We start from the raw sequence: 103,834 nt of genomic DNA on the forward strand, positions 1-103,834 counted from the left end.
AGCTGATGCCCAGCTAGAAGTTTCTCCGCTGATTTTACTCACAGCCTCCGTGCCAACTGCAGCGGGCCTGGCCGAGCACAGCACGCAACCCCTCATGCCACCCTCCTGCAGGCAGCTGCAGCCGTTACCACCACGGGCTTCCAGATACCAGAGCAGGGGGCAGGCAGCTCTCCTGCCGCCTCTCCCTCCCTTTCCTTGCTCATCCGTGTCTGTGCACCCACAGCATGGAAAGGCCAGCACAGCTTCCACCTTTCCTTGACCCTCTGAGCAAGGAAACCTGCCCTTTGCAACACCCACGTCTCCATCGAGCACTGACTAACAGCGGATTCCTCTCCCTATGTACATCCTGCTCCCTTCAAATCTTGCCACCTCCTACCTTAAAAGTAACAGCCAACCTCCAACAAAAATGCCATGCGAAGCCCCTGAGAAGCTGCAAACCCACTGCCTGGAACGTTACAAGCCATACCAGAAGGAAAAGGGCCAGGGCAGGCCATCCACTGCAGATCACGCTAGATCCAGTGGCCTCCCGCCGGGGTCCAACAGGTCTAGCTGCGTGCAGCGAGGGGGGCACAGCCGTGCTTCTGTCACTAGCCTGGCCACGGGGCGAGCCACCGTCGGGGCAGCCTCTGCGGTTATACCCAGGTCCCAAAACAGACTCAAGATGCAAACGCTGCACGCTCACAAGCACGCAGTGGTGTTGGGACACATCACTGTCCTGCCCCAGGGCAGTCTTTGCACCGCAGAGAAACCAGTAGTCCGAGCAGGAGCCCTGGGGCCGCTGGAGCTAGCCGGATCTCTGTGCCCACAGCAGGAAGTCGGTGGCAAGCGCAGGCACCCACAGAAAGCCCCTGCTCCCAGCAAAGCCCAGGCTGAGCCCAGCAGAAGCATCGCCCTCGCAGGGCGGGAGCGCTGGGCCCATCCACCTCGCAGCTCCGAGCTGTGTGCTGGTCCTCCTGGCCAAAAGCAGGGCCAAAGGTGCAGAGAGGAGAACCCTCTGCGAGCTCCGGGAAGGCTGCCTGGGCAGCAGCAATGCTCGCCCCCGGCACAGCGCATCAGGTAACCCATGCTGAGGCCAGGATCGGCCGGTCCCCTCTCAGGTGCCCGGAGGCAAATCTGGGCTCACAAGATCTTCATGGCCTTTTGGACTCTGGCAGTCAGGAAAGCAGTTTTCAACAGCAGGCAGCATGACCGGGGCTGCAGAAGCATTTGTAAAAACTGAGGCTACGATCGGAGGCTAATAGGCACTTGAATGAGCAAAACAATAATAAAAAACTGTTATGGAAGGAAATAGAAAAAGGTTCAATTCCCCCCTCCCCCCAAAGAGACGACCAGAAACCACCCTGGAAAGGGGGGGTGTGTTCATTTGGGTCAAAAAAGGAATCGGTGGCAAGGACCCCGGCCCCCAGCTCCTCCCGAGGAACAGCCCAGAGCAACCACGACCGAGCAGGGCGAGACTGAGGAAGCTCTCTGGAGGTGGGAAGTCCGAGTCCTGGGAGGGCCCCCGCGAGCACCGGCGGAGCACCTCACATCGGTGAAGAAGCACACTCCGGGGTCAGCTCCATGTCAAACGTCAGCGACTCTGCAGGGAGACACGGCCGGAGGTTACAGGGCCCACGCGTGGCTACGGCCAGGGCGCCCTTGGGTGCCGCGTCCCACCAGACTCACCAAACTGCCCTCCCGCATTGGCCTCTGCTCCCTCGCTGCTGTTGCCAAACTGCATGAGCGAGTCCAGGGTGCGCGGGGACATGGGCAGGTCGATGGTGTTGCTGAAGGAGGTGCTGCCCGAGGGAGGAAGGGAAAAGCACAGAAACCTCTGGGGTCAGGGCCCAGCCAGAGCTCTCAGACACCCCCTCTCCTCCCCCATGGGCCCCAGGGCACGGCACAGCTGGTCCCAAAAAGCTCTCCAGAGGAAAGGGGCCCCAGGAGGGGAAGAACAGGTCTGCGGTTAGGGCAGCCAGCTGGAGCCTGGCTCGGCCCCCACGGTCTCCCCCTGCCCAGGCTGGGAGCCTCATGGCACCCGGGCAGAGGCCAGGCAGCGGTGGGAAGGAAACCCCCGCCTCAAGCAAGGCTGAGCACACAAATGGCCCCCCCCCCCGGCACTCACAGACACCCCCCAGGAACACTCACGGGGTGACACAGATGAACTTGGTCTTCAGATACGGAGCAGCACCTGCAGAGGAGCGAGCAGCCTTGTCACCAGCCACCGGAGGAGGAACCCTGCTCTCCCCCAGCTCCGGAGCGCAGACCTGCAGGCAGCACCCGCCCTCCCAGCCCCTGCGCAGCCCTCGCTGCCCACACCCCACGGGGACCCCGCCGTTAGTCCCACGCTCTGGCTATGCCCTCCGGGGACGGGCCCAGGATCCTGGCTGGCGACAGCTCTTCCACCAGTGCTGTCCCTGGAGCCTCCCCGTGACACAGGAGCCATGCTGGAGCGCAGAAAGTCAACGACTACCTGAGTCAGTAGCTTCAGAGTGCTCCTGGCTCTCGGAGCGGCAGTACTTCCCAAACGCCTCCTCCTTGGGGATGTCCGGGTACAGGTACACCAGGGGGGACACCAGGATGTTGGTGGCATCCATGATTTTGTAGCCCATGATGATCTCCGCAAATGACATGTTGTTCAGTTGCTGCTTGGTGTAAGGCTCCACAGACTGGATCTGGGTCTTCCCTGTACAAGGAGACTTTTGACACGGGGCAAGACACCTGCATTCCTCCAGCAAAGGCAGGGCCTTCCTCAGACTCCGCAGGAGCAGCAGGGACAAGGTCGGCCTGGGGCTGTGCCCAGCCTCACAAGGCACCCAGCAAACCACGGGGCAGGACGGGAACCCGCCAGGTGGTTTCAGTGCCGCAGAAAACTGCGTGCACACAGGCGGCACATGGGCAGGGACACCCAGGAGGCAGAGACCAAAGGGCACCCGGGCTCAAAGAGTTAACCTAGGCAGAGGGCTTGTCAGGACAAGGACAAAGAACAAGTGCCTTATCACGGGGTTCCAAGCCCCCTTGGGAGCCAGGAACAATAGCCAAGCAAGGCACCGCACCCAGGGCAGCGAGGGGGAAGAGCAACGTACCGCTGATGTCCTTCTCCACCCACGTGAAGGTGATGCCGCCTTCCTTGCTGCTCTCACTGAACCGCAGCAGGAAGGTTCCCGGAGGCTTGGTGCTCAGGATGGCTCGCTCCCGCTCCTTGCTGATGAACCCCATGATGTACCTGGGCAGCAGGAAGCGAGGAGAGCAAGGGTGGGTCAGGATACCGGGGCAGCTATTCCAGGATGTGAACCCTGCCAGCTCTCTGCACAGCGTCAGGCAGCAGCAGGGCCTGGCCCAGCCACCACACAGCCACCGACATTTTAGGCATTCCCGAGTGCCAGGGGTTTTCATTCTGAACCAGCCAACAGGGCCCGGACAGAAAAAGCATCCCGGGAGAGCCCACCTGCACCTGGACAAGGCATCCCTCTCCATCAGGACAGGACTCATGGGACCCCTCCCAAGGCCCAGCTCAGCCAAGGGTCTCTGGACCGATGCTGGCCAAGGCTCACCCTTCGTTCCACAGCGCCAGGATGTACTTTTTCACCAAGTCAATGATGTTGTCCAGCCAGACCCAGAAAGAGAAGCCTTTGCCAGCCATGTTCTCCTGAGGAAGAGGGCAGAGAGGCTATGAATACGGCTTGGAGGAAGGGAACAGCCAAGGGAAGGTGCTCAGGGGAGGAGAGGGAGTTATACCTTGCAGAACTTGGCCCAGGTGATCTGACAGCCAGAGTAATTCACACCTGGCCCTGGCAGAGAAGAACAGGAGCATCAACATTTAGATTGAGCTGTTCTTCTAAAGACACCATTTCCAGGGAGCAACCTGAGGGACAGCAGGGACGGGCAGGACACCCACACCAGGTTACCTAGGAGTTTTTCTGCCAGCGTTGTCAGCTGCTCAATGCTGAGGCCGCGCTTCGTGGTGGAAGAGAATTGCCAGCTCAGCACCTCTGCCACCTGGTCCCAGGTCCCAATGGGGGGCTTGGTGAAGAAGTTCACATTCTGCACAAGGGAAAACACAGCCCTGAGCAAGACATGGGACAGAAGCAGGGCCAGGTCTTGCCCCCAGCCCTGCTGCCAGGCCACAGCTTCCCTCTCCCTGCCTGCAGTGACACTCTGGTCCCAAAGCCTGCACTGCTGCTCTGCTAGCCATCCCCTCAGCGCCAGGCCCTACCTTGGGGTTGTTGGTCAGCATGTTGTACCACAGGATGGATGCCCAGGCATTGGGCATCTGGCAGATGTTGGAGATGACCACCACAGGCAGTGAGTGGGTCTGCAAAGACAGGACATGACCACAGGCTGGGACATCTCCCAGGGCTCCTCTGCATCCAGGCCCATCTGGACCCACAGCTCACCTCCAGGTCAATCTTCAGCCCCTGGTGATACACCTCTGTCTCAAAGGTGATGAGATGCAGCTCCTCAGTGACTATCAACGAGGCCTAGGGTGGAAGAGGACATGATGAGCACCCAGGAGACACCGACCCTCGGCCTGACACACGGCCATCAGGCCCAACGCTGCTGCTCAGGTCTGGGTGGAGATGGCTGCTCTGGCAGCTGCCAACACACCAGAGGGTGCCTGCGGACACCCGCTCTCGAGGCAGGGCTCCCGTTCCCCCTCACAGCTCAGCTGCAAGACAGAGCGCGAGACAGGGAGCAGAGCCCGCAAAGGGCTCTCCTACCCAGGGCCCCCCCAGCACTTACATCACAGTTGGCTCTGCCTCCGTTACCGCACCGCTGCTCCCGCAGGGTCTGCGGAGAGAAGGAACAGGCTGAAGCAACACCGCGACAGCACACAGCCTTAACAGGAGCAGCTCAAGAGCTCATGGTACCTACCAGGTGCTTGAACTCTGCTGAGAGGCTGCCGTTGTTCGACTCCTCCATGTTCATGACCTTGGTGTTTGTCCCCAGGATGTTAAACTTCCGGGACCTCAAAAGAGGAAAGACAGAGCATGGCTGACAGGGCCCTCAGAGCGAACATGTGATAGGATGTTTGCCAGGATTAAGAGCAGAAGCAAGCAAGAAAAAAAAATATCCAAAACATCACACTTACCCCCGAAGCGCTGCAACATCCCCAGAGTCCCTAGGAAAGGGGAGAGAGACACCCAGTCACGGCTGTGGCTCCCTTCCCACCCTGATGCAGACAGACAAGCTGGTGTGTGGGGCCAGCTGCATCACAACATCGAGTCCCACAAGCCCCCCAAGCTGTCCCGCCACATGGGAATGAACCCTTGGGACCCAGTGCCACCCCGCACCTTCCCCTTCTACCAGGGGCCACACTGGCCCTCTGCGCAGGGATGGGGCCTGACCCAAAGGCAGCAGGAACAAGTCCCACTCCAGTAACCCGACCCAATGCTGCCAGGATCAGAGCACAGAACTCACTTGTCAATGCAGACTTTAATTTTCAGCTGATAGTTCAGCTCTGGAAACTTGACTAACAACCTGCAAAGAGTCAGCAGAAGCAGAATGTGACCGTGAACATCCTGCACATGCAAACAACTCCAGTTCAACACAGCATCTGGCACAGACAGCAGCTGGATGGACAGCAGAGCTGTGTGCATCCCCCAGCAGCACCACAGTTCACACCACAAAGCCCACAGGGACGCAGCATTACCCAGCTCCTCCAGCACCCCTGAGCCCGTCTGCACACAGGCCTGTGACATGTCAGCCCCACCACTGATGCTCCCCTGAGCCCCTGCAAGGAGGGCTCGTTTTGGCTGCTGACTGCCCACACCAGGCAGGCATCCACTCTGAACAAACACCCTCGGCGCTGCTCTGCGGCCAGATGCTGCCACACACCAAGGGGGCAATGGGAGCACAGCTGGGAGACAGTGAACAAGCTCCAGGCAGAGCCTGGTGTCAGAGCAGCCTCTCTCTGTGGATTACTGTGGGTTACTGCCTGTTGCTGCCACGGGCCTGGGTGCAGAGGAGCCCTGGCAGATGTCCCAGCCTGTGAGAGGCAGCTGGCCAGGGACACGCTGACTATTCCTGCCACCCGCCCCCGCAGCGGGATTTACCAGAATCCCGGCTGCCTCCAGGAACACGGCAGAGCCCCAGCCAGTAGCCGCCGTCCCTGCACTGAGTCACACAGGCGGTACTCCAGCAGGACCAGCCCACTGGGATTCATTCCCTCCCAGCACCAGGACTCCCCAGGCAAGCTGGAGGCAGGATCCACACCAGCATCTCCTTCAGAGGGAGATCCTGCCTTGCTTTCCCCCCGCACGGCTCCTTTCCCATGCCCGTAGTGCAGCGGGATCGCAGGGGCCAGTGACCCACCTGACTTTGGTGGTGAACTGCACGCCGGTTTTGATGACCAGGGGCCGGTCGGGGTGCATGGGCATGCAGGGCTGCCTCTCCACAACGAAAGCGCTGCAGGGGAAAGGCACGAGAACCACAGTCAAACTTCAGGCCTGGCCCAGCACGCTCACTGCCCACCCTTCCACCGACTGCCCGTGACCAGGGGACTGCCCACAGCTCCCTCCCAGCCCTCAGCACCTTTTCATCAAGTTCCTGAACAGCTCCACAATCCGCTCCTCCAACATGGGCCGGTGTTGGACGATCGGGTCACCCTTGTAGGACACTTTCTGCTGCAGTTCTTCCAACTTCTTGATCTGCTGCCGGGTCTGTAGCTGTGATTCGGCAAGAGAGGTTATCCTAGGGGAGCAGGAAGAACCGGTGTTAACTCTGGCTCCCGAGCCCTGCACGGTCCCAGCCCGCAGAGCCCTCCTCTTCCCTCGCTTGTGCGAGACAGGATGCTCTCCGTACCAAACCGGCAGAGAACAGAACACGTCTATGTCTTCCAGCTCAGTGCATTTTTCTGGGCCATGTGTTACAAAATAAACCTGCACGTGCCCAAGTTCTGCACGCCAGGAACAGGAACTTCTCACAGCAGCCTTAAAATCCCACGGGCCTGGGGCTAACCATTTCAGCACTAGTGCCCGCTGTCAAGGATCAGTCCAACTACTGGATTACAATTATGCTTGCAGGCATCAGAAGCCATTTTGCAAGGATGTTTCCAGAGGCAAAGAGCTCATTTCCACTGCAGGTGTTTGAATGCCACCTCTCTAGGGACTGGTGCAACCCCCAGCCAGCTCCTACCAGTTCTCAAGCCGGTCTAAGCAGATATTTGGTGGGCCACCAATGCAGGCGATCTGCTGCCGTCTCTTCCAGTCTGCCAGTTCCTCATCTGCCAGCATCTTCTGCACATACTCCATGGCTGACAGCAGTCCAGCCAGCTCACTCACAATACCCTGTCAAAGAAGAAAGCAGAACTTTCAACACCCTCTGAGATCTGCAAGTTTCACATTCACAGACAAGAAAGAAGTCGCCCAGGGCTGTGTTTCCAGCACTGCTCTCAGTTCTGGCCATGCAGGAACACCAAACTCATACCCCAGAAAAAGGGCACCACTGCACCCCAGGGAGATCTGGAGGGCCAGCTGCACAACATACCCTTCGCATTTGGTCCAGCGCCGTGAGCATTTGTTCCAGCTGCTGCATTTTCTGCCGGGTCACCGACTGATTGTTTCCGTTCAGATCCTGCATGTCTGTGCAGAGGTGAGAAACGTTCAGCCATGCACATGGACTCCTCCTACCCTCCCAAGCAGCACACAAACAAGAGGCTTCCAGTGCAAAGGAACAGGCACCCTAGAAAGCAGCAATCTCACAGAGCCTCTTGCTGGCTTTCCTGCGTTACAGCAGTGCTATCACCTCTATGTGCCATTTCTCCGCTCACAGGCAGAGCTCTGGTTCAGCTCCCCTGGAGGCAGTGTCAGCGGCAGAAACAAGAGACAAGGTTTCTCCAATTGCCATGCAAATGCCCTGAGCCAAAGCCACCCTTCTGGCTTGGAGAGGAGGCACCAGGAGGGCTGGAACGTGCCCTCCAGCAAGATTCTTTGCAGGAACACACTTTGGTTTGCCAGATGCTAATGAGCTTCCATTACCTCCTTGGCTTTTCAAAGTCTTGTAGTTAAAATCAAAGTCATCCTGGAGATTCTCCACCACTTTCATCTTCTGCTCCAGATCCTGCAAGGCAAGAGATGTGGATTTATTCAAAGCACTAAATCACTGCGGTAGGGAAAGGAGAAGGTACCTAGGCAGCACACATACCTGCACCCTCTTCCTCACATCCTGCAGATGCTGCTCCAGCATCTGCTGCTTTTCCGTCACTACAGCTGCTGTTGGATGCGTTGCCTGTCCCCCTTGCTGCAGAGGGGACAAGGAGGGCATTAGAACAGGGCCACGACCCAGGGATGCTCCCCTCCCAGCCCAAGGAGGTTTTGCAGGATGGGTCTTGACCCCCTCACTAACAAAAGCCAGTGCGGCTGGCTGCTCGCTTGCAGCATTAGCTCCAGGGCTGCACAGCAAGGCTGACGGTGCAGGGCACACCCCACGCAAGGGGCGAGAGGAGAGACAGATGCACAAAGCCACCCCAGGCAGAGAGCACCCAGGCTGCATCCTGGCGGGAAGCAGCTGCTGCCTGGAGAGCAGAAGTTATCAGCCCCTGCAGCTGGGCCATCCCTCAGCACAAAGCAGCTACTGCTACTGAAGGAAGCAAGTGGGGAGCTTCGGACTGGAGCTTCCCCACAGCACCGAGTACGGGCACAGCGCTGCAGGGCAGGCAGCAGGATGGCAGCCCCAGGACACCTGAGCCACTTACCTGGGCTGCGGTGGCAGCCGTCTGGAGGAGCCGCGACTCTTCCCACAGGCAACGAGCCACGATGCGGGCTATTTCCATCGGCTTCTCCAAGTATCTGCTCTGTAAAAGGTCCAAACCCCTAAGGTGAGCAGGCATAACGTAACTCCCAGGATCTCCACATCCTTTAGGGCTGCAGGTCATGACCTGTGCTAAGGAAGCCATTGGATTCCACAGGCTCCTCCCGCAGCCCCCCCTACCAAACCAGCGCTTCCCGCCTCACCTGCAGGAACTGCTTGATGCGCCGCAGGTTGTGCTGGTACAAGACGTTGGACTCCTGCAGGAAGCGGCTGTACTGCTGGTCGATCTCTCCTAGCAGGTTGTGGAACACCAGTGTGGCGTGTGACTCCTTGCTGGCAGCGTACGCCCTGCGCGAGGGAGGGCAGAGTCCTGGGTGCCCAGCACAGGGGAAGGGGCAAGACAGTGCTGCAGGCAGCTCTGCCCACGCTTGCCATCCCCCATGCATTTTAACACCCCAGCCGTCTTCCTAACCTGCACCAGAGCAAGGGCCAGAGCAGGCCTGACTTGCTTCACGCCAAAAAACTGAGCCCTTGGCCTGTGCCTGCAAGGACAGGGCGACAGAGAGGTTTTGGACTCAGGCTTAAAGTCTGGCCTTAAGCCAGGCAGACAGCGCACACGAGCACCTCACCAGTCCCACGTGCTCTCTGGATGGGATCCAGGAATCGGTGCTCTGTGTCAACATTGTTTACTACAGAGGCCAATGTAAGTCAGCCTTGGATGGGGACACCTCTGCCTTGGAGCTCCCCCTTCTCCTGCTCCGGGGTCTGACACCGTGCACACAGAGTCCCGTTCCCCTTCGCGCCGCACAAGCCTCAGGGAGGAGGAAAGAGCCTAGGGAAAGCGGCAGAGCTCCTCCAGACCTCCTCAGCACCCGCTGCCACCCCAGGGTGGGTGTCCCGAGCAAAGTCCCCACACCAGCGTTTCGCAAGGCCTTACCAGTCCTGGCTCTCAATCCATGGGGCCAGGAACTGCCGGAGCTCCATGGGAAAGCTGTCGCTGTAGAGCTGGTGGAGCTGCTCCAGGTACCGCGTGTCGAGCTGCTGCAGCTGGTTCCACTGCGCCATCCTGGCCAGCTCCGGAGACCTGGCGGGACAGGCACATGTGCTGCTCAGAGCTGGCACCCGGGAGGCTCCAGGCTCCCTCCTGCCAGCAGTTCGGCAGGACCCAGCCATGACCACTGCTCCCCTTTGGGGAGGGCTGATGGGCCAGAACCAGAGACAGCCGGGGCACAGCGAGCCCAGGGCACGCAGCTCCGGGAGGGCTGGCGTGGGCAAGAGGCAGGCAGTGCCCGTCCCTCCAAGGGCAGCATGGGGCCAGGGCAGCTGCTGGGTATGCAGCTCCGGGCCCATGAGCACCCCGAGGGACAAGCCCCAGCCTGGTGGAGCCAGTCACACATCCAGGAGCTGGTTCCTCTTCAGTAAAACCCACTGGAGCCAGCAGCCACGGGACCAGTTCAAGGAGTCCCGGGACCGGCACCCGTTTGTGCCTCCAGGCTGGGCAAAGCGAGAGCAGCCCCGGCTCCGGCTGGCAGGGCAGGCACCGCTGCCATCACCCACGGGCGGGCCTTGGTCAAGGGAAGGCAGAACCGCAGACCAAAGACTGCATCATTAGTGCAGGAATAATGGCACACACGCCTGGGGGAGGGCGGGGAAGGAACCAGCCCAGCTGCGAGAGGAAAAGCCCTTTTCACACCCGCCGACATCTACGCCTTAGCACTCAGCCCTGAAGCCGCCGGCAGCGCAGCCTCGCCTGCCTTGCAGGGCGAGCGGCAAAGCAGCCAGAGCACCAAGAAGCCCAGCAGCACTGCTCCATCCCGAGAGCTCAACTCAAAATCCAGCCAAAGACGAGTGCGGAAGGCGGCTTTGGCCCCAGCCCAGCCTGCCCCTGCCCTGCCCAGGCGAGCTTCCTGAGACGAGTGGCAGCAGAAAGGTTTCACTCCAGCCGTGCCAGCTGCAAAGCTGAATAAAGCCCAGATTCTGACTCATTCTCTTCGCCACATGTCATGAAATTAATCTGAAGCATCCAAGATCAGAAGAGCAGAGCTCCCGCTGGCACTGGCAGCGGGTGGCCATTTGCACCAGGTTACAGGAGCACAGCAGGCAGGCCCTGGCTGCTGAGCTGAGCCTCGTCCTCTCCCACCCCTGCAGATGATCTCGCAGCCCACAGACCCCGAGGGCTCAGGGAGGCAAAATCCCAGGCAGGTCGGGCTAGACGCAGCCGCTCTTACAAACCCAGACAGGTAGGAAGCCTCGCTTCACGCTGCTCCTCACACCGCAGGGTCAGGCCAGCATTAAAAGTTACGTTGTAGGCAGCTCCTAACACCAACAAACCCCTCAGACCCGCGCCAAGCTGCGCAGGAGCTCCCTGAGCACAGGGAACGCAGCTTTGGGCTCAGCTTCAGGACTTGAGCTTCCATCTGTCCAGCTTCAGCCTGGTGAGCACCAGGCTTCCCCGCACGAGAGCACGCTTCCCAAGTGCCTGCCTTCAGCAAAGCTTTCTCCTAGAGAAAGGCACCATGTCCCAAAGCTTTCCTACCTTCTGGCCACGGGGGGAAAGATGGGTCTTGGGCATGTAGGTCACCAGCAACAGGTACAAGGCTTTCACCTGGTGCCAATGTCTTCCAGCAGCCTCCAGCCAGAGGCTTGTATGCCTGCCTCTGCTCCAGGAGGCAGGGAAGGAGCTGCAGAGCTTACAGTAAGTGCAGAAGGCGGAGACTGCCAGGAAACAACAGAAACAAGGAAGGAGCAATTTTCGAGTTAGCAACTTGTGTATCGATAGAAATCAAACTAACACTAACGAGGGGATGGCAAGCTGCGCTCAGGAAGCAAAGGCACAGAGCTCTGCTTGACACCAGCAGAAAGTCACTTCCCTGCAGAAAGCTGTTTGCTTTTCCCAAAGGCCACTGCAGCGAGTGATGCACCAGCTGGGGTTTGGGGACAGCCGGAAAGCCGGGCGCAGGTGAAGGGACCGGCACCAGCCAGGAGTCCCAGGGCTGGCCCTGGGCTCAGATCAGGGCACCGCGCTCCATCCCGCGGCAGCGCCGGCACAGGACCCCACCGCAGCTTCTGCGGGAGCAAACCATCACAGCGGGGCAGCCCTGAGGAGCCGGCACGAAGGAAATCACAGCAACAGCGCAAGGAGGTGTGAAGGGTTAGGAACTGGCCAGCAGCAGGAGGGGTGCCAGGAGGCACAGAGCAGCACCCAGCAAGCAGAGCTTCGCTCAGTGAGGAGGCAGATGGGAGGAAGGCCATGCCACCCCTTGAGATAGGACTTATTCCCCTCCAGCAAACCAGGCTGCTCTGCCCTGGGTCTCAGGATGGGCTAGGAGCAGGAGAAGACACAGCGACCAGACCAAGGCCCACAGCAAGAGCAGCTGCTCCCCGCAGGAGCCAGGCACGCTTTCATTAGGCAGGACAGATATTTATGAAGCCTGAATGGCATGTAAGGCTTCCCTGGGCGCACAGCAGCATCAGGCAGGAGCTCTGAACCTTGCCTGGAGCACAGAGCTGGGTGCTCGTGCACATTTCCAGCTGCACAAGAGATGACCACGGGCACCCTGCCACTGCCTGCAGCTGCCCACCCACAGCTCCCGGCCAGCTCCGTGCCCCGAGTCCCCGCTCGTGCAGGAGGGGCTGCACAGCACTGAGATGGGTTTCACTAGCAGCTTCTCCAAGATGAGCTCACGTATCAGATCGCTGCCACCTGTCACTTTCAGTGTCACTGTATGTCGTGCTCTTCTGATCGTTGCTGCACGTGACACTGTCCCCATTTTTCTGGATGCTTTTTGTAAGAAGAGAGAAAGGGGGAACGTCCTGCTGTGGACTGAGACACAGGGAGAAGACAGACACCAGCACCTGACACAGAGTTAAAGAGGTTTTTAGAACTTCACAGCACTGAATAGTCCCAGAGACAGGAGCAACATCCACAGGACATTAACCTTGAACAACAACCCTCTGGTGCAATCCTCAGAGAAGACCACGTGAACCAAGTCTGTTTTCAGTGGAGCAATAAGTGAAAGGGAGGAGGAGAGAGACACTGGCCCATGCAGGAGCCTGTAAAAAACAGATGCTCCTTCAGCCTCAGAGTAAGACCTGGCTTGATGTAACAGGGCCATTGCAACCCCAGAGCTTTTGCTTTCTGCAGCTGTAGGCCAAGAAAGGCTGGGCCGTTAGCCGCAGTTCAAGGCTGCGTACTGGATTGCAAAGCCCCCATTTTGCAGCGGATTCAGCTCTTGGCTGGCCATTTGTGTGGCTGCAGCAGCACGGGGAGCGCTCCTTCCACGCAGTCAGCTGCGGTGCATTCACAGCCCTTTTAACTTGGTACCGGAGGCTGCTACTACTGCAGCGTGAACCGTGCGGTGCTTCTTCTCGGGGGGGAAAACCCCAATAAATACACGGGCCAGGCAACAGCTACAAGTCACCAGAGTCCCCTGCCTGCCAGCGAGCTCAGCCACCTCATTTCCTATTGCATCACGGTGATGGCACCCCCACGCACGGCGGGTGCTTCACCAGCCTGTCTGGAAACGGCAGCTGCTGCCCTAGCCCATCTCCTGCCAGAGCAGTGTCCCCAGCCCTGAGCTGAGGATGGGTGCTGCTGGGCCACTGCTGCAGTATCGCCATCGCACGGGAGCCGGCTTCCTGGGCAGCCCCCCACAGCGCCCGGTGCGAAGCGGCTCATGGATGGACTTCCCCCATCAGGCTGCCGCAGCTGAACCAAATGCCACCTCACCGGACCGCTGATCCAAGCGGATTTTCCACAAGAAAGCCACAACCTGGGTATTTCAGGGCAGTACTAGAGCCCCAGCCTGCAGAGCACCGAAAGGCCGAAGGCAAGGCCCTCAGGCTGCCGCGCAGCAGCGGCATTTGGACAGGAATCAGCCACTTCTCGCTGCCACAAATAGCTGCAGGACGAGCCACCGCGGCAGCCTGGGCTCCTGCTCAAGAGCGAGATCCTCCCCGCTGGAGCGCATGCTCCGCGGCCGCAGGAAGCCGGCGCCCCACCGGGGCCCCAGCGCCGCGCGCCATCATACCAATCCCTGAAAAACAGAACTAGCACGCAGCAAAACGCGAGCTGCTCTGCCTCTTCCCACCGCAGGCATCTCCTCGCAAGGCGAGCGGCTGAGGAAGCAAAGGAAGTCACTGCAGACCACACGCATGAGTACAGAAGAACCACGGCAGGCTTGCCCCACGTGGGAGCAGAGCAGCAACCTGCAGGGACGGCCGCTGCCTGCTAGCTGTGCCTGCAGCCAGCCCAGGGCAGGGCACGGTCACTGCTCGCCGTCCCCGGGGGCTCCGCTGCATCCAGTTCTGACCCCAAGGGATCTCTCAGCAGCAGCAGTAGATGATGCTGAGGTTTTACAGCCCCCAGCTCAACCGGAGCCTGACCTCGTAAACGCTCCACACGTCGCCGCAAGAGTAGGGGGCCGGGAAGAGCCTCAGGACATGCTTTGCTAGAACACGGGCTCACGCCAACAGACAGCTCTGCTGCCGTGGGTGACAGGAGGGCAGGCAGCCCCAGGGAGGGAGCCCTGTGACAGAGGCTGCCCGGCCCATCACCGAGTCAGGAGAATGCGGGAATGCAGGACCGGCTGGGAGCCCGAAGCGGTCAGGAAGCAGCCAAAAGCCTCCTCGCCCTCCTGAAGGGCTGAGAGGAGACATTGCCTCCTTTGGTGCAGGACCGAGCTCCGGCTCCTTTCAGCATCAACAGAAAGCAGCCAGGCAGCCTGAAGCACCAACCATCCCAGAGGGAAAGGGTCCCTGTGATGCTCCTTACTGTCAAAACCACCAGCATTAGGGAAGCTCTGACCTTGTCAGCCCCTAAACCCCCCGCAGGAGCCTCTCCCCAACCAGCCCTGCCGACGGGAAGCCTCCCTTGACATGGTTTAAAGATCTGAGGGTTGAACCTTTCCGATTCCGCTGGGCTTGCCCGTCTCTGCGGTTAGCCTCTCCTCCCATCTCTGGAACGGAGCCAGGGAGCAACCGATGCGGCCAGGGCCAAGCATGGCATGATGCAAGCACAGGGGTAAACACGCTGTCCAGAGCTCAGAGCAAAGCTGCTAAAAGTAGCTCGAGAGCTAAAGTTCATCTTTCTTTAGCTCCCCTGCAAGGGCAGAGCACAAGAGACAGGCCTGAGCTGTGCGGCGTCACTGGCAGCTCGGGACAGCTCTGCACACTCCAACAGCCTTATTTGAAACAGGGCTGCTGCCCTGGAAGCAATCCCGCAACCGCCTTCCATCTGCTGTCTCGTTTCTGGGACGCACCTGAGAACACCCCTCGCCTGCTCCCCCACAACAAGCAATGGCTCCCAGTGCAACGCCTACGGGGGGATCACCAGAGAAGCCCGTGAAAGGCCTGCGGCACTCCTCATCCCTGCGCTGCCACGAGCAGGATGAAGCTCAGTTACCGGTAGCATCGCATAGGTCACATTAACAGAGCTATCACCAGCGGGAGCATGACAGAGTTATGACAGAAGCCATCAACAACACTTCATGGGAGCCCCGGCTTTCCAATGAACAGCACTGCACGGCTGCACTGACACCAGGCGCCTTGCTGCCCCCGCTTCCACACAACCATCAGCAGGCTGAAGAAAAACCGTTCGTCTACGACAGAGCAACTAATTGCTCCAGGCAAACACAAGAGCAAGTTTTGAAAGAGCTATTAGGAGAACTTGGCTCCGCTCCTCTGGAGCATTTTCAAAGCCAGCCCTGGAGGGGGAAAAAACAGAGCAGTGATGCAGAGATTTGCAAAAGGAGAAGAGGGTGACAGCACAGGGCAGAGGAAGGCTCTGGGCAACCTCGCAGCCACAGCACTGAGTCCCCTGATCAACCCACACGCCACAGCTGGCTGTTCCTCATCACAGCTCAGCAGCTCTCCAGGATCCATCCCAACACGTAACTCCGGCTGCAGGAGCTGAGTAACACGGTTGCCACTCCCCCAGGGCCAAGGATGCCCAGCCGCACACCCCTCCTGTCCTCTGCCACTGCCACTCCAGCAGCTCCAACAGATCCACGGAAAACAGCAGAAGAGGCTCCACTGGGGAGCGACAGCGATCACCTTCAGGGTGGAAACGGGGCTCGACTGCCCCGACATGCACACACAGGCAGGGCCAGCACCCGGCAGACACAGAAGGGACCTTCTCGAGAGCAGAGCCTCCCCACCTGGGACACCACCCCTGCTCCCCCGGCGCTGCTGGTCCTCCAGCTGTGCCCCTCCAACAGGCACACACGGATGTGAGCACACAGCCTGCGGAACAAGTCACGCACACCGTGGGACAGCGACGCGGGCCAGCGTTGTGCCAAGCGGTGGGAAGCTCACAGGCAGAGCGCAGGCCGGCAGCAGGCAGGAGCGGTGGGCAGAGCTGTCGGCCCCCGCAGAGGGCTCAGGCAGCTTGGCCGCGCAGCTCAAATATTCACCCGAGATGCACAACCCAGCTGCTCTGCTCCGCACCCGCTCCTCGGCCACTCTGCATCGCGCCTCCTGCCTGCAAGGACAGTTATCAAACCAAAGCCTGGTCCGGGCAGAAGGTCCCAAGCAAGACATCGCCGAGCAGTTCCATTCAAGGGGCGGGTGAAGCTGCAGCCCTGAGCTCACAGCTCTCTCAGAGACATTAATCAGGTCTTGAAGCCTTGGCCTGCCCAGGTGCAGGACCCTCAGTCAGGCTTTCAGTCTTGGTTACAAGTCATTTCATCAGCATGAAAATTCCACCACTGGGACAGGCTGCATCAACATCTCGAGTTTGTGGCCCAAGGGCCATCCTACAGCTAAACCCCCCAAAGTGCACAGACCGTGCAAGAGCCCACCACCCAGCCCCAACGCAAGCAAAGCGGGCGGCACCTCCGCTAACCCTACCCTGCCGGTCTGGATGTATTTGCCTCTCCAAGAAGCCCATTTAGGGTTTGAACTTTCTGTTGGAGTTTGCGCGGCGTGAGCACGCTTCACCAACAGACCCAGCTCGGCACCGGCACTGAGGGAGCGGGGACCCTGCGTGCCAGCGCCGCGAGAGCTCGGAGTCTCACCAGCTTCTGGGAGCTGCCCCTGCCCAGCAAGGGTTTGCTCTGCGCCTGCTGGGAAGGAAAGAAATCCCGTCTGCTGCAAGGCCAGAGGGTTAGGTTAATTAGTACCTCCCTAATTACGACTCCCCTGGAACACAGGGTGCTGTCCTCACCTGCTGCTGGGCGCCCCCTCACAGCGGCACCCGCCTCGGCCCCGCCGCCGGGACAGGCCGCAGCGGAGCGAGCTGCCGCCTGCCCACAAAAGCGAAACCGCCGGCTGTCCGCGGCGCCGGCCCCGGCGGCAGGGACAGGCCCCGAACCGACGGGGGAGGCTCCCGGGAAAGACCCCCCTGCGTGCGGCTGGGGGCTGCGCCCTCCGCCCCCGCCGACACCCGGCGGGCCGGGGGCCACCACGGAGCGGCCCCCCCCGGGCGGGGGCCGAGGCCGTGCCCACCCCGCCCCCGGGCCGCTCGACCGCCCCGGCTCAGCCCCACCGATGCGGGCAGCCCCGGCCCCAGGCCAGCTCCAGGCCACCGGCACCAGCCCCGCACACCCGGGCCGCAGGACGGCGGCGGCAGGCCCCGGCACGGCCGGCCCTTGGCGGCCAGCGGCCCAACAGCCCCGACGGGACACCGGGCCCTGGCACCCCGCCCCGGGCCTGCGCAGCCGGGGCCCTGACACCCGGCTCCCCGGTGCCAACCAGCACCAACGGGCGCCCGGCGGCCCCGGCCGAGCCCCCCCCGGGGCCGGGTCCCCGGCACCGACAGCCCCGGCCCCCCCCGCGCTCACCAGCGGTCCCGGGCGGGGCGGGGCGGCGGCTCCCGGTGCCGGCGACGATCGCGTCTGGACCCTGCCCGAGTGACGAGAAACCTGCTGCCTGCCCGGCCCCGCCCCGCCCCGCCCCGCCGCCGTCACGCCGAGCGCGGCCAATAGCGACGCGGCGCTCCCGCTGCCCCGCGAGGGACGGGCCCTGACGACCAATCAGCGCGGCCGCCCCGCGCTCGTCACGGCTCGCGGCGGCGCGGGGGGGCTGCCCCGTGTCGGCTGTTCCCGGACGGCACCGCCTCCCGCCGCGCGGCGGCGCTGGGGAGGGGGCGGCCCGGCGCGGCGGGGGGGGCGGCAGCTGCCGGGAACGGCCGTGCGGGAAACCCAGCTGAGTTCCGGGCAGCGCCCTGACGTCACCGCGCGGCCGGCGGCCGCCGCCACCGCCTCTTAAAGGGGCAGCGCCTGCCTGGGCGGGCCCGGTGCTCCACGCCGGGGGCCCGGCAGCGACCCCGCGTGGGATAACGCGCCTCGGCCCCGCGCGGGGCAAGGGGGCCGGCAGCGACCCCGCGTGGGGCAACGGGCCCCGGTCCTGCGTGGGGCCCCGGCCCCGCCTGGGTGCGTCCCCCCCGACAGCGGCCACCCCACGCCCCTCGCCGGTCCCCGCGGCCCGGCCGGCGCCACGAACAGGCCGCACGCTGGTGCTTTACAAAAGAGACTTTATTGGTTGCGCTGCTCGCGGGAACGCTCGGGGGCTCGTCCGGGCTCCCGGCCCCGCGCTGGGCGGCTGCACCCAGCCGGCCCGGGGGGCTTCGTGCCCTCGGTGGCCGCTGCCCCGACCCCGCTGCTCTGTGGGACGAAACACCTACGTGAAAACCGCCCGTGGGCCCGCGAGAGGCTCGGGGGGGTGGGGGTGGAAAGGCCACCCGCGGGCTGGGGGCCCACGCTGGGCTGGGAACCGCTGACCTGCCCGACCCTGCAGGCAGGAGGCCTGGCAGGACCACAGGCAGCAGGCAGGAGGCCCGGCAGGACCCGCAGGCAGGAGGCCCGGCAGGACCACAGGGAGCAGGCAGGAGGCCTGGCAGGACCACAGGCAGCAGGCAGGAGGCCTGGCAGGACCACAGGCAGGAGGCCTGGCAGGACCCACAGGCAGGAGGCAGGAGGCCTGGCAGGACCACAGGGAGCAGGCAGGAGGCCCGGCAGGACCCGCAGGCAGGAGGCCCGGCAGGACCACAGGGAGCAGGCAGGAGGCCTGGCAGGACCACAGGCAGCAGGCAGGAGGCCTGGCAGGACCACAGGCAGGAGGCCTGGCAGGACCCACAGGCAGGAGGCAGGAGGCCTGGCAGGACCACAGGGAGCAGGCAGGAGGCCTGGCAGGACCACAGGCAGGAGGCCCGGCAGGACCCGCAGGCAGGAGGCAGGAGGCCTGGCAGGACCACAGGGAGCAGGCAGGAGGCCCGGCAGGACCCGCAGGCAGCAGGCAGGAGGCCTGGCAGGACCACAGGCAGGAGGCCCGGCAGGACCTGCAGGCAGGAGGCCTGGCAGGACCACAGGCAGCAGGCAGGACCACGGGCGGCCAAGAGCCAGCGCCCGGTGTCCCCGAGCACAGGGGCAGGGCCCCCTCCCTGCCCGACCGGGAGCCTCGGGGCCGCTGGTGTCCCCGGTGCTGGCCGCCACACGGGACTGGCACGGGCGCGCCTTCACCTTCTCCGGGGACGGCGGCTGCGGCAGCGCGGCCCTAGGGAGGCATCACCCGGGCGCCGGCGCAGGCCCCGGCAGCGCAAGTGCCGGGACAGGAGCCTGGGGCCGGGGACAGGCTGGGTGCGCTAGACAATAAGAAGGAAAATAATTCTTAGAGGAAAAGCAAGTTTATATATTCAGTTATGTTAGCAACAGCAGCCCTCCCTGCTGCCTGGGGGGAGTGGGCTGGGGAGGAAAGCGACGGCGCTCACGGGGATGGGCTGAGCTGATGGGGATGAGCACGACCAGGTCCCTCCCTTGCCTGCCCGCCGGGATCAGCCTCCCCAGGCACACCTGCGGCTCCCCGGGCGAAGCAGCCGAGGCGCGCAGCCTCCTGCCTTGCTGCCCGCTCCTGCGGGGCCAGGTCATGCTGTGGCGGTGGCTGCCTGCGTGAGAGCCGGAGCCCCAGGCTGAGCCAGGTCAGTGCTCTCAAGCTGCGGCGTGCTATCCTAGCGCTGCCTTGCTGCAGGGGACAGGGAGTGAAGCTGCAGAAAGCGGGAAACGGGGAGGAAAGCGCAGGATGTGGGCACGAGCCAGAGCTGTGCTGGGACCCCTGGAGAAAGCAGATGCTCAGAAATACTCAAGGTCTGGTGCTGGACCGGTGTCAAGGCCACTCTCTGGTAGTCAAGAGCCTCACGTGGCATCAGCGCATCCCATATCCCTGTGAAAACAAGCTGCAGCCGGTGGCGGCTGCTCCGGCACTGCCGCCCGCACGTCCCCTATCCCCGGGCAGCGAGGGCGTACCTCGCTGCCTGCTGCCGCCACCCCTGCAGGTGCGGAGGGACCAGATCCAGCACCCCACCTCCGCGGTGCTCCGTGCCCCAGCGAGGATGCGCCCACGGCCGCTGTGCCTCTGGCAGCCGGATTCGTAACCCGGGCAGGGGAGCGTGTGGCCGCGTGTGGCCCACGCTGCTCGTGCCACGGCTCCAGGGCTGTCACAGTGACGGCCCCAGCGCAGCGGGGAGGAGCAGCGGGCCCGGCATTCCCAGCTGCAGGGTGGCTTTGCGGCAAAGACATCGTAGGCACTGCCACGTAATCCAGTCCTCGGGAGGGCAGAGAGGAGCAGACCCGCCTGCCTGCTATGCGGCTGGCTCAGCTTCGCCCGTGCTCTGCCCATCAACAGGACTTGCTCAGCTCTTCCCTCCCGTGCGCCGGGTGCGTCACAGCTCCTCTGCTCCCCCGAAGGGGCGGCCAGCTTGCGTGCTGGGAGTCTTTCCGCCCGCGGGGATGGCCGCGCGGCCTGGCACAGGGAGCTGGGGTGGCGTGGGCCAGGGGGCTGCTTGGCTTTCTTGACACCAGGTCTTTGCTTATGGAGGACACTTGAGCTTTCCAGGTGTACGGCCGTTATCTTGGTTTTAGCACTCTCCAGCTGGGCAGGGTCCCCATCACTCAAAGCCCGTCTTCAGGTCCGGTGCTAGAAGGCTCTCACGCAGCCTGCGGCAGGAATGGTCTCCAAGGGTGATTTAACAGTGTAAGAAAAACAGTCCCGTGTTCCTAATATTTCTCTGTGCTAAAACTAAAATATAAAATACACCTTGTCCTAGCAGGCAGGGGATTGGCGTCGGCTCTGCAGGGTAGTAAAGATGCATTGTGTAGATTTCCCCTGGGGCACCAGGGCAGAGAGAGATCTCGAAATGTGAATGATTACATGTTCAGCCGTCGTCCACAACCCTTCCGCGCTGCAGCCTCTCCTACTCGCTGTCGCTCTTGTCCACCAGTACCGCGTCGGACTCCTCCGTGATCTCCAGCAGTGTGTGCATGTCAGGGCTCTCCCCACGCAGCAGATCCGAGTTTTCTCCCTCCTCTCCACCAACCTCCACCAGCTCCGCGGCTTTCACTTCCACCTCGCCTTCTCTTATTTTCTTGACGTGGAAAGTGAAGGGTGGCACTTTGTAGACGGCTGTCTTGGACCTGGCATAGATGGTGTGGTCGGGGGTGAAAGACTTCCTCAGCTTGTCCCGAGACGTCTTTATCTTCTCTCTCCTTTCGTTAGTCACAATCTTGGTGCCCAGTTTATTCATCCTCTTCTCCAGATTGTGGCGGGTCTTCTCCAAGTTGTGGCGGGTCTTCTCCAGGTTCTCCTTGGTCTTTAGCTTAGTCTTCTCCATCTTCTCCTTTGAGAATGCCTTCTTAAAGTCATCCACTCTTTTCATGCCGCTCCTTTTGATGCGCTCTGCCCGTGATTCTTCGATAATCTCTTCAATCTCCACCTCTTCATCCGAGGAGAGCTGGACGTGGTCCTCCTCTGCATGGTCCTCACCCACAGGCACCTCCTCGCCCTCGCCTTCCTTCTCTAGCTTTTCACCCTCCTTCAGAGACTTGCTGATGCTCAGTTTAGACGGGAGCTTCACTTCATCCTGCAAGACACAGAGCGGAGCCAGTGAGACACACACGCCCAGCCTCTACCGCCTCGGCAGCCAGCCCCACCCCGCCCGGCAGTGCCGCAGAGCAGGAGCACAGCTACGATTCATGTGATTCATGGCTAAACCAACCCAGGCGACGTCAGGCCCGGGCTCATCCTCCCTTAGCGCACCTGATAAATTACTGTAAAGAGGATCTGCTCTACCCGCAGCAGCTTAGGGCTCTGCTGTGTTTAAGCGCAGGTATACCAGCTCTGCTCACTCTGGGCTGGTTCCAAACCCCTCCGTGACTCCAGCAGTGCAGGAAGAGGCAGGCCAGCACTGAAACTGGAGACTTTTCCCTTCCTCCCGTGCCCCTGTCACAGTCGCGACCCCTCCAGTTTCATCTTCATCCCAGGACCTGGCCATCGCACGAGCCCGCTCTTGGCCCCAGAAAAGCCCCCGCCCGCACCCTGCCATGGAGGGGTGCAGGGAACCCGCTTGAGCCATGCGGTGCCCCATTGCTCCCCAGCGCCTGCCCAGAGCCCGGCCCAGCCCCTCCAGCCCACGGCGTTTCAGCTTCCTTCCCATGGGTGGGTCTTCTCTCAGTAAGACCACTGGCCACCCCCAGCTCTCCGGCTGGGCCAGGGTCGGGCCCGCGGTGGCCACGGGCACAGCGCAGCACTGGGCTGCAGATGGCAGCAGGGTCCAGAGCTGCAAGTCTGGCCACGCTGCCCTGGCCTGGCTGACCCCGGTCTGCGCTCAGACTTTCCCAAGGCCTGCAGGATCCAGATGTGGGGCTGGGACATCTCTTGGGATGCAGCAGGCTGCCCTGTTTTTCCCATTTCTCTGCTGGGGAAGAAGTTAGGGAATTTGTCTGAGCTCGTATCTGAAGATGGCAGAGGCAGCGGCCCTGACTCACACAGCTAGGTCTGCAAGGTTACGCTGTCTCTCCTCGGGACAGGGGGTGAATTCATTCAGCTTCTCCACTCTCCCGGGTCAGCCAAGTTTCTGATCCCAGTGGCAGAGGACAAGCATGTGCCCAGGAGAGGGGCACAGGTCTGGAGTGGGATTGGTTTTCATCTGAGCAGCACATAGCGTGCGTCCCTGCTGCAATGAATCACCTCTCTGTTCCCAGGACAGGCTGGAAATAGCCCATCACTGTACAAAGCGTCACAGCTGCAGGGCTGCAACCCACGGCTCAGAAATTTATTGCCCAAGTGGTTTTAATCTACGGAGCTGGACAAGAGAGGCGTGGAGCTGCCGAGACAAGCACTGTCTGAAAGGCAGCAGCAGCCGAAAGGCAGCATGTGGAACAGGCACGGAGAGTGGAGCTGCTGGGCTGAGATTTGGAGAAAAGCCTGGGCAGCAGGATGGCCGGGCGCCATTCCCAGCCCCAGGGCAGACAGGAGCCGAACAGAGCAAGGACGGGGGATCCCGGTCCAACACTGGCAGGAACAGGGCCCAGTGAAATCAAGGGGCAGACCCCAAGGTACCCCAGGCCCGAGTGCTTGAAGCGCATGGCAAACGCCGGCAGCGACTCGCCTTCTGCCGGCTCAGGGATGCTGGGAGCAGAGATGCCCCATGTCCCAGGAGGGTGAATTTGCCGTGGCATTTCCTGTGCAAGGCTGCACGCTCCGCATGTCACGTTTGCACAGCAGCAGCCACTGCACCAACGCAGCCGCAAGCTAATGAGCTACGCAGATGTCAAGAGCCAGGACACTCGTGACGGTCAAACCACCAAAACAGCTGCTGAGGCCCAGCCCCAAAGAGCTGCGCCGACTCTTCTTCTGCACAGGTTTCTCTGGCGCTGCCGTGGCAGAGATCGTCCCGATCCCTTGCGCAGCACCAGAAGGGACGGCGTGTTTGCACGCCCGCGCCCCGAGCGCTCTCCCAATGCTGCATTGACGCGCTGCTGCTCCGGCTGCCCAAGGTCACTGCCACGCTGCCGCTCCAGCCGGAGCCCCTGGACGGAGGCAGGCCAGGACGCTCCCTCTGCAGACACGGGGCTGCTCAGCTTGGCCAGCTATGCTGTCCCCAGCTCTTCCTTCCCTTATACCACTTGAGAACTGACATAAGCTTATTGAATACGTGACTCCAGCACAGCTTCACCTGGAAAAACTTTGTGAACAATGAAAAGTCAGCTCCGTGGAGTGCTGGGATTAGTGAAGGCAACACGGGCTGCAGTGTCTGCAGTCAAAATGCAGAGCCTGCCAGAGCGCGGGTTTTGTTCTGGGTTTTATTCAGAGCAGAGAGCTGTGCTGGGCAAAGCTCTTCACCCTCCGGATCACAGCTCAGGTCCCAAATATTTTCTGGAGATTAAGGTGAAGTGGCCAACATATGTTTTCTTCATTTGATTAGCCATTTCAGGAGAAAACAATACACATGCTCTCCAGAGGGTCAGGTCGGTCCAGAACAAATCCACATCACTGGGAAGGCAGGGATCCTGTTCTCCACAACAACACCTGCTGGAACAATCCCAGAGACTCCCGGGGACCCTGCCCTGCTGAGCCAAGAACATCAGGAACTCCATCCACTTCCTTCCCTCGAGTCAACACAATGAGCCAGAACAAAGGCATCCCCCTCTCGCCTGGCACGACTGTCACTGGAAACAGGCCATATCCTGCAAACTCAGATACTTATCAGCCCCTCGTTAGCTCCAGAACATGTGTGTGCAGAAAGAAACACCACCTCAAAAACTCCATGTCTGCCACATAAACAACAGCCTTTCCTCATGTTACACCAGCAAATCCACCTTCTGACTGAATTTTCTGATGTGGCTGAATGGGCTGCACCAGCAACACACCCAGCCGACCTTGGCAGCATCCCGCAACTCTTTCCTCGCAACCGCGAAGACGCGGCCAGCAGCAGCTCCTGGTACACGGGACAGCTGGAGCAACCCTGTTAGGGTGACGGTGCGGCCCTCTGTAATCCCCGCCACTTAATCCTGAGAACAGCAATTGCCCGGGTGTTTGATCCGAACTCCCACAGACTGCACTTCTGTACAGACCCACACTTCTGCTGTCCCGTGCACCGTCCCCGCAGGCAGCTGCCCTAGGCCCAGCCCAGCGGTGCTCATGGACTTGGGGCTCTGCTCACACCTCTTTCAGGAGGTACCCTCGTTGGTCACAGAGGCAAAGCGGGAACAAAGCTATTCCCATTAGTAAGGATGCCTACAGTCCCAACCTCCCCCCTTGAGACTGTTGCCTAGAGCTTTTCTCCAGATGCACTTGGGAAACTTTTGCAGTCTTCACTCGTCCCCTTTCCCGCAGGGCCAGGGTGACGGGGGTGACATGCCTGCCACCGGGCCATCAGGCCAGCCAAGGGCCCCCAGACAGTGCATTTCTCTTTCCTATGCCTGGTATAATTCCTGCATTTTTTTCCCCTGACTCTTCTTCAATCTGATTGCTTATCCGAGCCGTAGATAACCAGCTGGAGGACAGCTGGTGGATTTTCAGCACTGTGTGCCGTGGGTCACTGTCCTGATTCAAAGCCCACCTGCACCTAGAGAGCATTCCTGCTGCTTTAGCAGGCTCTGGCTTCTGCACAGGACAGCTGGTGCGAGAACAACCAACAGCTCTGGCACGTCTTAATGGGGACGAGTACGTTGCTGCTGAGCATCCCTCGCGTGTAGCTCCCCACCTGCACCCAGGCGCTGCCCAAATGCCAGCAAGGGCCTCCTCCTCCCTGCTCGAGAGGTGTTTCTCCCGTGGGGAAGGGGAGCTGCCCAGTGTGGGCAGAACGTGCCTGCGGACACAGCCGCGTCTGCCTGCGGTGGAGGACCATGGGACCTCGCTGGAACAATCAAGAACCATCCCGGGTCTATGGGTGGCTGCTACATAAATCCCTGCTCTGGGCAAGGCACCATGGTCTGTGTACTTTATTTCACTCATGACTCATCTAGATGAGCCACATTTTTAACACCAGGCATTCCAACTACTCTATTTTTACTGGGAAAACACTGACCCTTGAAGTGGGCGAGTCCAAAATCCTGGGTCTTGGCATCCCTGCCTGTTGGGGTGTTCAAACCCTGGCTCCCAGTCAGCGAACGCAAACCAGTTCTGTTCTCTAAGACAGCTTGAATCCAACTGGCACAAAGACAGCAGGTAAACAAGATTTCTCAGAAGATTTTTATACCAGCAGAAGAAAAATCTTCCTGCCCTGTGCACAAAGCACAGCTACGCCCAGCAGGACAGGCGGCATCTGCGTGCGTGCTGGGACTGAGCTCGCTGCCATCTGATGTGCTTCACAGAAAGCTTCAGCTGCGATTCAAGTTCTACTTTTACCCATTTACAGAGTGCCACCCCCTAGCCCGTTTCACAATCTGACGCGTACAGCTGTGCCGTCCCTTCGGCACAACCTCCCCGGGGAAGCGGTTTACTTCGGGAAGCTCCCTCCCGCTGGCAGAGCCGACGGGACTGGCAGCCCGATGGCCTGCAGACCTTGTGGGTGCCCGGAGGGGCCCCGGCGCCCGTACCCAGCATCGAAGGCAGCTGGCTGCCAGCTGACGGGGTGCTGGGCTGCTCTGTGTTCTTCCTGCTTCAAACAATTCACCGGGCGGACTGGCCTCTGCCTTGCTCTGCTAAGTGGGCTTTTTATCTAATGTTGTTTTCAAGCCCGAGTTCCCTTGCAGTGAGTCACCCAGGCAGCCCCGTATGGTCATGTACACACCGCCTGGTTGCTACAACACATGTAAACACTTCCCCTGTCATATAAAAGGCCAATGAGACACAAAGCTGAGCTACATTCCCAGCCTAGCAGAGCTCTTCAAGCACTGCAGAATCACCAGCAAGTCTGGGGAACATTCCCAAAATGCGAGAAGGGCTCCTGGATTGCTCTTGAAGAGGCTCTTATTGTCAGCATGTAAAAAAGAGAGTCCCAGAACTCCCAGCCATTCTGATCTCCTGTTTGAAGGTTTAATGGAGTAATTTTCACACGCTCATGCTAATCACATCTGTAATTCATTTCGTTCAGTTATTTTTACACAACTGCAACAGCACAAAAAGTTGAGTTTGGTTGACATGCAGCTGTAACATGCAGAATATGACCAGCTCACATCCCCAGGCTCTGCCATGACCAAAAAGGGCTGATCTGATCCCGGCTGCTGCTGGGTGAGCTGGAGCTTGCTGCACCTCCTGCACCGTGCTAGCCCTTCCTCTGCCCACCCAGGGCAGATCAGACAAGCTCTGGCCTGGGGGAGGCTGAGGGAGGATTAAAAGCATCTGGGCAGAAGACAGCCTTCCAGGTCAGATCGAGCCCTGCCAGAGAAGAAAAAGTTCTGCGCTCCCATTGCCACGATAACTGTTTTGCTCTGCCAGTCCTTAGAGGATGCTTTTCTGCGCTGACCTTCCATCAGTGTCACGGGAAGGAGGATTCAGTTATTCCTGAGTAACAGCAACACACCTGATAAGCACCCACAGCCTAGCAGAGCTCAGGGATGTAAAGATGCCCTGCGCAGAAAAGAGGAGGGCTGTGCTTGCTTCTCCAGTGCCTTGTTGGAACAGGCTTGTTCTGTGGAGATTATAATTGCTATCAGACTCTCTTGCTATATCACAAAAAACTGCCTTTTTTAAAAATCTTGCCACTCTCCTTGAAAAGGAGAAATTTTCCCTGGCAGCTTCCCCCAGAGACCCTGATTCCCGGGCTGAGTTCACCTTTGCCTGGCTCCCGGGGCAGTGCTGTCCATCGACGGACGTGGCCGTTCCTACCGGGCAGCACCGCATGCACCACTGGGTGACCCCCGCAAAGTCCAGACAGCTGGAGCTTAGGGTATGTTCTCCAGTAGCCACACAATAAGAGGAAGGCTAACAGGGCACTGTGCTGTTACCAGCGGCCCCTGTGGCATGAGATAAGCGTTAGACAAACAGCAGTTAAAGTCACCACCAGCTCCAGTCTGGGTGTAGGAGCCTAGCTCCTGGAGAACAGCGCCGGGGGGCTGTCGCTGAACAGAAATGGATGCTGCAGGGCCTACCTGAGACAACTGTAGTTTTACATCACACGGTTTGTGCTCTCTGCCTGTCTTTTACCTATTTAAAACAACAACTTCAAACCATTTCACAAACACTTACGAGCTAAACCTTACGAGAGGCCTGAGGAGGTAGGTATTATCAGGTCTGTATTTCAGAGGGAGAAAATGAGGCTCAGAAAACAGGTAGGATTCGCTCAGTCACAGCAGACAGCAGCAGAGCCAACTGCTCCTGGCTGCTAGCCCTTCATGCAAGCCATACAGCAATCCTCCCTCCCAGATCGCAGAGGTAGCACACAACAAGGCCTGTAACGCCTGAGAAAATACCACAGCTCCTCACCATCCATTATAACTAGGACAGCAGCATGCAGCAAGCAGCAAGCAGATTAGTCAACAGGCGGAGGCAGTTCTGCCAACTGAAAGATCAGCCTTGCAGGCCTGAAGGCTTGCAGCAGCCACAAGCAGGCGGAGAGGCAAAAGCTCTGGAATCAGCAGCTTTCAGAGTTTCAGGAGAGGTTCAAAGCAATCTTCATGGGGTACTCCTGCTGAGGCCCTAAACTGCTGCCTCTTCGCACATCTTCTGCCGATTTGGGCCATGGCACTTTCCGCGGCGTGGGCAGAGGGAACTGTTCCTGGAGACGGCTCAGAGGGCAGTCCCTGGCGAAGACTCAAAGCGCACACTCTGGATCTTCTCGGGCTAAGATGAGGAAAACTGCATTTCAATGGCCAGCGGAAAGGAAGCACAATGGAAAAACTTACCTGTCCCCGCTGGGAATCTAGATCAGGAACATCGCCAACAAAGTAATCCGGATTAGCATGAGAACAGGCAGAGAGAAAAGGCACAGGGGTATGATTTAGTAAGGGAGAAGCCAGGTAGCAAAATTTGACAGAAAAGACAGTCAGCAAAGATTTATTAGAAGGAGGAGTGTCCTTATCTAATTTATGGCAGGTCCTAGGAGATGCAGAATCCCTTCTACGATTTCAGGCACATTTATGTTGAACAGTGCCATAGGGCCAGATTCTGCTCTCTTTTCACACTGCTGTTCACAGAGTGATTTGATGTCAGCTATTCTGGAGATAGCTCCGATTTCTGTGGTGTAGCTGAAAGCAGAGTTTACTTTTATGTGTAAGATTATGAAAAGATGGTGATTTTAAAAAACTATGTTTATTAATTCAAATACACAAGCTAGAGAGATCAAAACAGCCAGGTGTCATTCCAGAACTCCATCCATTGGTTTTGTCAGCATACTGACCATACTCTGAACCAACGCTGGACAATACCCAGCAGCTTACAGATGTCTACACCCAGTGACAAAGCAAACATGCTCACCGCAAAATCAAAACCTCTCTCTTCTGCTAAACACACCCTGAGGACACGGGGTGGCTACTCAGCATCCCTAGCAGCAGCTGGCATATAAAATTAACCCCTCTATATGCAATAGGCATGGCCTCGACTCTTATGTTCCAAAGGCTGGACAGATTTTATCTCCAGTAGTGCCAAGAGGTCCATAAAAACAGGAGCCTTGACTCTGAAGAGAAGGCTACTGAACCCTGTGGTAACAAGTCACCAGAAGAATACTGCTGAGACAAAGGAAATTATGTAAAATATGAGGAAAAAAGCAAAATAGGTTGGGATTAGGTAAATGTTAAAGCGATAAACTAGTTCGTTCTCAAGTAGTAACTCCCTGACTAGCAAAAGTCCTTCTACCCTCTGTAATTTTGTGTATTGTGCAATCTTCTTGGCACATTTTTCTATCAGGCGTGTCTAGTTACTCTATGTCCTGGAAGCTATGTCCTAAAAGGCTGTATCTTCTTCATTAGCTGGTGAGAATGAGCAGCACGGTACAGGCACTGGAGCTAGTTCAAACCGATGGTGAAAGGCAAGGGAGGAATGGCGTGGGGAGACAAGGAAGCTGTGTTTGGAAAAGTGCTTTTGCCTAACAGTGAGTCAGAAGAAACACGGGGCTGTAGGAAACAGAGAGACTGCAGAGTGAAAAGGCGCTTCTTTTTTCCTCTCTGACAGCAGAAAGAAGTTTTGATCCTATTATCAGTCTGTTTGTACAACTGGCTTTACTCTCAGAACTGCTCCTCCCGGATAAACCTGTCTCAACTGATGAATAACTCCAGAGCTATTTCTGAACAGCAAATCAGTGAAGATGGAGTTTGCATTGCAGATGATTTGCAGATAGATCTGTGCCGATACTGGCATTTGCATCCTCACATAAAGCTAGAGACTAAACATCCTGAGACTTTTTATTCTAAATATTTGATTTTCCCTCACTGTCACTAAGCATCTTTGTTTCTGGTCTTTGTCTTATCTTGCAGCTGGGCAGTGGACCACAATTCTTCAGGTACTTTGTAAGTTGTAGAAGATCTTGCAGAATCTTTGCATTATCCCAAACAGGGTAACAGAGGGCTGTAGAAGATCTTGCAGAACCTTTGCGTTGTCCCAAACAGGGTACAAGAGGGCTAAGCATGTTGCCGAAAACCTCATGAGTCATTGCCACGCTTTACGTGGGTCACAGACGCATCACAGTACATCAGAGAGCAGAGACTGCATAGTTCTGTACTCATTACTTAGGGACAGCACATCACACTTCTGGGTAACGTAGCCAGAAGCAGCTTCAGCGAAGAAGCAGGAACAGCCCACAGATTCCCCAAGTCTGTGCCTAGGTCAAGCGGCGCATTCTTTGGAAGAATGGCTCCGTTGGCCTGAGCGCGGTTGCTCGCTCCTCCCGCCCGCCAGCCCGGCAGAAACTGCGTGCCTTGTCTGGAGCTGGGACGGAGGGACAACGCGCAGTGAGTCACCCGCAGCAGGCTGGGTGCCTGCCTTGTGAGCAATGCTGAAGGACGCAGAGGGACGCGTGCCAACTACAGAGCGTTCGCATTTACATACAAGCATGCGAGCAAACAAAATGGGAGAAATGGAGGTAATATGCAGGAGTACCGCTTCTCCCACGACGCTCACACCCTTCCGGCGTTCTGCAGCGCCTACAACACTAAGCAGCTTTTACCATCTACCGGTCAAATTCCCACCCAGGGAACGCTGGAGAGCAATGGGAGTGTGTCTTTCCAGAGAGGCACGGTCTGAACGCTGACTGGCTTCTTGAATTCTTCGGTTCCTAATCCCAGACCTGCAAACTGGGTTACATGTGGCCTTGGAGAGTTTTTCCCACTGTGTGTCCATGATGGGTTAATTTATGTTTGCTGAGGGCTCATATCTAGCTTACAAATGGGAAAATGAGCCACGATCTCTCTGGAAGAACACCCCAGCCACCTAGCCCAGTGAGCACAGCCGGCAAATTCGGTACTTCATTACACTCCCGTGTGCAGTGGCCCACTGGCGTCACACGGACATCATGACAAGAGGCTTAGATCCACTGCTGATAGGCACAAGAGAGGCCGGAGAGAGGAATATGTGATCAGAAGGAATACTACCTTTCGTTTTATTTTCAAGGGCCATTAATCACCCGATTTAACCCTATCCCAACTGGCTGAGCAGCCTCTGGCCCTTTGCTCTGAGACAATTTATTGCTGCACAGCTCAGTACGTAACTGTAATGCTGAAAGGATTTCAGGAAAACACAGAGTCCTGGCACTAACTGCTTATAAATAATACCTGAGCAATGAAATATTAATGCAGTTGATTCCAAGCTGCAACAGAGAAATCCATGCTCTGGAGCTGCCTTTTGGTAGAAAGACCGATAATCTGCACTAGGAAAAATCCTGGAATTGAGAGCTATTAACATCCTGAAATTTTTTAAAGGCTCAGTCTCCTCTGAATTATTATCTTGAGACTCTTATAATTCAGTAACGTGCAGAGAATATGAAGGATTCTTTGCACATCAGGGTGTTAACATGGTGCCCCTTACAATGGATGGAGAATTCAGAGCTGCAGCCTGAAGGAAACGATTCAAACGCTATTTCTCTCCTTCCCCTGGGATGGCATTTTTTCACCTCTAATTTTGCTACTTCTGTGGCCAAAAGCAGAACAGAAGGGAAGATTCAATAGCTTTGTAGGCTGAGACCCCTCCATTCCAGCAACAAAGCCAAAGCATCAGAGACAAACAATATTAACTCTTAATTAACAAGTATCAGTTGATATGATTCAGATTTTTTGTGGTTTTTTAATAAAGGCTTCATGATTAATTCTCTTTGGTATTTCTCTGAAGAACAGGATAAAATAAAGCAAAAGCAAGTCCAGCACCAGAGGAATACCCTGTCCCCATCAACCACACCAGAACTGTCACTGGAGGTGGCATTTCTTGGGATTTGGCAGGCTGCGGATGCACAAACCCACTGTGAGAAGCTCTCAGTAACTGTCTGCTGAATCTGGCTTAAGAAATGTTGTGGCTACAAAGGGAGCTGCTTTTCAGTGGATTCACAGCAAAACGAAACGAGCCTTTTAAATATTACCAGAAAATAAATACAAAACCCACTGGCTGCTGCAATGCAAATCCACTGGGAAAAACTGATGCTACATATGGTGCTGCTCCGGATCCAGAGAGGGACTCAAGTTCAAGCGCAGAGCGCTCCTAAGCACACGGAGCCAACTGCTCTTGCAGGAAAAGCATAACATGGGTGCCTAGTGCCCATGCCTATCCCCAGTACTGTAATTCAAATTAACATTTGTAGTTGGGCAAGCTCCACTGAATCCAATGCACGTAACCCACACAGGCTGTTCTTTGGGATTGCAGATCATGCTGGCTCTGATGAACCCTCTGCTGTCATTAGACTCATAAGGCTTTTGTTTCAGAATGATTAATTTGAAACAAAACCATAGCTTGGGGCAGCTGACATGCTGTTTAGGAGGTGGAGAAAGACTGCACCCAGGGGCGGTGGGTGCGGTGGCTGGTACGTGGGTTTGGACACCCTGTGCTCCCTGCCCCATGCTTCTCAAGACCCCTGAGGTCACGTTCTTTTCCACGTTCTCCTTTGAGGAGCACAGACCTAAAAATGAGGCAGTTCAGGTCTGGACTCCAAATCTGTCGCGTTAATGCGTGGGTTTGAAATTCATCCCTCCTCCCCACGATCGACAATCTTGTTGCTCTTGTCCGTATAAGGCCCACTCAAGGCAGAAAAGGCAAGCTGTGCTATTTATATTTCCTCGTCCAGCCCTACCTACCCTACACATTGTACAGCTGAGGTTCATGTTCTATCCTGCTCTCATAACTGCCTGGCCCTTCTCGGAGAAACTCCACGTCTCGCAAAGCTCTGAGAGGCCACCGGAGTCACCTGAAGAGCAGAGCCCCAGGGGAGCCCCCAAATCTGACAGTGCGGGGAGCAGCCCATCCGCACACCTTTGACAAAGGCTGCTCTCTTTCCGACAAACAACGCCGCACATCACGAGCCAGACTTGCCTTGAGCTCGGCGCCCACACGAGCCTCAAAATAAAGGACCGGCACATTTTAGCAATTCAACATTCAATACATGTGCTGCGTGCTGCAAGCATTCGGATGTCTGGCTGTAAGAAAATCAGGCCTTTGACATTTGCAAAAATAAGTTTAATTGTTGAAAAATGTTTGGAGGAGAAATGCCGTGCTTACGTAAGCGCTGACACGTGCCGTTCTTCAGATGAATGTGGCACACTGTCTGGTTGTAGAGCAGTCGCTTTTTGCATTGGGACATCCATTATTTAATCATGAACTGTAGTAACCAGCCCCAGAATCTCCTAAAACCAGGAGATTTGGGATGAAGTCACTTTAGTTTGTTTTTATTAGCAACCACTCTAACCAAATTCGTTGGTGTCCTAATTTCTCTGCAAGGCAGGAGTCCAGGACAGACGGCACAAAGGAAGCACTGAGGAGTTCTGTTCCCATGGGCTGCTAGTAAGTGCACGCAGTCATTTGACATCAGACTTTTTAGGAAGCCAGGTCCTGTTTACGGTTAAGAGTACTGAGCTTCTGTTTACACAGCAGCTTGTCAAAAGTCTGTCACCTTTGCTTTTGATAGGCTCGTTTTCAAAACAAAAAGATGTGGTAATTTGGAGGGGGGTTGTTTTTTTCCAATTTTATTCTCAAGAATCAATCTAATTCCCTACGTTAAGTTGGTACAAAAACTCTCACCTCGGTAGAAATCAGACCAGCTCCTGGCAAAATCAGGTAAAAGCGTATTTGAGAGAGTGCGCAAGTGAGAAAGTGCACACTATATATGTGACTGCGAGTAATGACCTGTAAACGTTCTGCTTAACGCTTTGCCCTTAGCCAGCCCCACTGGAAGTGTTTTTCAGTTCTGCACTTTCTCCCCCAGAGTCTGAAGCTAAGCAGGCAGATGTGCTTTAGGCTCATCTCGACAGGTCAAGCTTTCCCTGAATAAAATTTGCTTTCCTCCTAATCTAACAGCTAGCAAAATACAACTCTCGCAGGTAGTTTGACCTCTTCTCCCAAGGTGCCAAAAGGTCTTATTTGCGCTCCTGAAATAGTCCCTCCGTAACTGCTGGAGACTCAGTATTCAACACTGAGACAACAATCAAACATCTATAACCGCTAAAGAGCTGATTCATTTTTACCTCCTTTTATTTCTTCATACCACAGAATCATGCAATTTAAATCCCTATAGAGCATGACTACTGTTTTACTGAGTTATCTTGCTTGAAAATAGCCACCACTGGTTGTATGTAATATTTTATGTCTCTTAAGATGGGTTTATCTCTTGTTCTCCAAAAGAAAAGACTAATAAATCTTTGCATTTTTAGCCATAGCAAGAAAATGCAATTGCACAGGAAAGTTAATCACAGCTTCCCAAAGGCAGCTTTTTCTGAGTTAGAAAGTAGTAATAATTTACTCACCATCACAGAATTACTTACATTATCAAGAAAGTATCTAACATAAACTTTGATAGGTGGTGGGTCTTGAGAAGTGAAACACTGAATTAGAAAAGAGTTATTTTGTTGGTGGGTTTGGGTTTTTTTTGATGATAGACACAGTTAGGAAAACACAATGAATTTTCCTCATTCAAACTCCCAGGGTGGAGCCCACCATAAAGTTCTGGTTTTATAGACTCTTGATAACTTTTTTTAAATGTCATGATTATTAATACTGAAACACAGAAGAATATTAGTAAACAGGTAATCCAGCGGGAATCAACAAGGCTTCTTGCAACAAATAGCATTGTTCAAGATCAGTAAAGCAGCTGAACATCATCCTTGATTTGATAAATGCCTTTACAATGTACACACAAAAATATCACTTCTTTCTGTATAGAGTTTTATTCTTTAAATGCATTAGCTGTTTGGGATAATCCAGATGAAGTACCACTCTTGTCACCAATGTGCTTAGAATTACTGACTGTGATAAAATATTAGCATGAATAAATGAGGTCACAAAATTGTAACCTGATGTTTTTGCAAATCTGCTGTGCAATTCTCACAATCAGCCTGTGTTAGCAATTTCTGAAGAATGACATCTCCATAATTACAGTAAGACACAAACTCTAAAAATCCTGTCCCTCCCAGGAAAAAACAAAGCAGAATAAAAACCCCCAAAGCCAAAAGCAAAACTTCCGACATCCCCCAAAATGTTTAACTTCTTCAGAATAAAAGGTCTCCACAAATAAGAGAGACTCCTATATACAACAGATTATTTTTCCTTTCACCAAGCCATACAACTCAGGTTTCTGTACATTGAAAATTACATGATGACATTTTTATGGAGTGCAACCTACAGAGTAATGCAACTAGTAAGCAACCCTATTTTCTGTGTGAGAAAAAATAATTAATGTAGCTCTGAGACAGACTGTAGGTTGATATAATTTAGAAACATTCTCTGTTGATCAAAACTCTATGTTTCCATTGCATGCAGGAAAGAGCGGTTACACTATTGCAGAGGACTGGAAAAATATACTCCATTCTTCCAGGGGATTCCCTGTGGTCCATGTCCAGTAATCGAATTCTCATTGTATGGGTCTGTCTTTGCCACAGTAATGCAGCACAAGAGTACTATCAATAAAAGTATTTGTTGCTCAGGCACATTAATATTATTATTGCCTATTTCTTTCTGGTATGCAAAGATCAAAAGCCCATCATGGATTTTGTTTTTCAGTTTAAACACTAAATTAAGAGATAATCAAGAGTTTCTCCTCCAAGAGAGACCTTAATTTGCCGTAGCAGTGCCCGTCACAAGCCTGCACGCTTGCTTGCCACACCTTTGGTCTCCCCAGAACTGGATCCGTACACTTTGTGGCAAAGTCCACTCAGGCTTCCCGCAGAAGCGCGAGGATTTCCATGAGGACGCAAAAGGCTCCATTTCACATGAAGCAAACCTGGAGAATTTCTCGCTTGCGCTCTGTGGCCTCACAGTCAAATCACGCTAAATTTCATGCTGGGAAATTGTTCTGAATTACAAATCATTCTTTTTTTTTTTCCCTAGTATTTCATGATTCATAAAATCCCTGCTGTAGTCCCTTGTCAACTGATTCACTCAGGGGCTGTGCTGTCCTCATTACATCAACAAGAGTATTGCCCCTGATTTCCTTTAGAAGCAGGATTGCTTTTTCATATTCAAAGAGAAACTCTACTCAATATTCATAAGCAACAGCAAACCAAAATGAACAGCTCACAAAATGACAATCTGCCAATGTTTAGGATGCTTCCAAAGGACATAGAAGCTTGCCAACTTCCTACCTATTTCCGTAACCCACGAGGAAGGTTATGTTTAAACAGTTCCCTTCACTCTTCTCATTTTGCACCATTTGTTGCTTCTGCAGTACATTTACAGTTCTATTTTATTTTTTCATGGATAGAGCCATCTTCCCCCAAAAGCCTGATACAAAGAGCCTGTATACATATATATATATAACTGGTTAGGTTGCCTGCATGATCTGAATAGGCTCAAGTATTTCAGCCTTTCAGGCATGATAAAACTACAAATGCTTAAGCTCTGAATCAGAGAGTTACACAGGCCCCATACTTGTTAGATTCCTGAGCCTATGATGGTCAGCTCTCCCTTCAAACCCTGTAGTAAGAAGCGTTTTCCCTTTTTTCCTATTTTTCTTCTCTCTCTTCCTGTGATCACCACTAGATGCTTCTCTATTTGTCCCTGACGCTGTCTATTATTAACCCAGAGGCTTCTGACTGAATCATTAACTATTTCACTCACTTTTCTTCTGTGGCCCAGTATAAGAGTTTGCTCTGATAAGGAAGACTAACTCCAGACAGGAAAACTGACAGAAACATATTCCTCTCTTTCTTCTTGTTTAATATTAAAGGAAAAATCTAACACTTAGCACAGGGGTTGAACATCGAGCAAACCAAAGCTGTTATTGAAACCAAACAACTAGAAGATTCAAACTCACAGGTTGCATAAAAAAGAATGTGGAAATCTGTACAAGCCCAACGGCAAAGGCAGACCGAGTACTCATGAGCTCAAGGAGCTGTTCTGTATTTTCTCTAACGTCTCTATCTGTCCTAGTCAGTGAGATTAACCCCGATGCTGAGGTTACCGACTCCTGTTGTTACCAGATGCATGTCACAAATCTGAAATATTATCGCTCTCCACGTAGCAATACACATGTTGCCTCTCAGTAGAAAAGACATTGGCAGACGGATTTACAATAGCCCCTTCCAGAACCCAGTGCATTCTTGTTCTTTTTTTAGCTAAGTAGTAAAATCAGGTTATTTTGATACTTCTGGTCCATTGCAATGAGCGCTTACGGCCATTCTCACTATCTTTGTTAAAATTCCTGTGAAATGTAGCAACTGTATCAAACATTGTCTTAGAACACAAAGACAATGTTCAATCATGAATGAGAGAGCTACTTCGGACCCGCCTCAATTTGGACTGCCAGACAGTCAGGGGAGTTTGGGAGAGTAATGGACTGACCATGCAGTGTGACAGAACCCTTAGCAAAGAAAACACCCACTAACAGGACATAAAGAAGTTGTGAAATAGCTCCTTACCTGGTAGATCATGACTTTGAAGTTTCTGCGTTTCAGGAGCTCCGCTTCATTGGCCTCTAGCTTCTTTATCTGCCCAGCTTGTTTTTCCAGGTTCTGCCGAACGGTTTTCACGTTGACGCTCACCTTGCGCACTTTTTCCAGCATCTTGTTCACGGTGTTGCTGGTGGTGGTGTGTGCCTTTGTCAGCTTGGTTAATTCTCCTTGGATGCTGGTCACTGCGCTATCCATCTCTTGCTGTCTCTCCTCCAGCTGTGTTTGGGTCAGCTGGATCTGATCAACTGCTCCAATGATCTTGTCCAGAAGGGTCAGCACCATCACACCATTGATCTGGTCTGATTTGATGGGTTCTTCAGGCACTTGCTCCTCAGAGGCCTCAGAAGCAGTTGGTGGTTCGATAATTTGCAAAGTAGTATCCTCCATGATCGCTTGGGAGTCCTGGCTAGCAGAGCCCGGAGAAGCTGTCACTACAGGGAGAGAGAGGAGGGAAAACTAAACCCGAGCCTCAGCTAAACTCTGCGCTGGGAGACACGCCAGAAATGGAGAGCACAGTGTGTGGATGTCTGTGCTGAAATTCAAATGGCACAGCTCTGCAAAGCTGTCCAGTGAAACTGCCCTGCAAAATTTTCCAGACTTGCAGGTCATTGGCTGACTCCACCTCAGCTATATAAAAGGAGCCCGCTGCCAAATGCCTGATGACCCACCCTTTCTGAAATGATTAAAATAGTTGGAGGGGAGGCGATGGCTTTGCATGCAAACACAGGCACAGCTCAGCGAGGAATGCAAAGCTCTGAAACTACAGCTGCCTCTTCTTTACCATAAGTCTAAAGGCACTATAAGTAATGAGAGGAAAAAACAAAAACCTTGAGTAAACGGCTCGGGAAGCTGCTGGAAAGAAAGCAACCCCATCTGGGCACAGCTGTATACATTAAAGGAAGGCTGGTTTAAACAACTGCACACGTTAAAGTTCAGCTGGAAAATTCAGATCTTTTGCCAATAGTTAGCTTTTTTCCAGGACTACGAGAGCCTGATTTTCAATACTTTAGCAAAAGGCTACAATTTGGATTGAGTAGTTATGGCACATAACTTCTGCATCATAAAAATGCATGCTCCCATGTGTGTTGAGTGTACACAACAGGCATACACATGATATATACAGTGTGCACCACGTCTCTGCACAGATTAACACAGAAAGGAGGGGTGTAATTTACTCCTGAAGTGAAGCAGCTGGCCACTCCCACCTAAAAGCAGCTATCTCAGCTCTGCAATCCTCTATCCATCGACAAATCTAGTCACTAGACTTTTAAATGTGGGACATGCCTCAGCATATGCCATGCAAAAACGTATTGTAAGCAATGCCCAAATACATTGTGTTACATAAGGCTTTATTGGTAAAAAAAATACTAATTGTTTCAGAACTTAATAGAGTACATATTGCTTTGGAAAACATGGGGAAGAAATAATCCTTATTTTGCCAACTTTTAACCTTGGTGTTGACACAAAGCAATTCATAGAGTCTTATATAGTGTTGGCAGAAGCTTATGCCTCGTGGAGCCATCTTTGGCTTACTGCCTTAGAAGACGCTCAGGAGGTGCTACCAAAGACTGCCTATCACAACCCAGCAGGACCAAGCAGAGGAATGCGAAGAAGGAAAATTCAGATCTTGAAAGTGACCCTGAGACCCTCTTCGCTATCCCTGGTGTTGGCTCAGCCAAAGGAAATCAAGCTCCCACGGACAGAACCGCTGTGAAGCCTCTGCTGGCTTGGGCAGCACAAAGCCCTTCCAGGCTCAGCTGAAGGGCTGTGGGCAGCCTGGGAAGGCTGCAGTTTCCCTCTTGTCCTGTAGCCTTGACAACAAACAATTCATACTCCGCACATCCTGCCTCCCGCCGGGGTCAAGCCCGCCCTTGCAAATTGCCGCAGGCTGGCAAACAGAATGAATGCTCTGCAACACTTGGTTTCTCCAGGTTCACAGCCTACCTCAAGACGGTGCTGGAAGAAATGCTTAATTCCAAGCATACAAGCTGGAAAACCCACGATGCACAAACGGATGTACAGGAACATTGTTTAATGATGAATGCCCACAACAGTCAGCACTTTCCATGCCCCTGTGTTCTCTACCATGTGATAGCTTGCTTTTTACTGCTGTTGCACCCACACTGCACCATTGATCTAGATTTGGTTTCACTGTGCATCAGTAAATTGTGCTGTACGGCTTCCACAATAGGTATTATGTCATGTAATAAAAATAGGTTGCTTTTCTATACCCTGTTTTTTCCTGGAGGGACCTTTTTTCCTGAGGATTTATTTCCAGTGTTTGCTACTGATGAGTCAGTTCCATGAAAAAAATCCTCACTCCAGCCAGATAGCGTTGAAACTCTGCAGTTGTTTCTCACTGGGGATATCTGCTTCAAAGTGATTTCCAGAGATAGCTGCTGTGAAGTTTCATGTACAGGACAGGATGCAAGCAGACCACTGCTCTCTTTCCAGGGCTGCCATCTGGGTGACTTCAGTGCAATCTCTGTGCCTTTGTTTCCCCATTTGAGAATAATTAAAAAAAAAATCAGACCAAGTAGGTCACTCTAGATAGAATCAGATAAAACAAGAGAACATAAATTTATATTTGTTCTTGATACTCAGCAAAAGAGATGAAGTGCCACACTCAGTGCTTGTCGTGCACACAGCAATCACACCCCAGGCTAAAATGCGATGAGTAATTTTCTATGTTAGGACTAACTTCATTTCAGCCATTTTCTGCCGTGGAGACATACCCGGAAAAGCCAATAGGTGGCAAACTGCAGCCTTCCCTTTGGAGCCTTCACACTGGCTTGAGCACACAGGACAGCGTAAATCCATCTCAATCTCTTCTAGCGCGAACAATTTCTTGCTGCTCTCATTGTAAGGTACATATAGTTTGATCTTTGGCTCTTCCACGCTTGCACTATGCCTTAGATATTATTGATCATTCCAATATCCCAGCGATTTTATAGCACCGCTACTGAATTCTTTACATGGACATGGAAGACAGTCCAAACAAAACCTAGCATATTTCAGCTTCAAAGAAAAACTCTGTCAGAGGTATGCAGGACAACAAAGGAATACAATGTGCGGCATCTGCCTCCGCATCAGTGAGTGGAAGTTCCTGTGACTAAAGGAAACTGCTCAGCTCACTAACTTCTTAAGTGGCAAGATGCAGCTGCTTAGGGCCTGTCGGAAATAAGGAACAGCCTTGGCTTGCGGTGGACAGACTCTGTTAAATATCACCAAGTGCAGTTGACAATTTGTCCCTTCACCTGTAGCTTAAGTACAGTGGAAACAGACTGGACAGAGGAAAAGAAAAAAAATATCCTCTGTTTTCCAAAGACCCGGGGATAAGTACAGGGGGAGGAAACGTGCAGTATGTGTGCAACTTTCTGTGCTATTAGATGCACCCCACAGATGAGAATTCAGCTTTATAGGCCACTACCAGTGCAATGCATTTCGCAGGCACCAAACTCATTTCATGACAAATTAAGATACATGTTATTTAACCTTCTAACTTGCTCACTTTCTCTGAATCAATTTGAGAGATGTCAAATATTGGAATAAAAGCAAAAATTGAGAGTGTTAGCAGCCCTGCCACTGCCATTTCCACCAAGCAGCACCACTAGCCTCGTAACACAGCCTGAGTCTGCTGGCATAGGGTGTCATTCCCCGTGACTGCAGCCCACCAGTATGGTGGGCTGACGTATGACATCGTTATTTCCTTACATACCTGCAGGTGGTCTTTTGTCTCGTAGGAGCAAGGCTTGGGATTGGTTGTTCTGAGCTTGAGAAGCATCCACTCCCCATCGGTGCCCCTCTGTCAGAGTGTTACAAATAAGCACATAGTAATAACTAGGATCCTCCATTCCAAAGGAGGCAAATGCCTGCCCAAATCCTGAAAGGGCACCACGCCTCCACTTTGCTGTGCACCACGAGGGGCTTTCAAAACAAAGACAACCATGCAAAAAGGGATCTGTGGTTAAATCATATTTTTGCTATTGCAAAAGCTCCTCTTTCAATCATATCAAGACCAAGCATTTACTCAGAGATGGTCTGTAAGTAGAAGTACTTGGAAGTTTAGTGTATTTTAACTTAAATATCTGCGATTTTTGGCTCCCTTCCCATGAACCATGTTTCCTTTAACAGCCTAGTGCAGAAAACCCCTGATAGGCAGGGAGGTTTTTTGTATTTAATTGGATTTCTGTGTTACGAAGTGCTATACCCATGGGTTAGCCTTCGGGCTGCTGCAGGGAACGGCCTCTGCCAACGCGTGCTTGTACAACACTTGGATTTAACTCCATAGAGCTATTGTTTGCTCTTTCATTTCCCACAATTCTACCGACTTCAACAAGGAAACTCTCCTTCTGGGCCAGCTGGAGCGAGAAGGCGGGAGGCTGAGGCACACAAGGCCGGAGCACCCGGCCGTGCCGAGGCGCCAGGTACAGGGCTCGGCCGAGCCGCTCGGCCCAGACCCCGCGCTGCCCGAGCCAGCGGAAGGCGGCCGGCCAGGAACGGGCCAGGCAGGCGGCGCCGGGGGGAGCCCCCGCCACAGCCCCGGCCGCGCACGGCAGAGCCCGAGAGGAGCCCGGGGGCCGCCCCCTCCAGCCCCGAGGCTGGGGGAAGCCGCCCGCGCCGGCGGCCCCGGGCTCCCCAGGACCGTACCTGTGGCCGCCGCTGCTCCCCGCGGCCGCCTCACGGAGACGAGGGCCGGGCCCCGCCGGCGAGGGCAGGCCGCGCCCTCGCGCCTCGGCCACGCTGCCAGTGACGTCGCTGCCCGCGTCACGGCGTCGCCGAGGGCGTCAGGGGCGGGCGGGTGACGTCACCAGCCCCTGCGGAGGAGCGGGCCCGCCGCGGGGCCCTGCGCCAGGTGACGGGGGCGGCCCCACACCGCCCCGCCGGCGTCACTTCCGGTGCGGGCGCCGGCCGAGGCGCGCCGTCGCTAGGAGACGTGCCCGCGTCACGCCGCCCCGCGCGGGCAGTGACGTCAGGGACGGGCGCCGCTGCGGATCAGCTGGCGGCCGCTGCGGCGGGTGCGGGCTTCGCGGGGGCTGCGGCAGGTAACGAGGCGGGGCCGGGCGGGGCCGGGGCCGGGATGGGGCTCGCCGGGCCGGGATGGGGCTCGCCGGGCCGGGATGGAGCTCGCCGGGCCGGGATGGGGCTCGCCGGGATGGGGATGGGGCTCGCCGGGCCGGGATGGGGCTCGCCGGGCCGGGATGGAGCTCGCCGGGCCGGGATGGGGCTCGCCGGGCCGGGATGGGGCTCGCCGGGCCGGGATGGAGCTCGCCGGGCCGGGGATGGGGCTCGCCGGGCCGGGGATGGGGCTCGCCGGGCCGGGGATGGGGCTCGCCGGGCCGGGGATGGGGCTCGCCGGGCCCGGGATGGGGCTCGCCGGGCCCGGGATGGGGCTCGCCGGGCCGGGGATGGGGCTCGCCGGGCCGGGATGGGGCTCGCCGGGCCGGCCGCCCTCCTGCCTGGCAGCCGGGGCCGAGGCCGGGGCCGGGGCCGTGAGGGGGCGGCGGCGGGGAGGCCCCGCCGGCCCTGCCAGCCCCGCCGGCACCTGCTCCGGCCCGGTGCCGCGTCCGCCCGCGCTCCGTCCTTATGGCCTTTCTCCGCAGAGACCGCGGCGGGGCCGGCGCCGCCATGGGCGAGCTGTTCCGCAGCGAGGAGATGACCCTGGCCCAGCTCTTCCTTCAGTCCGAGGCCGCGTACTGCTGTGTCAGCGAGCTGGGCGAGCTGGGGAAGGTCCAGTTCCGCGACGTGAGTACCCCCCGGGAGCACCCCGGGGCGCCGGGAGCGCCGGCGGGTGCCGCCAGAAACGGGCGAAGTGGGGCCCGGGGCACCCGCCCCCCACTCCCGGGCTGCCCCTTGCCTTGGGCCGCGGCCGTGCCGGTGGGTGTCGCTGAGGAAAGGTCTCTCTCTCTGCAGCTGAACCCGGACGTGAACGTGTTCCAGCGTAAATTCGTTAATGAAGTCCGGAGGTGCGAAGAAATGGACCGAAAGCTAAGTACGTTTCTCTCGGGATTTTGGTACGGCTCTAACTCTGTAGCTTTTACGGAAAAAAAATCAACACAGGCTAAACCTGCAAGGCAGCGTTGGAAAACAAAGTGCTGACCGGAGAAGTGAAGGCTGCCTTTCTTCTCTGTCAGCCAGTCAGACTGCCTCCAGGGATTCACTTCCTGCTTGAAAGCTAGCTCTAACCAAATAAGAGGATTTTGGAAGAGGAGGTGAAAGCATTCACAGCTGCTAATCGGGCTAGGTGGAGGTCACGGTGACAGTTTGACATTGAAGTATCTTTTGAGTTAACATGGTGTTGTCTCTCCAGGGTTTGTTGAGAAGGAGATTAAAAAAGCAAATATTCCGATCATGGACACTGGTGAAAACCCAGAGGTGCCTTTTCCACGTGACATGATTGACTTGGAGGTAATGATGTGTGTTAAGACTCAAGTAGTATTTGACTGTAAGTGGAAACAGGGGAAACTACCTCCGTTGGTAGAGACCCGTTGAATTTAGTGGCAAAGGTGCATTGACCATAGTCCCCAGCTGTCACTTGAAATGCTAGCTCTGCTAGCTCACATCAGGTTGATTTTGATTCACAAGCATTGTCCTGCTTCTGCATTTATCCAAATGCAGTTGGAAGTGAAAGTCCTTAAAGGAAATTTCACCCATTTAAATGAGTCAAAAACTGTTGGAACTGCATGGTTTATGGTGGGTCTGTCATAAAGTTTATAAGGGTTTTAATGATTTGAAGAACCCTTTATGAATCTAGTCTATAAAAGATTGGCTGCGTATGAAAAGTTTCAAGCTGCCTGAAGGGAATGCCACAAATCTGGATCTGTGTGCCATAGCAGACTGGAGATGCATCTGTAATTCGATGCAAGTCTCATGGGAATGTAGAGCATCTTGCCTACTTTCTTGTTTTAATAGACTTAACAGCACTTATTTATGGAATTGCTTTAAGTTCTTTTTCTTTCTTCTTCTTTTCCTATCTTGCAGGCGAACTTTGAGAAAATTGAAAATGAGCTTAAAGAAATCAACACAAACCAGGAAGCTCTGAAGAGAAACTTCTTGGAACTGACAGAGTTAAAATTTATACTGCGTAAAACTCAACAATTTTTTGATGAGGTCAGAATACCGGGGGCGGGTTAACACTTGGGCAGCTGGTTCTTCTCTCACAAATTACCATTTTTATTCTCAAATATATTTTTAGTTGCTGTTTTGGACAGCAGGGTCATTTTTATGCTTTGTTTAAGAAAGCTTCTCAAATTATTTTCCATTTTTCATGCAGTACGCATAGCTACCCATGATTTACCTTTTACGATGTTGTGTTTGGGGTTTTTTTAGTTAAGCAACGGTTTGTCTAAAAATTGTGTAAAATAATTAAGGTGCTAGTAGTTTTTAAAGCAAATCAACAGACCAAAAAATTGGTGTTACAGTGAGCACTTTCTTCGGCACGTAAGAGTTTCTTTGGTACGTATGCAGATAAGCAGCCATGCCTCGCTTACACAGGGCAATTACAATCGAGCTTAATTTCTCGTCAGCCTTTGAAATGTTATATGGAGATGACTCATTAAGGTCATAATACAAAGTCTACTGAAGTAATAGAGTATTTATTTGAGCCTTTGATCAAACCCTAAAGTTTTCAGAGGCAAGTTCTTGTACAGAGCTGCTGTTTAAAATCTTCAATGTGTTGTCAAATACCAGCTAGGCCAGAAAGCAGCAACTCTTTCACTGGACCTGGGAAGAGCTTCTCTGATGTCATTCATGATACAGACATGAAGCCTGCACGGGAGAAGATATAATCTTCATTGTAAAGCTTAAGTATCTCAAAGTCTAGGGAGTTTTCTCAAAGAGCTCCTGTATGTTTTTTAGAGCAGTAAGGACATGTTTTTGCTGAGTACATGTCCTGTTTCCTCTAATCCAAGGGTTTGATCAAAGAGTTCTTAACGGATGTGGCTTCTGGCCTTTACAAAGGCTGTGATCAAGTAGAGCTGGGCTCCTGCAAACTTCAGACCTTTTATCTAACGGTTCGGTTTTTTGGCACAGGATGCCTCCTGTTCAGGCATTAAGGTTGTTCCCGTGCCAACACAAGTCTTAGTCACTGCTGACATAGATACTGCTGCTAGTGTGATCGGTTTATTGGTCATGGGGTTGGTTTCAGTACAAAAAAAAACCCTTGTCTTCGAGTGTTGAATGTTCACTTACAAGTCGCTGGGTCTCCTTGGACAAACAGCGTTAACCTGGTAATCGGTTACTTAGCTGCATTAAGGTGCCTCTGCCTGCCTGTTCTGAGTATTGAGTAAAACCAAGTACGGCTAGTGCTGTGCGCTTTTTTTATTAATTACTGTCCTCTCTGGTGAGAGCTGCCTACTGCTGTTCTTCAAGTACAGTAGGACCATACTAAATTTAAAGATCAAAATCAATTTTCTACTGAAACCATGTGCGTCAGGTCACCCACAAAAGGGAACTTGTGTCAGACTTAAATGAACTGGCCATGCAAAGTTTAGATATGTTCCTGCTCCTGTTTGGTAACTGTTTTCTGTAATAATAAACCAAAATACAACAAATAAAGCGTACTGCTATATGCAAAAGCAAACTGAACAGCTCATGTGTGAAGTTCAGTAAAGCGTAAGTGTTGAAAGTTTAAAACTGTTTCAGTGCACGCTGTAAACAGCAAACAGCTGCGCGTGAGAGATCCTTCCTAGTCCAGGACTTTTGAGCCTTGTGCAGTCTGCTTATTATCCCGAAGTAGTGAACACTTCATTTCTTCATGCTGTCATCTGCACAGCACCTTCAACACTTGAAGACTTCAATAAGTTGTAATTAAGATTGTGTTATTCATAGTAATAAGTTGCACAAGAAATGGCTTACCATCCAAAGTACTTTACATTGGGCATTTGCTCTGCTCTCTGGAGTTTGTGCACTGGGGAAGGAAGGGTGGCAAAATTTTTTCACTTGTTCTTTATATGACCGTTCTAGTCAAAGTAGCCATTTCTTGTTTCAACATACCATGTTGATGATTATGCTCCTTTTCTCAGTCTTCTTGTCTTTGCTTATGAAGAACAGTATGAGCTGGAGAGATTTCTCTGAAAGTTTTGCCTAGAGTGTGAGCGTAAAAGAAGACTGGAAAAGTAATGGTTAATGGCATGCAGTCCCCTGTCTCTCTTTCCTCTAACTCTTCTCGCCATCTGCTTTTTTTTCTGTTTGTTTTGCATCTGTCATTTCTGTCTGGGCTCTGGATTAATAACTTAGATGGTGAAATGAATCCTTTTTAGTTCTTGTGAAAATTGATTTTTGTTTTCTTTGTGAACTGGAAGGGGCTTGAATTGTATGGCATTGTGTGTAGCGATCAAGAGCCATTACGGAGCAGAACTACAATCAAGAGTAGGGAAAATTAACCTTTTTTCCTGGCCTTGAGATTCAAGGTGCTGATCTGGGTGAACAATAAGCAATTTTAAAATGTTTAATAATGAAAGATCCGCATTCTAATTACTGATGTGCAAATGCTTGGTTTTTTCCAATCCCGAACAATCTGATGTAGTAAAAAATGCTTCATAGTAACTGTCATATTTCACTGGCTGCTGGTGAAAACTCATATTCAAAGTAAATTTCCTAGAGTCTTGGGGGTTTTTTGCATTGTGGCTGGATGGCTCTTTCATTTCCATGTAGTCTCTCAATTTTTTATTTCTGTTAAATCTTATAACACTGCTTGAGTTATCCTTCCAGAACCAGCTGACGTTGCTATGCCGTTCCCTTTCTAGAAAGGGTGAGATCAAATCAAAGTAGTTGAGAGATGAGCTTAAAGAACACAGCGTTTTGTCATACAAATAATTCTTGCGTAAGAAAGTTCTTGTTTGGTAAAACTGGTCTAATGCAAATTTGTTCTAAGATGTTTTGTTTCATAATTTCAACCCCTCTAAGCAGGACTTGTCTTTGTTTTATACATTGTCCTGAATAAAGGACGCACAGCCCAAAGGGGTCAGAGGTAATATTAGACATTTATAAGAATTACTCTCTCAAGTGAGGCGGATACAAAGTTTTCACATGTGCTATCCTTCTTTTTTTATGTTTCATATGCTAAAATGTGGTGCACCTCACAAAAATGATTATAGACGCTATCTTGATTACAGACAAATACAATACAAGCCTCTTACAATTGTAACTTTATCGTATTGTTTTTCAACATCTTGAAATCTAGATATCAAATAATCACTGGTACGTTTGGTCTGTATGTTTTGTTTTGGGGTACCAAACTTTCTTATTTTGGTTGCGTTCTCTATGAAGCAAAATTGTCGTTCAGTTTTTGATGTTGCAACAAGTTGCCTTAAAGTTGAAAGGATCAGAAGTTCTTCATGTTGGCTTTCCAAGCTAAATTAAGGGCTCCCTTACTTTTGTAACATCTGTAAACTAAAGCAAGTGTGTGTACAAGCAATTGTGCTGCATTTGATGTCAGCCTTGCAAAAACTTTTCTGTATATGGTAAATACTTCTATTTGACATGCAACTAAAATGCTGCAGAGTTTTTCACTAAAATTATGACGCAACTATTGCACAAATAAAGAAACTGCGGCTGAGTCATTAAACTTGCTATATACTTTTGCAAGGCTGCGCTGTATGTGTGCATGCATTTGACGTGTTCTAGGGTCAAACTCTACCTTCAAGTGTATTTTAGCCAGTTCCGTTGATAGCTCTGTGGGGAAGACCTCCTATATACCACAGAGAGTAGAATTTGGCCCTCTGTTTGTGCTAAGGAACTGTAATTTTTGTCATTTCATTATATAAGCTGCAGAGGTAGAAATAGCTGTGGCATGGGGTTGAACGAAGTATGAAGATGGTGCACAAGAGGATGTGATTTGAGCGTCCTTTCTGACTTGAACTGCTGATACTTACAAGCTATATTCCCAAGAATTTTAGCCAGCAAATTAGTTGCAATGAAGGACAGTATAAATCCACGTCCTATTTTAATGCCTGGCTAGTCAAAAAATGAACAACATTGTCAGGCTGCCCTAAGCAATGCACCTTATGTATCTGGCAATAATAAATATAGCGAATAAGGACAAATATCTTGAATGATTAACAGATATTATCAGTAAGCATGTTTTTAAGCTGGAAGTATTGTGTGTGGAGGGAGAACTTTGTAAAGCCAGTAAAGAAAACTACCATCCAGTACTTCCAGGTTTTGTTACTGATTCTGACCCTGTATCTACGCTGATGTGGCAAGTAACATGGAATCAGTCAAACTATTGCCGCCTAATTCCAAAATGAAGGAGGTATTGCCTTTGCTTTGGAGTATGGCAGAAGGCTGACACGTATAGGATGTGCAGGTCTTGCATAACTGGTTGTAGGGTTCCAACCTTGTGAAGTTGCAATCTAACCTGTGGTCAGTTAAACTGTCTGTGGAAGACTTAACCTGAGCATTGTTCCCCTGTTGCGTAGAACAAGACTCCCAGGCTACTTTACATGCAAATACAATTTTGCAGGCACTTCTTAGAAACGCCTTTTGCATCTTTAATATGCAGAAAATGCACAAGTAGTGCAAGAGGGAATCAGCATCTACCTTCATGTTTTCCTCCATTTAAGATCTAGGGAAAGATGAGAGTAAAGTGTGTTGCTCTATTTGTGCCATTAAAAAATGGTTCTTGGGAACATCACTTGTATTTAAAACTTGGCAAATTTTTTTGAATCCTGCCTTTCTTCAGACTTCTATATCCCACAGCCCCTTTGTTCTGTTGCAGCAGTCTTCAGACCTTTCTTGTATGGAAGCTTTGCTGAGCCATTCCACTTCTCCTCTTGTTTTTCTCCTTCCTTGTGTGATTCTTTCTGTCTTCTCTATCATCTAGTTCCTCTTTCTACTGTCTTATGTTTGTCTTTTTTTTTTTTTTCTTTCTTCTTTTTTTTTTTTTCTTTTTTGTCTCCCCAAACTATCTTCTGGTTCCTCATTCCCTGCATGCCACTAACTAGTTTCATTAGATATTAATTGATTTGTGAATTCAGGCTGAATTGCATCATCAGCAGATGGCGGATCCAGACCTGTTGGAGGAATCCTCTTCACTCCTGGAACCGAGCGAGATGGGAAGAGGTGCCCCGCTACGACTTGGGTAATGGCAATTTGTGCTTTCTTTTATCTAGCTTTAGGACTGCTGACTTACGTTCAGCCTGTGGAATCAGCAGCTATTTGAGTGCAGTTGTGGAACTTCCCAGACTGGCCTGTCAAGCAGGTGAAGGCTGATCTAAAACTAGCTGTTGGTCTCTGTTGGTGGCCTATGTACATTAACTTCCCAGTTCATATTTGTGCTTTGCACATTTCTCTCTGCACAAAAGATTATACTAGTTTGTTCCTTGTAAATCTGTTCTGGTTGCTGTTTTCAGACATTCTGAGCTCTCACAGCTCTGTTGAAACTCGTAACTACTGTGGACACATAATACTCTGAAAAATCTGGATAGTTGTGTGTCCTCTTCATTAGCTGCTTCCAGGCTGTCTTTGTGTGTGTGTAATTCTTTATCTGGACGTAGGGGTTTGAACCTGTGAAGTCTGCTGAAGCACGTGCATAGAACATAGCCAGCCGTTACTGCTGTAATCCTTGCCATGTAATATACCAGGAACCTATTGAAATGAAGACTAGCAGGCATAGAAACTGTATGTCTAAATGCATTTGTTTCTCCTTTAACTGGTGATTTTTTTTTTTTTTAAATAGGTGATTTCATTCTGTTAAAAGGCGTAGCTTGTGCTATAATGTTGTTTTTGTGGTGTTTTTATCTCTGTGTATTTAGGGGACCTTCCATTTTGCTTAAAGAACTAATTTCAAATCAAGATTTTTGTAGCTTTCAATCTGATGCTAAAATCCATTTGCCATCAGTGTTTTGGGTGTCAGGCTATGTATTCTTTTAGGTGCAGAACTTACATTTATGTTGTCCCCTTTACAGGTTTGTGGCTGGTGTGATCAACCGTGAGCGAATCCCCATGTTTGAGCGCATGCTGTGGCGAGTGTGCCGAGGGAACGTGTTCCTGCGACAAGCAGAAATTGAAAACCCCCTGGAGGATCCTGTAACGGTAAAAGGAACTATTGTTTACAGTAGCAGAAGTCTCAGATGTGTAAAAGGTTTTGCTTATAGATCTAAGCCTCTATTCCTCAATGAGCTCCATGCAGGCAAACGTTTGTGTTGCATCCCTTCACAGTACCTACTTGCAGCCTCTGAGGCTTTAGTGACAAATGTTTTCTTGTTTTATTAAAATGAAAATAGCAGGATGGATGGTGTGAGTGCTGTTGAAAGGGGAAAAACAACTCAAAACTTGGACTGCAGCAGGACATAGTTGCTTCTCTGGCACAAACTACAAGTGCAGCTCCTGTGTGCAGCTCTGAATAAGTAGTAATCCTCCTTGACAGAGGCTGTTTTGGACATTAGTAGTGTAACATCTGTAGCTCATTTACTCTGAACTTGGACCTTTCATTTTTCTTAATTTACTAACCAGCAATTTAAACATCCACCTGAGAATTGTTGGCTTTATTACAAATATAAAAAGTAAATGTTGTGATTTGGCCTGGTTTTGCATTCAGTGTCCTCTTTGCTCAAATCAACGGACAATGCCCAAATTTCAGGAACTCTTGCTCTTAACCAGCAAAAAGAAAGTCTCTGTGCAGGCTGCACTGGAACAAAGATGGAACAGTTGAAGCTCAGTAACTGCCTCTGTTTCTTGTGTAAGGCTGACTTGCTGTCTTGTTCCACTGACTGCTGGTAGTTGACCTGTTGAATTATCTGTCTGCTAGGAGGGACTTTGTTCTTATTGTGCAACACTTCCTTAAACTGAGGTTACACCTAATGTAATTATTCTTGAAACATTACATTAAAATTTCCTAAGTAAGGTAGAACAATAACTTGTCAACAAATGCAGGAAAGGGGACCTGGCTACCAACATGAAACCAGCTGTACAAAGAATGTGCCGCTGGCCTCCTTGGAGAGTCAAAGGTTAAACTCTGCTTCATCTTATTTTCATTCACTGTTTAGGTTTTTGCTTGATTCTGTGAGCTGACTGCAGTAACTGCTGATAAATATTTCATTGCATCTCTGTTCTTTTGGAGATCTTCCCAGGTTTTCCTGTTCATTGTATTACATAGAATAGATAATAGATAATCTAGAACATTTTGCTTCAGTAAACACGAGTACAGTAGAGGTATTCTATACTGAGGCTAAGAAAACTGCTTTCCCTGTGACTGTTTCAGTGTTGTTAAGGTACGTTCTTGACTCACTGTGCAAACGTGAGCTCTAGATGTACAGATTCAGAGGAAGGAAAAGTCGGACTCCGTTGTAATTTGCTATAATGCTAATTTCTGTAAATAGCTGAGCTATTACAGTGCACTCTTTCTTCTGTTCTAGGGGGATTATGTGCACAAGTCTGTCTTTATCATCTTTTTCCAAGGTGACCAGCTGAAGAACAGAGTCAAGAAGATATGTGAAGGGTATGAAAGTCTTACAGCTGGGCAGCTCTCTCAAATATGTGAAGCACATTGACATGAGTTAATATCGATATTTTTCAACTCCTTATTTCACAATGACTGTAGGAGTACGTATTTTGACAGCAAATAAAAAGTATTGTAAGTAGCTGAAACATATTTTACAGTCAAACTAGCCACTCCCCAAGCCTGCAATGCTCAAAGTGGATGAATACTTTGCTAGAGAATGCCTAAAAACAAGGGAGTTCAAGTGTTGAACTCTCAGACAGACCGAGTGGGATGTCAGCGGGCGATATTCTCACAGGGGAGACCAACAGTGACTGCTTCTGGCAGCAGCTGCATTGGCATGATAGCAGCACCCTGAGCTGAGATGGCTGATCAACTTCATGATAGTGCCTTTGGGACACTGTCAGTACAGGGAACAGAGGATTTTCTCCCACTTCCATTTTCTTAAGCGTTCAGCTTCTGTTTTGGCCTAAAGCAAGCTTCTGTACCCATTTGATTTAAAGACTGAAACTCTGCTTGGCAGTCTTTGCTGATCAGAAACTTCTCCTAAAGCGCTTCTTGCTTTATTTCTGTGTTCAGCCATCTATTTCCCTGACTGGTTTATCTTCTTTCCATCTTTGTTACTAAGGTGGCTTGCATGTCTTTCAGATTCCGTGCCTCCCTCTACCCATGCCCAGAAACACCGCAGGAGCGGAAGGAAATGGCTTCTGGTGTCAATACCAGAATTGATGATCTTCAGATGGTAAAATAACTGGGGTCAATGCCCTTTTTTCTTTAATAATATAGTTGAAAACATCTTTGGATCCTATCCAAACAGGAGAGTTTATGGCCCCGTTAGATGGCTGTATTTTCAGCTCCAGGTAGCTTGAGACCAGCAGCTCAGCAGTGCAAGAAGGGTGTTCGGAGGCTGTCTGCTCAGTTGTTTTCTTTGTCAAGGTTCAGGATGGTGGGGTGGTTTGATCTTTCTGGAGGGCTAAGCAGTTAATTATATACCTGTAAGTACAGCATTGATAGAGAACTGCATGTCAGGGAGCAGAGAGGAATATGCATGTGTAAGGAGATACCATGTTTTCCAACTCTGAAAGCATGCTTCTGTAATTGCCTGCTTCATCTGCAAGAACTTTAAAAACATTTAAACTTATTTCCAAGTTGAGCTAACAATGCTAACTTTAACTTAGCTATTCTTTTTTCTGCCTATCTTCATATTTTCATGTTGTGCTGCCCTGAAGAGCTTCTGCTTTACAACTAATCTCTTGTGTAGCAGCCTGAGTGTTGGTAAAAAGTAATCAGCACACAAATCTACTGGGTGCCAGCTGTGAAATATGTGGTGCTTGCTCCAAGGAAGAAAGGCAGTATGTTATAATGCAGAAAAAAATTAAGGGATTTGAGACAAAAAATAAGAAAAGGTTCAGAAACTAGAAGGAGAAACGTTTGAATTTGGACTACGTATTTGATACAGAAACTGTCTCAAGCTGGGAGTTGTGTAGTGCAGCTGCTTAGCAATTTTAAAATAGACAAAAACTCGGAAGCAATTTAACTACTAGGATTCAAAGCTGCATGTGCCCTGTGTCCTTGCTTTCCCTTGAGTCTAAGACTTTCCAGTCTGGAAATCTGACTTGGCATGTGTTAGATATGTTCCAGTTGGAAAACACCCTCAGTAGAAAACACTTTCTCCTTTTCCCTTCAGTAAAAAAGTCTTTCGTTGTAATCTTTGTGTGTTTTCTTAAGGCAACGTACACCTCACTTGTAGAAGTCTTCTCTGCTCTTTTAACCTGGGTGGAGGAAAAAAAAGTTCTCTGTGATCTCTAAACAGTTCATTGTTTGAAATATCCACTGACCTTGGAGTTGGAGGAGGAAAGTAGTCAAAAAGTATCCCTGGAAAGAAGCCTTAAAACCTTTTAGCAGAACTAACTAATATGGAGACTAAAGCATATATTGCAGGCATGTGGCAGTCTTGTGCATGGGATGGGGGAGAGGGCTCATCCATCCATCCTCTGGTGGGTAAGGCTTGTCTTGTTGGTCAGCCCGATTTCACTGTGCACTTCTGTATGCTTTGAGTTTTGGTCAATGATTTTGCTTCATCTTTATCCTACTTCTCTATGAAAGGTGCTGAACCAAACAGAGGATCATCGCCAAAGGGTTTTGCAGGCAGCTGCTAAAAATATCCGTGTCTGGTTCATCAAAGTACGCAAGATGAAGGCCATCTACCATACCCTGAATCTGTGTAATATCGATGTGACACAGAAATGCTTGATTGCTGAAGTCTGGTGTCCTGTGGCTGACCTCGATTCTATCCAGTTTGCTCTCAGGAGAGGCACTGTGAGTAATTGCTGTACTGCTCCTGTCTGCTGCTGTTCAAGCAGACCAGCAACTGTCAGCAAACACAGCATGGCTTAATTGATTTTTCCGAACTGCGACTCTCTGAAAACCATCCCTTTGGGCTGTTTGAGTGAGTCCTCACAGAGGACAGTTTGTTTAGCATGCAGGAATCATGGCTTATAGATAAACTTTGTAACAAAATCCATTGTGTAAAGCTTTAAGTTCAGGAAAATGCTGTAATGGTAAGGCATTTTCCTGTGTTTGAGTCCTTTGGTACATTTAGTTAACCTGGCTGTGCTTTGTAGTCCTGCTGTTTGGATACATAGTGGAACTTACTGGAAGGAGCTATCCAGGACGTTAGCAAGCTCACCCTCTGCTCAGATAGAGAGATAATAGAGTCGGGTGGTGTGAAGTCCTTTCATTTGCTGTTTTAAAAAAAACAAACAAACTCTTGCATGAGTTTTCTTGTCTGTCCTAACCAGACAGTGTTCATCCTTACTACAAATGCTTCTCCTCCTGTTATACAAAGTGGAGAGCAGTGGAAACTTGGCAACCTTCCTCAGCTCAAGTATATTTCTTATCGTACAAGCACACTACAAAAATGTGAGCTTGTAGTTGTCCAAATGCTGACAAGAAAGTAGTGTTGTACTCTGTCCTCCAGTATTCTAAGGGTGGGTTTTCTAATTTTTTTTTTTTTTTTAAAACAGGAGCACAGCGGATCCACTGTCCCATCTATTTTAAACAGGATGCAAACCAATCAGACCCCACCAACATACAACAAAACTAACAAGTTTACTTCTGGCTTTCAAAACATTGTTGATGCTTACGGCATTGGAACGTATCGGGAAATAAATCCAGGTAAAGTCATACTTATAAAAGTCCAAGACAGCTATCTCAATTTTTAAGTCATGGTGTTTCTCTGTATTGTCTGTGCTGTGTGAAAATTTCTGATAGAGTACTTAACACCTTTCAGAAGCAGAGGCTTGGGAATTATATTGCTAAATTGCATACATTGTACAGTGGTAAATCTGGGCTTACTCAAATACAATGCACTAGGAGTGTCGTCTTTTCTCTTACAGCACCATATACAATCATTACCTTCCCGTTTCTGTTTGCTGTGATGTTTGGAGATTTTGGCCACGGAATCCTGATGACTCTCATTGCTGTCTGGATGGTGCTTAGGGAAAGTCGTATTCTGTCACAGAAGAGTGACAATGAGGTAAAGTGGCAGGTCATGCTGAGTTTTGCATTTAAAATAGAGTTGCAGCTTGGTTTACTCACAGCCTTCCGCCCTTGAGTTGAGAAAGCCCATTTGTCCTTACATTTGAAATTTGGGAAGCACACAGACAGAGTGAGAAGCTTATAGACCACAGACTTGAGTAGCATCATTTCATAATAGTAGTGAGTTCCTTTGGTTTTCCTTTCAGATGTTTATAGGAAATCATTCCTTTCAGTTGTTTGAAGGAAATTGTTTATTAAGTGTAGTAGATAAGCTGTTGTAAACAAATCACCCCATATGTAGTTGGATCGTAAAGGGGTTCAGTCACTGCAAAACTCCTCTGATTTCTGTCTGTGTATATCTATCTCCAAGATTCTTCCTATTTGCTGATCTAGGGGGGTTTTGCTTGCTCAGGGCTTAGGTTGACAGGAGGTGAACCAGAATTAAGATACATTGGCAGAGCATGGAGAAAGCTGAACAGGGTCTGCACTGCCTAGTTCCAAGCTAATGCTGCCAGCTGGGGGCTTGCATCAGTGTGTGCAGTGCAATTTATCCTCTTCAGCTAATCCCAGATTCTCTGTGGACAGTCACGCTGCCTGTTTATCCTCTGTATTCAGATTCTGTTCTGCAGTGCTGCTCTTGCACCCTTAATCCCTGCCATGCAGAAAGAGAGACTTTGGGCTTTTAGTCTGTCTGGCTGATATTGGTTGTTCTGCAACTGACTGATCTTACTGTTCATCTTTATGAGAGACCTTCCTTGTTCTCATGGACTTTATTTGTTCCTTTTTGGTTTGTTTTTTTATATATACTAGATGTTCAACATGGTTTTTAGTGGTCGATACATCATTCTGCTGATGGGACTGTTCTCCACTTACACAGGCCTCATCTACAACGACTGCTTCTCCAAGTCTCTTAATATGTTTGGTTCATCGTGGAGTGTCCGGCCGATGTTCTCGAAAGGCAATTGGTCGTGAGTAAATAGTTGGTAACTAAATAAAGAGTGACAGTGATAAGCAGGTGACTTATCTTTCCCCATTGTCCTCCCAACTCAGGAAAACAAAAACTTCTGAACTCAGGCTCAAGTAGAATTGGAAGCGGGGTGTGTGTGTGTGTGTGTGTGTGTGTAAATGTGATATCTGTCAAGTTTCAAACCAGGGTTTTTTTTTTTCCCCAGAAAACTGCAGTTTAGCACCTTTCTACTCATAGACATAGCAAGATTCTTGTCACCTGCATCTTTCTTCCTTGTGACACTGAGTAACAGGTCAAGAGGCAGTTTTATTATTCATTCGGAAAATCTCTAGGACCACACAGGAACCTTAAAATTCTCCCAATTTGAGATATTCCTTGCTCTCACAAAGAAGAATGTTGTTAGTTTTTACAGAACGAGGACAGTGTTGTGTGTGTTAACGTTTGTATAATCTACTTATACCCAAACAGAGATGCCTTGCTTGAGAATACTCCTCTGCTTCAGCTGAACCCTGCTATTCCAGGAGTGTTCGGTGGACCCTACCCCTTTGGAATTGACCCGGTAAGAGCGTTTCCTTCCTTTCCTGTCCTTTAAGAACATCCTCTGTGTCAACAGAAAGAAAAGTGCCTGTCCAGTTTACTGTGAAGGATTTCCACACCCCAGCCATTCCCTTAGCAAACTCTTTATCAATGTTGAAAATACCCCTGAACGATAAAATTAATTCAGTTCCTATTGAGATGCTAAATTCAGGATAGAGACTTGTTCTCAGGTCCATTAAAAGCTTCTTTCTCACCCTTTCTAACCTGCAGCATTCTAATCAAATCTGGTTAGACTTGCAAATCACTTTATGAAGTTACTTTTTTACCTTGGGGAAAGTTATTTACTTCTTTTTTCAGTCAGTCGTGGAAATGTAAGTTTCCAAGTAATCCTGTCATTTTGTATCTGCTTACATCAATAACACTGCTCCTAACAGTGCTTAGAATATTTGATACAAAACTTGCATGTGCCACATTAAAGAGGAAGTGCAGAAAATCAGAACTATGCGTAATAGTTCACTTAAATGGATAATCGTGTATTTTTTCTGTCAAGGATACAGCCCCCTTTTTCCTGCAACTTTCGCCTACCATAAAAACAAGCAAGGTTTGATGCCTGCTCTGATGGTGGGATCAGCTGCTGTAAGACAGTGCTCCTAGCAGAAAAGGTCGTCTGCTCATTTCCCCAAAAGATATCTGTGTGACAAACACATCTTTAGAAACAACCTACTCTTACAGCCTAATACTTCCTGGATGGCTAATACTATTTAGCTTAAAGTGAACATTTTAACTCTCCTCTGTTTTTCTCTTACTCAGTATTTGGCTGACTCAGTGTTGTTTTTCACAGATTTGGAATATCGCCAGCAATAAGCTGGCCTTCCTCAATTCGTTTAAGATGAAAATGTCTGTGATTCTTGGCATTATCCACATGCTCTTTGGTGTCACATTGAGTCTTCTCAACCATATGTAAGCGCTTTGCTCTGTTTTTTCTTGTGGCAGGGGGAATTTCTTTCGGTGTAATGTGTGTATTAGTTTAAGATGCAGGAGCCTATTTAACTTTTGATTGAAGGGTGCAATACAGTTGGTTTTGTATGTGTATGTAGAACTATGCATGTCAAGTAGTTACGGTGTTTAAGTCCCAGCTGTTGCTGAAATGCTGAGCCCCTGTTTGTTCCACAGATGCTCTTCAGGTTCACATTAAAAGTTACTGCCCTACATATGCCTAATGCCAACCAAATGTAATTTTAAACTCTCCTTTTTTTTCCTGTAGCTATTTTAAGAAGCCACTGAACATATACCTTGGATTTATTCCAGAAATGATTTTCATGTCGTCACTGTTTGGATACCTTGTTATTCTCATTTTCTACAAATGGACAGCCTACGATGCTCACACATCAAAGGATGCACCAAGCCTTTTAATACATTTTATCAACATGTTTCTGTTCTCCTATAGTGATACCAGTAATAAGATGCTTTATAAAGGGCAGGTGCGTGCTCTTGCCAGAATAGGATCAGAGGTGCTTCATGATATTAGAGCCTTTCATTGACCTTATAATAATTGTGAAATCAACTGTGAAACTGTTTTTCTCAGTGACAGAGGAAATGTGGCATCATTTCCAAAGCCTGACACTGTGTAATGTTGAAGAAGGAAGGAATAATCCCTATACCGGGAATTTATATCAGTCTGAACCTAAGTCAGCTGTGGCTCCAGAACATTTGGATCCAGACTAATAGCGGAAAGTGATAAGGAATATTGTCCTGCATCTGCAGTGTGGTGCCTCTAAGCTGAGCTAAGGCACTAACACCATTTCATCCTAGCACTATCAGACGTCTGCCAAACTGTCATCCCCTGCAGAATCTTTTGGATTTTTCCTTAATCTAAACCAGTATCAGCATTACATGCTGTGTACAGTCAGATGGGGCAGCTGCAAGCAGGCATTAAGTACAGCGCATCTTGCTGTTCCAGGAAGAGAGAGAGACAGGGAAGTGTCCACGTACTCTGGGAATTCAGTTGTTCAGTGTTGCATAAGACCTCTTGCTAGGTTTTGTGTATGTGTCTGAGCATGGACTGCCACTAAATCATCTGAGACTTGTTTCTTTTACAGCAAGGGCTCCAGTGTTTCCTTGTGGTCGTGGCGTTACTGTGTGTGCCGTGGATGCTGGTAGCTAAACCCCTGGTCCTTCGCCATCAGTATTTGAGGAGAAAGCACTTGGTGGGTGACTACCTCTTATATTTTCAATATGAAAACTAATTACTGTTGAAAAGCTATGTTCTCCGTCTTGATCTTGGACACGTGGGTTCACACTGCATTGTGACCTGTAAAACATTTTTGCATATTCCTAGGCATAAAGGCAGGTGGGTTTTACTGGAGACAAAGTATTGTCTGCCTGCTTCTCAGATCTGGATCCAGCATCAAATCTGCTTTTAAAAACCCTGTATATTTGGTAATAATAAAACCAATGTATCTGGCTTGGGCTTGGTCAGCTGGTTCAGGAACACTGTCTTACTCGTTGCTGGATGCACTTCTGTGCCTTCGCTAGGCTGACAACGTAAAAGCAGAGATGTAAGCTTAATTGGCTGTCAGACTTATCAGCCATTTTTGTTAAAGCAGTTTGGATGGTAAAAAATAACAATTAAAAGGAAAAGAAATAGACTTACGCAGTCATTTTATGAGAGGTTGTCTTCTGGGGTACTCTCTAGGTTCCCAACTGTACTGTAAAGTATCTTAATATAAAATGCAGGAACCTGGCACACGTGCACTGAGGATGCTTGAAAATTCTCCCTGCATGTATGGCAGACAGCTTTTAGGATGTTAAGTGAGTCAAAGATCAGTTCAGTTAAAGACACTCCCTCTCCCTTCTCTGACCATGTTTCATCCTCCCATGTCCCCTCCATTCGTCTCCCCTTCTCTTTTTGTTTTCTTCCTCCTCCCTTTCTTTTCTTCCATTCACTATCAGGAAGGGCAACCCGAGGAGGCCCAAGTCAGCACAGTCCCGAACGAGCAGGCACTAGAGGCAGCAGCGGCTGCAACAGTGAGTGGATTTAAAAATCACCTGATGGATTTAAAGATGGGAGTTGGCTTTCTATCTAATGATCAAGAGAGCATGGAATGTATCTGCATTTCATAAGGGAATGACAACTGCACCTTTAGGGTGAAAAACACTTTCTCTTGGAAAGAGCAAAGTTCAGCAAAATTGATACATTCTGGAAGAACTACCAGGCTGAAGGATAATAGTTATGTGTGCACAGAATGCAGAGACACTTCTTTGCAGAAGTGCTGCTGAAATCAAAACCTGCAGAGCAGCCCAAGAATACCTTGCTACCACATCCCCCCAGGTTAAGTTCCCCTTTTTTCCTTTTCTTGCATATTTGTTTAAGACAGATTAGGATTCTTCTCAGTGAAGCATTTCTGTTCGCATTATGTGTTCCCAAACATCATATTTATGTGATGGCCTCCCAACAACTTCATATCAGTAATTACTGGATTTTCGACACCTATGCCCTTGTAGACACTTTGACTTGAAACTATTATAAAATGGTTGTGCACAAATAAGCCTCTCAGTAGTGGTTTTTTCTACTTATTTGCGTCTAAACCTACAGACAGCCCTTTACTGCTAAAGCTTGTCTGGCAGAGTGAAGATTGCAGCAGCTCCCAGAACTTTGTCCCTTTCCCAGTACTGCATATTTCAACTTGTTTTCGGTTGTGAGTGCTGCCTAACTAGGAAGCGTAAATCTCACAAACTATGTGAAGCGCATTGCGCACTTCCACATGTCAAAGGCACTTTGAGGCACTTTTTAGCTGTTGGCCAGTGTTTCTATTGTGACATTTTAAATAGCCTCACAGAAATGTCAAAAATTAAAATGGATCTTTTGTGCATAATCCATCCAGCGTATTAAATGCATCTCAGTGCAAGGTGATGTGAGGGAAGGTCTTTGTATGAGGTGTGGTCAGAACTATAAAGTAAACGATTACAGCTTTTGGAGCCATGTTTAGATTGGCTACTTTACAGAGAACGGATGCAAGTGGAGTGCAAGGGAAAAGCTGCAAAAGTGCAAATTCACACAGGCTAGAAATACATAAATAGAATAGTGATACTAGTCATCAGGAACTTGTAATGTTTCAAAGATGCTGAAAATCGTAATAAAAGCATTGTATTGCTTTTTTTTTTTTTCATTTTATTTCTATTTTCAAAGCATAAATGCCTACCTAATTTGTTTTTAGAAACCTGACAAAATCTTTAATTCACATCTGGCATTTTGGGCAAATTTATAGTTCAGCCTAAAATAAAAGTAGGCTTCTAAGAACAAACCAGTTAAAAGAACATCGAGCAGCCATTCCGCTGGTATGCCGGAGCAATGCGCTGTGAAAGCAGACAGGTCACGGGATCTTAAGCCTCCTTGGTTTGCAGTCATCCTGAAACTTCTGAAGTCTTAACGTGTCGAGTTAGCCCATTCGCATTCCATGTCACAGATGACCCCGGTACAGTGCTAAAGCTGAATGCAGCGCTTTTCTTTCCATTTGTGGCATTTCAGTTTGCCTCTCTAGGTGGGTCAGACTCACAGGTCTTGATTTATAGTCCCTCAGATCAGTCATGAGCATTTTCTCTGCTTTCGGAGCCTCTGGAGGGAGATAGAAATCCTGCTGTACAGTGCTCAGAGCAGCTTGCTGAACAGAAATCTGAAGATAGTGATGTGCAAGTTACACCTTTATTGTCCAATATGCATTTATGATGCATAAATTGCTACTCAACCCTCAACTGGTTTAGTGGTGGACTTGGTAGCGTTAGGTTAATGGTTGGACTGGATGATCTTAAAGGTCTCTTCCAACCTAAATGATTCCATGATTCCGTAAAAGCTCTGATTGAGGGCCCTGTCAGATGATCAACAGGTTTGTGCATCCTTTCTTGGTGGTAGGACAGTATGGAGGAGGAAGCCTGCCATAAATCAGATTTTAGCTGTGCAATGATTACAGTTGTCAAGTGAGAGAAACTCCTGACTCTATCAAAAGTTTCAACTCGGTTTGTAGATTATTCTTTTCTGTTTGGAGTGCAGTGGAGTTTACGGCCAAGGGCCAGATGTTGACTGTCAGAACAAATGCCTATAAAAGGGACTGTTTGTACAACGTAGAATTTCCAAGCAAGGGAAAGTCTGATTTCCCATGTGTGGTGTTAGTACGCCTGATGCTGGCGGGGAGCAAGCGTGTGTATGTATATTTGTGTCAGTCCATTCTGCTTTGAGCTGCCACTATGTGACTTGTTTCATTTACAACAGCAGTGGTGTTTCGGTGCTTGTCCAACAGCTACTGGGCAAAACGTTGGTCTGTTGCACGTTAGTGCCAGCAAACGTCCTCTTGAGAGATGTGCCTTTTATTTTACTTAGGGTTGCAATTACTTTGTAGAAATGTATCAATTATTCATTCAGACAGACTTTTTTTTTTTCCCAGCCTTAGCAGGAATCAGCATCTTTCCCATCCAAGCTGGGAAATAGAATTGTACAGCTGGCTTAACCTGGGCCTTAATATTTTGTTTTCTTCTGTGAGCTGCTGCTGCACGTGGAGTCATAAGAAACGTATGCTCTTGCAGTAAAACACAAGCAACACTTTGCCCTTTCTTTTTCTGCACATGTTAGGGAACGCACAACTTTGGTGGGATCCGGGTGGGCAATGGACCAACTGAGGAGGATGCTGAGATCATTCAACATGACCAGCTATCTACCCATTCCGAGGAGGGGGAAGAGGTAAGCGCCTGACCATCCTTGCTCTCAGGGCAACGCACTTGGTAGCAGAACGTGCTAGCGTTTTGACTGATTTCTAAGCTGTTTAAATAGCAACGTTTTCAGTGAAGTGTTTTCATAGCAGTTGTCATGCAGGCTATCTCTTGGTCATTCCCAGGACTCCAGAAAGAGCAGTATAATTTCCATATAAAGGGAAATGAGGCTCTGTTAGTCCCCATTAAAAAGAACCATCATCTTACGGGCTACATAGTGAGAGCTGCACAGTACTCCCAGGCGGCCTACGCAGCTTACGCTCTGGCTGAAGTGCAGTGCATTTGTGCTGCCTGCTTCTCCAGTGTCAGCCAAAATCCAAGGGCTGTATTTCTGCAGCAGTGAAATCTTGCTTATATATTCATTTTGACCGTTGGGGGTAATACTAATTGCTTTGCCTTACCTCTGGTAGAGAAGAAAAAGGAGCCGATCTCACATAGTTTGGGAGTATTTTGATGCCTCTTAACAATTCTCCAGTGGTATCTTGCCCCCGTAGTGCATGTGATGTGTTACTGCTTTACTGTGTCGTGTTTAGGAGGGAATTATTGAATGTGTTCATGATTAATGTTGTGATTGAGACACCGCACTAAATGTAAACTTATGTTTTCAAGCCTACAGAGGATGAGGTGGTAAGACTACAGACAGCTTTGCGTTCATGTGTATCTGGACCATTTCCCATTGGTGTAAAACACATGCTGAATTAAACATATTATGTCACGACATCTTGTTTTCCAAAAGATCTAGCTATTTACATGTTACAGGCCATTTTTAATTCTTCATACATACATGCCCATTAACAGACCTTTAATTACTTCATCTATACAGCTTGTTTGTCTTATCCCCTGTCTGCAGCTCTTTCTTAGTTAACCTGGAAAGCTGTTAAGCTGGAAGTCTGAAACTGAGAAGTTTTTGCTTTTAAACTGCTGAAGAAGTCTCGTTTGCCTTATGTTGTGTCTTTGGTAATTCTGCACTGCAACAAACTGTTTAAAGATTTTTTTTTTTTTTTTCCCCCAAACTATCTGCCATTTTATGGATGATACTGGTTGTTGCCAGTCAGCAAATACAGCAAAACCAGTCCAGTTTCATACAGTTCAACAACTTAACTAACGAGTATCTTTCTGTAAAAGAGAAGCTCTTCTGAGAAACTGCTATTAAAGAAATGTTTTTTTAGGAATACTCATGCAGGACTGATTGTAGGTTTCAGCGCTATCAGGTAACCAATTTTACTACAAAAAATATAAATGCCATGAAATTGGAGTAGCTTCACAACAGTGATGCTGTTGTAAGTTGTGCTGAAAGTGGTTTTGCTTAGAGATCTATTATGCATAGGTCCATCTAGAATTGAGGGGGACGTGGAAACAGTGTGCTGGTGTACCTGTTAATTCTATGTATCTCTAAACCTGTGAAAAATGCGTAAAACTACAGATACTGTGCCGTAGCAATTCTGCTGATTCTCCCATTCCCCGGCATAGTGGTAACTTCAGCAGTTGCACATGGCTGTAAGTTGTCATTGTTTAAATATTTATCACATTCCATTTGCTGCACACTGACTTGCCATGTGTGCTGGGAGGTGGTATTGTTCACCAGGGCAGGCTTTAATAAAGAAATTTGCAGCTCATGTTCTGTGGAGAAAGAATTAGGCTTTTGACAGCTAATTTAACCTAATTGTTTGAAATATTTATTGCCCTGGATATACTAGGGGAGAAATAAGAATATAAATAGCTTTCTGAGTGTGCTTAGAGCATTAGTCACTTGATGTATTTAAAACAGCATGTTCACTTCACTTAAATATGAGCAGTTTCTGAAGCATGGATTAAATCCAAAGTGCAGGGAATGCTTTCCCAAGCTGCAAAATAAGAAACTGTCCTACATGGCAGACTTCCTTATAAGTTCTTCTTTTATTATTTCAAAAAATTACCAAGACACAGAGACTTTGCCAATGAATGGTGCACAGATGTGACTTTTCGAGATTGCTTTGTGCATTATTTTTGCTTTCAAAAAGGGCAAGTTCGCATCTTGCAAAATGTTCTTGTTGATCCTGTAGCAAAGGCACGTGCGCAGTATCGACTTGGAATACTGTCTCCTTTTTCATAGAGGTACATACAATTTACCAGTGAATTCATATGAATACCATGTTGTTGCTGAACAGTCTTTTCCTGGCAAAGTCCGTGGCTGAATTTGAAATATCTTACTTTCATACGATAGAATGTGAAAACAATAATAGTCAAGCTGCAGCAGTGAACTGTCATTCTACAAAACCTAGCAAGACAAGAGAATTCATTTTTCATTTATAAACTGACATGCTAAACCAGGAGAAGACAGTATCAGTGTCTAACTTCCAACACAATGTCCTTGGTAATAGCACCAGGTAGTGTGCTCGTTTTCCCCGATCAGCCAACCCTTGCTGCTTGCAAGGCTCGCAGCTGTCTTAATTTTCTGTGTTCTCTTTGCAGTTTGACTTTGGCGATACTGTGGTGTACCAGGCTATCCACACCATTGAATATTGCCTGGGGTGCATTTCAAACACTGCATCCTACTTGAGACTCTGGGCTCTCAGCTTGGCCCATGCACGTGAGTATTCCTTATGGAACGGAGGTTTGGATCCGTGTGTCTGATCACCCTCGGCAGGCGGTAGGTGAAAGGCAGGAATGCAAGTAGCCTCTCTGGAGCTCAACTGTGCTCAAGCACTGCTGAAGGACAGAGCTGTGTGTGCAGTAGCTGGGACTAATTAAGTCTAAAGACCAGGGTCTACTTGCGTAGCGCTCTGCTGAAAGCTGTCTGGATCTAGAAGGGAGGGATGGAGTTGAAAGCACTGAATAAAGCAAAGAGCTGCTGAGCAAGGACTCTGCCCTGCCCTGTGTGACAGTTGGAGGCAATGTCCTGATGTACTTTGCTGCAAAAGCTGTTGTCCCTCTTAAGTTTCCCACCTCATTGTAGTGGGAGTTTGCTTGACTGTTAGGTTTTGCTTTATAAGTAAACTGTAATGACCTTCCATTCTTGCTGAATGTTCTGAAATGAGCCCTCTTCTCCCCTTTCTCCTGGCAGAGCTCTCGGAGGTGCTCTGGACCATGGTGATCCACATTGGCCTCAGCGTGAGGAGTCTGGGTGGAGGCTTTGGCCTCTTCTTCATATTTGCTGCTTTCGCTACCCTGACAGTAGCAATTCTCCTGGTCATGGAGGGGCTGTCTGCTTTTCTCCATGCTCTTCGCTTGCACTGGTGAGTTACTGGAACATGCAGAAACATCAAAGCTCTTCATAGCAAGAAAATTGATGTCCCCTGGACTATGCAGAAATGCCATGTTCTAGAAAATTGTATTGACTCTTACACAGGAAAGCTAAGGCCATAAAATTGCCGTAGTGGATAGTACTGAGCCAAGATCAGCAATGTTCAGAAGTGCTGGAGTACCACAAATCTACCTAAACATCTAAATGTCCTACAGCAGATGTGCTCTGACAGCAGAAAGTCTTTAAAAGGGTCAGAGATTTCAGTCTTTTTTCTAGTGATACACCACTCTCTCCTGATTGTATGCATAAACGTTGCTTGGAAATTGTGGAGAGTAACTGATCTCTGCTTAAAAATAAGTTAGATTCAAGCTTTGTGAGCAGTGGGATGGGAAGGCTGTGCTAGATAGATGAGTGTGCTTGTGCCTTTCAGTAGGACTTTTTTGTTCTATCCTTTGGTCTGTTGCCTGGTCCTAATGTTTGTTTTCCTTAGCATGCAATAGCTACTGACTGCAGTTTCCTTCGTGTGGTGTCACTCGTCTTCGTAAGACCTTGCATTGAACAGGGGCAGCTTTGCCTGTCTGCCCTTCGGGGTGCTGTGGAATCGTAGCCATTTCTCACTGTCTGGCTTATTGGCTGATGCTTTTGTAGCCCCTTTCCTGTGATTCTTAAGCTCCTGTGTATGCAGACAGCCAGTAAACAAGAAGGAATTACTCGCTAGAGTGCTCATCGCCTTCTCCGCACCCAAGTATGGAAAGTGTTCAAGAGCTTTCTCTAATCTGTATTTAAGAACGCTCATTGTTCCACTTCAGATTCTCTGGTTAGTGCACTGGTGGGATCAAAAGAGCAACGTGGGAATGGGTTTTGCTTGCCTAGGGTTCTCTTCAGCCTAAAGTGTAGGAGAGTATGTCTATACCTCCCCTCTGGACAGTTCTGGTTGCTGCCATCTCTTAAGGTAGTTTCTTCCCTGGTAGGTCAGGAGAAGAAAATGAAGTCACATGAAGTTTACAAGGAATATTCTGTCTTGCTTAAATGGGAGGAAAACGTTGTGAGGACTTTTTTAAAGTAGTTCTGTAAGTGAGAAAGGAAGCTAGGGCTTTTTAAAAAAAAAAAAAGGAAAGAAAGAAAATCAGCCTTTTTGCACTTTTTCCCTGCTTCTGGGGAAGGAAAACTTTGTTCTTTTGCTCTCTGTTGGCAGCCTGCAGGGTACAGATTGGAGTGTTCCTGGGGTGCTTGGGTCTTTGTAGCTCAAGTGAGTCGTGCTTTATCCAGGGATTCAGAGGTGTAGCCATCTTGTGCCGAGAGAGCCCGTGGGGGAGCCGCTGCTGAAAATGGCTGCTGAATGGTGCTTCTGTTTTTCCTGGCATCCAGCCTAGAAATCTTCATACCAGTCACTTGAGAACTTCTTGCTGACTGGCTGGTGTTTCCTCATCCTCATTCTGCTGTCACTGTACTACACCATTGCATCAGTGTGAAAGAAGGAGCTGTGCAAACCCTGCCTGGTATTATTGCTAGCAGTCCAAGAAGAGCAGAGAGTAAGCAGTGCTCTGACTCCGTATGTGATGTTTCTGATCTGCAATTGCTTGTGAATTAGTGGATTTTTCAAAGTCTTGCTTCTCTGGACTGCAGTGCTGCGTGGTACATTTCTGAACAATAGCAGATGAACAGTTCTGGATGGCTTTTCTTCTTGGCAGGCTCTGTGTTTTCTTTTTTACCCAAAGGGATGGGCTAAGATAAGAAAGCATGTTTTTCTGGAGATACCTGTCTCATGTTAATAACCACAAACTGCACTTAGGATACCACTCACAGAGCACCTGGAACAAATGTGAACTGGAGGTTGCAGTTCAGCCAAGAGACGGCTTTTCACATTGCCAGGCTGTCTCTAAAGGGTGATTAAAAAATTGCCTGGAAATGTGTCAAGGGAAGATGCATGTCACTGAAATGGCAAGCAAACAGAGAAACCCAGCTGAGCGATAGCAGTAGCTGCATGGATTGCTGGTGCTGTGCAGACCGGTGCAGGGCGCTTGCGGGACTGGAGCTCTTAATGAAGTCATATTTTCCCTAAACATATGTTTCAAAGTTGTAAAACTTTAATGTACATTCTCTAAGAGAAAATCTGTTCAAGCTTAGGGCCTGAAAAGCAAGTTTAAGGCAGTATTTCAGACTGCAAGTAATATGCTGAAATTATTTTGGGTTTGTTGGATTTTTGTTGTCACAGTGGAGAGGAAGGCACCTGCAGTTGTTCAAAAGAACATACTGATAACATTCCTTTTGCTTTTGAACACAAAATCAGGATGTTTCCAATGGTAGGTGTTCCCTTTTTAGAAAGAGGGATGGGGGGTCAAATACAGCTGTCCTGGGAGGAGCAGATTGGATTTTCTGGCTGTGGGAGCAGAGTCACCTATCAGGAATTCTGAAGGTGTGGGTGGTTCAGCCTTCCTGGAAAGGAGGAGGAATTTAGCATGTGTCTTACCGGTGGGGAAAAAAGGACAGTTTGTTCCATGTGCTCTGCCTATCGGTCCCAAATGAGGAAGATTTATTTTGTGCTTTTTTCAGAAAGCGTGCATTCTTTTAGCAGGCTCGGTTTTTCTGGGGCGTTCTGGGGTGGAAGAACGCTCTGAGCGCTGCCAAGATTGCAGGCATGTGTATCGGAGGTCTGCTGGAGCTCGGTAGCGGGCTGAGCTATAGCCTGCATTGTGCTGTTAACTCCTTTTACTGTAACATAACTGTTCTGAAGAATTTTACCTTTTTATTTGCTTTTCAGTAATGTAGTATGACATGAATGTTTAGATTAAAGTAGCTTACCTGTTTTTAAGCTAGTCAGCTCTTCTAATGTGAGCAAACATAGACTTTGCCCAGAAGGAGAAGTTTGTAACTGGATTCAAAGTAGGGGCCCAACATCATGGGTTGATGCAGGAATTATGGTTTCGGTGGAGCTGTTTTCCTGTGCAAAGCAGTATTTTAGGCTCAGTTTTAGGCCTGATTTGGAACTGGAAGCTACTCTCCTTAGAATATGTCCCAAGACCAGGCCACAGCTAGAAAGAATGGATAGCAGTAGGCATAATACAAAGCAAATCAGGTTAATTCAGAGCAGTGAAGAGTGGGGTTTGTATTGCTCTGTAGGAGGGAGGTTGGTGTTAAATGAGCATTGTGATGTAGGGGGTTCAGCTTGAGTTTGGAGCAGTCAAACCACGCTGTTCAGGCTTGGCTCTGGTTACCCAAGTGTGTGTCTCAGCCAATCTCCCACCCCTCTGTCCGTGTCCATCAGTGTGGAGAGCATGGGTCCCACCACGCGTGAGTATAGGTGTGGCAAACACGGAGAATGGTTATTTATCTGCTCTCGCTAAAGGTTTCAGTCTGTTTGCTCCCTCAGGTGTAGCATCAGCAGCTTCCCTGGCAGGTGTGTGCTTCGTCATGGCCATACTTGAGACAGAAATGTGATTCTTCTTTATCGTGGGTTGCCTGAGCTGTTTGCCACTGGTCCATAAACATCCCCAGAATGAGCTCAGCCCCTCAGAGGCAGCAAAATGGATCTGACCTTTAATTGGTTTAGTGGTGGACTTGGTAGTGTTAGGTTAATGGTTGGACTGGATGATCTTAAAGGTCTTTTCCAACCTAAACGGTTCTGTGATTCTATGATTCTATGAAGCAGTGCTCTCAGCACTAGGGGCAGCTGAAGGCAAAGAGCTCATGCGATGTCTGTTATGTTCTGAATGGCAGAGTTGGAGAGTGGTGTGGATCTGTGCAGGGACACCAAAATAGATTTCAAACACAACAAATGTGGTCAACCTCAAACAACCGTGCGGAATAAATAAAAAGCAGCAATTATGCGGCGTTTCGTGGCCGGCTGTTCTCGGCTGTAAACTGAGACTGGACAGGCAGACCCTCCTCTGCCCCGGCAGAGCTCCTGGCCCGCTGCCGCCCACGGGGGAGTGCTGCTTTCCGAGAGGCGTGGGCGTGCTGCAGTTGCATCCCGCTCGCGATCCAGCGAGCGGCAGTGGGAGTGGTGAAGCCCAGCTCCCCACCTGCTTGCCAGAATTTTATTTTTCTTTGTAAAGGTCATGAGCCAGAGCTTGTCTTTAGTGCGACCGTAAGAGCACACTACTGCTCTAAAAGGCAGTCTCCTGTAAGCGCAGGACGGAATGACCCACGGTGCGGCATATGAAACTGCTGTCCTTTTTGGGAAAGAGTAACTACAACAATCTCTACGCGAACACCCCCGTCGCTTTCTGACTGTAAGGTGCACTGTAGGCTACCCTCTTCGAGGTGTGCTCTCAGTCACAGCTGACTCCAGGCATTGGCACGCGCCTTTGAGAACACAAATACCGAATAGGACTTTGCACTTGTACGAAATGAAAGTTAGGGTTCCTGTTCAGCAACTGCCTCTGCAGTTGCTTCCCACAGGACTGTGAGCTGCCTGGTTTTCCAGACAGTGTGGGTACTCTGTGACTCTGTTGGGTTGGAAAATCCACAGAACTACAGTCCAGCAAACACTTAAGCTAATTATTAATACAAAAAAGCTGAAGACTGGATTTTCTTTAATGCTGACTGCCAGAAAGCTTTCTAGTCTGTTTATTTACAGTGCGGTGCTAACTGTCTAGTAAATTCTTCGGCAGAACTTCATCACTGGTGAAGGAGACACAGTGCAAAGTTTAGCAATAGAGCTGGTACACGACAGCCGGTGATCCTGGAAACAGCAGTGTCTCATACCAAAAAAGGACCTTGGCTTCTGGGTGTTCCTGTAGACAATTGCAGAAAAACCACACAGAACACTTAAGCTGTGATATCTGGCTAAATAAACTTTTTCACTAGTTCCTTAACCTTGCAACAGCCTCTCCTCGAGCTTCAGGCATCCAGTTGTGGCCAGTTGTAACTGAGTGGGTCCAAAAGGAGCTTTCAGATGTCAGGGCCAGCTGGAACAGTTAATCACCAGGGTTAAAATTTCATTTACAGTGGGTTCTGTGTGACTCAGATACCCAACCCTCTGCCTCTTATTTCCCTTTGCTAACAGAATAGTTACTTAGTCACAGGATACTTATGGAGATTATCAGGGTTCCTGAAAAACTGGAGTGTGTTGGCAAGGAGCCCTTCCTCCCCCACGGAAAATCCCGCTCATCCTAGGGATTCCTCTGCAGGGAAGTCTGCCTATCTGCATGAAGAGGCAGCAGAAGATAGGAGCAGAAAGCTGTTTTTCTGAACATTTCCCTCCTGAGCTCTGTTGAGAAATCACTTTTTGCCAGCTGAAATGCCAGCAGCTTTGCAGTTTACCATGATTCCTGATTTGGAAAAAAAAAAATAATTAAAGTCTGCCTTTTTGTGCTTCATAAAAATACTTCTCCTGAATTGTGTTAAATTGCTCTACAATTTTCTGTCACTTGATTCCTACAGCAACTTTGGGGTTTTTTTTTTAGTGGACCATGCAATGGAAAGTGTTTCTCATGAGGCTTATGAAACACTGTGCTTGTTTTTACCATGAATCATGGGATTATTTTTTTCTTTCCCTATTTTGCTGTTGCTGACCATTGGACAGTTCTCTAGAATAATTCTTTTTTTAAACTGAGTTTATTAGGGGAAGCAGGCAAACAAGGCTAAATTAATGTTCAGCTGGAGACAACAGGCACATCTCTAGCTCAGCAGAAGTAGTCATGTGGGGATAAACCAAATATGCTTAAATAAATAAACAGAAGTATCTGGTGGAGGAAGTCTGAGCACAGCATCATGCGATTGAGGTTTGTTCTAACTAAAATGTGAACTTTAGCCATGAGACCTTATAGGAAATGCCGTGTGCTCCTGGGTGCTTCCAAGTGATACCGCAGTTAAGGAGTTCACACTATTTTTGTTGACCTTTTATTGCCCGTGGGGGTGGGATCAAAATACCTGGACAAATCTCTGCTCCGCGCCAGAAGCATCAAACAAAAATGTGGGGTTTGTGCCAATAGATGTGCTGCATTGTAATACCACTTTTGCTCTTTAAAGCTTTATTTTTTTATAGTTCATAATTATACTTTTAATGGAGTTCTTGCTATATGCTCACTCTTATCCAAGAGCAGCCTTTTTAATGAACACACCCTCTTCCCTCTTGCAGGATTGAGTTCCAGAACAAGTTCTACACGGGCACTGGATTCAAGTTTCTCCCCTTCTCCTTTGATACCATCCGTGAGGGGAGGTTTGACGAATAAAGAGCCCTCCGCTCAAGCAGCGTTAAACGTGGTGTGGTTATGGCTAGCCGTCTCCCGTGTGTCCGAGTTGCATGTAACCCTCCCATAGTGAAAATAACTTATTGCAGCACCCTCAAGTGTTACCATGGCGTTTCAAAGCCAAGAGCTTTGACATTCTCGGGTAATGAGTGACACTGGATTAAAGAAACCTTTTGTTCCTTAAGTTTACCACTGAAGATACTAAGTGCATGAAGTGTCGAGTTTGGTGTGCAATAGTGTACTTCTCGTGTTGTGAAAGGCTTATCAGGGCAGTATGAGAGAAATGCAGCTATGGCTGAGTGGGTGTACAAGCACATGGAGAAAAGGCGTAACAACTTCAGCTTGCAGAGAGCTTGCTGCTTGGGAAGAGAGTTGTTTTTTTTTTTTTAAAGAAAGTTTTACGTGTGGATCCTATGTGTGTCTGCCTCTGATTAAACAAATTATGAGCAGTGGGCAGTTGACAAGCCAGGGCGTGCTTCTCCTACCTCCAGGGCTTCCGCATGTGCCATGTTTTAATCTGACAAAAACAACGTCTCATCCCATGCAGGGACTCAGCTCTTTGAACTCTGGCTGGGGCGTGAGGAGCCAATATAAAGGGGTAGGACTCGGCCTCAGCTAAGTGTATGCCGACTCCATTTGCTCTAGTGATGGGGAAACACCTTGTCCTTGCACGAAAGGCTGTTCCTTTCCTCCATGGAGAAGAGATGCTCCTTTAACTGTGCACCTGCATACTCGTATCTCAGGCAAAGCCCTAAATCCAGCAGTGAAGGCCCCTTCCACCTCTTGTTTCTGGAGGCGGTGGTGAGGACAGGGGGTCAGGCACAGGGGCTTGTCTGCCTTGCTGCGGCCTGGGGCGAGATGGAGGAGGGACGAGCTGCAGTGCAAACTGTCATCTCAGGTACTGACCACTGGTAGTGGAACTTCTTGGGTTTCTTGTTTAAACCCAAAGCCCTGAGGCTGCAGAGGCCTTAGAGGCGCATCCAGATAACGCCCGTGTAGACTTGGCATCAGCGGAGGCAGCTTTTGCAGAGGTGGAGGTACCGGTGATGTGTGGTGTCACGTATGCTCGGGGTCTCAGGAGCCTTTTAAGGGAGCGCAGAGGCTGAGTCTTGCCAAAATAGTCCCATGGCAGCAGAGTCGCGGTGGCATTTCCCCATGGTAGCTGTTGCTTTTTCTCCTGTGCAAAATGTGAATAATTTCTTGCCCTCCTCAACTCGATGTAGCTGTAGGAGCAGTGGTGTGTGTGTGCGTGTGTTAGTGCTGTGTGTAACTGTCGTGTGGAATTGTCACAGTGGATCTGAAGTATTTGTGTACAAACAGATTAGAATGATAATGAGACTCGTTCTAACCTGGAATTGAAGAGGAAATGCCACGCAGCGTGGAGCTGTTTAAAACGACGTGAGAAAGGCGTGCGTGCACCGCGCGCTGCAACGGGTGCGTGCACGGAGCACGGGGATCCTTGTGCTGGGCGTGGGCAGCTTCTGGGTAATCGCCGGGTTTACAGGTAGACTTGGCTGTATGTTTACAATGGTGTTTGCAGAGCGAAAGGCGAAATCAAAACTTGTTTGCCGGTGCAGCAGTGACACCAGTCCTGCTGCCCAGGTTGAAATGCGTTGCTGATAGTCACTGTATAAATTAAACTAACTGCACAACAAGCGCTGTGGCCTCTTTTCTGCTTCCCCCGTGCTCTCCGAAGGGTGCTCCCGGGCAGCCCCTCCTCCCTGTCCCACACTGGGCAGAGCCCTGAAATCCTCCCCGGGGCAGCTGGGACCTTCAGCTTTCCTGGCCTGGGATCCTGTCACGGTGACGGCCGGTATGATGGGGTGGGCAGAGCTGGTTTGTACAACGAGAGTGGTGTGACCGTGCCTTGGCTGAAACGTCTCCGCGCTTATCAAGCCCCAGCTGACATCCTGAGCGAAGGCCGGCCGGGGCCGAGCAGGGGCTGTTTTGTCCTGGAGCCTCCTGCCTGCCCAGATAAACCTGTTAACTGAGTGAAACAAGCCATTCTGCAGGAAGAAAAATTAAGGCTTGATTAAACCTGGGTGTTGTGGATGTCCTTGCACAGGGACTGGGGCAAATGCGCTCTGCCTGTTCGGGGCCGCTGCCCGGCTCCCGGCCCCCCCGAGCTGCAGGGCGTCCCCCGAGCCATGGGACCGCTCCCCAGGCGCGAGGGCCGTGTTTGCTCAGGCCTTTCCTGCGCGGCCTGCAGCTGCCTGAGGAGGTTTTTCCACATGGTGTGGGAGGAGCGGAAGGGAGCTTTCTTGGGGGGGGGTTGGCAATTGTGGTTTTGAGGTTGTTGCAGCCCGGTGTGTTTCCCTTTTCTTAATGTCTCTGGGAGGGCGAGGAGCGGGTCTGTGCTGCCCCTGCAGCCGGAGGATGCTTGCCCCTTGTCCTCCCGCACCCCTCAGATGAGGAGACGGATCCCCCGCTCTGCGGGTGCCAGCTGTGTCCAGGGAATGCTCTCCCCTTTCACCCGTTCCCCTGTACTCTTGCACCACTCCCATGTGCAATCACAATATTTCTGCCCGTTTCCATGGCTCTGCTTGGCCGCTTTCACGGCTCCGGGGCCGCAGGGGCAGCCCTTGCTGCTGGCTGGCAGGGCAGGAGCCCCCGGCCCCCTCTGCAGCTGTGCCGGGGAGGTGGGGGGAGCAGCCCTGAGCTCGCCCTTCCCTTCTGCACCGAAGGAGGTGGCACGGCTGGCAGCCGGGCTCTGTCCAGGGCAGTGCCCACGAAGCACTCCTGGAGCTGAGAGAGACCCTGCCCAACCTGGGCAAGCCCTGCCCCTGCTCCCGGGAGGGTTGCACGTTTGTGCCCCCCCAGCAGCTCTGCGCGGAGGCCCGGCTGTGCTGTGGCACCTCTCCCAGCTGCCGTGGTTCGCTCCTTCCCTGGCTGGGGCCTGGCTGGCGCCCACTCTGCCCGCCCTGGCACTGCCCTGTGCCCCCACCGCAGCAGGCAGCGCGGCCCTGCCTGTGCCCTGCTTGTACCCTGTCTGTACCCTGCTTGTGCCCTGCCTGTACCCTGCCTGTACCCTGCCTGTGCCCTGCTTATACCTTGCCTGTACCCTGCCTGTGCCCTGCTTGTACCCTGCCTGTGCCCTGCCTGTGCCCTGCTTGTGCCCTGCCTGTGCCCTGCTTGTACCCTGCCTGTGCCCTGCTTGTGCCCTGCCTGTGCCCTGATTGTACCCTGCCTGTACCCTGCCTGTGCCCTGCCTGTGCCCTGCCTGTGCCCTGCTTGTACCTTGCCTGTACCCTGCCTGTGCCCTGCCTGTGCCCTGATTGTACCTTGCCTGTACCCTGCCTGTGCCCTGCCTGTGCCCTGCTTGTACCTTGCCTGTACCCTGCCTGTAGCCTGCCTGTGCCCTGCTCGTACCTTGCCTGTACCCTGCCTGTGCCCTGCCTGTGCCCTGCCCGTGCCCTGCCCGTGCCCTGCCTGTTCCCTGCCTGTGCCCTGCTTGTACCTTGCCTGTACCCTGCCTGTGCCCTGCTTGTACCTTGCCTGTGCCCTGCCTGTACCCTGCCTGTGCCCTGCTTGTACCCTGCCCATGCCCTGCCCGTGCCCTGCCTGTGCCCTGCCTGTACCCTGCCCGTGCCCTGCCTGTTCCCTGCCTGTACCCTGCCTGTTCCCTGCCTGTTCCCTGCCTGTGCCCTGCCTGTTCCCTGCCTGTTCCCTGCCTGTGCCCTGCCTGTGCCCTGCCTGTGCCCTGCCCGTGCCCTGCCTGTTCCCTGCCTGTTCCCTGCCTGTGCCCTGCTTGTACCTTGCCTGTGCCCTGCCTGTTCCCTGCCTGTGCCCTGCCTGTTCCCTGCCTGTGCCCTGCCTGTTCCCTGCCTGTACCCTGCCTGTTCCCTGCCTGTACCCTGCCTGTACCCTGCCTGTACCCTGCCTGTGCCCTGCCCGTGCCCTGCCTGTTCCCTGCCTGTGCCCTGCCTGTGCCCTGCCCGTGCCCTGCCTGTTCCCTGCCTGTGCCCTGCCTGTTCCCTGCCTGTGCCCTGCCTGTGCCCTGCCCGTGCCCTGCCTGTGCCCTGCCTGTGCCCTGCCTGTGCCCTGCCTGTGCCCTGCCCGTGCCCTGCCTGTTCCCTGCCTGTGCCCTGCCTGTGCCCTGCCTGTGCGGATGGAGGGCGAGCGCAGGGTCCTGTCTGCCGGGGCAGTCCCGGCTGCACCCGCGCTGGGGCCCGAGGGTGCAAAGCAGCTGCTGGGTGCGGGGTTGGAGTGCAGCCACCCCTCGGGGTTCCTCCCCCGCCTCCCCGGGGCTCTGCGCCCACCCGCCTCCTCCGGCACCGAGGGCTGGGCCCCCCGAGGTGCAGAGCACCCACCCGCCCGCGCCCCGGGGCGAGGGGGCAGCCGGAGCCGGGGCTTGGGCCGGGTCCCGGGCTGCTCGGGACGCTGCTGGGGGCAGCGGGGCCTCTCCCCCGCCCCGGGGCACCGGCTGCGGCCCCGGGAGCCCGGCGGGCCCCCCCCGCCCGGTCTCGCAGCGCCCCCTTCGGGCCGGAGCGGCCAGGCCCGGGGCCGCGGGGAGCGGCGGCGCTGAGCCGGCCCCGGAGCCGGTCCCGATCGCTGCCGGGAGCCCGGAGCCGGTCCCGGTCGCTGCCGGGAGCCCGGAGCCGGTCCCGATCGCTGCCGGGAGCCCGGAGCCGGTCCCGGTCGCTGCCGGGAGCCCGGAGCCGGGCAGCGCCGCTCCCCCGGGCTGGCGGATGCTCCGGGACCGCCGCGGCTCGGTTCGCCCCGCTGATGCGGAGCCGTCGCGGGTGGAAAACGTGACCATGAAAACAGCCCAGCAGCCACCGGTGCCAGTCCCGGCGCTGCCCGGCCTCGGCTTCTGCTCCCCGCGGGGCGTCCCGGTGCCCCAGGCAGCAGCTGCAGCCCCGCCCGGGCGGGGAAGGGACCGCGGCGGTCCCGGGGCACCGGCAGCGCCTGCCTCCAGCCCGTCCGGGCTGCCAGGACCGAGCCCTGCCCGGTGCCTCCCTGCGTCCCGGCCCCTCCGCTCCGGGTGTCAGAGGGGCCGGGACCCGCCCGCGGAACCGGCTCCTCCCGCCCCGCCCCGCTCCGCTGACGGTACCGGCTCGGTCCCTCCCACCGCCGTCCCGCGATTGGCGGCGGCGCTGGGGCCGGGAGCGGCGATGGCGGCGCGGCGGGGGCTGGCGCTGCTGCTGCTGCCGCCGCTGCTGCTGCTGCTGCCGCTGCTGGCGGCGGCGGCGCCGCGGGCGGGCGCGGGGGACGCGGGGCAGGAGGCGGCGGTGCGGGCGCTGGCGCGGCGCCTGCTGGGCCCTCGGGCCGCCGCCGTGGCTCTGTCGGTGCAGGCGGCGCTGGCGGCGGGCGGGCCCGACACCTACCGGCTGCGCTCGCCGCCCGGCGCCGCCGTGGCCGTGGCCGTGACGGGCTCCAGCGGCGTGGCGGCGGCCGCCGGCCTCTACCGCTACCTGCGCGACTTCTGCGGCTGCCACCTCTCCTGGTCCGGGGCGCAGCTCCGCCTGCCCGACCCGCTCCCGCGGCTGCGGGCCGAGATCCGCGCCTCCGCCCCCGGCAGGTAACGGGGCCGGGGTCCCGCCGGGGCCGTCCCGTCCCGTCCCGTCCCGTCCCATGGGGCCGAGCTGGGCTCCGGGCGCGGGGCCGGGCGATGCTCACGCCTCGTTAGCCCGGGACAAGGCGCCCTTACGTAACGGGAACGGGGAACGGGAACGGGGAACGGGAACGGGAATGGGGAACGGGAATGGGGAACGGGAATGGGGAACGGGAACAGGAATGGGGAACGGGAATGGGGAACGGGAACAGGAATGGGGAACAGGAACGGGGAACAGGAATGGGGAACGGGAACAGGAATGGGGAACAGGAACAGGAATGGGGAACAGGAACAGGAATGGGAAAAGGAATGGGAACAGGAATGGGAACGGGAATGGGAACAGGGAACGGGAACAGGAACAGGGAACGAGAATGGGAACAGGAATGGGAACAGGAATGGGGAACAGGAACAGGAATGGGAATGGGAACAGGAATGGGAACGGGAACCGGGAACGAGAATGGGAACAGGAATGGGGAACAGGAACAGGAATGGGAATGGGAACAGGAACGGGGAACGGGAACAGGAATGGGAACGGGAACAGGGAACGGGAACGGGAACAGGAACGGGAACAGGAATGGGAACAGGAATGGGAACGGGGGGCCCAGCCCGCAGCCTCCTGCCCGCTCCCCTCCAGGTACCGCTACTACCAGAACGCCTGCACCCAGAGCTACTCCTACGCCTGGTGGGACTGGGCGCGCTGGGAGCGGGAGATCGACTGGATGGCGCTCAGCGGCATCAACCTGGCGCCGGCCTTCGCGGGGCAGGAGGCGGCCTGGCAGCGGGTTGAGTATCGGGGTCCGTGGGACCGGGCAGGGCAGCGGGGCGGCCGCGGGGCCGGCTGAGCCTCCGCCACCCCGCGCAGGTGTACCGCTCCCTGGGGCTGAACCAGTCGGAGATCGATGCGTACTTCACGGGGCCGGCGTTCCTGGCCTGGAACCGGATGGGGAACCTCCACGGTTGGGCAGGGCCGCTGCCGCCGGCCTGGCACCTCAAACAGCTTTACCTGCAGGTACCAGGGGCACTGGGGCTGCCCGCCCGCCCGGGGCAGACCCATGCGACCCCCTGTCCTGTTCCTCCAGGCTGAGACCGCGCTCACGGAGGCTTGGGGGCCGCCGCTCCCTTCCCCAGGCTCCAGCAGCACCTGGGGGCCCTGCGCGGGGAGGTGGGGGCTCCTCTCCCCCTGCTCCCTCCCTCTTTCTCTTTCCCAGTACCGGATCGTGGAGAGGATGCGCTCGCTGGGGATGATCACGGTGCTGCCAGCCTTCGCGGGCCACGTGCCCCAGGGGGTTCTTCGGTAGGTGCAGCCCCGCGGGCTCACGGATCCTGCAGGGCCCCGGTGACAGCTCCCTCCCCGGCGTCTCAGCCCTGGGCCCTTCTTGGGGTCCCACCTCCGGCCAGCGCTGGCTGCACAGGGCGCTCCCAGGGCCAATGGAGCTCCCGGCCCTCCGGTGCCTGTGCCGGCTTCCCCAGGAGGCCGCCCTGTCACCGCAGGGGCACCCCAGCCCTGTCCTGATCCTGATCCCTGTCTCTGCCCTCCGGTGCAGCATCTTCCCGCGCGTGAATGCCACTCGCCTTGGGGGCTGGAGCCACTTCGACTGCACCTACTCGTGTACCTACCTGCTGGACCCGGAGGACCCCATGTTCCAGGTGATTGGGACCCTCTTCCTGAAGGAGCTGATCAAGGACTTCGGCACAGACCACATCTATAGCGCCGACACCTTCAACGAGATGACCCCCCTCTCCTCTGACCCTGCCTATCTCTCGAGGGTCAGCAACGCTGTTTTCAGGTCGATGACGGGAGGTGGGTCAGCGTGCAGTGCCGGCCCGGCCGCAGGGCTCTGGGGGCTGGGGGGCCAAGGGGCTGGAGGGGAGGGAAGTGACTCTCGGTGCCAGACCCTCAAAGTTCCCTCTAAGAGGGGCGGTTGGTGGCCCCGGCGCCTCGCGGGATGCCCGCTGTGCCAGGAGCGCGGCAGCTGCGCCGGCGGGGCCTGCCTGGAGGGGAGCCTCACCCCATGCACCTCTGTCCCCAGCCGACCCCGAGGCTCTGTGGCTCATGCAGGGCTGGCTCTTCCAGCACCAGCCAGACTTCTGGCAGCCAGCGCAGGTGCGGGCCCTGCTGCATGGTGTGCCCCTCGGTAGGATGATTGTTCTCGACCTCTTTGCTGAGTCCAAGCCCGTCTACCAGTGGACGGAGTCCTTCTACGGGCAGCCCTTCATCTGGTGTATGCTGCACAACTTCGGGGGCAATCACGGCCTCTTCGGCACCGTGGAGGCCATCAACCATGGCCCCTTCGTGGCTCGCCACTTCCCCAACTCCACCATGGTGGGCACCGGGCTGGTGCCTGAGGGCATCGAGCAGAACGACATGGTGTACGAGCTGATGAACGAGCTGGGCTGGCGCCAGGAGCCCCTCGACCTCCCCAGCTGGGTGACCCGCTACGCCGAGCGCCGCTACGGCGCCCCAAACGCCGCCGCGGCCAGTGCCTGGCGGCTGCTCCTCCGCAGCGTGTACAACTGCACCGGCGTCTGCGTCAACCACAACCGCAGCCCGCTGGTGCGCCGGCCCTCCCTGCGCATGGACACGGAGCTGTGGTACAACGCCAGTGACGTGTACGAGGCCTGGCGCCTGCTGCTGAGCGCCGGCGCAGAGCTGGGCTCCAGCCCCACCTTCCGCTACGACCTGGTGGATGTTACGCGGCAAGCGGCTCAGCAGCTGGTGAGCGACTACTACCTGAGCATCCGCCGGGCCTTCCAAAGCCACGCGCTGCCGGAGCTGCTGACGGCCGGTGGCGTGCTGGTCTACGACCTGCTGCCGGAGCTGGACAGCCTCCTCTCCAGCCACAGCCTCTTCCTGCTGGGCCGCTGGCTGGAGAGCGCCCGCGCCATGGCCACCAGCGACCGGGAGGCCGAGCAGTACGAGCTGAACGCCCGGAACCAGGTGACGCTCTGGGGACCCAGCGGGAACATCCTGGACTACGCCAACAAGCAGCTGGGGGGGCTGGTGCTGGACTACTACGGCGTGCGCTGGAGCCTCTTTGTCTCTGCCCTGGTAGAGAGCCTCAACTCGGGCAGCCCCTTCCACCAGGACCAGTTCAACCAGGCCGTCTTCCAGGTGGAGAGAGGCTTCGTCTACAACAAGAAGCGCTACCCGGTTGTGCCGGCTGGGGACACGCTGGAGATCTCCAGGAAGCTGTTCCTCAAATACTACCCCAGCACCCTGCGGCGCAGCCCGGCTGGGCCAGTGTGACTTTGGGCCGTGCCTCCGGAGCCTCCCCGGGGAGGGAGGGCAGAGACCCCGCGCCCTCCCAGCTCCAGGCTCCCGCAGCTCCTGGCCTGACGGCTGTGTCCCGGCGATGCTGGAATGAAAGCACAGAGCCCCGGTGGCCCCCAGCCAGCCCAGACCCGCCGTTTCCCCCATATGGGCAGGACGCACCCGAGGGGGGCTGGCAGCCAGATGCGGGACAGGCTCTGCCCCAGGGACGCATCCTGCACCAGGCGCTGTGCTCAGCCCTGCCTGGCTGCCCTGAGCCTGTCCCCAGGAAAGCTGGGCTGCCCTAGGCGTGAGCCGGGAGGCGAGGGCCCAGGGGAAGGGCTCTGCTGCTCCGGCACTTCCAGCTGGAAGCTCAGCGGGAGCTGAGACTGTGCCGAGGGAGAGGGCACATGTGGAGCCCTGGCTGGCGGGGGCGATGATGGCGGAGAAGCAGCCAGGGAGGTGGCAGCAGTGGGAGGGGGGGCAGAGCAGCCCCGGCCACGCTTGGTGCCTTTTGTACCAAAAGAGGCTTTGCAGAGTGTTCTGCAGTGATGCTGGGGCCGCGCTCCCTGGGACAGGGCTTTCTGGGCCTTTCCACCCCCCAGCTGGGGCTCAGGGAGAGCCCAGCTGCAGTGCTGCCAGCCTGCGGAGCAATTAAAGGCCTGGTCGCTGAGCACTCTTTTCTCCCATGTGTGTTCATCTCCTCTCCCCGGTGCAGGACATGTGCGAAACGGGGGGCAGGGGAGCGGCGCTCAGCCCCCCATCCTGCATAGCAGGAAAAACGCACTGCCAGGTGCGTGCCGGCAGCTGGGTGCCTGGCACGGCACGGTGCGCTTGGGGCTGGCCCCGGCTGGTGCCAACCCCTGGGGCTGCGGCTCCCCTTGTGCCCCAGACCCTCCTCCCGTGGGGGGGTCCCGGCTCCGCGGGGTCTTTATCGCAGCAGCTGTGTGAGCATCAAGGCACAGGGAGCCCTGAGCGCGGGCAGGGAGGTGGGTGGAGGGGCCTTGAGATAAGGCGGCAGACACAACACGGCATGGGGAGGGGGGACCCCCCTCCCGGCCCTTTTAAACAGCGCGGCCCCCTCGGCCAGCACTGCCTGCCCATGGAGAAAACCACGGTGCTGATCACGGGCTGCTCCTCAGGCATCGGCCTGGGGCTGGCCGCGCGCCTGGCCACCGACACCGCTCGCAGGTTCAAAGGTAAAGGGGTGATGCTGCACCATGGGGGCTGGCACCCCCGGGGGTGCCCAGGCAGCCGAGGACAACCGGTGCCTTGGGGTGGGCTGGGGACGGCGTTGGCTGGGCAGCTCGGCAGCACCGCTGCCCGCAGCCGCGCTCTCTCCTCCAGTGTACGCCACCATGCGCGACCTGGCCAAGGGCGAGCGGCTGCTGGAGCGCCTGGGGGGCTGCTGCCCCGACACGCTGGAGGTCCTGCAGCTCGACGTCACCGACCCGTGCTCGGTGGCAGCTGCTGTGCAGCGAGTGCAGGGGCAACGGCTGGACGTGCTGGGTACGGCTCTTCCTGGTGCCCCCACCATCCCCAGGGTGGCTGGGGTGACCTCTTTGGGGTTGCCGACCCTCCCTGGGGCACCAGGAGCAAATGCCAAATCACGGGAGGTGCCGGCAGTCCCGGGGCTGGGATGGGATGTGTTCAGCGGGGCAAGGGTGTAGGAGCTGGGTTTGGGGGTGCCGAGGGTTGCTGGCCCATCAGCAGGGAAGCGACCCCACATTCCTGGCACCTCGACAGCGCCAGGGAGTGGGCGGGGGGGGTGCGGTCCCAGCTCACCAACGCTGTGGCTGGCAGTCTGCAACGCGGGGGTGGGACTGATGGGTCCCCTGGAGACCTGCTCCGACCAAGCCATGAAGACCGTCTTCGACGTGAACCTCTTCGGGGCCATCCGCACCATCCAGGCGTTCCTGCCCGCCATGAAGCGCCGCAAGGCCGGACGGATCATCATCTCCAGCAGCATCGGGGGGCTGCAAGGTGGGACCTGGCCCTGCTGCGGCAGGACCTCCAGCACCCTGCGGCACGGGGAGCCACGGGGAAAGGACCCGGTGCTCACGGTGCGGCTCTGCCCCAGGACTGCCCTTCAACTCTGTGTACTGCGCCAGCAAGTTTGCAGTGGAGGGGCTGTGCGAGAGCCTGGCCATCGTCCTGCAGCCCTTCAACATCCAGTGAGTCCCGGCAGCACCGTGGGCAGCTGCACTCCTGTTCCCTGTGGCGGGACGGAGGGATGCCGGGACGGAGGGATGCCGGGATGGAGGGTACTATGGTGGCTCACGCACCTGGCTCAGAGCTGCCGCCCCGCTCCTTCCCGCAGCCTGACGCTGGTGGAGTGCGGACCTGTCAACACCAGCTTCCTGGCCAACATGCAGTGCCTGGACCCCGAGGGCAGCGAGCTGCAGGGCCTGGACGCTGAGACACGGGGCCTCTACCGCCGGTACCTGCAGCACTGCCAGAGCCTCTTCCACGACGTGGCCCAGGAGGTGGAGGACGTCCTGCAGGTCAGTCCCTGCGGGGTGGGGGCGAAGGGGTCCGTGCCCGGGTCTGGCCATGGGGTCCCGGCCCCGCGGCTGTGCCGGGGATGGGTGCGACCCCTCTGCGGTGCCAGGTGTTCCTGGAGGCCATCGGCACCCCATGCCCTCCCCTGCGCTGCATCACCACCCAGCTCTTCGCCCCGCTCTCGCGCCTGAGGCTGGCCAGCCCCGACGGCTCCGCGTACGTCCGGGCCATGCACGACTTCGTGTTCGGCCGCGGCGAGGCCGGCGGCGACCAGCCCTGAGCAGAGCCACCGGGACACCGGGGGAAGCGCGCTGCGGTGCGGACCCCCGGCCCTGCGGCGTCCGGCCCGGCCCGGGGGGTCTCGGTCCCCCCGTGTTGCCAATAAAACCCTTTGCAGCCGCCCGGCTCCCGGCTCCGTCCCTCTCGCCGCAGCCCCTCGCCGAGCAGCCCCGCCCGGGGGCTGGCGGGGGTTCAGCCCGGTCCCGGGGGGGCTCCCCCCGCCCTCGCTCCGGGGTCCCGCGGGGGGTCCCCGGGACGCAGCCGCGCCCCGCGGGGCCGGCGGGGCCGTGCCCGGTGCCGCGGGCGGGGGGGGGCGGGTCTCTCCGTCTCCTCCCTCCGCGGGCGGAGCCCGGTCCCGACGCTCGCCTCGCACGGCGGGGGGACCCCACCCCGCGACCTCCCTTCCCCGCTGCCGGCCGCCGACGCCGGGCAGCGGCCGGGCTCTCCCGGGAGGCTGTCCCGGGCCGGTTCCGGGGCGGCGGCGGCGGCTTCCGGCGGGGCCATGCCGCCCGCCGGCTCGGGGCTGCTGGTGCTGACGGCGCCGCTGGGCGCCTTGCCCCGGGGGGCGGCGGCGGCGGCGCTGGCGGCGGCGGCGGGGGCGGTGGCGGGGCCGCTGTACGTGCACCTGCAGCCGGGGCTGCTGCTCGCCGCCCCCGCGCCGCGCCCCGCCGCGCCGCCCGCCTGCCCCGCGCTGCTCCGGGCCTTGGCCGCGCTCTACGCGGCGGCGGCGGCGCAGCGGGGCCTGGACCTGCGCGTCCTGCTGGGCCCCGGCCGCCGCCTGGCCCGGCCCCCCCGCGTCCTGCTGGCCGCTGCCGCCGAGGGGCCGGCGGGGCCGGTGCGGCTCGGCCTGCAGCACTTGGCCGCCGCCGCCTACGGCTGCCCCCCGCGCCTGCCCGTCCTGCTGCTGGGCGGCCCCGGGGAGGCCGGGCTGGACCCCGGGGAGGCCCCCGAGGAGGCCCCCGAGGAGGACCCCGACGCGGCGCTCCCCGACTTCTCCGACGTGGTGGTCGGCGGCACCTTCGACCGCCTGCATGGCGCCCACCGCTTCTTGCTCAGCGCCTGCTGCCTCCTGGCCCGGCAGCGGCTCCTGGCCGGGGTGGCCGACGGCGACCTGCTCCGCCGTGAGTCCCGGGGCGACCGGCACCGCGCTGGGGCGGGGGGGGAGCCGGGGGCGGCCGGCCCTGCTGCCGGTATGGGGCCGAGGGGTCGGCCCGGTGCTGACCGGGACAGGGCGGTGAGAGGGGCCGGTGGTCTGGGGTCCCTGTGGCGCGTGGGGTCCCGGCAGTCATGCACCCAGAGCGCCTGGGTGGCCCTGTCCGGGCAGGGTGACAGTGCGGGCCCGGCGTCCCGTCTGTGCCAGCGATGGCGGCACGCAGACACGGAGCTGACGGCGCGGCAGGGGCGAGGGGAGCCGGAGGAGGCAGCCTCCCAAAGTCACAGACGGGTTTTGTCTCCGTCTCCCGGTCTTGCTTTTCCATCGCTCTTTTGCCGCCGCTCTGGGAGCTGCGCGTTGTTAAACAGACGCTCTCTTGCTTCTCCACTCCCCTGGCACCCGGCAGACAAGGTCCTGATGGAGCTGATCGAGCCGTACGAGCTGCGAGCGGCGAAGCTGCGCGAGTTCCTGGAGGACGTGAAGCCCTCGCTGCGTTACGACATCGTGCCTCTTCTCGACCCCTACGGCCCCTCGGTCACGGACCCCGACCTGCAGTGCTTGGTGGTCAGCGAGGAGACCCGCAGGGGAGGGGAGGCCGTGAACAAGAAGAGACTTGAAAACGTAATGCCTGCGCAGGAGCCCGCTGGGCTGCCCCTTCCCGCCCTCTTGCCCCTGCCCGCCGTTGGCTGCGGGCAAATCGGGTCTTGGTGAGCAGCCGCGGCTGTTCGGTGCCCCGGCGTGCCGCAGCCTGGGCTTGAGGGCACCCTGCAGATGGGTGCCTCGTGCCGAGCTGCCCCCAGCCACGTGCGCCCCAAGGGTGGTGCGGCAGCCTCTGCGGCGGCCTGACCCCGGGCAGCGCCGCCAGCCCCGCACGCAGGGAGAGTCAGGGTCAAGCAGGCAGCTTTGTGGGCTCTCTTCCCCTCTTGGCTGCCGGGAACGTGCCCTTCGCAGGGATGGAGCTGCCCCGTGGGGACGCTGGGAGCGGCTGCAGCCTCGTTTGTGCTGCTTCGTTCAGGCCTTGACCTCCCGCTGAGCCCCCTTCCCTCCGCTGAATCCCCGCAGCTGCTGGGGCTGACGGCCCTCGGGGCTCTCTTCTCTCGGCAGGGCCTCCCCGAGCTGGCTCTCTACGAGATCCTGTTGATGAAGGACCCCGAGCACAGTCAGAACGAGGAGGAGAAGATCAGCTCCTCCAGCCTCCGGCAGAGGCTGCTGGGGACGCTGCTGCAGCCCCCGCGGGTGAGGGGGGTGCTTGGAGAGCCGTGGGCCGCGATGGGAACAGTGTGCCAGGGAGGAGGGGTGGCAGCCTCGGGAGCTGAGGAGCCAGCTCATCCCCCCGCTGCGGGGGGACAAGTTTCGGAGGACTGCCTGCCCGCTGCCTGTAGCCCTCAGAGGGAGCAGGCCCCAGCTCTGCAGGGCCAGGACCTTTCGTGCCCGTCTCCAGGCCGGGTGGTCAGGATCCAGCAGAGCCCACGTCCTCCGTCTGCTGGCAACAGCTTTCCTTCTTCTCTTAGCAAGACCCTGCCTTGCCTTCGCGCCCGTACGTGATCGGCCTGACTGGAGGAACCGGGAGTGGGAAAACCTCCATCGCCAAACTTCTGGGGCACCTGGGAGCGTTCCTCATTGACGCTGACAAGCTGGGCCACGCCGTCTATGTCCCCGGTGGCCCTGCCTACGAGCACGTGGTGGTGGCCTTTGGGGCAGGTAGAGCCACCGAAGGCTGCGGGGAAGACTGGGAGGAGGAAGAAGAGGTCGGGGTGTGCCATCATCTTAGTGTCGTCCCAGGGAGCCGTCCCTCCCTCCCTGTGGGTTTTGGGCTCCACGCCACCCAGCTCTGTAGCTGATTTGGTGATGGTTCGGCCCGAGCGGGGCAAACCACTGCTTTCCCCAAGTCTTGCGCGTCCCATGTCAGAGCTACTGTAAACTGGCTGGTGTGGAAGGCTAAACCGGGCTGTCTAGGGAAAGCTTCCCCTGTCCTCTTCTGGAGTAAGGGGAAGAGCTGCCAGGTCAGGTCCTACAGCTCCTTTCTGGGTCCCTCTGAGAGCCCCATGCTGAAATCCTTTCACTCTGACTTCGGCTTGCCGCAGGGAAGCGGGTTGGATTCATTCCTCCCAAGCCTGTTCTGCTTCTGTCTTGCAGAAATCTTGAATGAAGACGGGACGATTAACAGGAAAGTCCTTGGGGCCAAAGTGTTTGGAAACCAGGTAAAAGCAGCATGGAGACTGTCAATGTTTAATCTTGCAAGCTGGGAGCTCTCCATCTGTCCTGAGGCTTTTTATTTTTCAGCCCTTTGAGCTGCTGACGCCTTCCTGACTACTTTCTGGCAGTGACGTACGGACAGGGCAGGACACAGAGATCCCAGCTCTGTAGCCGAGTCAGCAGCCGTGCTGGACACACTCCTCTCGCCCCGGCAGCTACTGCTGCCTCCCCGTCCCCATCCCTGTCCCCTCTGTCCCACGCTTGTCCTCCGCCCAGCGCGGAGCAACAGCCCTGACGCACGTGGAGGCGGTGCTCTCTGACCCTTGTGCGCGGTTTGGGCTCGGTGTACCCGCGGGGGCTCGGTGACGCGGCAGCCGAACCTGACCCTCTGTGCCTGGCTTTGTTGGCCGGGCCAGCGCTCAGCCTTTCGCCCAGGTCCTGTGGGCTGCCCTAGCCCGTGAAGGCAGCTCGAGGGGTTCTCCCGAGATGAATGGATCTCGCGTGGGTGCTGCTGCGTGGGGAGCTCGCTGTACTGCGGGGCGGGTCTTTGCAAAGCGCCTCTTGCAGCAGAGACTGAGCTGTGCCTGGCAGGGCAAGGAAAATAAAAGGCAGAAGAGCCTTGACCCCATCAGTGGGCGTGGGAGCCTCTGGCCAGCGTGGAAGCTTTCACAGAATCATAGAACGCTTTGGGTTGGAAGGGACCTTTAGAGCCCACCCAGCCCAACCCCTGCAGTGACAGGGACAGCTCTAACCAGCCCAGGGTGCTCAGAGCCCCGTCCAACCTGGCCTGGGATGTTTCCAGGGATGGGGCCTCCACCGCCTCTCTGGGCAACCTGTGCCAGTGCTTCACCACCCTCACTGTAAAAAATTTCTTCCTTATATCCAGTCTAAATCTCCCCTCCTTTAGTTTAAAACCGTTATTCCTTGTCCTGCCACGACAGGCCTTGCTAAAAAGATTGTCCCCATAGATTGTTTCCTTCCTTGCGCTTAGCGAGCAGCGATGGGCCGGGTCCATCCCCCATGCGTTAGCAGGTCCTTTCCGGGTGCCCTCCGTGACTGCCGCTGCCACCAGCGATCCCCTCGTTGGCTGCCCGGGGGTTCTGAGGGCAAGGAACCGAATCCTGTCGTGGTCCTTTCTAGGAGCGGCTGAAGAGTCTCACGGACATTGTGTGGCCTGAGATGGCCCGGATGGTCAAGGAGCAGATCAGGGAGGCGGATGCTCAAGGTAACTGGGGCAGGTCCCATTGCAGCACAAAGGTGGGAGTTGGGTGCATTGTCTTGTGTGGCACACCATGACCCAGAGCTCCTGGGAATCTGGTGCTTTTGGCAGCACGGTGAGTATTTTCCATGCTCAGACCCACCTCTTCTCTGCGGGGCAGCTTGCTGGGGATTTTCACTGGCACATCTCCGAGCAAACCCCTCCACTCAGCTGGGCCGGCAGCTGGGACTGGCTTACCTCAAGCTTCCTGCTCTGGAGGAGGGTGGAGGTTGCTTTCTCTTTCCCGTGTGACTTCAAGTTTGGTTTCCGTGTAGTGCTCCAGCAGTGAGTGTGGTGTGTATTCCTTCTGGGAGCAGGATTTTTCCAGCTCTTGGGAAAGGCTGTTGGTAGCTCAATAGGCGTTTGGCTGAAGGCATTGGCTTGCCGTGCCTGGGAACCCTCCATCCCAGGTGCGCCCTTTAAGCAAACACAGCCTCTGCCTGCCACTCTCTTTTCCACGTGAGGTTCTTTGGCTCAGCAGTAAAGTGTCTGTGCTGCCAGTTTGCAGGAAGGCGTGACTCTGAGCGTAAGTGGACTGGCTGGGTTGGACGCCGAGGAGCAGTCGCGCCGCCTTGCGATTGCCAGGTAATGAGGAATGGCCTCGTTCCATAGGAAAGGCCGTGTGTGTGCTGGACGCTGCCGTGCTGCTGGAGGCTGGCTGGCAAGATATGGTCCATGAGGTGTGGACGGCCATCATCCCAGAAGAGGAGGTGGGCAATGCCCCTTGGCCCGTCGCTTGCTGCCAGGGCTGGTTCTCAGCTTCCCCGCCGAGCGCCTGAGCATCCCCTCTGCTCCTGCCAGGCTGTGAAGCGCATCATGGCCAGGGACGGGCTGAGCGAGGAGGCTGCTCGCAGCCGGCTGCGGAGCCAGATGACCAACAGCCAAAGGGTGGAGCAGTCGCAGGTGGTGCTGTGCACGCTCTGGGAGCCGGACGTCACCCGCAAGCAGGTGAGCCCTGGGCTGGCTGCAGTGCTGGGGTCTGTCTCGGGCGGTAAAGGGGAAGGCGGGCGCCCGTGACGGGGACCGGAGGGCTCAGTGCTGCGCCCGGGTCATCCATGGCATGCCTCGGCATGCTGCTCCCCATCGAGGCTGCCTCTGGACGCGGCCACGAGGAACGAATTCTGGGATGTAAACGCAGCAGGGAAGGGACAAGAAGTGTGGGACCCTCGTGTGATGCTCCTGCCCGTGCCGTGGTGCCGCTTGCCTCGTCCCCAGCTTGGCCGCGGGCTCTGAGGTGCCGTCCCATGTGGGTTTTCTGGCAGGTGGAGAAGGCCTGGGACCTCCTGCAGCAGCGCCTGAGCCACGAGCGCGGCCCGTGAGGGGCTCTCGCTCCTCTTGACCGTCACGCGCCGACCCCACGGATCCCACACTGGTGGGACGGGAGGCGAGGGTCCGTGTGCTGGCATCGCGCGCCGTCAGCGACCCGGCCGTGCTGGGAAGGAGCGTGGCACGGGGGCTGAACCCACCCGCCACATCCAGCCCCGCAGACGGGCCGGGGTGTCCCCCTGTCCCCCGGCAAGCAGCTCCTCGGCCCAAGGGGCTGAGCCTGCGCTGGTGCCCGGACCTCCTGTACGCCAGTAAAGAGGCTTCTCCCTGAGTGCATGTCCGTGTGCTGGTCCTGCCCCCCGCGCCCCCAGCCCACCCTCGCAGGGGCCGAACCCACCCCAGCAGCCGGCTCTGCTGCCCCGCTGTGGGGCCTCGCCCCCGGTTCTGGGGGTCCGGGGGCCCGGGGTGGTCGCCGTCCCCTTCCCCGACCGCCGCCGGCAGCGGAGCCGCAGCCCCCGAGGCGCTCGGTGCCGCCGGGGTCCCCACGGCCGGGCCCCGCACGGTGCCGCCGGGTCCGTCCCGTGGGCGGGCGGGGGGGGCGGAGCGGCCGGTCCCGCCCCCGGCGCCCCCCTCCCCCCGATGTCACCGGGAGCACGAGCCCGTCCTGCCCCGGTACCGGCGGGCAGAGCCGAGCCATGGCCGGGCGCGGGCGGACGCTGCTCGGGGCGCTGCGAGTGGCGGCGGGGCCGGCTCCCGGTGAGACGGCGCGGGGCCGGGGCGGCGGGGCCAGGGGGCCGGGGCGGTACCGTACTGGGGCCGGTGTACCGGTGCCGGTGTGGTACCATACCATACCGGGGCCAGTGTGCCAGTGCCGGTGTGGCACTGTACCATACCGGGGCCGGTGTGCCAGTGCAGTGCAGTACTGCACCGGTGCCGGTGCTGGTGTGGTACCGTGCCATACCGGGGCCAGTGTGCTGGCACGCTACTGTACTGGGGCTGGTGGGCCAGTGCAGTGCGGTACCGTACCGGGGCTGATGTGCCAGTGCTGGTGTGGTACCGTACCATACCGGGGCCAGTGTGCCTGTATGGTACCATACCATACTATACCATACCGGGGTGCTGGTGTGGTACCGTACCGGGGCCGATGTGCCGTGATGCGGCAGAGCCGGCTCCCTGACCCCCTCTCCCCTCCAGCTGTCTCGGCATCCCCCGTTCCTCACCGGTGCAGCCAGCACGGCCATTCCTGATCCCAGCGGGCACCGGCTCCAGCAGGCACTGGGAGCAGCGGGTCCTGGGGTGAGTCCTGCTGCCACCCTGGGTCCTGGCCCCCACGGGGGCATCGGCTGGGCTTGTGCAGGCCCTGACCCCCCGCCTCCAGCGCAGGTACTCAGCAGAGCAGATGTACGCACTGGTGGCCAATGTGGGGGAATACCGGCTCTTCGTGCCCTGGTGCAGCCGGTTGGCCACGCTCTCCCGCCGCGGGCAGGTGCTGCGGGCAGAGCTCGAGGTCGGCTTCCCGCCCTTCCTGGAGCGCTATGTCTCCGAGGTCTTCCTGGGCTCCTGGCGGATCTGGGTAGGCAGGGCAGGACCAGGGTGCTGCGGGTCTCGCTGGGGTGTGGGGGCATTTGGGCTGCACCCGGGGAGCTGGAGACCCCAACAGCTCCGTGAGGTGGGGACCTGGGGGGACGCGGGGACCGTCGCAGCCTGTGGATGCGCGGGGCAGGGGCAGGGCTGGGCCCCGCACGCTTCGGGAGCAGAGCGGCCTCCTGAGCGGGGCCGGGTCCCTGCCGCAGGCCGTCAGCCGGGACTGCCGCCTCTTCAGGCACCTGGAGACGCTGTGGCGGTTCGGGCCAGGGCTGCCCGGACGGACAGACACCTGCTTGCTGGACTTCTCAGTGAGTGCCTCCCCCTGCGCGGGGTCTGCTGGGGCAGGGAGAGCTGCAGGCAGCCCCCGGTGTTGCCCTGCTGTCGGGGGGCTGCCTGCCTGCCGTGACCCCCCCAACGCCTCTCCGCTCCCTGCCAGGTCTCCTTCGAGTTCAGGTTGGCGCTGCACTCCCGGCTGGCCAGCCCGTTTCTGGACGAGGTGGCGAAGCGGACGGTGGCGGCCTTCGAGGACCGGGCGCAGGCGCTGTTTGGGCCGCAGGCAGCTGTCCCGCCTCGCAGGCCGTGTGCCGGGCACGAGGACGCCTCACCAGGAGACGCTCCTCGGCGCTTGGTCCCGGTTTCGGCCGGGCTCTGCCCCCAGCCCTGCTCAGGGCCTCATCCTATTTATGTGCATTTAAGAGAGAATTTATTTTTCCAACCCCGGTTCTGCTCCGCGCCGCTGACGCGGGGACCAGCGCTGCCGGTGGGCGGGCTCGGCGGGCGTTCGGGGTGCGCTGTCCCAGCCGCAGCCCCCGGTGTGGGCGCTGCCTGCTCTGGCTTCCCTCCCCCGGGGGCTCCGGGCGGCCCCCGGCCCCTCGCCGGCAGCAGCCCCCAGCCCCCAGCCCGGTTACCGGGCCGAGGCGACGCGGCGGGGGCCGGCCCTTCCCCGCCCGGCCCGGGGCAGGACTCCGGGACTCCCGGTTCGCAGCACCGGGGCCGGGACCCCCGCGAGCGACGGACTCTGACCCAGGCCCGGCGCTCCTGCGTCACCGTGACGTCAGGGCGGTTACGAAAGTGCCGGGCATCGACCGGGCCGAGGCGGGTGGCGCTGCTGCTGCAGGCGCCCCCTGGCGGCCCGGCGGGGCGGACTGCGTTTCCCGGCGGCCCCCGCGGCGGTCACATGACCGGGGCGGGCGGAAGATGGCGGAGCCGCCCGGCGCCGCGGCCGAGGACTCCTGGGGGAAGGTGGCTCCGTTCGCCGGGCTGGGGCGGAGGGGCCGGGCCGGCTCGGCTCGCTTGGGCGCCGCTAAGGGCAGTGCGGGTGGGGGCGCTGGGCCGGGGCGGCGGCGGGGCCGAGGGCGGGCGGGGTGAGCGCCGGGTCGAGGGGAAAGGGTCATGGCGAGGGGCGGGGGTCAAAGGTCACTGAGCGGAGCTCGAGGGGCGGGGGGGTGCTGCTTGGGCGACCCGGGCTCCTGGGGTCAGGGGCCGAGGCCGGGGGTCAGGGGGCTCCGGGGGGAGCCGGGGGCCCCGACGGGGAGCCAGGCCCCGGGGTTTGCTGCCCCGGCCCCGCTGACATCTCTCCTCCCGCCCGCCGTGGCTCCGCCGGCCCCGCGCAAGGTGGACGCAGCCTACAGCGACAATGGCCTGGACTCGGGTAGGTGCCCGGGCAGCGCCTGGCCCTGGGCCGCCCCCGTGCAGTCACAGCAGCTGCTCGTCATGAGCGTGGCGGTGGCAGCGGCGGCCTGGTGACCCGTCCGCCCCATCCCTCTGCCCCCGGTTATGCGCCCCGGGTTTGTCCCTTTACTCCGTGAAACCTCTTCTTCCAGCGCTCTTTATGGAAAATGCTAGGAAAGGAAGCATAGTCTCGCGAGCCAACAGTATCGGCTCCACCAGTGCCTCTTCTGTCCCCAATACAGGTAGGCCCGTGGGGTTTGTCCTCTGTGACCGTGGGTCTTTCTGCTCACTGGGCTGCCCCGCACACAGCAGGGCTTCCAGCCCTCACCCCTGTGCCGAGGGCGCGAGCACAGCTGCCTCCCTCACTGGCTGCGCAGGATTCCCACCCCTAGGAGGGAGGGGAGATGGTGGGGAACAGCATCGGGGCATTGTGGTTTCCAGCAGCGTTTGGAGTAGGGAATCAGTCAGGTTGTGGCACCTTCCCAAGGGAGTCTTCTTCCTGCCCAGCTCCACAAGGAAAAGGAAAGGGTTGGCAGGGCCCCTCGGAGCATTTGTCCTTGGCCCGATGTGCTGGAGCTGGCTGCGGCCCTGGGGGCACGGGGCTCTCCTGGGCCTGGCTGTGGCTGCAGTGCAGCAGGAGCGGGGAGCCCAGCTGGTGCCTCGAGCTCTCGCCCCCTCCGTGCGCCTCTGCCCCCTGCGCTTCGGAGCTCGCCAGCCAGGCTTCTTCACGCTCACGCGAGTTCTCTCCGCGCAGATGATGAGGACAGCGATTATCACCAGGAGCCCTACAAGGAGTCGTACAAGGACCGGCGCAGGCGGGCGCACACCCAGGCGGAGCAGAAGAGGCGAGACGCCATCAAGGTAACCCGAGAGGCTGCGTGCGCCGTCAGAGCGCAGCAACTTGCCGGGGCCCTGCGGCACCCAGCACCCTGCTGTTTTCAGCACCTTCCCCTTTGTTTTGCTGCTGGATCTACCCTCCCCAGGCACAAGCATGCTGGGAGGCACCTTGGCTCTGGCTGGCTGCGTGGTGGGAGCTGGGATTTGCCACCTTGTGAGACTGGTTGTTTCAAATTGCTGAATTCCAAATGCATGTGCTGTGGCTCTGCTTCCCCACAGAAAGGCTACGATGACTTGCAGGCTATCGTTCCCACCTGTGAGCAGCAGGATTTCTCCATAGGCTCCCAGAAGCTGAGCAAGGCCATTGTCCTCCAGAAAAGTGAGTCTTGAGGGTGGGGAGAGGGAAGGGGGTGCTATCGATCCCCAAAATGCCTCGCTAGAGCCGCGCAGCGTGGAGGTTCAGCACTTTGGGAACCTTCTGGTGTGATGATGCTCTGGGGGAGCCCAGTGCTGGCCACCTCCAGCCACCCACCTCCCCGAGAAGAGTCAGGGCAGCTGGGAGCTGATGCTACCCAGGCTTGGGCACCTTCTGCGGGGCTCTTGGGGGCTTGTGTGTGCTCTTGAATCCTCACACTCTATTTTCATGCTCAGCTATTGACTACATCCAGTTCCTGCACAAGGAAAAGAAGAAGCAAGAGGAGGAAGTTTCTACCCTCAGGAAAGACGTGATGGCCTTGAAGATCATGAAAGTGTAAGGGAAGAGCTGTTGGTTGCTGCCCTCCTGCTGTTTTCCCCCCTGTCCTTCCAAGGCTCCGTGGGTGCAGTCAGTGCTTTGCAGCCAGCCTTGCACCCACAGTAGCAAGCCCGTCCCTGCCCACTGTCATCGTTTCTCCTGTGGCTCGTTAGTGTGGGTCTGTCTTGGGTTAGTTGGTGGAGTTTAGTACGAATGTGGATCTGAGTCAGAAAATGAATCTGCTCCCAGTGTCAGGAGAGGCTGCAGCTTCCCAGTGTTTATTTGCTTGCAGGATCTTCCACAAACTCTTGGTCCTCCCCATCCCTGCAGAGGTTCTCACTGGCCAGCGAAAGGCAGAGCTCTGCGCCGCGACTGGGTGGAAGCTGGGGGTGGGAGGCCTCACTCTGCTGCTGAACGTGTTTCAGAAACTACGAGCAGATTGTGAAAGCTCATCAGGACAACCCGAACGAGGGGAAGGACCAGGTCTCTGACGAGGTGAAGTTCAATGTTTTCCAAGGCATTATGGATTCCCTGTTCCAGTCCTTTAACGCCTCCATCTCAGTAACGAGTTTTCAGGAGCTCTCGGCTTGCGTCTTCAGCTGGATTGAGGAGCACTGCAAGCCCCAGGTAAGCAGGAGCTGGGGGTGGGCTGTCGCGACGGCAGAGGGAACCAGGGCGGAGAGCACTGCGCACATCTGCGCCCAGCTGGAGTGCGGGGCTGCGTGCGGCTGTCCCCCCTCCTGGGGTTTCCCAAAGGGCAGCGTGTGGCTGGTATGGGACTGGGGCAGGGCAGGGGCACAGTGGGGATGGGAGAGGGTGCCCGAGCTCCAGCCTCTCCCACTCCAGCTGCTGGACTGGTTTGGTGCTGAAAGCTGGCCAGGGTGAAACAGTTCAGAAGGAGAGTCCTGCTTGGTCCCCATCACTCCCTCAGCACACCTAAAGGTTTTCTGGGAATTAAGAAACCTCTCAGGGGTTCAGGCACTCAGGGCCGGGTCCCTGCCCTGCTGCGGCTGCCTGAGACCCCATGGCCCAGGAACAGTGGTGGGAGCGTTTCCCATACAGACGTGGCAGTTTGGCACCGCGTGTGCCAGCTCCAGTGCCGTGACCGGGGCTGATGCCCGCGGTACGTGCCCCAGGCTCTTGCAGGAGTCACTCACCAGGGACGCGCCATTCCTCCACCGGCACGACTGACCATGTCTCCTCTCTGCCCCAGACACTGCAGGACATTGTGATCGGGGTCCTGCACCAACTGAAGAGTCAGATCTACTGAGCCTTCCTGCTGCAGCGCCAGCGGCTCCGGGGCTGCTGCCACCTCTGCACCCACGTGGACGTGGCATCTCCTGCCTGGGGGCCTGGGTGACAGGCACCAGGAAGGGCTGGGTCATCTCCCTCGTGGCTGTTCTTAAAGCTTCTCTGAATTATTTATTGTATTAACTATGAAACCAAAATGACGCTGTGCACACACCTCTGCTCCACAGGTACTGTCACAGTCAATATTACCAAATATTTGTAGGGACATAGTGAAGGCGGGGAAAAAAGTGTGTATTGAGTAGAGGTCTTTTAAGATGCCAGAGAGTCTTTAGCTCAGGCAGGCGCGGTGGGGTTTGCCTGTGCCACTGACTCTCTGCTGCGGAGCAGATCTGCTCTGCAACCTCAGGCCTCTGATACAACCCCTTCTGATCCCAGGGGAGGGGGAATGAAACAAGAACACACACTAAAAGCTGTTGGTTTCTGTTAAAACAGGCTAGGAATAGGCTTCTCCCGTAACTGGGCTTTCTCGTACCTCCCTGTGAAGCAGCTCTTACGGGGCAGGGTGTTTTTTTAAAAGTTGTGTAGATGCTTTGGGGAAGGATGAGCCCATCACTGCCAGGAAGACACTTAATCGGTGCAGCCGCCACCTCCCCGGTGCAGAGCTGGCGGCACGGGCCAGGGACTTGCTAAAACCTGACCTCTCCCGCTGTAGCCATAGTTCCCCTGACAGGGAGACAGGAGCAAGCCTTCTGTACAGGCTTTTCCTGCTCGCGCTGGTGAGTGCTGAAATGTGTCCAGCTTCATCCATCTTTGGGTTTTGATGTGGCTGTATTGAACAGGAAAGTAGCTCAGTAGCTGTAGCACAGCGCTGCCACGGGCTCTCGCTGCTCCTCCTTTTATAGAGATACATACGTATAACCAGCCTTGATTTGATTTTTTTTTTTTTTTTTTGTTTTTATAAATCACTGAAATCATCCTGAAGTATTATCAGTGTCAGCTTTGCAGACATGCTCTCTGGGGACACTTTTTAAGCTGTCACATGCTGCCGCTGTCAGTATGGGTCGTAGCTCTGGCCGACAGAAACGCTTCGTGGTGTGGTGTAGCCGCTGCCCAAGTGACGGTTGTTCCACCACACAGAGCAATTGTACTGGGGCTCCTCCAGCGTGGTGACGCTGGCAGTAGGATTTGTTCTCTGTAATCACATTCGTGCTCCCACTCCAGGGGTAGTGGATTTCTTTTACACTGTTTTTCCACTAGTGACGAGGTAGCGCTCGGCTCCAGGTTATGTGGTTTGAACGCTGCAGCATGAGAATGTTTAAGCTACTGTTTCTACCCCCATTTAGTAGCGGAGAACCCATTCGGTGGCAGGGGTGGGTGTGATTTTTATGCAGAATTATTCTTCAAACCCTGCCTTTGGGTGCCCTTTTCAATGCAACAGAAGCCCCAGAGTCAAGCCCTGCGGTGATGCACATCACTGATAAAGCACGCACAGGGTCAGCTGTGTCTTGCCTGGAAGATGTTGCTTTGTGATAAAGAAAATCCTCTCTTGTGGGTGAGCAGGTTTGGGTTAGGGCTCTGCAGCTGAACGAGGGGCATGGGCTGAACCCCTGGAGATGCTCTGCCAGAAGCAGGATGAGGACGTGGAGTTTGACAGACCTCACATGTGAAAGCGACATATTTTTCTATTGAGAAAAGTAATTAAATAAATTTTGCTGAATGTTTTAATGATTTTTTCTGCTTTTATTTCTGTTGCTGCATTCCTGGAGCCTTACCCTAGAGCTGGTCAGAGACGGAGAGGCAGTTTCTGGAAGCCCAGCCCAGCCGTCGTGGCTCAGGTTACCCTCTCCTGGCCCTTGCCTTCCCCACACCTGGGGGCTGCTGCGACCCAGAGCCCAAACCCTGCCCTGACACCCTTTGAACGGAGAAAAACACCACAGCAAAGCACAGATGAACCAAAAGCCTGGTGTTTAATGGCTCATACGCTCACATACCACTCAGTCACACTGCAGAAAGCAGCCAAAATACACGTAGAGCTCTGCAGCCGTAACAGTCATGAGTTCATTCGCCTCCCTGAGGCGCTCGCTTCATTTTCTTACTACAACACCAGGGACTCTACAACAGCGTACTTACACCTTCCCCTGCGCAGCCCCGTGAGATGGCTCACTGCACTGAAGGGCAGGAAGAAATAACATTCCCTCTGCAAGTAAGGCAGCGGGAGGGCCCAGTGCCAAGTCACTCTCTCCAACCACCCTCCCAGCTGCAAAGCATTTTAAACCAAATGCATATAAATACACAGGACCAGCCCAAGCCCTGCAAAAAAAAGAAGGGGGGGAAAAAAAAACCCCAACAGCTTTGTTTCAGCATCAGCTCCTCCTCCCTCAGCGCCTCACACAGCCTCTGGCAGTGTGATGTTATGGTCCTCGTCCGTCTCTATCCCAACCTCCTCCTGTACAAGCACAGAGTGTCACAGCAGGGTAGTGGCCCCAGCCCAGCAGAGCCACCGCCACTGCCCCGGGGCCGAGCGCAGCCTCCATACTTACAAAGAATTGCTTCTTGCTTTTGGGATACCCCTCCAGGATGGCCTCCAGCAGCTCGGTCGCCTGGCGAGACAGGGGCACCGTGAGCGCTGCAGCGCGGCCGTGCCGGGCTGCCAGCACTGGGCAGCCCCACTACAGCTCTTGGGGACTGTCCCCTGTATGGGCATCACAAGCTGGCAGCTCGGGTGACAGCACGGGAGCAGCTCTCTCCAACGCAAGGAGAGGCTGCTTTGTTTCCCCAGAGCAGAGCTCTGCAGGGACTTGCGTATTTGGGCACTGCCGTGACACGGCCTTTTCCCAGGGGATCGTCTTGGTACCCAGAGTGTTCCTGAAACCTGTGCACCCCCAGGGACAGCCCCGAGTGTGGCTGGCGCAGCACTCCCTGCTCCACAGCTACAGCGTTCGCCTGAGGTCTCCTCACTCAGCACCACAGCTGCTGCCTGCGCTGCCTAGCAGACCCCATATCCCCGTCAGGGCACCAGCGTCACCCAGTGTCACCGCAGGACTGTCACCGCCACCTCCCTGGCGCTGTCCACCCGCCCCGCTCGATGGCACGGCCATTACCATTCGCTTCCTCTTTCGCCACTCCTTGCAGTACAGCTTCTGCTCACTACAGACCTGCAAACGGCAAGACAAAGTGAGAACCGAGCAGGCAGCAGCAGCCCCACGAAGCCACCGTAAGCCTGAGGTGGGAAGTGCCTGGTGCTGAGGACCTACCGGTCGTCCCAGCTCCAGCCAGAGCATTATTTAACAGCACAAATGGCTAACGAAGGCCCCGCAGGGACGTGAACCTCTCTGTGAAATGATCACCCGAGACAGGGAAAGGATGAATTGGCCAAGTGGTGGGTGACTGCCCGAAGCAAACGTTTGCAAGGAATAGGCAGCTCAGAGCATTTCCTAAAGACACCCCAAGAGTTGTCACCGTCGCACACATGGCTGAGGCTTGCGCTCAGGCTCTGCGGGGCAGCCCAGGTCCCGCACAACCTCCTGTCCCCATTGGACTGGTGTCAGTCAGACCGAGGACCGGGTAACCTGGCCAAGGGTTTGGTACGATTGGCCCAGCCCAGGCCCGGGCTCTGCTGCTGGTCCTCAGCTCAGCCCCGGGCAGCTCCTCACCTTGTCTTTTTCTTCCGGAGTCACATGGTTGGTGGCAGACTTAATCCTCTCCAGTTTCTCCGTGTAACTCGCACAGTCCTTCCTCAACTCCTCGATCTCTCTGGTCATCTCAGGGGTTGTCATGGAGCTGTTCAGGTCCTTCAGCTCTGGAAGGGAGGCATCGATCACCAGCAGGGCCGGTGGCCAGGGCACAGCTGCCCATGCCCACAGGGTCCCCAGCTGCTGCTGGTACTGCGGGGGTCTGGCTGGGTAGGCAGGGCGCACTCACCCGCCTCCATTTGCCGGCAGCTCTGCTGCAGCGCCTGCACCTTGGCGGAGAGCGCGGCGATCTCCCCATCCAGGCCACGGAGCTCCGCATCGCTGGCGGCCGGGAGCTGCTCCTGCGGCGAGGCAGCAGATCAGCGGCAGCGGGTCAGCGGCAGCAGGTGCCGGCGGGGGCGGCTCCCGGGGCCGGGGCTCACCTGGTCGGCAAAGTAGATCTTCTGCTTCCCATAGGCCTTCTCCCGGACGCGGCCCTGCTGCGCCAGCTGCTCCAGCGCCTTCACCACGGCCTGCGGGGCGAGCGCCGTCAGCCGGGCCCCGCGCCCCGGCCCGCCCCGCGCTCCCTGCCCCGGCCCGGCCCCGCTCACCGCCTTGCCCAGCCCGTGCTCCCGCTGCAGGTTCCCGAAGGCGTCCTGGGCGCTGTACGGCCGGTTCTGCTCCCGCAGGTACCGCAGCAGCACGGCGGCGGCGCCTCCTGCGGGACCAGCCCACCGGTCACCGCGGCCGCCGGGGCCACCCGCGACCGCGACGGGAGGGCGGGTGCTGCCCGGCGCTCACTCACCGCCCGCCGCGGGGCCCTCCCGGCCTTTGCTCATCCTCCGCCGCCGCCCTGCCCCGCTGCGCTTCCGCTCCTGTTCCCGCGGCGCTTACGCACTTCCGGCGCGCCGCCCGCTCCCCGCCAATGGGGGAGAAAGAAGAAAAGCGAGCTCCGATTGGTGGGGGAGGCGAAGCCCCGCCCCTAGAAGGCGGGCCGGTGGGTAGGGGCGGGGCCAATACCGCCCCGCCCCTCCCGGTTCTCCCTCAGCGCAGCGGGAGCGCGGCACCGGGCCCGGCCCTTCCGCCCCCGCCGGGGGCCAGCGGCGTCCCCGGGGCGGCTGGGAAGCGCGGGGCCAGCGGGCGGGGGGCTCCGCACCCCCGGGCCAGGCAGGAACCGGTCCTAAACCCGCGGGGGTGAGGAGCAGCGGCCGCCATTCCGGGCCAGCGGGGCCGTGCGAGGCCACCGTGGAGGCTGACGCTCGTATAAAACCCCCGTTAACGCCACTCCCCTTTACCCGGGGCTGGGGACAGCCGCCCCCGCCTGACCGCAACCCCCAAGACAGCACCGGCAGCTGTACGGGCAACGCTTCCCGGCAAGCGGATTTAGACAAAAAGAAGCAGATAAAGGGCTTTCCCTGAAGAGGTACGTTCTTTGCTGCACAAATGTGATCGGAATCAGGTTCTATGGCTTAGAAAAAGCAATGAGAAAGCTCAGTGACGCAGAGAGGGCCGGAGGGCTGGGGCCGTCCAGTCCACGGAACGTCTCTCCCCTCTAGGCTGCTGGTTTGTTTGCGTGACCGCAACAGGCACAAGCTCTTCGGTCACTGGTGGCTCAGGCTGGTGTCCCCCGTTCGGTTCCTGCCGGCGGGCTCTCAACTGCGCAAGGCTGGGAGGCAGTGGGCTGGCCCCAGGGCCAGAATAAAACTGGCCGGGCAGACCAGCTCCACCTCTTCCCTCCTCCAGAAAACCCGTCCCTAGCAGTTCCCCGAGAGGCAGCGGCAGGGGAAGCGCAGTATTGCCACTGTCCACGCCGAACGTGTGCCGGAGGAGCACAGGGGAGTTTTAGCAAAGTGTTAGTCTGTTATTTTAGGAAAGCAACACAAGAGCAGCTGCCACACGTAGATGTTCTTTGCAGGACTCTAGTCATCACAGTAGATGTCTTATTGCCATTACGTCTCTTACAAAATAGCATCACTAGAAAGCTGGAACTGGAGATGAGCGATCATCGCAAGTACAAACATCGTGGCTGTACGCCATCATGTCCACAACAGGAGCAAGGGGTTTGTTTCTACCCGGAGCTGGATATTGCTGGGAAAGAAGACTCGGATTCTGTGCACATTTTTAGGAGCGGGGCATGGTTGTCTTAAAGACAGAACAGCATTAAGTCCCAGACACTAAGTCTGAGGGGAAACCAATCCCATTCACCTGGTTATGCACCAGCCCCGGAAGGTTTGTCAAGGCTTCGAGATTGTCCTTGGCGATGCTAAGTCAGTCTGGCTGGTAGTCTCTAGAGCTGCAGACACCAGATTTATTGTCTTGGGTGAGGAAGTTCGGAGCAAGCAGCATCCTGGCAGACAGTGCAGGGCAACACATGGGTGATTGTGGAGCTATCACATCAACGTCTTTTCCCTATGAATTACCAGTGTAGTTTACTTTAAAATCCAAGCGAGGCTACAGAGTCACAAGTCACAGTGGTGTTCCTAGCCAGGACTGGCTGTCACGTCACTCATACTCAACAGGAGACGATCTAGATAACTGTGCAAGGCTTTTCCTTCCAGGATTCCCCTCCACGATGCACAATAGAAAACCAGAGGGAAGTGGTGGGATTGCTTACTGGCCCCGTGAGCCGGCAGGATCCAGCTGGTTCAGCTCAGACTGATCCAGCAGTTCAAAGTCATCCCCTTCTGCATCAGTGTCCAAGTCCGAGCTAGCTGTTCTAAGATAAGTCTTTGCACCTCTCTGGGGATTGCTGCTGTGTGAGGAGCCTGGCTGAGGGGCTCCTGACAGCGCAAGCTGTATCATCCCTCTGGTGACAAAGCCGGCTATGTTGTTAGTAAGATTCTGTACAGATGGCATTGCGCCAGATTCTTCCTGGTCGTAAGGGAGATGCAGATCTTCTGTTACTTGTGGGCGGTAAGCCAGACTTGGGATCCCAATGCTGGTGTCGTCTTCATCATCTATGCCCGTTGCTTCCGGGTTTATGGAAGGGAAGTCAGGGAGATCCCTGGCAAAAGATTCTTCTGGGTCACTGTGACCATCGAGGTCTAGAAGAGGAGAAAGTGCTTTAAATACGCGGTACACGCCAAACAGCCTGCAGGCAAGGGCAGCACAGCACACAAAAGCTGGGCCATTACCTCCCCAGGACAGACTGTCCCTTGTCATCTCCCAGACCAAACGCTCTTTCATCTCCCCCTCACAGAGCTATTCAGGACGCCTGCTGACCTCCCAGTTCACTCCCAAGGAATGCAGATGCTGAACCAGACACCTTCTGCCAGAGGAAAGCACCCCCCTCCCAAACTTTGCACTGCTACCTGTATCCCTACAGCCAGAGACTGGCAGAGCTGGATCTGCCTTTGAAAAGCGGCTGTCATTGCTCTACTAAAGCACCACAGGAATTAAGAAGGAAGCTCAGTTCTGAAAAAACAGGTAGTTGCATCTCATCTTAGCCAGCAAGACAGACATCAAACAGCTAGACCTCAAGGACAGAAGGCAATGAATGCATCCTCCCTCCCACCCACCACACCAGCACCCGCTCAGCATTCCACACCTTCCAGAAACTGCCCATTTCTTCTCACCTTCTGATCCTTCTGTCAGGGGAGTCTGGCCCCTTGAAAGGTTAAATATCCCATTTTCAGTGTAGGAAACCTCAGCATCTGAATGCTCTGAGTCAGAGATGGTCAGTTCCTTGGCGACCACAGAGTCATCCAGCTTTGAAATAGGAGAGAACATCGAAAACATCAATACTGGAAAGCTGATTCCTGTGCCTCAAGACAAAACACACGATCCAGTGGCCACCAGTTAAATCCAGTCCTCATGGGAGACTGGTATCTGAGGCTCATTTCACACTTTACTGCCCAGTCTAGGAGACTGCAGTTGGTACAAGCAGCACAGGACATCTTTGAGTGAGACAGAATAGGAAAGACCTCTCTAAAAGGAGAATATCCTCATCTGATTTTCCACCACAACTCAGCTACAACGTGCTGGATACAGGGCCACGCGCTGCATGTCCACGCAATGCAGCGAGTTTGTTCTACTCAGCTGAGCTCTTCTATTTCAGAGATGCTTCATTACCTTGGGACAGAATGCGGCAAGCTCCTCTTCGCTATCGCTCCCATCATCCTCAGCCTCCTGATTAAGGGATCGGCGACGCACTGCCAGAAACCAGAGTCAAAGCTTATTATTGCTGCTAGGACAGGGGTCTGTACAGGACCAGCCTTATGCCGAGCAGAAAAACCCTAAACTGGCAAGCTTGGACATAACACAGCATGCTTTGTTCCACAGCAGAGCAACGTGATCATTTCTGACTTGGGCTGCTGCAGATCTTTTGCCGAGATGAACATGTTTAGCAGCTACTTTGCACCGAGTCCTTCCTCTTTTTTTCAGCGCAACTGCAATATGGAACAGACAGTTCTGGCAGCTGAGAAATGGAGCGGCTCAGCACCATGAAGAGCTTACAGCATCTGCTAACTGGAAGGTGCCTGTGGAGGCAGAGCTGCCTCACTTCCTTCCCA

General features: G+C 54.6%; 10 protein-coding genes across 42 annotated transcripts in view; 6 read left to right on the top strand and 4 right to left on the bottom strand.

The window, feature by feature from the left end:
• Window positions 1–1,007: 1,007 nt before the first annotated feature.
• STAT3 (signal transducer and activator of transcription 3) lies at window positions 1,008–17,532 on the bottom strand. The gene is made up of 24 exons (XM_075723051.1): window positions 17,511–17,532; window positions 9,668–9,814; window positions 8,934–9,078; window positions 8,675–8,773; window positions 8,125–8,220; window positions 7,959–8,040; window positions 7,468–7,562; window positions 7,117–7,268; window positions 6,514–6,672; window positions 6,295–6,387; window positions 5,401–5,460; window positions 5,072–5,101; window positions 4,855–4,948; window positions 4,723–4,770; window positions 4,377–4,460; window positions 4,196–4,294; window positions 3,888–4,023; window positions 3,718–3,770; window positions 3,534–3,628; window positions 3,066–3,205; window positions 2,453–2,665; window positions 2,128–2,170; window positions 1,666–1,778; window positions 1,008–1,579 (listed from the first exon to the last, which is right to left on the bottom strand). The coding sequence occupies exons 2-24, from the start codon at window positions 9,793–9,795 to the stop codon at window positions 1,524–1,526; spliced, it is 2,313 nt and encodes a 770-aa protein (XP_075579166.1). The 5' UTR covers window positions 9,796–9,814; window positions 17,511–17,532; the 3' UTR covers window positions 1,008–1,523.
• A 3,361-nt stretch (window positions 17,533–20,893) lies between these two features.
• CAVIN1 (caveolae associated protein 1) lies at window positions 20,894–37,841 on the bottom strand. Its single transcript, XM_009486187.2, has 2 exons — window positions 37,422–37,841; window positions 20,894–21,580 (listed from the first exon to the last, which is right to left on the bottom strand). The coding sequence occupies exons 1-2, from the start codon at window positions 37,839–37,841 to the stop codon at window positions 20,915–20,917; spliced, it is 1,086 nt and encodes a 361-aa protein (XP_009484462.1). The 3' UTR covers window positions 20,894–20,914.
• A 5,241-nt stretch (window positions 37,842–43,082) lies between these two features.
• ATP6V0A1 (ATPase H+ transporting V0 subunit a1) lies at window positions 43,083–73,870 on the top strand. Of its 30 annotated transcripts, none has more exons than XM_075723078.1 (22): window positions 43,083–43,199; window positions 43,368–43,446; window positions 43,765–43,862; window positions 44,436–44,564; window positions 49,433–49,536; window positions 50,363–50,489; window positions 51,812–51,894; window positions 52,543–52,636; window positions 54,001–54,213; window positions 54,921–55,071; window positions 55,293–55,432; window positions 56,245–56,402; window positions 56,870–56,960; window positions 57,780–57,898; window positions 58,203–58,419; window positions 59,038–59,145; window positions 59,891–59,965; window positions 62,562–62,669; window positions 63,308–63,325; window positions 65,150–65,267; window positions 65,742–65,913; window positions 72,004–72,140. In XM_075723078.1, the coding sequence occupies exons 1-22, from the start codon at window positions 43,083–43,085 to the stop codon at window positions 72,095–72,097; spliced, it is 2,613 nt and encodes an 870-aa protein (XP_075579193.1). In that variant the 3' UTR covers window positions 72,098–72,140. The 30 variants fall into 30 exon arrangements, with proteins under 30 accessions (XP_075579193.1, XP_075579189.1, XP_075579196.1 ...); XM_075723074.1 differs by having other exon boundaries at window positions 49,454–49,536; window positions 50,363–50,627; XM_075723081.1 differs by having other exon boundaries at window positions 49,454–49,536.
• Window positions 73,871–77,229: 3,359 nt separating this feature from the next.
• On the top strand, window positions 77,230–80,960 carry NAGLU (N-acetyl-alpha-glucosaminidase). The gene is made up of 6 exons (XM_075723105.1): window positions 77,230–77,636; window positions 78,304–78,451; window positions 78,532–78,678; window positions 78,878–78,963; window positions 79,214–79,470; window positions 79,700–80,960. Exons 1-6 carry the CDS (start codon window positions 77,230–77,232, stop codon window positions 80,914–80,916), a joined length of 2,262 nt encoding a protein of 753 aa, XP_075579220.1. The 3' UTR covers window positions 80,917–80,960.
• Window positions 80,961–82,021: 1,061 nt separating this feature from the next.
• HSD17B1 (hydroxysteroid 17-beta dehydrogenase 1) lies at window positions 82,022–83,701 on the top strand. Its single transcript, XM_075722862.1, has 6 exons — window positions 82,022–82,118; window positions 82,267–82,428; window positions 82,723–82,902; window positions 83,000–83,093; window positions 83,240–83,423; window positions 83,531–83,701. Exons 1-6 carry the CDS (start codon window positions 82,022–82,024, stop codon window positions 83,699–83,701), a joined length of 888 nt encoding a protein of 295 aa, XP_075578977.1.
• A 501-nt stretch (window positions 83,702–84,202) lies between these two features.
• Window positions 84,203–89,626, top strand: COASY (Coenzyme A synthase). Its single transcript, XM_075723025.1, is given in 11 exon segments — window positions 84,203–84,821; window positions 85,260–85,474; window positions 85,958–86,089; window positions 86,365–86,554; window positions 86,765–86,836; window positions 86,839–86,856; window positions 86,990–87,054; window positions 88,190–88,274; window positions 88,920–89,017; window positions 89,109–89,255; window positions 89,570–89,626. Coding segments are annotated over 11 exon segments (1,698 nt in total).
• Window positions 89,627–90,268: 642 nt separating this feature from the next.
• Window positions 90,269–92,341, top strand: LOC142595286 (coenzyme Q-binding protein COQ10 homolog B, mitochondrial-like). Its single transcript, XM_075723026.1, has 6 exons — window positions 90,269–90,375; window positions 90,768–90,869; window positions 90,957–91,146; window positions 91,367–91,468; window positions 91,597–91,794; window positions 92,219–92,341. Exons 1-6 carry the CDS (start codon window positions 90,269–90,271, stop codon window positions 92,339–92,341), a joined length of 822 nt encoding a protein of 273 aa, XP_075579141.1.
• Window positions 92,342–92,351: 10 nt separating this feature from the next.
• Window positions 92,352–96,593, top strand: MLX (MAX dimerization protein MLX). Of its 2 annotated transcripts, XM_075723107.1 has the most exons (8): window positions 92,352–92,402; window positions 92,775–92,811; window positions 92,984–93,073; window positions 93,586–93,692; window positions 93,948–94,047; window positions 94,320–94,419; window positions 94,827–95,028; window positions 95,615–96,593. In XM_075723107.1, the coding sequence occupies exons 1-8, from the start codon at window positions 92,358–92,360 to the stop codon at window positions 95,669–95,671; spliced, it is 738 nt and encodes a 245-aa protein (XP_075579222.1). In that variant the 5' UTR covers window positions 92,352–92,357; the 3' UTR covers window positions 95,672–96,593. The 2 variants fall into 2 exon arrangements, with proteins under 2 accessions (XP_075579222.1, XP_075579221.1); XM_075723106.1 differs by lacking the exon at window positions 92,984–93,073 and having other exon boundaries at window positions 92,358–92,402.
• Window positions 96,594–97,600: 1,007 nt separating this feature from the next.
• PSMC3IP (PSMC3 interacting protein) lies at window positions 97,601–100,162 on the bottom strand. 3 transcript variants are annotated; one of them, XM_075722776.1, is made up of 8 exons: window positions 100,132–100,162; window positions 99,935–100,038; window positions 99,767–99,856; window positions 99,574–99,685; window positions 99,306–99,451; window positions 98,754–98,807; window positions 98,193–98,252; window positions 97,601–98,098 (listed from the first exon to the last, which is right to left on the bottom strand). In XM_075722776.1, exons 1-8 carry the CDS (start codon window positions 100,160–100,162, stop codon window positions 98,039–98,041), a joined length of 657 nt encoding a protein of 218 aa, XP_075578891.1. In that variant the 3' UTR covers window positions 97,601–98,038. The 3 variants fall into 3 exon arrangements, with proteins under 3 accessions (XP_075578891.1, XP_075578892.1, XP_075578890.1); XM_075722777.1 differs by having other exon boundaries at window positions 99,306–99,432; window positions 99,570–99,685; XM_075722775.1 differs by having other exon boundaries at window positions 99,935–100,041; window positions 100,129–100,162.
• Window positions 100,163–101,735: 1,573 nt separating this feature from the next.
• RETREG3 (reticulophagy regulator family member 3) overlaps window positions 101,736–103,834 on the bottom strand; it is a 7,354-nt gene continuing 5,255 nt past the window's right edge. Inside the window, exons 7-9 of the mRNA XM_075723119.1 lie at window positions 103,395–103,474; window positions 102,899–103,031; window positions 101,736–102,367 (exon numbers count right to left, since the gene is read on the bottom strand). Coding sequence (XP_075579234.1) covers window positions 101,934–102,367; window positions 102,899–103,031; window positions 103,395–103,474 — 647 coding nt within the window. The 3' untranslated portion in view covers window positions 101,736–101,933. The remainder of the gene's footprint in view (window positions 102,368–102,898; window positions 103,032–103,394; window positions 103,475–103,834) is intronic.

This window comes from Pelecanus crispus, chromosome 18 (genome assembly GCF_030463565.1).
Source record: "Pelecanus crispus isolate bPelCri1 chromosome 18, bPelCri1.pri, whole genome shotgun sequence".
Classification (NCBI taxonomy): Eukaryota; Metazoa; Chordata; class Aves; order Pelecaniformes; family Pelecanidae; genus Pelecanus; species Pelecanus crispus.

What these genes read in the sequence shown, in the direction of transcription:
- STAT3 (XM_075723051.1), bottom strand. Translation starts at nt 9,795, where the DNA reads ATGGCGCAGTGGAACCAGCTGCAGCAGCTCGACACGCGGTACCTGGAG. An exon ending in GCATCAAGCAGTTCCTGCAG is followed by an intron (nt 8,774 to 8,933) that starts GTGAGGCGGGAA and finishes GACCTTTTACAG; the next exon opens with AGCAGATACTTGGAGAAGCC. An exon ending in CGCTGGACCAAATGCGAAGG is followed by an intron (nt 7,269 to 7,467) that starts GTATGTTGTGCA and finishes CTTCTTTGACAG; the next exon opens with GGTATTGTGAGTGAGCTGGC.
- CAVIN1 (XM_009486187.2), bottom strand. Translation starts at nt 37,841, where the DNA reads ATGGAGGATACTACTTTGCAAATTATCGAACCACCAACTGCTTCTGAG. An exon ending in TCAAAGTCATGATCTACCAG is followed by an intron (nt 21,581 to 37,421) that starts GTAAGGAGCTAT and finishes TGTGTCTTGCAG; the next exon opens with GATGAAGTGAAGCTCCCGTC.
- ATP6V0A1 (XM_075723074.1), top strand. Translation starts at nt 43,083, where the DNA reads ATGGGCGAGCTGTTCCGCAGCGAGGAGATGACCCTGGCCCAGCTCTTC. An exon ending in GGTGCCCCGCTACGACTTGG is followed by an intron (nt 49,537 to 50,362) that starts GTAATGGCAATT and finishes TCCCCTTTACAG; the next exon opens with GTTTGTGGCTGGTGTGATCA. An exon ending in GTATCGGGAAATAAATCCAG is followed by an intron (nt 55,072 to 55,292) that starts GTAAAGTCATAC and finishes TTTCTCTTACAG; the next exon opens with CACCATATACAATCATTACC.
- NAGLU (XM_075723105.1), top strand. Translation starts at nt 77,230, where the DNA reads ATGGCGGCGCGGCGGGGGCTGGCGCTGCTGCTGCTGCCGCCGCTGCTG. An exon ending in GTGCCCCAGGGGGTTCTTCG is followed by an intron (nt 78,964 to 79,213) that starts GTAGGTGCAGCC and finishes CCTCCGGTGCAG; the next exon opens with CATCTTCCCGCGCGTGAATG. An exon ending in TTTCAGGTCGATGACGGGAG is followed by an intron (nt 79,471 to 79,699) that starts GTGGGTCAGCGT and finishes CTCTGTCCCCAG; the next exon opens with CCGACCCCGAGGCTCTGTGG.
- HSD17B1 (XM_075722862.1), top strand. Translation starts at nt 82,022, where the DNA reads ATGGAGAAAACCACGGTGCTGATCACGGGCTGCTCCTCAGGCATCGGC. An exon ending in CACCGCTCGCAGGTTCAAAG is followed by an intron (nt 82,119 to 82,266) that starts GTAAAGGGGTGA and finishes TCTCTCCTCCAG; the next exon opens with TGTACGCCACCATGCGCGAC. An exon ending in AGGTGGAGGACGTCCTGCAG is followed by an intron (nt 83,424 to 83,530) that starts GTCAGTCCCTGC and finishes CTGCGGTGCCAG; the next exon opens with GTGTTCCTGGAGGCCATCGG.
- LOC142595286 (XM_075723026.1), top strand. Translation starts at nt 90,269, where the DNA reads ATGGCCGGGCGCGGGCGGACGCTGCTCGGGGCGCTGCGAGTGGCGGCG. An exon ending in GGGGCCAGGGGGCCGGGGCG is followed by an intron (nt 90,376 to 90,767) that starts GTACCGTACTGG and finishes TCTCCCCTCCAG; the next exon opens with CTGTCTCGGCATCCCCCGTT. An exon ending in CTCCTCGGCGCTTGGTCCCG is followed by an intron (nt 91,795 to 92,218) that starts GTTTCGGCCGGG and finishes CCGTGACGTCAG; the next exon opens with GGCGGTTACGAAAGTGCCGG.
- MLX (XM_075723107.1), top strand. Translation starts at nt 92,358, where the DNA reads ATGGCGGAGCCGCCCGGCGCCGCGGCCGAGGACTCCTGGGGGAAG. An exon ending in CCGAGGACTCCTGGGGGAAG is followed by an intron (nt 92,403 to 92,774) that starts GTGGCTCCGTTC and finishes GCCCCGCGCAAG; the next exon opens with GTGGACGCAGCCTACAGCGA. An exon ending in GCCTTGAAGATCATGAAAGT is followed by an intron (nt 94,420 to 94,826) that starts GTAAGGGAAGAG and finishes AACGTGTTTCAG; the next exon opens with AAACTACGAGCAGATTGTGA.
- PSMC3IP (XM_075722775.1), bottom strand. Translation starts at nt 100,162, where the DNA reads ATGAGCAAAGGCCGGGAGGGCCCCGCGGCGGGCG. An exon ending in CTCCGGAAGAAAAAGACAAG is followed by an intron (nt 98,808 to 99,305) that starts GTGAGGAGCTGC and finishes TGCCGTTTGCAG; the next exon opens with GTCTGTAGTGAGCAGAAGCT. An exon ending in GGCGAAAGAGGAAGCGAATG is followed by an intron (nt 98,253 to 98,753) that starts GTAATGGCCGTG and finishes CTGTCTCGCCAG; the next exon opens with GCGACCGAGCTGCTGGAGGC.